At 48.3% G+C, this 144,179-nt stretch overlaps 1 protein-coding gene across 1 annotated transcript; it reads right to left on the bottom strand.

Annotated features, from left to right (window-relative positions):
* Positions 1-70,743: 70,743 nt before the first annotated feature.
* Positions 70,744-138,182, bottom strand: LOC146829916 (butyrophilin subfamily 2 member A1-like). Its single transcript, XM_085604187.1, has 6 exons — positions 138,108-138,182; positions 119,461-119,811; positions 105,378-105,659; positions 103,042-103,155; positions 94,627-94,653; positions 70,744-72,896 (listed from the first exon to the last, which is right to left on the bottom strand). Exons 1-6 carry the CDS (start codon positions 138,169-138,171, stop codon positions 72,385-72,387), a joined length of 1,350 nt encoding a protein of 449 aa, XP_085460313.1. The 5' UTR covers positions 138,172-138,182; the 3' UTR covers positions 70,744-72,384.
* Between the last annotated feature and the right edge of the window lie 5,997 nt (positions 138,183-144,179).

The following is a 144,179-nucleotide window of genomic DNA, read 5'->3' as shown; positions in this document are numbered from 1 at the left end:
GTTTAAACTACCACCACTCGCATGTAAACAACTAAGACTCAAAGGTGAAACCACCACCACTTAAGGTGAAACCACCAACACTCAAAGGTGAAACCACCACCACTCAAAGATAAAGCCACCAGCACTCAAATGTGAAGTCACAACCACTCAAATGTGAAACCACTACCATTCGCAGGAAAAAATATCAACGATTCAAATGTATAATCAGCACCACCATTCACAGGTTAAACCACTACCACCACTCATAGGTAAATCCACAACAACTCAAAAGTGAAACCACCACCACTCAAAGGTAAAACCACCACCACAATGCAAAGGTAAAACCACCACCTCTCAAAGGAAAAACCACCGCCACTCAATGATGAAACCACCACCACTCAAAGGTTAAACCACCAACACTCAAAGGTGAAACTACCACCGCTCAAAGGTGAAACCAGCAACACTCAAAGGTGAAACTACCACCCCTCAAAGGTGAAACCGCCACCACCCAAAGGTGAAATCACCAACACTCAAAATAAAGCAAAATCAGCACCACTCATAGGTGAAACCACCAAAACTCAAAGGTGAAACCACCAACACTCAAATGTAAAACCACCAACACTTCGAGATGAAACCACCCACAATAAAAGTCACTACAGTAACTTGTAAAAGAAGCACTTTTTGAAAATGTAATACCACTTACCACCTGCACCTCTACTCACAGCCCAATGTTGAGACAAGTGAGCATTCACCAATGAGCCGGTACACCACTGTGCCACCTTCACACACTCAAAGCACCGCTCACTTCTACACTTGTGTGTGTGTGTTGTGTCTGGGAGGCGTTGCACAGCAATGAGGTGAGGGACATCAAAGTGTCTTTGGTGAGAAGTGTGAAATTGCTTATAGTTGTGGAGGATCAGTCGAGGTGATTGAGAGCTGCTAGATGAATCTGTGGGTGTATGATTATTTACACCTTACACCATGGTTCACCCACAGATTCCTGCAGCAGCACCAGCCCAGCCACAAAGGTTATTGCACATATTCTCTCCCATTGCACGCTGATCTTTGTTACATACTTACTCCCGCTGCACACTGACCTTTGTTATCTTCTTTCTCCCACTAAACACTGATGTTTGCTACCTCCTTCCTCTCACTGCACACTGACCTTTGTTACCTCCTTCCTCCCTCTGCACACTGACCTTTGTTATCTCCTTTCTCCAATTGAGCACTGATCCTTGTTACCTCCTTCCTCCCACTGCACACCCACTTTTGTTACCTCTTTCTCTCCTGCTGCACACCCACCTTTGTTACCTCCTTTTCTCCTGTGGCTCGCCCACCTGTATTACCTCTTTCTCCCCTGCTGCAGTGCCACCTTTGTTACCTCCTTCTTTCCTGCTGCACGCCAACCTTTGTTACCTCTTTCTCCCCTGCTGCAGTGCCACATATGTTATCTCTTTCTCTCCTGCTGCCTGCCCACATTTGTTACCTCCTTCCCTCCTGTTGCACTCCCACCTTTGTTACCTCTTTCTCTCCTGCTGCACGCCCACCTTTGTTACCTCATCTCTCTCCTGTTGCATGCCCACCCTAGTTACCTCCTTCTCTACTGCCACATGTCCTTCTTTGTTACCTCTTTCTCCCCTGCAGCAGTGCCACCTATGTTACCTCCTTTTCTCCTGTTGCACTCCCACCTTTGTTACCTCTTTCTTTCCCACTGCTTTCCCACCTTCGTTAACCCCTTCTCACCCACTGCTCACTCACCTTTGTTACCCCTTCTCGCCCACTGCTCTACCACCTTTTTTACCCTCTTATCGCCCACTGCTCTCCTACCTTTGTTACCCCTTCTCACCCACTCCTCTCTCACCTTTGTTACCACTTTTCACCCATTGCTCTCCCACCTTTGTTTCGTCCTTCTCACCCACTGCTCTCTCAACTTTGTTTCCTCCTTCTCACCCACTGCTCTTCCCCCTTTGTTACCCTTTCTCACCCACTGCACTTTTACCTTTGTTACCCTCTTCTCACCTACTGCCCCCCCTTTGTTACAACTTCTCACCCGCAGGTCCCCCCTTTGTTACCCCCTTCTCACCCACTGCTCTCTCACCTTTGTTACCCCCTTCTCACCCACTGCCCTCTCACCTTTTTTACCCCTTCTCAACCACTGCTCTCCCACCTTTGTTTCCTCCTTCATTTTCACCTTCTGATCTCTCTTCTTTGTTTCCTTCTTCTCACCAACTGCTCTTCCACTTTTGTTACAACCTTCTCACCCACTGCTCTCTCACCTTTGTTACCCTCTTCTCACCCACTGCTCCCCCTTTGTTACCCCTTCTCTCCCAATGCTCTCCCCTTTGTTACCCTATTCTCGCCCACTGTTCTCCCATGTTTGCTACCCCTTCTCACCCACTGCTCTCTCACCTTTGTTACCCCTTCTCACCCACTGCTTTCTCACCTTTGTTACCCCTTCTCACCCTCTGCTCTCCCACCTTTGTTTCCTCCTTCTCACCCACTGCTCTCTCAACTTTGTTTCCTCCTTCTCACCCACTGCTCTTCCCCCTTTGTTACCCCCTTCTCACCCACTGCTATCTCACCTTTGTTACCCTCTTCTCACCCACTGCCCCCCCTTTTTTACAACTTCTCACCCGCTGGTCCCCCCTTTGGTACCCCTTCTCACCCACTGCTCTCCCACCTTTGTTATCCCCTTCTCACCCGCTGCTCTCCCACCTTTGTTATCCCCTTCTCACCCACTGCTCTCTCACCTTTGTTACCCCCTTCTCATCCCACTGCTCTCCCACATTTGTTACCCCCTTCTCACCCACTGCTCTCACACTTTTGGTACCCCTTCTCACCCACTGCTCTCTCACCTTTGTAACCCCCTTCTCGCCCACTGCTGTCCCACCTTGATTACCCTCTTCTCACCCACTGCTTCCTCCTTTGTTACCCCTTCGCACCCACTGCTCTCTCACCTTTTTTACCCCCTTCTCGCCCACTGCTCTCACACCTTTCTTACCCTCTTCTCACTCACTGCTTTCCTACCTTTGTTACCCCCTTCTCACCCACTGCTCTCCCACCTTTGGTACCCCTTCTCACCCACTGCTCTCTCACCTTTGTTACTCCTTCTCACCCACTGCTCTCTTACCTTTGCCACCCCCTTCTAACCACTGCTCTTCCACCTTTGGTACCCCTTCTCACCCACTGCTCTCTCACCTTTGTTACTCCTTCTCACCCACTGCTCTCTCACCTTTATAACCCCCTTCTTACCCACTGCTCTCCCACCATTGTTACCCCCATCTCGCCCCGTGCTCCCCCCTTTGTTACCCCTTCTCAAACACTGCTCTCTCACCTTTGATACCCCCATCTTGCCCACTGCTCTCCCACCTTCCCTACCCGCTTCTTGCCCACTGCTTTCCTACCTTTGTTACCCCTTCTCACTTACTGCTCTCCCACCTTTGTTACTCCTTCTCACCCACTGCTCTCTCACCTTTGTTATCCCATTCTCACCCACTGCTTTCCCACATGTGTTACCTCCTTCTCACCCACTGCTCTTTCAGGTTTGTTACTCTTTCTCACCCATTGCTCTCTCACCGTTGTTACCGCTTCTCGCCCACTGCTCTTCCACCTTTGTTACCCCCTTCTTAACCACTGCCCTCCACCGTTTTTTACCGCCTTCTCATCCACTGGTCTCTCACCTTTGTTAGCCCCTTCTCACCTACTGCTCTCTCACCTTTGTTACCCCCTTTTCACCAACTGCTTTCCCACCTTTGCTGCCCCTTTCTCATCCACTTCTCCCCACCTTTGTTTTCTCTTCTCACCCACTGCTCTCTCACCTTTGTTACTTATTCTCACTCACTGCTCTCTCAACTTTGCTACCCTCTTCTCACCCACTGCTCCCCCCCTAGGTTACCCCTTCTCCCCCACTACTCCCCCCTTTGTTACCCCTTCTCCCCGAATGCTTTCTCACCTTTGTTACCCCTTCTCACCCACTGCTCTCTCTTACCTGTGCTACCCCTTGTCACCCACTGCTCCCCCTTTGTTAACCCGTCTGTTAGACCTGGCACCATTGGCGTGAGTCCCCCTTCCATTTTTCGCTGTGTCTTCTCTGTTTTTGCTGGTTATAGATGCTCTGGGCGCTGTGCCACTGCCATTGAGTGCCACAGCGCGAATGCTCCCTTTGTAAAGATGACATGTGAATTGGTACATCTATGATTGGCTTATTTGGTTTACCTGTTAGTCCCTAGTAGTGTGGCCCGTGTGTGCCCAGGGCTGGTAAACCGAAGGCTGCTGGTGGGCCTGCAGAACTGGTTTGTGCCACCCACAGATGCAGCTTGTAAAGTGTGTCTCAGCCCTGCCATTGCAGCGTCTGTGTGCAGTCCAGAACTACCATCTTGGCTGTGAAGTGCACCCACTTCCCAGCCCCTGAACCTTCCCTTGGCATCCTGTAAGCCACCCTTTCGATAGGATGCATTGTATGTGTAAGGTAGGACATGCTCTGATGTGTGTAGCATGTCCTAGTAGTGAATTACACCCAATTTCGTTTTTCACTACTGTAAGGCTACCTGTTCTCCATAGGCCAGAATGTGAGGTCTGGGCTATTACATTCTATAGTCCTAACTGACCCACAGAACATGGTAGAAAAACGAATTTAGTATGCCTGAGCTCAGAATATTAAAATACATCTTTTAGTGAAGGTTATTCTTATATTCTGTGTTTGAAACTACCACTTTTAGAGTATAGGTACTTTCTTGCCTAAGCCTTCCAGTGTGCTCTGCTATTATGTGTATTGGCTGTCTGGTTTTGGAGGGACAGGGCAGGCTGAGTCAGACCCGGGTTGAATAGAGAGCTCTGCCTTGGAGTGAGGGGAGGGGTAGCTCCTGCACTTGAATAGGGCTGTGCCTGGCAAGGTGAATGCTGGCTTGTGCTTGTGTGCTGTTTCTTGGACTGGCCTGCAGGGGTTACTACTGGACTTGGAAGAAGAGGAAAATGACTTTGAAGGAACTTTTATTTTGTGGCTACAGCAATCACCCAAGGGTTAGGAGAGAGCTAGCCTCCTGCAGGAGTCTCAGGCACATCAGACTCCACCACCAGCCTCCCAGCGAGGATTTCTATCTGCAGGTGAGGCTCCTGTGAGTTCCAGGGCCTCTAGTTCTACTGCTGAGAAAAGAGAGCTGAAAATCGTCGCTAACCCCCGTTAGCGAGCCGCTGCAGCTGGTGAGCGTGAGAAAAATCGGCGCTCTGCTGTCGCCGTGCGCTCGCTAACCCCGAAGATTATCGCATCACCCGTCAGCGGGCCTGAAAACGCCCGCTATTCCGAAGATCGTCGTATCACCCGTCAGCGGGCCTGAAAACTCCCGCTATCCCGAAGATCGTCGCATCACCTGTCTGCGGGCCTGAAAACGCCCGCTATCCCGAAGATTGTCGCATTGCTTGTTAGCGGGCCCCAAAGCGCTCACTAACCCCAAATCATCGCATCAAGCTCATCGCAGCACGGATGCCGAGCGTTCGCCATTTTCCCCGCATCGCATCAGGACCGTCGCTCCCTCGCGGAGCGCCATTTTCTCCCATCGCAGCAAGATCGCACACGCAACAGGCTCGGTGCATCATCCTCCCTTAGCAGCAAGGATTTTATCGCATCACCGGCTTAGCGTGAAGAAGTTTGCCACTTTGTCCTGCCCGCAACCCAGCGCATCATCCTCCCTCGCGGTAAGGATTCAACGCATCGCTTCTTAGCGTGAGGAAATTTATCGCTACAACTCCTTAGCGACATTTTTGTTGCTTTGCTACAGAATCCAGATACCTTGTGAGTAAAAGGGTCGCAGAGACCACTGCATTGAACTGAACATCATTTTGTGCACCTTGAACTATTTTTGCAGCATTTTTAAAGCAGCCCTATTTTTCTAGTATTGTGGTTTTTTACTGTTATTGGTCTTGTGATTAAGTCTATATAAATATACCTATTTTTTATAACTGCTTGAGCGGCGTTCATTTGTAGTGTTCCTCATTGTATTACTGTGTATGGTCATAAATGCTTCACACACTGCCTCTGAGATAAGCCTAGCTGCTCGTGCTACGTTACCACAGGGTTGAGCAGGGGTTGTCAAAGGGTGTAGGCTGCTTACTCTGACTTAGGAAGAAGGGTCCCTACTTGGACAGTGGCCAGCCATTGCCAACTAGAGACCCCCATTTCTAACACCGTCATACTCACTGCTCTCTCACCTTTGTTACCCCCTTCTCACCCACTGCTCTCCCACCTTTGCTACCCCCTTCTAGGCCTCTGCTCCCCCTTTGTTACCCCTTCTGACCCACTGCTCTCTCACCTTTGTTACCCCTTCTCACCCACTGCTCTCGCCCGTCTGTTACCCCATGTCTTACACTGTTCTCCCACCTTTCTTGCCCTCTTCTTGGCCACTGCTTTGCCACATTTGTTATCCCCTTGTCACTTTCTGCTCTCCCACCTTTGTTACTCCTTCTCATCCACTGCTCTCTCACCTTTGTTACCCTTTTGCAACCACTGCTCTCCCACCTTGGTTACCCCCTTTTCTCCCACTGCTCTCCCTTTGTTACCCCTTCTCAGCCACTGCTCTCTCACCTTTGTTACCCATTTCTCACCCACAGCGATCCCACCTTTGTTACCCCCTTCTCATCCACTGCTCCCTCCTTTGTTACCCCTTCTCACCCACTGTTCTCTCACCTTTGTTACCCCCTTCTCGCCCACTGCTCTCCCACCTTTCTTACCCTCTTCTCGCCCACTGGTTTCCTACGTTTGTTACCCCTTCTCACCCACTGCTCTCCCACCTTTGGTACACCTTCTCACCCACTGCTCTCTCACCTTTGCCACCCCCTTCTCACCCACTGCTCTCCCACCTTTGTTACCCCCTTCTCTCCCCCTGCTCCCAAGTTTGTTACCCCTTCTCAGCCACTGCTCTCTCACCTTTGTTACCCCATCTTGCCCACTGCTCGCCCTTCTTTGTTACCCCCTTCTCGACCCCTGCTCCCTGCTTTGTTACCCCATCTCACCCACTGCTCTTCCACCTTTGTTACCCTCTTATCGCCCACTGCTCTCCCACCTTTGTTACCCCTTCTCACCCACTGCTATCTCACCTTTGTTACCCCTTCTCACCCACTGCTATCTCACCTGTTACCCCTTCTCACCCACTGATTCTCTCAACTTTGCTACCCTCTTCTCACCCACTGCTCCCACTATGTTACCCGTTCTCCCACACTGCTCCCCCCTTTGTTACCCCTTCTCGCCCACTGCTCTCTCACCTTTGTTACCTTCTTCTCACCCCCTGTTCTCCCACCTTTGTTACCCCTTTTAACCCACTGCTCTCTCACCTTTGCTACCCCTTGTCACCCACTGCTCCCCCCTTTGTTACCCCTTCTCACTCACTGCTCTCTCACCTTTGTTACCCCCTTCTCACCCACTTCTCTCTCACCTTTGCTACCCCCTTCTCGGCCTCTGCTCCCCTTTTCTTACCCTCTTTTGGCCACTGCTTTCCAACCTTTCTTACCCTCTTCTCACTTTCTGCTCTCCCACCTCTGTTACTTCTTCCCACCCACTGCGCTCCCACCTTTTTTACCCCCTTCTCACCCACTGCTCTCCCACCTTTGTTACCCCCTTCTCACCCACTGCTCTCCCATCTTTGTTACCCCCTTCTCGCCTCACTGCTCCCATTTTTGTTACCCCTTCTCATCCACTGCTCTCTCACCTTTGTTACCCCCATCTTGCCCACTGCTCTCCCACCTTTCTTACCCTCTTCTTGCGCACTGCTTTCCTACCTTTGTTACCCTCTTCACACTTACTGCTCTCCTACCTTTGTTACTCCTTGTCAATCACTGCTCTCCCTCCTTTGCTATCCCCTCCTCACCCACTGCTCTCCCACCTTTGTTTCCCCCTTCTCACCCATTGCTCTTCCAGGTTTGTTACTTGTTCTCACCCACTGCTCTCTCACCTTTGTTACCGCTTCTTGCCCACTTCTCTTCCACCTTTGTTATCCCCTTCTCAACCACTGCGCTCCCCCATTTGTTACCCCCTTCTCACCCACTGGTCACTCACCTTTGTTACCCCTTCTCACCTACTGCTCTCTTACCTTTGTTACCCCCATTTCACCCACTCTTCTTTCACCTTTGTTACCCCTTTTCACCCACTGCTTTCCCACCTTTGCTACCCCCTTCTCACCAACTGCTCCCCCACCTTCGTTATCCCTTCTCACCCAATGCTCTCTCACCTTTCTTACTTATTTTCACCCACTGCTCTCCCCCCTTTGTTACCCCTTCTCGTTCACTGCTCTCTCACCTTTGTTACCCCCTTCTCTCCCACTGCTCTCTCACCTTTGTTACTATCTTCTCACCCACTGCTCTCCCACCTTTGATACCCCCTTCTAACCCAATGCTCCCCCATTTGTTACCCCTTTCCCTACCCACTGCTCTCCCCCCTTTGTTACCCCTTCTCACCCCTTCCTCTTCCACCTTTGCTACCCCTTTTCCACCCACTGCTCTCTCACCTTTGTTACCCCCTTCTCGCCCACTTCTCCCCCCTTTGCAGTGGCGGCTTATGATCCCTGAACCTGGTGGGACGTCAAGAGGTGATCAGTGTTTCATGGAGCAAAGGTGCAGATCTGCTGCTAAGTGAACATGGGGTTAGAGTCATTAGCAGTGTGCAATAAGAGTGCATTTTTAATTAGAATTTGAAATTAATTTGACAAAATGGCACAGGGTTTACAGACAGTTCAGACGAGGCACTCAGATTTCTTCCCAATATTTTCGTGGTTTGGAAACCACAAACAATGGTGGGGGGGGGGGGCAGCAAGAACCACAGAGTAGAACTATCAAAGCCTTGAGTCCAAACCGTCCATTCTTTGTATTTTGTGCCTTAGAAATGAGCGACGAGTCACGGTTTTGTCACCAGTGCTTAGTGTGTTAATGAAACACGAGTCCAGGGATCCAGGGTTTCCACAGGAGCAACCACAGGTGCTGCCGGGAGCCGGGGCTGCAGAAGAGCAAGGCTCCCTACCTTAACACACTTTAATGACTTTGGGAGGATGAAGGGTTGGGCCGGCCCTGCTGTGTTTTGAAATCTAGCCTGCAGGCTGCTACAGATGGACTCATCCATTCTCTCATTTCATTAAGCTTGCGTGGCTAATTAGTGTCTCTTCCAATATCCGTGAGCCTTAGCACTCAAAAGACATGTGATCCAGAAACAGCAAACATTTGCCAAAACTAGAAGCAAACGAGTTGGACAGGATGAGCTCGGATGCAAAGTGTGTCTGCGTCGGGTGCAGCAGCCAGGGGTGGAGGGAAGACTCAAGAAAAGGAACACAGAACAACCCGGCTTTAGTGGAAGCACGCCCAACTTTCGAGAGGAACAGACCACCATGTCTTTACTGTGTGTGTGGGGGTGGGGGGGTTCAGTGTCTGGCACTGAGTGGGGGTTCAATATCTAGCACTGTGTGGGGGTTCAATGTCTGGCACTGTGTGGGGTTCAGTGTCTGGCACTGTGTGGGGGTTCAATATCTGGCACTGTGTGGGGGTTCAGTGTCACTGTGTGGGGGTTCAATATCTGGCACTGTGTGGGGGTTCAGTGTCTGGCACTGTGCGGGAGTTCAGTGTCTTTTCTGTGTGTGGGGGCGTGGGGGTGTTGTGTCTTCACTGTGTGGGGGTTCAATATCTGGCACTGTGTGGGGGTTCAATGTCTGGCACTGTGTGGGGGTTCAATGTCTGGCACTGTGTGGGAGTTTAGTGTCTGGCACTGTGTGGGGGTTCAATGTCTGGCACTGTGCGGGAGTTGAGTGTCTGGCACTGTGTGAGGGTTCAATGTCTGGCACTGTGTGGGGGTTCAATGTCTGGCACTGTGTGGGGGTTCAGTGTCTGGCACTGTGTGGGGGTTCAATATCTAGCACTGTGTGGGGGTTCAATGTCTGGCACTGTGTGGGAGTTTAGTGTCTGGCACTGTGGGGGGGTTCAATGTCTGGCGCTGTGCGGGAGTTGAGTGTCTGGCACTGTGTGAGTGTTCAATGTCTGGCACTGTGTGGAGAATCAGTGTCTTTTCTGTGTCGGGGTTCAATGTCTGGCACTTTGTGGGGGTTCAGTGTCTTTACTGTGTCGGGGTTCGATGTCTGGAACTGTTTGGGGGTTCAGTGTCTGGAGCTGTGTGGGAGTTCAGTGTCTGGCACTGTGTGGGTGTTCAGTGTCTTTACTGTGTTGGGGTTCAGTGTCTTTACTGTGTGGGTGTTCAATGTCTGCCACTGTGTGGGGGTTTAATGTCTAGAAATGTGGGGGCTCAATGTCTGGCACTGTTTGGGTGTTCAGTGTCTTTACTGTGTTGGGGTTCAGTGTCTTTACTGTGTGGGGGTTCAATGTCTGGCACTGTGTGGGGGTTCAATGTCTGGCACTGTGTGGGGGTTCAATGTCTAGAACTGTGTGGGGGTTCAATGTTTGGCACTGTGCAGGAGTTCAGTGTCTGGCACTGTGTGGGAGTTCAGTGTCTTTACTGTGTTGGGGTTCAGATTCTTTACTGTGTGGGGGATCAATGTCTGGCACTGTGTGGGGGTTCAATGTCTGGCACTGTGTGGGAGTTTAGTGTCTGGCACTGTGTGGGGGTTCAATGTCTGGCACTGTGTGGGGGTTCAATGTCTGGCACTGTGTGGGAGTTTAGTGTCTGGCACTGTGTGGGGGTTCAATGTCTGGCACTGTGCGGGAGTTGAGTGTCTGGCACTGTGTGAGGGTTCAATGTCTGGCACTGTGTGGGGGTTCAATGTCTGGCACTGTGTGGGGGTTCAGTGTCTGGCACTGTGTGGGGGTTCAATATCTAGCACTGTGTGGGGGTTCAATGTCTGGCACTGTGTGGGAGTTTAGTGTCTGGCACTGTGTGGGGGTTCAATGTCTGGCGCTGTGCGGGAGTTGAGTGTCTGGCACTGTGTGAGTGTTCAATGTCTGGCACTGTGTGGAGAATCAGTGTCTTTTCTGTGTCGGGGTTCAATGTCTGGCACTTTGTGGGGGTTCAGTGTCTTTACTGTGTCGGGGTTTGATGTCTGGAACTGTTTGGGGGTTCAGTGTCTGGAGCTGTGTGGGAGTTCAGTGTCTGGCACTGTGTGGGTGTTCAGTGTCTTTACTGTGTTGGGGTTCAGTGTCTTTACTGTGTGGGTGTTCAATGTCTGCCACTGTGTGGGGGTTTAATGTCTAGAACTGTGTGGGGGCTCAATGTCTGGCACTGTTTGGGTGTTCAGTGTCTTTACTGTGTTGGGGTTCAGTGTCTTTACTGTGTAGGGGTTCAATGTCTGGCACTGTGTGGGGGTTCAATGTCTGGCACTGTGTGGGGGTTCAATGTCTAGAACTGTGTGGGGGTTCAATGTTTGGCACTGTGCAGGAGTTCAGTGTCTGGCACTGTGTGGGAGTTCAGTGTCTTTACTGTGTGGGTATTCAGTTTCTTTACTGTGTGGGGGTTCAATGTTTGGCACTGTGCAGGAGTTCAGTGTCTGGCACTGTGTGGGTGTTCAGTGTCTTTACTGTGTTGGGGTTCAGATTCTTTACTGTGTGGGGGATCAATGTCTGGCACTGTGCGGGAGTTCAGTGTCTGGCACTGTGTGGGTATTCAGTTTCTTTACTGTATTGGGGTTCAGTGTATTTACAGTGTTGGGGTTCAATGTCTGGCACTGTGCGGGAGTTCAGTGTCTGGCACTGTGTGGTTGTTCAGTGTCTTTACTGTGTTGGGGTTCAGTGTCTTTACTGTGTGGGGGATCAATGTGTGGGGGTTCAGTATCTGGCATTGTGTCGGGGGCCAGTTTCTTCACTGTGGGGGTTCCATTTTTAGTACTTTGTGGGGTTTCAGTGTCTGGCACTGTGCGGGGTTTCAGTGTGTTCACTGTGTGGTGGTTCAGTTTGTTTACTGTGGGGGTTTGGTGTCTTCACTGTGTGGGGGTTCAGTGTCTTCACTGTGTGCGGGTTCAGTGTCTGGCACTGTGCGGGAGTTCAGTGTGTGGGGGTTCAGTGTCTGGCACTGTGCGGGGGTTCAGTGTGTTCACTGTGTGGGGGTTCAGTGTCTGGCACTGTGCAGGGATTTCAGTGAGTGGGGGTTCAGTTTGTGGGGTTCAATGTCTTCACTGTGGGGCTTTGGTTTCTTTAATGTGGTTGCTGAGAGTCTAGCACTGTGTGGGGGTACAGTTTGTGGGGCTTCAGTGTGTGGGGATTCAATGTCTTCACTGTGTGGCTTTGGTTTCTTTACTGTGGGGGTTCATAGTCTAGCACTGTGTGAGGGCTCAGTGTGTGGGGGTTCAGTGTCTGGAACTGTGTGGGGGTTCAGTGTCTGGCCCTGTGCGGGTGTTCAGTGTGTTCACTGAGTGGGGGTTCAGTTTCTTTACTGTGGGGGTTTGGTGTCTTCACTGTGTGGGGATTCAGTGTCTGGCACTGTGTGATTGCTCAGTGTCTGGCCCTGTGTGGGGGTTCAGTGTGTGGAGATTCTGTTTTTGGGGGTTCAATGTCTTCACTGTGTAGGGTTTCATAGTCTAGCAGTGTAAGTGGGGTTAGTGTGTGGGGGTACAGTGTCTGGCACTGTCCGGGGGTTCAGTGTCTGGCACTGTGCATGGGCTCAGTGTATGGGGGCTCAGTGTGTGAGGGATGTCTTCACTGTGTGGCTTCAGTTTTTTTACTGTGGAAGTTCAGAGTCTAGCACTGTGTGTGGGGACAGTATGTGGGGATCAGTGTCTGGCACTGTGTGGGGGTTCAGTGTAGGAGAGTAGGATCTGCTTCTTATAGTTACCCCCACTTTTTGCTGATGTTTCACTGTTTTTCGACTTAGACTGAGCCCCTGCTAATCAGGACACCAGTCTATCTGCTTTCTTCCCTAAATTGATTGCATGTACTTTAGGTACACTCCAGATTGGATTCTGGGGTACCCTTATGAGTCCCTAGTATATGGCATACTATCTACCCAGGGCATAGGTACCCCAGGGGCTGCAGCATGTATCGTGCTACCCCTGGGAAGCCATTGAAAATGGCACAACAGGTCTGCTACAGCAGCCTGTGTAAGGTGGTGTATGCACCCCTTACTGAGATATAGGTTCACTATACCTCATCTATCACTGCACATATAAACCTATCACTCAAACCTATAGCAGGCATTACAAATCGTGAAGGCAGGGTGCTGGGTTTTATGTGAGAGGGTGCCCATGCATGAGCAGAGCCCCTCTGCAGCCTTCGGAACCTTTATTCCGGAGTTGTTTGTGATGCAGCCAACCATACACTCTTAAGTGCATTATAACCTCGTGGTAAATGCTAACTTTAAAACGGCTGCATGGAAACATGTTGTGTTTGGTGTCAACCACCTTGGAATCATACCTCCACACCAGCAACTGGTGTGGGAGGTATGATTCCACCCTACTACAGGGAGAAACATGGCACCACCGGTATACCCGGTACCAGCATAAAAGAACCCTGGCATCACAAAATGGATGCTGCAATCCACAGACGCGAGTCTGCCCTCCTGCTGCTGGACAAAACTCTGGCAGGGGAGGCTGGACAATAGGTTTTCTGTCACAGGGAGGTGTGACCACTTCCCAGACAGGCTTTAGTGTATTGGGGTTGGGTGGCTGCACTCCAAGAGTGCTTTGAAGTCTGCACTGGGGGCACATTTGGTGTCCCTGTGCATAGTCCAGCTCAAACCGGTTACAGGGGCTACCAGCCCCTGCTCTGGCACGAAACAGGACAAAGGAAATATGTGTAGCCAACCCTCTATCCTGACCCTCCCATAGGCGGGTCCCCAGAGTTTGTCCCACCCCTTCCTTGGGTATAAAGTAGGAACCCCTGACTACAGGACTTTAGATTTACCTGGACAAAACTCTGCTAAAGAATCCCAGAACTTCAACTATCTGCACTTCGTTGGTTGACCGAAGAATCTCCCTTGGAGTAAAGGAGTTACTCCCCTACAAGGCAGACACCAAAGATGCATTTGTCTGGTTTGCATCGATGCAGTTCCTGAAGGACTCCAAAGATTTTGCAACACAGGAGGTGGGTTCCCAAGCTTCCCCGAGGCCGACCTGAGCTCTCAGCAAACCTGAGACCTGTAGCCCTCGTGGGGACCATGGAACCGGAACCCCTGGACACCGTGCACATTTGCAGCAGCATATGCTTTTTGGCAATCCCTGAGGCTGTGCTTTGGACTACGTGTAGTGCACGCCCCAAGCAGCGCTTCCATTAAAGATTACTGGCCTACACTCTGCATGTCCCGTGGGCTGGTATTGAGTGTTTCCTCTCAAGGTCCCTTTGTGATCCCTGTTCCGTCAGCTGGTGGGTCCCTGTAAAGGCAACACTAATTTTAATTGCTCTTACCTGGTTGCTCCAGATTTGCCCTGATTCTCCATCACTTGGGGAGTACCCTGGACCATGTTGGTCTTCACCGAAACATCTTTTCTATAACCACGTGGGTTGCAGTTGCCAAGGCTTGTTGGTGTTCAATCCGGACACTGACCCACCAGCACTCGCCATCATTTGTGGGACAGCTAACCTCCTGAGTTTGGTCATCGTCGTCATCGTCGACATCTCCTGGTCCCCGTGGCTACAGAGTCAAGCTTCACCTCTTCACTCCTGAAGCACCTGACTTCGGTGGAAATTTGTCTATCATGCCCCTGGTCACTGGCAAGTGACCCAGACTCTGTCCCCTCTGCTTTCAGGTTCATCACATCTCCGATCCAGGCTTGGATCACACCGGACACTTTTCTTCTTCCTGGCAGCAGCACTTTGCAGCACATCACCATTGAAATCAACGTCAATTCCCGACACCATTTGACACCTATGCACCCGGCTTCCCTGGGTGAGGTAACACAAGTACTCCAGTGCTCCCGTGGGTGCTGGCCCTAGAACCCCGTAAGTCTAAAGGGGTTAGTAGAGAGTATTTAGAAATAAATACATAGGGCCCGATTCACAGAACTAACTTAAGACAAAATCCTAAACTTACTACCATTTTGGTATTCACAGAAGGCACTTACCCATTTTGGTATTCACAGAAGTTAGGAGTCCTAACTTTAGGACTCCTAAATGCCTTCTGTGAATACCGAAAGTCTTAAAATTAGGATTTTTCTCAGTTTAGTAGTAGTATAGTTAGGACTCCTAACTTTAGGACTCCTAAATGCCTTCTGTGAATACCGAAAGTCTTAAAATTAGGATTTTTCTCAATTTAGTAGTCCTAAGTTTAGGACTCCTAACTTTAGGACTCCTAAATGCCTTCTGTGAATACCGAAAGTCTTAAAATTAGGATTTTTCTCAATTTAGTAGTCCTAAGTTTAGATTTAGGACTACTAAATTGAGAAAAATCCTAATTTTAAGACTTTCGGTATTCACAGAAGGCATTTAGGAGTCCTAAAGTTAGGAGTCCTAACTTCTGTGAATACCGAAATGAGTAAGTGCGTTCTGTGAATACCAAAATGAGTAAGTGCCTTCTGTGAATACCAAAATGGTAGTAAGTTTAGGATTTTGTCTTAAGTTAGTTCTGTGAATCGGGCCCATATATCTTATATACCCTATATTACCTTGTGTGGTTCTCCTTTCATTTGGTCATTCAGGAGGTTATAATCTGGTAAACCAAGCTGCTTTACATTCCTTCGAGACATCGCCTGAAGGCTGCTCTCCATAGCTACCACTAGGATAGCTTTCCATAAAGGTTGCCTTAAACCTAATCATCAAGAAGGGTTGTTTGGACTGGTACAAGGTGCCCTCTATAATTAGTGGACAGCATATACCAGGCCACCATCTCACATTGGTGTGCAGCGGTTAGGATTCCAGCTTGCTATTGCTTTACCAGATAATCTCATTGAGTGACTAACTGTAAACCACTATAGGTACATAGGTACATATAAATTAAGTCTAGAATAAAGTATGTTCTACTGAATTTAGAGTTGGGTAAGCAAAGGGACTAGCACACCTTTTTCCCCAACTCAAGATAGTCTAGTAGCTCCCAGTAGGTTAGGTAGTTGACTTCACCACACAAACTCTAGTATGTCTTCAAGGCGTGAAGCCAGTGGCTCCTTGACTTCCAAGTATGACCATCTTACATTTGTGGAATTGAGAAATATGTGTACAGTAGGACACTGAAGACAGGGAGGAGTGCAGACACTCAACGCCTCATGGAGGCTTTGCTTTTAGATGATCTCAGAAATACCCCAGGGTCTGATGAGGCAGGTTAGTTGGGTGGAGCAGCAGAAGGGGACAGGCCAGGGAGTGAAAACTTAAATGGCACAGACTCTGATGCTGACCAGGGGGATCAAGGTGATTCCAACCTGGAAGAAGCAATCCTTCCCATGGATCCTCAGACAGCATCTGGGCACAGATTTATCCTGGTGGTGGTGGACCATGCCACCAGGTACCCAGAAGCAATTCCCCTTAGGACCACCACAGCACCTGTGGTGGCAAGAGCCCTCCTGGGAATCTTTTCCAGAGTGGGTTTCCCTAAGGAGGTAGTATCAGACAGAGATGCAAACTTTATGTCTAGTTACTTGACTGCTATGTGGAAGGAGTGTAGAGTGAATTACAAATCTACCAACCCCCCCCCCCAACGCAGGGACATTAAACTAACCTTGACCAGTTGAGTCTTCATGTTTTAATTGGAAATATCTGGAGAGTCCGTCTGCATTTGCATGCTTACCCCCAGGTCTACGTTCCACTGTATAGTCCATCTCCTGTAGGGAAATGGACCACCTCAAAAGTTTGGGGTTTTTACCCTTCATCTGTTTTAGCCATAAGAGGAGCTTATGGTCTGTCTGGATAATGAAGTGAGTGCCAAACAAGTATGGCCTCAACCTCTTCAGAGCCCAAACCAGAGCAAAGGCCTCTCTCTCAATAGCTGACCAATGTTTCTCTCTAGGGGTTAGCCTTCTGCTAATAAAAGCTACTGTCTGATCCTGACCCTCATCGTTCAATTGTGATAACACAGCCCCTACTCAGATGCTTGGACAATGAATTGCTTGGAGTAATTAGGACTTTGCAGAATGGGAGCAATGCACATGGCCTGCTTCAGGTCACCAAATGCCTTTTGACAGCTAACTGTCCACTGAACTTTCTTGGGCATTTTCTTAAACGTTAAGTCATTTTAAGGGGTCACTATGGATCGATAACCTTCCACAAATCTCCTATAGTACCCAATCAGGTGCAAGAAAGCTCTGACCTGAGTCTGGGTGGTTGGAGCAACCCAGTCCATGAGGGTCTGGATTTTGCTTTGCAATGGTTGAACCTGGCCTCCACCCACAAGGTGGCCCAGGTACACAACCTGACTCTGCCTTATCTGGCACTTGGTGGCCTCGATAGTTAGGCCTGTTTTCTGCTGGGCCTCCAAAACATTTCTCAGGTGGACCAGGTGATCCTCCCAAGTAGAGCTAAAGACAGCAATATCATGAAGATATGCTGCACTATAGGCTTCTAGGCCTGTAAGGACTTTATTCACCAACCTTTGAAAAGTGGCAGGTGCATTCTTCAAACCAAAGGGCATTACCACACATTGATAATGCCCACTAGGGGTAGAAAATGCTGTCTTTGGCTTTGCACCATAAGCTAGTCTGATCTGCCAGTAGCCAGCTGTCAGGTCAAATGTGCTCAGAAACTTAACTGAGGCCAAAGTGTCTATAAACTCATCTGCCCTGGGGATTGGATGGACATCAGTCCTAGTGACTGCATTGAGACCCCTGTAGTCCACACAAAACCTCATCTCTCTCTTGCCATCTTTGGTGTGAGGTTTGGGCACTAAGACTACTGGACTAGCCCAAGGGCTAGCTGAGGGGTTCCACAACTGCCAATTCCAACTTCTTCTGGACTTCAGCCCTGATACGGTCCCTGACATAATTCACCCTGGGCGCGACACTACGCTTCGCCCACTTAGTGTACGTAGCGCTGCCTGCTTTGCAGTTTTCGAAGTAGGCGAAGCAGGCAGCGCCTACGCACACTACGTGGGCGAAGCGTAGCTGCCTGCCGCCCACCACCCGCCTCCCGCCCGCCGTACTTTTAAAAGGAAAAAGAAATTTGTAATAAAGCAAATTAGGCACTTACCTGACGCGCGGCGTCTCCCGGGGCTCCCTCTTCCTGTTTTTGAATTTTCCTGTCAAATGCGTATGCGCGGACACCCGCGCATTCGCATTTCTCACTAGAAATGCGCATGCGCGGGCGTCCGCGCATGCGCATTTGTCAGGAAAATTGAAAAACAGGAAGAGGGAGCCCCGGGAGACGCCGCGCGTCAGGAAAGTGCCTTTAATTTGCTTTATTGCAAATTCATTTTATCTTTTAAAAGTAGGGTGGGTGGGTGGCGGGTGGCGCGTAGTGGGGCTACGCGAAGCGCGTAGTGTGCGTAGATTTGGGCACACTACGTGCTGCTTCACGTAGCCCCACTACGCCCACTACGCCCACCCTTAGACATAATCAGGTTGCCTGTAAATCTTATTTTTAACAGGCAGACTGTCTCCAGGGTCCGCTTCATTAGTGCACCAGGTAGTCTGATTTGGATTCAGTGAGAACATATGTCTAAACTGGCTGAGAACTTTTCTGCAGTCAGTTTGTTTCTCGACAGTGAGACTCTCTGCCAAGGCTTCTCCATCCACTGAACCATCATCAGGGTTCTGAGAAAGCAGGTTAAGGAGTGGATCATTCTCTACCTCCTGTCCCTCATCAGTTTCCATTAGTAAGCCCATGTCAGCCTTGTCGACATATGGCTTGAGCCTGTTGACATGGAGCACCCTATGGGGGCTCCTGGGAGTTCCTAGGTCCACCAGGTAGGTAACCCCTCCCTTCTGCTCAAGTATTGAATGGGGTCCACTCCACTTGTCTTGGATGGCTGCTGGAGCCACAGGCTTCAACACCCATACTTTCTGTCCTGGCTGGTAAACAGTCAGCACAGCCTTTTGGTCATGCCAGGCCTTTTGCAATTCCTGGCTAGCCTCTAGGTTTTTAGTTGCCCACTTCATGTATTCAGCCATCTGGGAGCGGAGACCAAGTACATAGTCCACAATATTCTGTTTAGGGGGTTTGAGAGGTAACTCCCATCCTTCTTTCACTAGACACAATGTACCCCTATCTGGATATCCAAACAGAAGTTCAAATCAGCTGTAACCAACGCCCTTCTGAGGAACCTCTTTGTAGGCAAATAGAAGGCACGGCAAAAGTATGTCCCATATGCGCCTTAACTTTTCTGGGAAACCTCTGATCATGCCCTTGAGGCTTTTGTTGAACATTTCAACTAACCCAATGCATTGTGGGTGATAAGGGGTGGTATATTTGTAATTTACTCTACACTCCTTCCACATTGCTGTCAAGTAACTAGACATGAAGTTTGCTCCTCTGTCTGATACTACCTCCTTAGGGAAACCCACTCTGAAAAAAATTCCAAGTAGGGCCCTTGCCACCACAGGAGCTGTAGTGGTCCTAAGGGGAATTGCTTCTGGGTACTTAGTGGCATGGTCCATCACCACCAGGATAAATCTGTGCCCAGATGCTGTCTGAGGATCCATGAGACCAACTATATCAATCCCAACTCTCTCAAAGGGAACCCCCACCACAGGTAGTGGTATCAGGGGGGCCTTTGTAGTACCACCTGCCTTACCACTGGCTTGACAGGTGACACACGAGCGTCATAACTCCTTGTTGTCTTCAGACATGTGTGGCCCATGAAAGTGAGGGACAATTCTGTTTCAAGTCTTGTTTTGGCCTAGGTGACCTGCTAAAGGGATGTCATGTGCTAGTGTTAATAGGAAGCCCCTGAACTTCAGAGGTGTAACCAACTTCCTGGCTGCACCAGGCTTGGAGTCTCTACTCTCTGAGTAAAGGAGTCCATCATACCCAGTAGATCCTGTGGGACCCACTAGCACTCCCAGCAACCTCAGCAGCAGCTTGTTGACTAAGGGGTTCAAGAGATGGGCAGCTCAGCTGCTCCTGGCTCAGATCAGACCTGAAAGGGTCCCCTGTCCCAAAGAACTCAACCTGATAAGGTTCAAGCTCATCTGGGACAGTTCCTTCTTCAGGACTGATACCAGCTCCCTCAAGAGACTGGTCTGGATTGTGAGTCAGGTAGGAAGACACTGCCTTATCCCTACTGCTCATTCTATTGGAAGGCATCTGGTCAATTTTTCCATGATCTTGGACCTGTTCAGTTTTAGACATTTTTACCTGTGACCTGGTCATAGCAATAACATCTGCAGGGATGCCCAACATTTCTGCATGAGTCCTGAGCTCCACTTCAGCCCAAGCTGAAGTTTCTAAATCATTTCCCGACAAGCATTTACCAGGTAGGTCTGCACTTACCACAACCTTCTTAGGGCCAGTTACCCTTCCCCAAGTGAAATTAACAGCTGCCAAGGAATGGTATGTCCAGACATTGCTAGCATTGGTCACTTGGTACATCTCATCAAGGATGATTTGCACAGGAGCCACAAGATCTTTTGTCACCATTGTGATACTTGCTCCTTCATCCCTGAATGCCAAAGCCTCTTTTCCATTAATCAAAGGTTGCTGTCTGTATTTGCCCGATTACTGGGACTAACAAAGGAGGGCATGTCCATGCCTCCATCACAGATCAGTACAGCATGAGTTGGAACTATGACTAGAGTCCAGAGTCCACCTCAGAACCCTGGGCTAACCCAACTGCACATTTATTCTGAGTACCACCTCTTGGAGCTGAACTAGGGGGAACAGTTGCCTATGGGGCAATGGTGGCTGGAGTTGAATCCTTGGACTTGGTACAATCACTTGTCCAATGGGTCTTCGGTTTACAGATTTTACACCATGGTTTCATTTGGCCTTTTCCTTTATTAGATTGGGACTCCCCACCAGATGCAGATTTTTGGGGACCTTGAGAAGACTTCTGGTCTTTATCCCTTTCCCCACCCTTGTCAGAGTTCTTTGAATCTTGCTTCTTTGGGTCACCACTTTGGTTCTGAACCTTCTGCCTCACTCTGGTTCTGACCCATTTGTATGCCTTCTTTCCCGATTCTTGGGGAGAGGTCAGATCAGAGTCCACCAGGTACTGATGCAACAGCTGATTTTGACAATTATTAAGGATCTGCTCCCTCATAATTAAGTTGTACAATCCTTTAAAATCACACACCTTACTGCCAAGTAACCAGCCATCCAGAGCCTTAGCAGCAGAATCGAAAAAGTCTACCCATTCTTGAGTCTGTGCCTTTTGGGTATCTCTGAACTTTAACCTGTATTGCTCAGTGGTTAGGCCAAACCCATCAATCAGAGCACTCTTCAAGACTTTGTAATTATCAGCATCCTCTTCTCTTACAGTGAGGAGCTTGTCTCTACCTTTGCCTGCAAAGGAGAGCCACACGAATGCTGCCCACTGCTCCTGAGGGACTCTCTGTACTTTACAGGCCCTTTCCAGTGCAGTTATCCATTTGTGGATGTCATCCCCACTCTAGTAGGGAGGGACAATCTTGTTCAGGTTCCTATGGTCATGCGTATGTTCTCTACCTCTAGGGACACTTTTGTTGCCACAATGGGGCACTAGCCCCCATCTTTTTGAAGCTCTCTGAAGTTCCAGGGATTCCCTATCTAAGGCCAATTGCTCTCTCTTGATCCTAAGCTTAGCTTTCTCAAACTCAAGCAGTTTGCACTTCTTCTAATAAGAGGACTCCCTTTTATGATGGGCAGAGGTCCCTACAAAAGTACCAAAATGAGTAGATACCTGAGAAGGAGATCTTGATATTCTCGGCACACTGTCAATCCTTCCAGGTGGGGTAAAGAGAGGGCCACTGAGGCCTTCTCCCTCACCTTCAGGAAAGATTGCATTGTCCAGGTTAGAATCATCTTGATCCTCCTGGTCAGCATCAGAGTCTGGGTCATTTACGTTTTCACTACCTGGCCTGTCCCCTTCTGGTGCCACACCCAACTTGCCTGCCTCTTTAGACCCTGGGGTCTTTCTGAGGTCATCTAAAAGCAGAGCCTCCATGAGGCGTTGAGTGTTTACACTTCTCCCTGTCTTCAGTTTCCTAGCTGTACACATATTTCTTAATTCTTGGAATGTGAGATGGTCATACTTGGAGGTCAAGGAGCATCTGGCTTCAGGCCTTGAAGACATACTAGAGTTTGTGTGGTGTAGTCACCTACCTAACCTAGTGGGAACTACTAAACTCTCTTGAGTTGGGGAAAAGATGTGTGCTGGTCCCTTTGTTTACCCAACTCTAAGTTCAGTAGAACTTACTTTATTCTAGACTTGATTTATATGTATGTGTGTACCTACAGTGGTTTTCAGTTAGTCACTCAATGAGATTATCTGGTAAAGCAATAGCAAGCTTGAATCCAACCGCTGCACACCAATGTGAGAAGGTGGCCTGGTATATACTGTCCACTAGTTATAGTGGGAACCTTGTACCAGTCCAAACAACCCTTATTGATGATAGGTTTAAAGACAACCTTTATTGAAAGCTATCCTAGTGATAGCTGTGGAGAGCAGCCTTCAGGCTAAGTCTCGAAGGAATGTAAAGCAGCTTGGTTTACCAGATTATAACCTCCTGAATGACCAAATGAAAGGAGAAGGAATACCTAATGAAGGTATTATGAGAACCCTCAATCACGTATCGTTGATGGTGTGGCGGTTTATCTTGGTTCGCCGCCTTATTTATACGTGTCAGCATTTTCATTGGGTCTCTTTGTACTATGCTTCCTCCACCTGGAGGGAACCACTAATTTTTCAGTAGTGATTAGAAATGTTTGTGCAAAAAATTGAAATTGTGACGTTAAAATGTCTTTCTCACACTGCCCCAAAGTTCATATTTATTCTGTCCGGTGTGTGAGGAGACTTTTTTAAAAATATAAAAAATGTGCGTGCAATAGGTCAGATAATGTGGCCAATGCACTTGTTAGTGTCCAAAACAAAAGAAGGTCGACATGTTTCTGCCCTTCCAGTGCCCCAGGAGGGGGTCGTAGGGCGTTCTTCAGGACCTAGTGGTTGTGAGAACCGGTGATGCCCAGTTCTAAGGAGAGTTTATCGATTAGCTTCGTAAACAGGAGGTCTAAAAGGACCTCAAGGTTAGTGTTACCTTAATGCAGTTCCTGGTTCAGGCTGCTGCGTGGCCACCGTGAGCGCGTCGCCTCCTTTGTGGGCTGAACACGACTTGTGCTGACGCTGATCTCCGGGGCTCGTGACGATAATATGCCCTTGAGAATTCCAATAGAAGCTCAGGTTCACGCCAGAACAATTTTCCTGAATTAATTTGTGTGTGGACCAAACGTGGAAACACACACAAGACGGGTCAATGGTTTTTCTTTCTGTTTCTCAAGCAGGACTTCACTTAGTGTGTACCACGCACGTTTGCGTGAGTGTTTAAGGAGTTTTGACGGATGTTAGAAATGGGATTTCTGGTTGGCTAGGGCTTGTGCCAAAGACAGGCAGAAACCACCACTCTAAGTCAGGGCTGGGGAGTTACACGCCAAAGATAAAGTTTGCGCGCGCACACATCAACAACACCTTAGGCCCACCACAAAAGAAACTCCACACAAGGTTATATATAAAAATTAGCCTTTGTATTATAATAAACACATTAGATGATAATCACATAATTTACACTGTGCCAACTGGACTATTTACTATTTACACAGGACAGGGCCACATGGACCACTGTCAGAATCAGCACAAATCACCAATTGTACATGTAGAACATATACTAACTGTAACACAAGTTATCACTGTAGAGCACAACCAGTAACTTCTGGCGCAATAATGACCTCAGCATCATCACAATAGAATCAGGTATAAAACCTATCCTATATACATCACAGGGGCATAAACACATTATGCAATCTCTCACAAGTCTAACGCATTAGACCCTACCTCCTAAGTATAATTACACTAGGGGAATACATCCCACAGGGAAGTATTATCTCCCTAACATCAACCTAAACAGGTAAAACAACCTCCTATGCAGAAATCCTATCTAGAGGTATAAAACACAGGGTGCGCAAAACATACTACACACAGTACATTTCCTAACACCCAACGCATCAGTATATAAATCACAATAACACCTAAATCACATTAGGGTCCAGGTGGCGCCAGAACCTAAATGTAGCAGCGGCCCACTACTTGCTGGGCAGCTGGGGACAAGAACAGGGCCTAAACGCTGCAGCTGGCACTAAGTGCTGCGCAGCTGTGGAAGTCAAATGTGAGGCATGGGCTCTCACTGGCCCCTGAAACACTATGCCAAAAAGGTTGGAGCCACCTAGGCTCTAAAAAACAACATGTCCCCCAGTACTGTGGAGCCACACGGGGCTCGGAAAACAAATATGCCACGCGTTAGAGCCTCACGGGGCTCTGTAAACAACTATGCCCACTTTGTGGGAGCCACGTAGGCTCTCAGGATTATCATGCCCCGTTGTTGGAGCGGCCCGCTGCCATCCGGGGCCGCTCTAAACCTCACTGGTATTGTGCCTTTTAGCAGGCACCACAGTAGTCTCTGCGGAGCCCCCCCAGCCCTTTCACACTCACCGGGCTCTTCCTTCCAGCCGGAGTCTTCACCCGGTCCCCTCTTCTACCGGGGCTTCTACTTGTGCTGCTCGTTGGCTGGCTTCGCCCGGTCCCCGTCTCGGGACCGGGCCTCTCACTGCGGGGTGGGCTCCTGCCTGCGACACTCCTCTCTTCACGAGGGCCCCCTCCTGGGACACGGGCCTCCTCTCTGCTTCGGTGCTACCGCGGGGCTCCCTCGAGCATCGGAGCCCCGCGTCTCTCTCTCACGCCGGCCTCTTCTGGCTCGGATGCAGGCCCCACCCACGTCACGGTGAGCCTGCCTGACTTCCGGGCTTCTCCTCCTCCGGCGGCCATGAGGGGTGGGCACCCTCGGATACCAATAACTGTAGAAGCGGGGTGGGCACCCGTTTTTAGGTAAAGATCGCTGCGGGGTGGGCACCCGACCTAAAAGGACAAAATTAGCGGACAATCGGAGTAGGCTCCCGCAATTAGGTATGCCAGCGGGGTGGGCACCCGCTCGGTTTTGAGATGAGAACAATAAAAACGTAAAGGAGGGGTAGGCTCCCTCCCTATTAAAAGTATAAAGCGGGGTGGGCACCCGCTTCGTCTGACATCACGGGGGAATCCCTACGATGGGGATTCCCTCTACAGGACCGGGCAGCACCGCGCAGCCCACGCTCCTCTTCCCAGGGGAAAGTCCAAGCAAAGCATAGTGCTCTCGAGGCGCCACACGCAGCACACAGTCCCTCCGGCCCTGGAGCAAAATGAACAGCAGAAAGTTCCTGTAGAGATTCAAGGGCAAAGCAGGGCCCAGGGAGGCAAGCCCTCCAGGGCAAGGACAGTCTTCAAAAAGTCCAAAAGAAGTCCTCCAGCATCCAGGGCATCTAGGGGCTGGGCAGGGCCCTGGGAGGCAAGCCTTTCCCTGAGCCCCAGCAGCAGCACGCCCCTGGTAGTTTCTAGTCCAAGAACAAGAACATTTTCATGGGGTCACAGCCCCTCTTTTATACGCAGAATCCTTTGTCTCCAAAGGTGCAGGGGAGGGGCGAACCAGATGCAACTGGTTCCTGAGCACTTTGTTTTGCTCAGCCCCTCTCCGTATTCACAGGACAGGCCTTGGACATTAGACGCACCACAGAGGGCAGAGCCAGCATTGTGGAGGGAAAGCCCAGCCCTATTCAGGTCCCAGGTATACTCCTCCCTGCCATCAACATGCAGATCTCTCCACTCACCACTGGGGCAGACCCATCCTGACTCCTGGAGACAGACACACCAGCCAATCACAAGCCAGACAGTCACTGCACATTTATTACACAGATAGGCCAGCTTCTAGAAGTGACACTTCTACACGAGAGACCGTAACGCCGCACACATCATTGCGCAGGATTCACTCTCACGAGTTCGCACATACCAAACTCGACCCTGCACTCCTCTCACATCAGGACTTAACACGGTCACTCAGATCCCCCATGCATTCCTATGGGAGGGCAGGTCAGTCTCACTAAAACATACACAGAGCGCACACACTTTCCACTGGGACACAGTGTGAGAGTGCCTAGAGGCCTAAAACCACTAGTACAACATAGGAAAAAGGCTATGATAATGCAAAAAGTTCTACGGGTGAACTTGCCAGAAGGGCCAAGTCCAACAACGGATAACCCTTTTCTTTGAGTTTCCTAGTCGAAAGTTCTGAGTGTAGTGCATAGTCCTCTTTGCGTGTGCAGTTCCGTTGAACACGTAAGTACTGACCATATGGTAAATTGTCCTTTAGGCTTTTGGGATGATGACTTTTGAAGTGAAGAGGGGCGTTCTTGTCTGTGGGTTTTATCTACATTGTTGTAATCAGACCTGAGTCTGCAGGTCGTACCTGCACATCTAAGAATGTTTAAGTGGTTGTGCTGTGGGCTGGGCTGAATTGTATGTCAGGATAACGTTCGCCAGAATTGGCACTTGATAAAGGACATGTAAAAGGACCTTCAGATCCCACTATTTGCCTTAAAAAAGAATGTCCGCATTGGGCAGCATATCATTAGGGCGTCGGATGATTCCCCTAAAAGACCTGAACTGCTACGGTAACTCTTGAACTTACCGCCAATAGTAGGACATCACAGATGTGGGAAGTGTCAAGCCTGCAGCTCCCCCATTGAAGGGACTGAATGCTTGAACAGTAATGACAAATGGAAACACAACGACTTCTCCTTATGTAAGACAAAGAACGTTGTCTATGCCGTAATGTGCCCGTGACCGTTGATTTACTTTGTTAAAACAACACAAGAGATCAGACAACGGATAACCCAACACCGATCACGAATTAGGAACAAGGTTACCAATGCACCCCTGGTCGCACATTTCGAAGAGCTGAAACACACAGAAAAGGATTTTCGATGGACTGTCCTGAGTGTGATCAAACCAAGCCCGAGAGGAGGTGACCTGGAAAGGGCACTACTCAAAAGAGAGGCTTACCTCATAATGCGCTTTAATACTGCCGTCAGTGGACTGAATGAGATGTCCGAGATTAACAGAATGTGAATTCATGTATCTAAACATTTGAAATGCGTGTTCGGTCTAACCATTTAATTTTTTACACCGTTATTAAATTGTTCAAACAACAATTCACTTAATATGCCCTGTTAGATAGAATTGATCCGCTGCTCCTTTAGGGGTCTCTCAGGATCCACTGCTCCTCCTTAGGGGTCCCTCAGGACCTGCTACTCCTCCTTACGGGTCCTTCAGGATCTGCTGCTCCTCATTCGGGGTCCCTCAGGATGTGCTGCTCCTCATTCGGGGTCCCTCAGGATCTGCTGCTCCTCTTTAGGGGTCCCTCAGGACCTGCTACTCCTCCTTAGTGGTCCCTCAGGATCTGCTGCTCCTCCTTAGCAGTCCCTCAGGATCCACTGCTCCTCCTTAGGGGTCCGTCAGGATCCACTGCTCCTCCTTAGGGGCCCGTCAGGATCCTCTGCTCCCCCTTAGTGGTCCCTCAGGATCCACTACTCTTTTCTTAATAGTCCCTCAGGATCTGCACCTCCTCCTTGGGTGTCCCTTGGGATCCACTGCTCCTCCTTAGGGTCCCTCATGATCCGCTGCTCCTCCTTAGCGGTCCCTCCAGCTCTGTTGCTAGTCCTTAGGGGTCCCCTCAGGATCTGCTGCTCCTCTTTAAGGGTCCCTCTGGATCAGCTGCTCCTCCTTAGGGGAACCTCAGGATCTGCTGCTCCTTCTTTAGAGTCCCTCAGGATCTGCTGTTTCTTCTACAGGGTCCCTCAGGATCTGCTGCTCCTTTATTATTTATTGCACTTGTAAAGCGCACTGTCACCTAGCAGGCATCCTGGCGCTCCTTCTTAGGGCTCCCTCAGGATCTGCTGCTTCTCCTTTAGGGTCCCTCAGGATCTGCAGTTCCTACTTAGGGGTCCCTCAGGATCTTCTCCTCCTTAGGGGTCCCTCGGGATCTGCTGGTCCAACTTATGGGGTCCCTCAGGATCCGCTGTTCTTCCTTAGGGATCACTCAGGATCTGCTGCTCCTCTTCAGGCAGGATCTGCTGCTCCTCCTTAGGGGTCCCTCAGGATCCGCTGCTCCTCCTTAGTTGTCCCTCAGGATCTGCTGCCCACCCTTGGCCCCCATGTATGAAGCCTAGCTAAAGCACCAGTGTATGCAGGAGTCCCACCAGGGGCTTTGAAGCCCGGCCATAGCACCCATGTATGCAAGGGGTCCCAGCAGGGGTCCTGAGCCCAGCTATAGCCCCCATCAGGCTGCAATTGGTCCCAGCAGGATCCCAGCAGGGGTCCTGAAGCCAAGCTCTAGCCTCAATTCATGAAGGGGGTCCCAGCAGGTTCCTGAAGCCCATCCATGGCCCCCTTGTATGGGGGGTCCCAGCAGGGGTTCTGGAGCCCAAATATAGCCCCTATGTATACAGGGGGACCAGCAGGGGTCCTGAAGCCCACCCATGACACCCATTTATGCAGGGGGTCCCAGAAAGGGTGATGAAGCCCATCTATAGCCCCCATGTATGCAGGGGGTCCCAGCAGCGGTCTTGAAGCCCAGCTATAGTCCCATTTATGGACGGGGTCCCAGCAGGGGTCCTGGAACCCAGCTATAGCTCCCATGTATGCAGGGGTCCTAGAAGGGGTAGAGAAGCTGATCTATAGCCCCCATGTATTCAGGAGGTCCCAGCAGGGGTCCTGAAGCCCAGCCATAGCCCCCATGTATACCAGGGGTTCCCAGCAGGGGGCCCAGCATGGAAGAAAGCTCTTCCCCCTCTGTTCTTGCTCTGTAGATGCACAAGATTTCAGCGAGGGTGAGGTTTGTGGAGCGAGTTCTCTTTTGGGCACTTGGAAGGCCTTTCTCTCGTTGAGGTATTGGGGTCCTGTGTTGTGGAGGCATTTGTAGGCGTGTAGGCGTGTAGGCGTGGGTGAGTATCTTGAAGGTGACTCTCTTCTCTACGGGGAGCCAGTGGAGGTTCTGTAGGTGTTGGCTGATGAGCTCATGTTGGGGGATGCTGAGGACGAGTCTGGCTGCGGTGTTCTGTATCGTCTGGAGTTTACGGAGTAGAGACTTGTTTATGCCAGCGTAGAGGGCGTTTATGTAGTCCAAACTGATGGTTATGAATGCGTGGGTGACTGTCTTCCTTGATACGGGGGGATCCATTTGAAGGCTTTACAGAGGATTCGGAGGGTGTTGAAACAGCTGGATGCGACAACATTGACCTGCCTGTTCATGCTTAGGGAGGAGTCGAGCACTATGCCGAGGTTTCTGGCATGATCCGTGGGAGTCAGAGGGTTGCCGAGTTTGCTGAGCCACTAGGTGTTGTTCAAAGCTGAGGGGGTGGATCTGAGTATGAGGACTTCTGTCTTCTCCGAGTTGAGCTTCATGAAGCTGTTTCTCATCCTGGATGAGACATCCTGCATTCCATTCTGGAAGTTGAGGCTGGTGGTGGTGGGGTCCTTGGTTAGGGAGAGGATGAGCTGGGTGTCGTCGACGCAGGATACTATGTTGAGGCCGTGCTGTCTGACGATGGCGGCGAGGGGGGCCATGTAGATGTTGAAGAGGGTTGGGCTGAGTGATGATACCTGAGGTACTTCGCAGTTGGTTTCCGTGGGTTCAGAGAGGAAGGGTGGTAGCCTTATTCTGTGGCTTCTGCCGGTGAGTAATGAGCAGATCCAGTCGAGGGCGGTTCGTTGTATGCCAGTGTTGTGTAGTCTGGTGGTGAGTGTGCAATGGGAGACGGTGTTGAGTGCTGCTGACAGGTCGAGTAGTAACAGGTCTGCTGTGTGGTCTTGGTCGAGGAGGGTGCGGATGTCGTATGTGGCAGTGAGTAGGGCAGTCTCTGTGCTGTGGTTGCAGCAGAATCTGGATTGGGAGGGGTCGAGGATGGAGTTTTCTTCGAGGAATTTAGTTAGCTGAGCGTTGATGGTCTTGGGTCCTGGAGACCAGCTATAGCCCCCATGTATGCAGGGGGTCCTAGCAGAGGTCCTGGAGCCCAGCTACAGCCCCATGTATGCAGGGGTCCCAGCAAGGGTCCTGAAGCCCGGCTGTAGCCCCTTGTATGCACGGGTCCCAGCAGGGGTCCTGAAGCCCGTCTATAGCCCCATGTGAGTGAGGGGGTCCCAACAGTGGCCGTGAAGCCCAGCCTGGGCCCACATGTATGCAAGGGGTCCCAGCATGAGTCCTGAAGCCCAGACATTGCCCCCATGTATGCAGGGGGACCCATCCAGCAATGGTCCTGAAGCCCAGCTAAAGCTCCATGTATGCAGGGTTCCCAGAAGGAGTCCTGAAGCCCAACCATAGCCCCCATGTATGCAGGGGTCCCAGCAGGGGTCCGGGGACCCAGCAGTACCCCATGTATGCCGGGGGGTCTCAGCAGGGTCCGGAAGCCCATCCATTGCCCCCATGTATGCAGGGGTCCCACCAGGGGCCCTGAAGCCCAGCTATAGCACCCATGTATGCAAGGGGCCCAGCAGGTATCCTGGGGCCCAGCTATAACCCCCATGTATGCAGGGGTGCGGAAGCCCATCCATGGCCCCAAGTATGCAGGGGTCCCAGTACATTCCTGAAGCACAGTTATAGCCCTGTGTATGCAGGGGGTCCCAGCATGGGGCCTGAAGCCCAGCCATAGCCCACATTTATGCAGGGCTTCCAGAAGGGGTCCTGAACCCCAGCTATAGCCCCCATGTATGCAGAGGGCCCAGCAGGGGTCCTGAAGCCCATCTATGGCCCCCTTGTATGCAGGGGGTCCCAGAAGGGGTCCTGAAAATAGCCATGCCCCCCATGTTTGCAGAGGGCCCAGCAGGGGACCTGAGGCCTGTCTATAGCACCCATGTATGCCTAGGTCCCAGCAGGGGTCCTGAAGCCCAGCCATAGCCCCATGTATGCAGGGGGCAGCAGGACCCTCAAAGCCCATCTATAGCCCCCATGTTTGCAGGGGTGGCAGCAGGGGCCCTGAAGCACAGCCATGGCCCCCATGTAAGCATGATACCTAGCAGGGGTCCTGGAGCCCATCTATAGCCCCCATGTATGCAGGGGGTCCCAGCAGGGGTCCTGAAGCCCAGCTATAGCCCCCATGTATTCAGGGGTCCCAGCAGGGGTCCTGAAGCCCATCAATAGCCCCCATGTATGCAGGCCCATACAACCTTTTTCAATTGTACATGCGGCTCTGTATTGCTGTTTACTTCCTATGGCCGGTTGTGTAGATCCGTCAGTGTAAGTTATATTATATATATATACTGCTCTAGAGGCATGATTTCATTCTGGAGAGGATATTCTTGTTTGTATTATAGAAGTGCTTGTGTTGTAAGATTTGGAACGAATCTGTATTCCACGTCTGATGCAGTGAGAGAATTAGCCCATTGTATCAATCTTGGATGTAAAGCTTTATCGTTGGGAATGCTTGCCTTTGTTGCAGTCTCTAGGGCCTGTACCGGAGTCATGAATGTTATTTTTTTCCCCTGAGCCAGTGCTCTTTCTCTCACTATAGCTGTCTGTACTGCTGTCAGTATTTTTTCTGTTAATGCAAAACGCATCTCAGCATTTGCGTACAAATGTGATTTGTATGCTATTGGTACTATTTCACCTTCATTATATGTCAAGTAGGTGTACTCTGATTGACCCGCAACTATACGGATCACTAAGTTACGGACATTTACGCATGTCTGTAAGTCTTTGGACGCTATCATGTCAGCTTGAAGGGAACAAATGGTATCTGTGTGTTCCTGTGTCCATTGCCTAACTGAAAAATCAGGTTGTTAAACCTGGCACCATTGGAGTGGGTCTCCCTTCAATTTTTCGCTGTTGCCTCCTCTGTTTTTGCTGGTAATAGATGCTCTGGGCACTGTGCCACTGCCATTCAGTGCCACAGCGCGAATGCTCCCTGTGTAAATATGACATGTGAATTGGTATATCCATGACTGGCTTATTTGGTTTGCCTGTTAGTCCCCAGTAGCGTGGCCTGTGTGTGCCCATTGCTGGTAAACCTAATGCAGCTGGTGGGCCACAGCACTGGTTTGCGCCACCCACAGAAGCAACTTGTAAAGTGTGTCTCAGACCTGCCACTGCAGTGTCTGTCTGCAGTCTAGAACTGCCATCTTGGCTGTGAACTGCACCCACTTCCCAGCCCCTGAACCTTCCCTTGACATCATGTAAGCCACCCCTATGGTAGGGTGCATTGTATGTGTAAGGTAGGACATGCTCTAATGTGTGTAGCATGTCCTGGTAGTGAATTACACCCAATTTCGTTTTTCACTACTGTAAGGCTACCTGTTATCATAGGCCAGAATGGGAGGTTTGGCTATTACATTCTATAGTCCTAACTGACTCACAGAACATTGTGGAAATACGAATTTAGTATGCCTGAGCTCAGAATATTAAAATACATATTTTAGTGAAGTTTATTTTTATATTCTGTGTTTGAAAATACCACTTTTAGAAAGTAGGTATTTTCTTGCCTAAGCCTTCCAGTGTGCTCTGCTGTTATGTGTATTGGCTGTCTGGTTTTGGAGGGACAGGGCAGGCTGAGTCAGACCTGGGTTGAATAGAGAGATCTGCATTGGAGTATGGGTAGGGGTAGCTCCTGGACCTGAATAGGGCTGTGCCTGGCAAGGTAAATGCTGGCTCCACCTCCCACTGTGCGTCTGATGGCAGACCTCCTCTTTCTGAAAGGAAGGATGCAGCCTGGTAAACAAAGTGCTCCAGGGCTGGGCAGAACTGGTTCTGGCTGGGTTCAGTGACTTGTAGCTTGTAAGAACAAAGACTTTTGGGGTATAAATATCTGTGCTGAAACCCCTACAATTGGTATTGCTCCTGGACAACAAGATGAACCTCTGTCCGTGTAACTGAAGGAATCTGCAGGAGAGGGACTGTCCTTGTGCTTGTGTGCTGTTTATTGGACTGGCCGGCAGTAGTTAATACTGGACTTGGAAGAAGAGGAAAATGACTTTGAAGGAACTTTTATTTTTGCTACAGCAATCACCGAAGGGCTAGAAAAGAGCTAGCCTCCTGCTGGAGTCTCAGACACATCAGACTCCACCACCAGACTCCTGTTTCCTCCCAGCGAGGATTTCTATCTGCAGGTGAGGCTCCTGTAAGTTCCAGGTCCTCTAGTTCTACTGTGGAGAAGAGAGTGCTGAAAATCGGCGCTAATGCCCATTAGCGAGCCGCCGCAGCTGAAGAGCGTAAGGAAAATCATCGCGCTGCTGCTGCTGAGTGCTCGCTACCAGAGATCATCGCATCACACGTTTGCGGGCTGCCAAATGCTCGCTAACCCGAAGATTATCGCATCGCATGTTTGCGGGCCTCCAAGTGCTCGCTAACCAAAGATCATCGCATCGATTTCATCGCTTCATGACATCGCAGCGTGGACGCCAGGTGTTCGCCATTTTCATCGCATCGCATCAGGATCGTCGCTCCCTCGCGGGGTGCCATTTCTTTTAATCGCAACAAGATCGCACACGCAACAGGCTCAGCGCCTCATCCTCCCTTGCGGCAAGGATTCAACGCATTGCTGGTCACACGTGAGGAAAATCATCTCTACAACTCCTTAGCGACATTTTGGTTGCTTTCCTAAAGAATCCAGGTAGTTTGTGAGTAAAAGGGTCGCAGAGACCGCTGCCTTGAACTGAACTCCTCTTTGCACACTTTGAACTATTTTTGCAGCATTTTAAGAGTAACCCTATTTTCTAGTACTGTGGCTTTTTACTGTTATTGGTCTTGTGTTAAGTCTATATATAAAGATACTTATTTTGTATAACTACTTGTGTGGTGTCCCTTTGTAGTGTTCCTCACTGTGTTACTGCTTATGGTCATAAATGCTTCACACACTGCCTCTGAGATAAGCCTAGTTGCTCGTGCTACGTTACCACAGGGTTGAGCAGGGGTTATCAAAGGGTTTAGCCCGCTTTCTCTGACTTAGGAAGAAGGGTCCCTACTTGGACAGTGGCCAGTCATTGCCAACTAGAGACCCCAATTTCTAACACGGGTCTTATTAGGTCGTAGAAAGGTTTAACCCTTTCTGCGTAATCCAAAATGTATGTTCTGCCAAAGTTCAGGAATTCCAGTATGGACTGTAAGTTTTTGAGTGATTTTGGAGGTTGGAGCATCGCACACTTTTCTAAAAAGTTAGCTTCCAGGCTTTTCCCTTCACTTGAAAGCTCATGTCGCAAGAATAAGACACTTAGGTGGGCTATCTTTAATTTTTTTTATTGAATTTGTAGCCCTCACATGTGAATCCCAAAATTATGGTGTTCACCCTGATCAAGTGTTCCTCTAGGTCATCATCCGTTAGATAAATATCATCTACATAGGACAATTCCTCCTCGTCCAAATTCTGAAGTCACTCATTTACTCTTGCAGAAAACAACCCCGGGCTGTTCTTATACCCTTGGGGGATTCAACAAAAATGACGCTGGGAGCCTAACGCTGAGAGTAAAATTAAATACCTTCTTTCATGCGCTATATTTTGACAGAAGAATCTATTTGAGATATCTAGTATTTTTCCGCACAATGTTGTTCAATAATGCGGCACTGTGTGCGTTTTGTACTGCAAATGTCTTTGTACATGAGTTAAGATGTCTGTAATCTAAAACTAGATGATATGAGTTGTCAGGTTTCATTACGGTAAACAAAGAATTATTCATTGAAGAGGTGCAAGTTTCAATCACCCCTGATATTCAAGTTGATCTAATATCTCCTTGACTTGCTTTTTAGCATCTTGCTTTATTGGATACTGCCTCTGTGGAGTCGGAGTAGATTTTAATGGTATCACATGGTGGGTTGAATCCTCATCCCATCCAACATGGTTGCAATAGAATGCCGGAGCTATGGCAAATGCCTACTCTAGTGCTTATTTGTATTTCAAATATTCTGGAACAGTGTTGGAGAGGGCTGGTGAAATTACTGTTTCCTCCCTAGGGCAATCCGTAAAAAATGCTGGCGGCCAATCTTGTTCAGCTAAAAGGATGTCATATCCAAATGTCAAGTTCTCTCAAAAGAGACCTTTAACTTTTCTGGGCTTGTCCCCCTCCATTTGGAGAGTTATTTCATATAACTTATGTGGGACACTCACCCTTGTATCAGGTGTTTCCACCGTGATATGATCATTCAAGTCTGCTGTCACCAGAAATTCCATAAGGTTCTGGTGAGCTATTGTTACTTCTGCTGCACTGTCTAGCATCGTCGGAGCCCATTCCCCGTTCAGCAGTCGAGTCCTCAGAATTCTGGGCATGTCTTATCTTTAGACCTGCTTCTTTCTTCTTTTTGAATTGAGGTTTTGATTTTAACTTGTCTTCTTTTTTAGAAGTGTAGTCAAAGCGTGTTGCTTGTCTCTGGACCTTGTACACTCTTCTTTTCTGTCTGACCGGCCCTCCCTCTCAGAGTTTTTTGATGAGCTCTGAAATGAACGAGAGGAACGTGTATCAGTGTCCTGATAACTGACAGGTTTTCTAATATTGTCCCAATTCCTAAAGTTATACCTCCTTTCGGAGGGCTCCTGTGGAGGAGACCTACCTCTGGATTGAGATCTATTTTCTTTATTCTTTTGTTGTTTGTTATTCTCCCACTTCTTTTTCGAATAAGCAGGTGCCTGCTTGGGGGTGTCCTTTTCAGGACTACCCATCAGTTGAGGTTTTACTACTTTCCCCCCAAACTGTCTCTGCCTAATTCTGCATAAGCAGTTTCAATTATTTTGGGCAATTCATGTTCCTGTTGTAAAGGACTGAACTCCCGTGGGCGCTGGCGTGTTGCCACTGACGCAGCTTCCCCTTTAATATTTGCTAATATTATACGTGATACTTGGGCATAATTATCAAGTAATTTCATCCCTAAGTTCAGAGCAGGTTCTGCTCCATACTTGTTCTGTATTTGTCTTAATACATCTGGTATTACTGCTAAGGATGGTATACCATGAGTTCTGATATATATGGCAGAGAAGACTGTACCCCAAGAGCTACAATACTCTATCTGGGGTGTTATCCCCATGGGCAAGCAGATTGTTAGCATTCTGTGTTTTTAAATGGTCTGGTATTTGGAAATACTGCTTCTAGCTGTGTTATGTTTTGAGCTACCCAGAATGCCATTTGATCACGTTTAGTGGGCATTTTACCCATCACCACATGTAACGTTTGTGGTGTGATTTTAGTTGTTGAGGTTTGAGTCGGATCTGTTGGTGTAGCCGTTGCTGGCTGAACTGTGAGAGTCCTCATCACAAACTGTATCATGTTTCTGTACAGTTTTATCAATTCTTTATGAAGTGTAAGTAAGTCTCCAACTGGCATTTTATCAATGCCAGGATGTGGTGTGTATGCTGCTAGTACCAGCCTTACTCTGTCTCTTCCGAGCAGACTGAGTCTTACTCTGTTTCTTGTATGAGGGAGGGCGCCTTTAAATCAGTGTAAATGCTCCTGGTAATTGAGTGGAACTACAATGTCCTCATACAGACAATATTCATTCGGTATTTCATCTTCTGTGTAGTAGTGACATTTCTTTGTTCTTGCATTTGCAACTGGGAAGGTAACCCTTAATCGAATACCTCTGTTCTATATGATTTGTGTGCCTTAATCACGAAAGTCACCTGTCTACCCCTGGCTGTTTAACCACGTGTACCTAATTTTATGGTGACAGCATTTCTAAAATTTTCTGCAATCTGTATTGAATCTGCGTCTTTTTTGTCTGCTGAGAGCTGCAATTGTTGTGCAACGGCATCTCTGTGTTCAGACATTATTTTTAGTTAAGATGAGCTTTCCATGGGGAACTTAAGATAAGTTGTTTATGCACAATTTAGGAACAATGTGTCCTTCAAGCTTGATTAACCAACATCCGATAAATAGAATTTGTGTCTACTCAGCTGTGGCGGATTTTGTATCTTTCCGACTCCAGACGTCTCTGGTGTTTTGTGAGTAGGGATTTCTGAGAAAAGCATGACTAAACTACTCAGATTTGACTGTTATATAAATACTCAACCAACATTGGGCGCCATGTTGTGTAGTTCCTATACAACCTATACAGGATCTGCGCATTTGGACAACGTACACTGTAGGATTGGTGTCAGACTGATTCTAATCACCCCCACCTGGTATGTTGGCCTCTGTACCAGCGAGCTCACAGCGCCACTCGAAACTCCTCTTACCAAGGAGAGAATAGTTCTTGGCAACCATCGAACATGACAACTCTGATCCCTCAGGACAGTGGAAACAGTGCACTACTTGTCGCTCAGTCGCTCGCGCTCACCTAGTCTCAGAGAGATACACAAAATAAACGATAGGGACGCTTCAAAAAGCATTTTTTGTATATATATTTTTTTCAATGTAGCATAAAAGATATTTTATAATGCTTCTTCCAAGATTTACACAAAGTGCGTATAGAGATCGAAATATATACCATAAATAATAAATACATTAAACATAGAAAAATCTATTAAAATTACTTATACAAAAAGCTTTATTACTTCCATTCTTTCCATATTCTGTTAATTTAATTGCAGAACCCACTCTCGTTGCATATATAGTTTCCTGAATAAAAATTATTTTTCATTTTATTTATCCAGTGGGAAACATTTGGAGTTACTACTGTTTTCCAATTAGCCAAAATTAATGACAGTGCTACCAATGTAGCAATGAAAATAAATTGGCGTTGAGGTAGGGTTAATAACTTTGAGCTTCAACTCGACCTAGAAGAGCCTTAGAGGCCTCGAGAGGAAGATCGACGGCCAGTATTCTTCTTACTTCTGAAAAATATTTTCCCAAAAGCTTGCGATCTGAGTGCAAGTAAATCCCACATGTAGCCAATCTCCTAGGGCCTGATGGCATCTAAAACATCGAGGATCGACTGTAGGGTAGATTTTACTGAAAAACGCCATCCTCCTCAGGCTGCAAAAACAACAGCTGATGGACAGAATGCAGAACAATGTCATACATTCACCGCAGTACAGAGATCTGGGCCTAAATCCATCGTTTTTTTGCTCACCATGCCATTCCAGTTTGAACCCAGCCATATGCAAATCAGCCTTGACCCTGTGCCTCATGGGAACAGTCCAGCCCGAAATGCCAAGCCAGGTCCTCCCTGGACTGGAAACAAGCATCCTAGGACCGGTGTCGGGGTTTCACCCCTCTTCAGCCAGGATAGCTTGATTCCAGTGGCATGGAGAGCACAGGACTCACGTCTGAGCATACCCGTCCCACTCGGGGAGACAAATGCAAAACAACAGTTGATGGACAGAATGCAGAACAATGTCATACATTCACCCCAGTACAGAGATCTGGGCCTAAATCCATCGTTTTTTTGCTCACCATGCCGTTCCAGTTTGAACCCAGCCATATGCAAATCAGTCTTGACCCTGTGGCTCATGGGAACAGTCCAGCCCGAAATGCCAAGCCAGGTCCTCCCTGGACTGGAAACAAGCATCCTAGGACCAGTGTCGGGGTTTCACCCCTCTTCAGCCAGGATAGCTTGATTCCAGTGGCATGGAGAGCACAGGACTCACGTCTGAGCATACCCGTCTCACTCGGGGAGACAAATGCAAAACAACAGTTGATGGACAGAATGCAGAACAATGTCATACATTCACCCCAGTACAGAGATATGGGCCTAAATCCATCGTTTTTTTGCTCACCATGCCGTTCCAGTTTGAACCCAGCCATATGCAAATCAGTCTTGACCCTGTGCCCAATGGGAACAGTCCAGCCCGAACTGCCAAGCCAGGTCCACCCTGGACCGGAAACAAGCTTCCTGGAATCAAGCTATCAAGTCAGTGGTTTCAGAGATTTTTTCCAGATGGGTTAGAACTATTTAACGGTTCTGAGTAGATTTAAACCGTTTATACCAGTTCCCAATTCCCCGAACTCTAAGTATAAAAAGAGCTTTAATAACCCTTTGGAATTATCCAAGTTCCTCACTCCTGAGCACAACTTATTTATCTGGAAGTGGCTAAAAAAAAGAGACATCTTAATCTTGCTGTTAAGCGACCTGATCTCCTGCCAAGTTCTCATTCTGCCATTTAAAAACAGTCCTGGAGCTTACAGAATCCGGATTTAGCCCAGAGATCACGACAGCTGGCGAGCAGATAAAAAGGAGAGCCTCTGACGTTGCTCGATTCATTTTATAGCCCCCATGAACTGTAAATCCACTTATTTTGGCCAAAGTGCGCCGGATGTTGTCTTTTTCAGCTGCCAGATATAAAGCCCTATCATCAGCGAACAGCTTCAATTTAGCGGCACCTGGGATCGGGGGTGAGATAGAACGATCGTGCCTTATTGCACAGACTAGAGGTTCCAGAAATAAGGAAAACAGTACTGGAGAAATGGGGCAGCCGTGCCGCGTCCCTCGGCTAAGGGAGATCGTGCCAGCTTTATCGCCATTGATCATCATGGACGCCGGAGCGCCTGAATGGAGGTTTCTGATAGCTCGACAGAGTTCAGGTGGAAGTGCCCATCTACTTAAAGTAGCAAACAGTACGTTCCGCTGAACTCTGTCGAACGCTTTCTCTGCGTCCAACATCAGAATGACTGCTTTTGTTCTATAGGTATTAAAATAATCAATTGATTGGCAAAGATAATGAGTATTAGGAGCTAAAGGTCTACCTGGATAAAGCCATTCTGGTCCCTGTGTACAAGCGACACTTGAGATGGACGATTCGCCAGGATCTTTGGAAAGATCTTGCAATCATTATCGGTCGATAAGAATTGATCTCCTCCTCTGATTTGCCTTTTTAAACGAAACTGACTCCTGCAGCTTGTGTGACGGAAACAGGGACCGTTTCGCCTTTCAAAATGTAATTAAATAAATACAAATTTCAAAGCAGAGCTAAGCTGTGGCTAAAAAGGCTTGTAAACCCATCGCAGCCACACGCCTTAGCTGAGGGTGGAGGCGTCAGCAGGGATTCATTCCTTGTGCTGGTATCTCTGTGATTAAGCTCTCTTTATTCACCTGCGGTATTAAAGGACAGCTGATGCCATGGAGCCCGGCTTCCGCTGCCTCTGATGAGCTGATACCAGGGTCCGAATCAAGCTTCCTAGGGTGCGCCAAATACATGGCAGAAGTCTCCTGGGGGCGTGAAGTGGATCTGCCAGTAACTGGCTCATTTGTCCTTTTGACAGTGTCCCTACTTACCCTACGTTTTGCTGACCATGCAAGATATTTGCCTCTGTGTTCATTCTCTTCATGCCTTTTCTGCAGGACCGCATCGTGGGCAAGGATTTCTTTGGAAATGAATAAATCTTGTAAATTATGTTTAATTTGATGCGGCTTAATTTTATTCTCCCTGGAGGGTACGGCGAAATATTGAGCCGTAAGATTAGAAAACTGATCCTCAAGCTGAGACTTTTCTTCCTTCTCTTTTCTCCTTTTATATGCATTATAAGTAATTGCTTCCCCTCGAAAAAATGCCCTGAGAGCCCCCAAGCTGCAAATATCGGGGCTGTGGTTTCATTGCGTTTCCATAAACCCTCTTGCAGCAAACGCATGCCGGCCACCCGTTTCAAGAGAGACGTGTCCAATGGCCAATGACCAACTAAGCTCAGTTCGAACTTGGGTTTGAATTAGGAACTGGTCCGAAATTAACGCATGGTCTGAAAAAGGATTATCAATAACCTCTGATTTAGTACTTAAAAGAGCACTTGAGACCAAGAAAGGTGAATTTGTGAAGACGAAGGATATCTCTCCGAGTGGCAGGTAAACTTCTTCTCTCGGGGGAACTCGTCAGGCCAGCAGGTGACCAATCTTAAATCGCGAATCAACGCTTGACTCAGCCTGAGGGATTTTGGTTTCAGGGGTCATGATGAATCAATAGCTGGATTAATTAGCAAATTAAAATCCCCCCCAATAACCAAAAATCCTGCTTGAGCAGCGGCAAAGTCATACAATGACTGGAGCGTCTCTGGCGAGCCTTCTTTTGGGCGTATTACTATAAGTACTCCCTTGGTTAACATGGGAGGGTGTAGTCCCTTCTGAGCTCCTTTCGGCCCCCCACCAAGCAAGGAAGTCCTTTCCTCTTACGGTTTGTGATTCACGAGTCTCCCATTGGGCCACGTAAACTAACTAAATTAAATATTTGGCTGCATATCTCCATCTGCAGCCAGAGCCATTTTGCGTTATTCTCCCTCTGGACCATTATAATATCCCCTGTATCTTTTTAGTAGCCAATATGGCTACACCTCTAATAGCCGCAGATTGAACAAAGGCAGGGGTTTTATCGCTTGGCGCGCCCTCCTCATAATGAGTCTCCTGTAAAAAAAAAGATGTCGGCTTGGAAGGTCTTAAACCAGGCCAACATGGAGCGGCGCTTCAGTCAATTATTAAAACCGTTTACATTACAGGAAATAATCTTTAATGGTCTAGAAGCCATTTGAGAATGAAAATAGAAAAAAGTATTATCTCGATCCTTTGCATTTCTATCAGAAGTACGCAAGATTTTATTTTTTCACCCCCCATACCCGAGAACCCAACTTCCTTCTCCCTTCACCCCCCCACCACCCTTCGTGAAACCTTCCTCCCCACAACCATGGATCGCTTCCGTAATGGAGCCTCCCCCATCTTGGGATCCCTGAGGTGACCCCCCGTGCACCTAAACCCCTCCCACCTTCCCCATGTGCCCCCACGCATGTGCACACATTTGGGTGCTGTGACATGGCACCCAGGTGGTGAGCCAGTAGCTGGCGGTCCAAGAACACATAGAAAAATAGAAGAAAAGAGACAGCGAGGAAAAAAAAAGGGAAAAGCAGAAAGGAAAGCACCTCGTCTCGACTGCAACTCATTGAAGCTTTTGCTTTTATCAGACTTGGGAGTCATTTTAACCCCCGCCCCCCCCCACCCCCTGAATGTTGCAGAGAATGGAGGCGCTCCTGCGCCTCTTGGACTGATTGAAATATATGGACTCAGTTCATCATGCCTCTAAATTCCTTTCTAGGCCTAGCAGATAGGGCACACATATCTGAAAAAATGTTAAACAAACATTTGTCACTTTTCTGATACCATTTATCACGGATAACACAGGCTAGAATTTTCTCCATTATTCTAAAGTCTCCGAAGTTCACAATAATCTTTCTTGGGTATTTGACGTTTGGATATTGAACTGTCGGAACTCGGTGTGCACACAATATCGTGAGATTCGTTGTCTGGATAGTAGCTTCAGGGCATACATATTTGGTGACAAGGTCCGTAATAAATTTGGCCATTGGTTGCCCTCTCTCAAAGCCTTCCGTAACCCCTGTGATACCTAAGTTGCATCTTCGAGCACGATTTTCTGCATCGTCTACCTTTGGCTGAGGACTTGCTAGCTCGGTTTGCAGCTTAGCTACCTGATCTGTTTGCAGGGGGCAGAGTCTTCAAGATCAGATATACGCTGTTCCGCTTCCGAGACTCGAGATGGGAGCTGCTGAAAATGAGACTGGATTGAGTTCAGTTGTGACTCCGTCCTTTTCTGAGCTTCTTTTTGGGAGAATTTCATATTTTTAAGCTCTGTTAAGATCTGGGGAAGAAGGGTTGTGTGGAATCTTCTGAAGCAGCCATGCTCCTTGAGTCTAATGGCGTCGAGACCAGTTTCTGAGTGATTGGGCTCTGAAGCAAGATCTTGTCTGGCGTTGCAGCTGCGGCTTCCATTGCCGTAGTTGAAAGGGATGCGCCCAAAAGCCGGGGCTCCTCACCTCCTGAAGTACGGGGTTCATATTAGGTTTCGATAAAATAAAACTATTTAAATCAGTCTGTGTCTGAACCTTCGCGTTGGGTCCCAAAAAGAGCGGGCAAGGAGCGTGTTGTTTGACAGCGAGGGGGTCCTCTGTTGTTGGTGTCGGTGGTGTTGTCGATGAAGTCTTATCATTACATTGGAGAGCAGCTAGGGTAGCTGGGCTGAGGGGAGGGCTATCACTGTTACTCGTATCTCCCAAAGACATTGATCGGGACAGTATTGCTTGACGGACTCCGTAGCCCTGAGGAGCACTCATGGCTTGTGATTATCAAGCTTCTTTTGAAAACCCACACCTACAAGACCTAATAAGCCTACGGACGTATTCGATGAATCTTTTCGTAGACTTCCACTTCCACTGAACAGCCTGAACTCGGCGTCTTTGAGGGATGGACTCTTACTCTTGCGATGTATTCTCGTGCCCCTTGCAGAGTTTGCCATCCACACTGCCCCTGGGAGAACGGACATGTGTAGTTTTTCTGGCTTTGCTGGCCTTCCCGTTATCTGGCATAGGCGACAGTTCATTATTGTATCTGGCAGGCATGGGTTTGCTGCTAGAGGGTGTCTGGAAACGAAATCAAAACACAGCCCCGATTTTTGCAGTTTGGGGGGGGCTCTACTTAGTCTATATAGCCTGCACAAGGTGATGTCTCTTTCAGCGAGCTGATCCTTATCTCACCTCAGACACAGAGAAGAGGGGGCTGCAGCATCAATCCAAGAAGGGTCCAAGTGCAGCGTCAATGATCCGCTTCTGAAGCCGTTCAGGTGGCAAATATTCGCTGCCACCACTGCTCTACCGCCAGTGTTCTCTCCGGACTTCCCAATCCTGCCGCCTCAGCCTCTCAAAAACAGCCCTGGATTCCACCGCGAGGGAGAAGTTCTATCCAGAAAGGTAATGCAGGTAGCGTGAGATCGCGGGTGTGCAGTCAGGGTGCCACCGGCAGAGTCATTCCGGACTGAAAGGGAGCCTGAAAACACTCGCCCAGGAGCAGCAAACACGAGCCGCCGCCTCCTCTCGTAATCAAACTAGCCCACTAGCGCTTGGCCACGCCCACCCCAGTCACGGAGTATGACGAGAGCTCCCGTGACCCGGTCCGAAATCCTTTCCTGAAGTGTAAGACTGCGGGGCCCGTCCTGGTCTCAAGTTGGACACCCCGCAAGGGATGTTAGACTTCTGCGAGCTGGAGGGTCTGCATGCAGGGACCTCAGTGTCTCGCGTCAGTGTGTCAGCAGGGAAGTCCTGGTCTCCTTTGTCTCTCTTAGCAAGATGTGATGTTTACATACCCATAGGTCTCCCGGGGAATCTACCTTGCTGTGTTACGTTGTCAAACTTAGGATGACGTCAGGAATGAACTCTGTACATACATTTATACAGGAGATGCTAGTCCTGCTATGATTCCAAGAATAAACCCGCGTTCTGTGTGCAGTGTCGTATCTTGGCAAAAGGTCTGTCCCTAAGAACCGTTATGTATGTAAGATAGGGAAGAATACAGGTGAAAGGTTATGATGCTACCTGAGCCTATATTGGGATATCTATATGGAATATAACAGGGCTGACCGGCTGCCTTGACTGCCGTTGACGCACCAGCACTACGTCCTCCTGCTTCAGCCCAGATGCTGTGGCATGATGCAGTGTGTCGGCGTACTGCTTCATTTCCCTCTTCACCTCCTGATCTCTTTCGGCAATGCTGCGGTGTTCAGGGGGGGATTGGCCTCCAGTTGAGGCAATCTTGTTCTGCGTGTTCTCCTCAGCAGCAGTTCTGCTGTGGAATTGTGTGAGGTGTTTCGGTAGTCTTGCAGTGCTTGGCACGGTGCTTGACCCACTGAGATCTGTGTCAGTTTGGCACTTTGGACGGTCTTCTTGATGTTTTCCATGAATCTTTGCACCATGCCGTTTGCTCTTTTCCCGAGGACGGTGGCCCACTGCCTGTCTTCATTGTTTGTGGGGCGCCCCACGCCACAAATATGTAATCCAGTATTGGCAAAGTGGTTGTTGCTGATGTCGATGACACTTGTCGTTCTACGCAGAACCGTGAGTATTAGTTAATGACTACTCGCAAGTAACCTCCAGTTTCCAACGGCCCATAGAAGTCAGATGCCAGTGTCATCCACACTGCCTCTGGGAGAACGGACATGTGTAGTTTTTCTGGCTTTACTAGCCTTCCCGTTATCTGGCATAGGTGAGAGTTCATTATTTTATCTTCCACCAGGCGGTCAAGACCCGGAAAGCAGACTTTTTCCCAGAACATCTTCTTGGTTGCCACAATGTCCCTGTCGGACTCCGGGCCGGACTCACGGTCTGCTGTCATAGCCTTTTTGGTATTACTATCCTTGTTCCTCTAAGTAGAACCCCTCTTTCAGTTTCCAACAGCTCCTCCTGTATTACCTTGATTGCTAACATTTCCTCCCTTCTTACTCCTTTGCTCACTGGACTGCTGATATTTACATGTCTCCACCTCTATTGCGGTGTTGTGGTTTTGACTAGGCCCGGAGTTTGCAGAGTTTTTAGCACTCCGCGGAGCTGGCGGAGTGTGGAAAACTCAGCTCCGTGTAGTGCAGCAGAGTTTTTCCCCCGCTCGCGAATGCTAAGTTCGCGAGCGTTAGCTGCTGCTCGGGTAGAATTTCAAGTCAAGCGGCAGGAAGATCAGCACGAACGGCAGTTCGCACCACACTCTGCCACTTGCTGAACTTCGCAGAGTTTTTTTGTCACTTTGCGGAGTCTTGCATAGCGAAACTCAGTGAGCTATGCCCAGGCCTGGTTTTGACTGCTTGTAGAGTGGTATTGATGGAGCGGGTAAAATGTTTTCTTTTTATATACCCAATTCATTTATATAAGTTTATATTAAAATGATTAATAATTAATTCTAATAATTAATTGATTGATGTGATGGTACTAAACCAACCTTATTAACAAAGAAAATACACGTGGGAATGCATTCGCATGGCTAAAATTTATAAGTGAACTAAGTTGTATGCATATTAAAACGATAAGTGTTGCTTAGGCAGTGTTAATGTGATTTGCGCTTAAAATAAACTAGCATTAACGGCTTTGAATGTTGCGTATGGCTAGATAAATACATACACATAAGGGTATTAGCAAGGGAATAACACTGTTTTAATCATTTCTATGTATTAATTACGATTTTGTGTTTCTTTGCTTAAAGTTGACTATTCTGGCCTACCAAAAGATGGCCGCCGACCGAACTAAAGTACATGACTTCATCATTTGAGCAATGGAGAAAGGCGCCTGCACTGACTTCGTTCGTGTCCCTTGTGTGACCTGTCAGACCATGCCCAGGAAGACTACCCTGGGCGAGGTGCCAATGCCCCTGAACCTGAAGCAAATGTTGCAAATTGCAAATGAACTACCGAACTCTACCGGTTACCAACGAAGAGATACAATTTGTACCTGGGAAAAGTTTTTCCCATTCGCCTACTGTAAAACTTTTTCCACATGGGAAAATTAGAAAATGTTTCTCAATGTATTGAGATGCATTTAAAATCAGCCAATCATTTGCCTGGGAATTGAGAAAATGTTACGGTTATATGTAAATTTTAGTATAAATATTAGTAGTCTAGAGAGGGAAGGAGCTACACTCTATGCTGCTGTTTTTCGCTAGAGACCACTTTTGACGGAGAATCGATGATCAGAGATACTTATGCTGACAGAAGAGGACGGAGACTTTAGAACTCTGATGAACTTTCTGAGGACCAGTTCTTACTAAGGAAACGACAATTAGCCAGAATAGGTAAATATGACAAAAGATAATATTGCGTTATTAGGACTTAACCTGCAATTAATTAGATAAAGAAAATCATTCTTTGAAGAACTGTGTCGGGTGATTATTTCTTTGAAATGTTTATTGATTAAATTTGAGAGTTAGAAGTCGTTAAACCAATTATCAACTAAATGATCCGATTGACCTCCTGATGGAGGAATTGTTAGGGTGATTCAATAGAAGTGGTTTCCTCTATCAAAACGAACAGCTGTAGTTTGGGATTTGATGTCCCTTTGTAGGCACAGATAGTTTGAGAAAATGCATGTTGGTGTTATGGGCCCCACCAGCGCGTGATGTGTGTATGTGCGTGTGACTGAGAAATCATTCTGTCCGTGGAAGCAGGGGGAGATTTAGTAACCCGAACTGCACCAGTATCACCAATTGTCTCTTGCTCCAGTTCCTCGATTGTTATTATAGCGGGGGTGTTTTGTCTCAACACAAAGTTGAGGTATTCCTCCGCCATGGCCGGGATCTCTTGTGCCCGGGGTAGGGAATGCCTTGACATGTAATCAGCAGGGTTGTGTTCCTTTCCCGGTTTGTGCACTATTTTGAAATCATAGTCCATGAGTCGTATCCCCCACATTTCGAAGCGTGGTGGAATTTTTGCTTTGGGGTTTCCATATATCTTCACCAGTGCTTGGTGGTCGGTCACAATAGTAAATGGCTTCCCATATATGAACATGTAGTAGTGCTTGAACGCCCAACCCACTGCTAGAGTTTCCTTCTCTGGTTGCGAGTATGCCCGTTCTATGTCTGATATACACTCTCTTGCAAATGCGACAATCTGTCTGGGCGAGTCTCTGCCTGGCATGTGTTGTGCAAGAATGTCTCTTAGCCACACCGGGCTGGCATCAACAGTGAGCTCGGTGCATAGCGAAGGGTTAAAATAGGCGAGGTGGTCCACTGCTGTGACTGCATTCTGGATAGCTTCAAAAGCCCTGTCGCATTCTGTGGTCCAGAGAAATGGCTGGCCCTGCCTTGTTAGTTCACAAAGTGCTGTGCTCACCATTGCAAAATCCTTGATGTAACAAGCACTGGAGCCAGCCAGCCCAAATAATGAAGTCACTTCTTCTACATCTGCTGGAGGCCTTGCTTTCTGCATTATTTCTACTTTGCTGGGATCAGGTCTCATTCCTTTTTTTGAGAAGATGTGTCCAAAGAACACTAGTTCTTCGTTCCCCAGTTCACTTCTTTCCTCATTTAGGGTCAGGCCAGCGAGTTCCAGCTGGTTGCAGACTTCTTGTAGCGCCTTGATGTGCTCCTCGTCTGAGCGGCTGTATACCAGTATGTCATCACTGTAGTTTAAGCTGTTCTTTACAGTTCTTATCACCTGCCTCATGGTCTCCTGTAAGGTTTCCGCTATGGATGATATTCCGAAGCTGAGTCTCTTGTAGTGAAAAAGACCTGTGTGAGTGGAGAATGTTGTGATGTAGCATGATTGTGGATAAAGCTCCAGTTGATGGTACCCTTTGCATACATACAGCTTTGAAAATATGCATGCTCCCATGAGAGAGCTGATCATGTCATTCAGATGTGGGCCTGGAAGTCTTTCTTGCCCAATTGCCGTGTTTGGGATGCGCATGTCGATGCAGATGCAAATTTTTGATGTGTTCCTCTTGGGCACCGCCACTATTGGAGATACCCATGGAGTTGGTCCATCTGCCAGCTCTATGAAGTCTTGCGCCAGTAGGCTCTTTAGTTGTTCTTTCACTTGTGGTTGTGGGTGTACGGGCACTTTTCTGTGGTGCTGGGCCACTGGCTTTTCTGCTTCGTTAATGTGCAGTGTTATTTGCATGTCTATCAGCTTCCCTAGTCCTTGCAGAATCATAGGGTGTTCTCTCAGACTGTTATGGCATGGATGGTGCTCGGACATGTGATAGGTCATTGACAGGACGCCTATCACCTGAGCAGTGACATTGCTTGATAGACACAGTGCTGGGATATCTCCTCGTAGGACATGCACTTCTTCCTTTACAGACCTTTCTTTGTGTGTTAATGTCTCTAAAAACTTCCCTTTGATCACCACTGGTTTCCTTGAGTTCCATGTGAACACATCAACTATAGACGGCGACAGCAGCAGCTTTTGTCTCATCTTCTCATATTCTGACATGCACATGATATTGCATGTGGCAGCACTGTCGAGCACAAAGCTTGTGGTGTGATTTCCTACTCCAATGTCGACTGTTGCTGTTTAATTTATCTGCCGTTTATCCATCAGTTGGATGTGTTTGGGCATACGACCCTGTGTTGGGAAGTCTGACATAAGGTATAGCCGTCCGTGACTTGGTGTGTATTTTCTCCCTCTGAATCCGCTGACGGGCCGCTGTTCTGTGTATCCGCGTGCCATGCGTACCTGCATGTTGTTGTTCGTTGTCTTGCTGGTCGCCCTCGCTCTGTTTTGAATTGTCCGCTCATGTACACACTCGCAAAGTGATTTTCCCAGTTGCATTTCCAGCACATGTGACTCATGGCTGGGCAGGCACCAGAATGTGGTCATTCAAGTCCACAGTGATAGCAGGTTTGTTTCTTGTTTCGGCTTCCGTGGTGGCGGTGTTTTGTCGCATCTTCTGACATTCCCAGCCATGCGATTGGCTTGCTCCGTTGTCCGCGCTCTCCCATTCTCCATTTGTCTGGCATGTGACGTTGCCCTTGCTCCTGCGTGAGCCATCGTCAGTATCTCCTCCGATGTATATGGTTCTTTCAGTATTCTGGTGGGAAAGTCAACTGACTGACGGCCTGCGATAATGCGTAGTCGCATCACTGCCTCCGACAGGGGGGAGGAGCCTTTTCCTGGCCTGCGCTGTGCCGTGGAAGTCCTGCTGCCCCACTGCTCTGCCCTTGGTAAATGTCTTTATTAAATGGAACATTTCTCACCAGCCATACATCCGCGACATGTTCTCAGACTGCTTAAGTGTGGCATATCCATGTTTGTAACGTTTGTGTGATATTTTAAACTCATATATATGACACTCTGGGTGACACTTCACCGCAAGTAGAATAATGAAGTTCTCTCCATACAGTGGGGAAGGTTGCAGAAGTTAGCCCTTATTCGCAGTAAAACCTACCTGAAACAGCTATAGCGCCTGTAAAAGGCATGGTTAGCGTTCTGCAGTTTCTCGGCTTTATGTGTGAGTAGCTTTCCCAGTCCAGTTTATAGCGTTGTATTCTGGGAATGGGGTGACATTTGGGACTACAAATCCCAGAATGCACTGATCCGCGCAAGCCATTTCTGTTGAGGGCCATCTATAGTTGTCTGCCTCTCCTCCCATTCCCTGAGGCCCAGTGCGACACGGCAGGGATATCCTGTTGTGTGACTCTAGGAACCATCCACACTCTCATAAACATGCGCCTCTTGAACAATAAAAGAAACGTTGTAAAGCTCGTCTTCCTTCACACAGAACAGGATCCTGTGCGGAGCCTCACACGCAGGAGTACGCTCCTTGCTCTGTGTCCTCTGCCCTTTCCTCGCTGCACACAAACCTTACACAACATATTCTGTGACAGGAGTGTGATTTATTGTTTCTCATTAAATGAGCCAAGAGGCGCTTTGTACCATCTAGTCTGAAATAAATCACAACGGAACAAGCGGCAGGAACTTCCGGGGGTGGCGCGTCCTGCGGGGCAGTAGTGAAAACAAAGAAGGCGAAATCTCTTTCCGCAGACACTGAAAAAAGGTGCCTGCAACAGTGCCTCGAGGACTAAGAAAAGCTCCTGCTACAGCGCCTCAAGCACTATGCAAAGCTCCTGCTGCAGGGCCGCCAGCACTATGCAAAGCTCCTGCTACAGCGCCTCAAGCACTATGCAAAGCTCCTGCTGCAGGGCCGCCAGCACTATGCAAAGCTCCAGCTGCAGGGCCGCCAGCACTATGCAAAGCTCCTGCAATAGCACATCGAGGACTATGCAAAACGCCTGCTACAGCACCCCAAGCACTATGCAAAGCTCCTGCTCCAGCGCCTCAAGCACTATGCAAAGCTCCTGCTCCAGCGCCTCAAGCCCTATGCAAAGCTCCTGCTATAGCACATCAAGGACTGAGCAAATCTCCTGCTCCAGCGACTCCAGCACTATGCAAAGTTCATGCTCCAGTGCCTCAAGCACTATGCAAAGCTTCTACTGCAGCGCCTCCAGCATTATGCAAAGGAGATCCTGCTCCAGAGCCTCAAGCTCTATGCAAAGCTCCTGCTCCAGCGCCTTTAGCACTATGCAAGGCTCCTGCTATAGTGCCTCGAGGACTATGCAAAGCTCCTGCTACAGCGCCTCCAGCACTATACAAAGCCCCTGCTCCAGTGGTTTCAGCACTATGCAAAGCTTCTACTGCAGCTCCTCCATCACTATGCGAAGCTCCTGCTACAGCACCTCGAGGACTGAGCTAAGCTCCTGCTACAGCGTATCTAGCACTATGCAAAGCTCCTGCTACTGTGCCTCAAGCACTATGCAAAGCTTCTGCTATAGCACATCGAGGACTATGCACAAAAATCATGCTACAGCGCAACAAGCACTAGTCAAAGCTCCTGCTACAGCGCTTCAAGCACTATGCAAAGCTCCTGCTGCAGCACCTCGACCACTATGCAAAGCTGCTGCCATAGCACATCAAGGACTATGCAAAATTCCTGCTACAGCACCTCAAGCACTATGCAAAGCTCCTGATACAGCGCATCTAGCACTATGCAAAGCTGCTTCTGTTCCAGCGCCTTTAGCACTATGCAAAGCTCCTGCTACAGCGCCTCGAGGACTACTTAAAGCTCCTGCTACAGTGCCTCCAGCACTATACAAATCTCCTGCTGCAGCTCCTCCAGCACTATGCAAAGCTCCTGCTACAGCACCTCGAGGATTGAGCAAAGATCCTGCTACAGAGCATCTAGCACTCTGCAAAGCTCCTGCAACAGCGCCTCAAGCACTATGCAAAGCTCCTGCTACAGCCCCTAGAGAATTATGCAAAGCTCCTGCTACAGCACCTCGAGCACTATGCGTAGCTCCTGCTCCAGCGCCTCAAGGACTACGCAAAGCACCTGCTCCAGTGCATCCAGCACTATGCAAATCTCCTGCTACAGAGCCTCAAGCACTATGCAAAGCACCTGCTTCAGCGCCTCTAGCACTATGCAAAGGAGATCCTGCTCCAGCGCCTCAAGCACTATGCAAAGCTCCTGCTACAGCACCTCGAGGACTATGCAAAGCTCCTGATACACCTGCTCGAGCACTATGCAAAGGAGATCCTGCTCCTGTGCCTCAAGCACTATTAAAAGCTCAAGCTACAGCACCTCGAGGACTGAGCAAAGCCCCTGGTAGAGCGCATCCAGCCTTATTTAAAGCTCCTGCTCCAGCACCTCCAGCACTATGCAAAGCTCCTGCTCCAGTGCCTCAAGCACTATGCAATGCCCCTGCTGCAGAGCCTCCAGCTCTATGCAAAGCTCCTGATACAGCACATCTAGCACTATACAAAGCTCCTACTCCAGCGCCTTCAGCACTATGCAAAGCTCCTGCTGCAGCGCCTCCAGCACTATGCAAAACTCCTGCTGCAGCACCTCCAGCACTATGGAAAGCTCCTGCTGCAGCACCTCAATCACTATTCAATGCTCCTGCTCCAGCGCCTAAAACACTATGCAAAGCTCCTGCTCCAGCGCCTCCAGCACTATGCAAAGCTCGTGCTACAGCTCATCCAGCACTATGCAAAGCTCCTGCTACTGCGCCTCGAGCAATATGCAAAGCTTCTGCTACTGTGCCTTGAGCACTATGCAAAGCTCCTCCTACAGCGCCTGGAGCACTATGCAAAGCTCCAGCTCCAGTGCCTTGAGGACTACGCAAAGCTCCTGCTCCAGTGCATCCAGCACAATGCAAAGCTCCTGCTACAGTGCCTCAAGCACTATGCAAAGGAGATCCTGCTCCAGTGACTCAAGCACTATGCAAAGTTCCTGGTACAGTGCATCCAGCACGATGCAAAGCTCCTGTTACAGCAACTCAAGCCCTATGCAAAGGAGAACCTGCTCCAGTGCCTCAAGCACTATGCAAAGCTCCTGCTAGAGCACCTCGAGGACTATGCAAAGCTCCTGCTACAGCGTCTTGAGCACTATGCAAAGGAGATCCTCCTCCAGCGCCTCAAGCACTATGCAAAGCTCCTGCTACAGCACCTCGAGGACTGAGCAAAGCTCCTGGTACAGCGCATCCCGCACTATATAAAGCTCCTATTCCAGCACCTCTAGCACTAAGCAAAGCTCCTGCTGCAGCGCCTTGAGCATTATGCAATGCTCCTGCTGCAGCGCCTCCAGCACTATGCAAAGCACGTGCTACAGCGCCTCGAGCACTATGCAAAGCTCCTGCTCCAGCGCCTCGAGGACTACACAAAGCTCCTGCTTCAGCGCATCCAGCACTATGCAAAGCTCCTGCTACAGCGCCTCAAGCACTATGCAAAGCTCCTGCTACAGCGCCTCGAGCACTATGTAAAGGAGATCCTGCTCCAGCACCTCAAGCACGATGCAAAGCTCCTGCTACAGTGCCTCGAGGACTAAGCAAAGCTCCTGCTGCAGCGCCTCCAGCACTATGCAAAGCTCCTCCTCCAGCGCCTCAAGCACTATGCCAAGCTTCTGCTACAGCACCTCGAGGACTGATCAAAGCTCATGGTACCGCGCATCCAGCACTATGCAAAGCTCCAGTTCCAGCACCTCCAGCACTATGCAAAGCTCCTGCTCATGCGACTCCAGCACTATGCAAAGCTCATGCTCCAGTGCCTCAAGCACTATGCAATGCTCCTGCTGCAGCGCCTCCAGCACTATTCAAAGCTCCTGCTGCAGTGCCTCCAGCACTATGCAAGGCTAATGCTGCAGCACCTCAAGCACTATGCAATGATCCTGCTGCAGCGCCTCCAACACTATACAAAGCTCCTGCTACAGCACCTCGATGACTTATCAAAGCTCCTGGTACAGCAGCTCAAGCACTATGCAAAGCTCCTGCTCCAGCGCCTCGAGGACTAACCAAAGCTCCTGGTACAGTGGCTCTAGCACTATGCCAAGCTCCTGCTGCAGCGCCTCGAACACTATGAAAAGGAGACCCTGCTCCAGCACCTCGAGGTCTAACCAAAGCTCCTGCTGCAGCGCTTCCAGCACTATGCGAAGCTCCTGGTACAGCGCATTCAGCACTCTGCAAAGCTCCTGCTGCAGGGCCTCCAGCACTGTGCAAAGCTCCTGGTACATCGCCTCCAGTACTATGCAAAGGTCCTGCTACAATGACTCCAGCACTATGCAAAGCTCCTGGTACAGTGTCTTGAGGACTAAGCAAAGCTCCTGGCACAGTACATCCAGCCCTATGCAAAGCTCCTGCTGGAGCGCCTCCAGCACTATGCAAAGCTCCTGCTGCAGCGCCTCGACCACTATGCAAAGCTCCTGCTGCAGCGCCTCCAGCACTTTGAAAAGCTCCTGCTACAGCACCTCTAGGACTGAGCAAAGCTCCTGGTACAGAACCTCGAGGACTACGCACAGCTCCTGATACAGCGCATCCAGCACTATGCAAAGCTCCTTCTCCAGTGCCTGGAGGACTAAGCAAAGCTCCTGGTACAGCGCATCCAGCACTACGCAAAGCTCCTGGTACAGTGCATCCAGCACTATGCAAAGCTCCTGCTCCAGCGCCTCGAGGACTAACCAAAGCTACTGTTACAGCGCCTCCAGCACTATGCCAAGCTCCTGCTGCAGTGCCTCCAGCACTTTGCAAAGGAGCTCCTGCTACAGCACCTCGAGGACTAAGCAAAGCTACTGGTATAGTGCCTCCAGCACTATGCAAAGCTTCTGCTGCAGCACCTCCAGCATTATGCAAAGCTCCTGATGCAGCACTTCAAACACTATGCAAAGGACATTCTGCTCCAGCGCCTCAAAGACTATGCAAAGCTCCTGCTCCAGCGCCTTCAGCACTCTACAAAGTAGCTCCTGCTTTAGCACCTCGAGGACTAAGCAAAAGCTCCTGGTACAGCGCCTCCAGCACTATGAAAAGGAGCTACAGCGCCTCAAGGACTAAACAAAGGAACTCCTGCTACAGCGCCTCAAGCACTATTCAAAGCTCCTGATGCAGTGCCTCGAGCGCTATGCAAAGGAGCTGCCGGCAGACGTTAGGGTATCTAATCTTGTATACTGTCCACACAGCGCCAACAGGAGGCATGCTTTCCAATCTCCCCTTTAGTAATAGCTAGTCCTCCTGCTGTCTGTCCAGGAGTGCACTGTCCTCACGGAGAGTGTGGGAAGGTGGCCTGAGATATGCTGTCCACTATTTCTAGTGGGCACCTTGTATCAGTCCAAACAACCCCTTATGGTGAATTGGTTAAAGACAACCTTTAGTGAAAGCTATCCTAGTGGTAGCTATGGAGAGCAGCCTTCAGGCTAAGTCTTGAAGGAATGTAAAGCAGCTTGTTTTACTAGTATATAATCTCTTGAATGATCAAATGAAAGGACAACCACACCAGGTATATATTTAAAATATATGTATTTAGGATAAAACACACCCCTCTAGTCTCTTTATGAGGCTGGAGTTCGAAGTACTTAAGTTACAAGTTAGCAATCAACAGTAATAGCACAAATACACGTTTGGGCCCTAGCGGCGTACCAAACCATAAACCAATAAAGTGGTATAAGAACAACGACTGAACTAAGCACAAGGCCTAGAGCCTGTAGAATCGCTGGGACCCCAAGGAACCACCCAAGGTAGTGACACAGGGGACTCACGGGTGCCGTGTGCAGTGTGTAAACACAACTGCGTGTTCCTGTTAGCTTCTATAGGCAATGTCGCAGTTGGAAATTTAAAGATTAGGGACACTTAGAATCGAGTCAGGACAAAACCCTATTGGACTTAGAAGTTCTAGGGCTAGCACCCACGGGAGCACTGGAGTACTCGTGTTACCTCACCCAGGGAATCCAGGTGCATAGGTGTCTTTTGGTGTCGGGTCGTCGATTACAATGGAAGCTGGTGAAGAACTGCTGCTGCCGTGAAGAGGAGAAGTGTCAGAAGAGATCCAAGCCTGGATCTAGGATGGAAGGAACCTGGAAGCAGAGGGGACAGAGTCTTGGTCACTAGCCAGTGACCGAGGGCAGGTATGGGTCACTTGCCAGTGACCGAGAACAGGATGGACCAATGCCCACAGATGTCGGGTGCTTCAGGTGAGTTGATGGGTGTCTTGACTCTTCAGCCACGAGGTCCAGGAGGCGTTGACGAAGTCCACGAGCCGGATTCAAGCTGCCCACGAAGTCTGTCGAGTGCTGCGGTGTCGGCGACCTGATTGGACCCAACAAGCCTTGGCAACGGCAAGTCTCGTGGAAAGAGAAGAAGGACATTGGTGCAGACCAGCAAGGTCTGAGGGACTCACCCAGTGAGGGTAAGTCAGGGCACGTCTGGAGCAACCAGGAAAGCCCAATCAGAAGAGGAGTTGCCTTTGTGGGGACCCACTAGCCAACGGGCTATTGATTGCAAAGGAGCTTCAAGCGGTCGCACTGGAACCCGGCCCACGGGTCACTCGTGGATTGGAGGCCAGAGATCTTCAGTGCAGTCAGTGCTCAAGGCTGGGGCTACTTAGAGCCCAACGCAGAACTTCAGGAATACACAAGAAGTTGACGTACCAGCAATAGTACGCAGGGTCCAGGGGTCACGGTTCCTCATCACCCACAATAGCCACGGGCCTCAGCTTTGCTGTAGACTCAGGGTAGCCTAGGGGAAGTCTGGAAATCTACCTCTGGTGATGCAGAGACTTCGGCATCTGGAGGGAGCATCAGCAATGCAGACCGGTCAGTCGCTTCTTTGGTGCCTGCCAAGCAGGGGAGTCACTCCTTGACCCCAAGGGAGATTTCTTCCGTATTCTAGTCGAAATGGAAAGTCGAAGGTCTAGGATATATATTGCAGAGTTTCGTCCAGGGTAATCTAAAGTCGCAAGGACTGGGTTCCCATACTTATACTAAGTTTGGGGGTTGGAAATACTCTAGGGACCCACCTATGGGAGGGTTTGGAAAGAGGGGTGGTTACACCCATTTCCTTTGTCCAGTTTCACACCAGAGCAGGTAGACCCTGCAACCGGTGTGAACTGGAGCATGCACAGGGACACCAAGTGTGCCCCCAGTGCAGGACTTCAAAGCACCAGAGAGTGCTCCCGCCCAGCCCCAATACACATCTGCCTGTCTGGGGAGGTGGTTACACCTCTCTGGGACATGAAACCTATTGTCCAGGCCACTCCTGCCGGAGTTTCGGTCAGCAGCAGGAGGCCAGACCCGTCTCTGTGGCAGAGGCATCCATTTTGTGATGCCAGGGCTCAAGAAAGTCCTACCGGGTTAGACCAGTGTGAACATGTCTCTCCCTCTAGAAGGGTGGAATGCTACCCCCGCCGCCAGAATTGGCGGGTGGGTAGTATTCCAAAGCGTTTGACACCAAACACGACATGTTTCTGTGCAGCCATCCCAAAGTTAGCATTTACCACGAGGTTATAATGCACTTAAGAGTATATGGTCAGGCTGCACCACAAACAGCATCAGAGGAGGTACTCCGAACGATGCAGAGGGGCTCTGCTCATGCAGGGGCACCCTCTCACATAAAAACCAAGCACTCTGCCTTCAGGATTGTTAAGGCCTGCCATAGGAGTGACTTATAGGTTTTATATGTGTGTGCAATTATAGTGATATAGGAAGCCTATACCACAGTAAGGGGTGCACGCACACCCTTACCCAGGCTGCAGTTGCAGACCTGTGGTGCCATTTTGGCATGCTTCCCAGGGGTGGCATAATACATGCTTCAGCCCTGGTAGGCCTCTGAGGTACCTATGCCCTAGGTACAGAGTATACCATATACTAGGGGCTTATAAAGCACTCCAGAATCCAATTAGACATGTACCTAATGTACATGCAAACCATTTTAGAGAGTAAGCAGCTAGGTTTGGTCCTGATTAGCAGGGCCACAGCCAGACTAAGGTCGAAAAGCAGTGAAACACCAGCAAAAAGTGGGGTTTCTTATGTGAAGCAGATCCTACTCTCCTACAGAGAGCGCCTCCAGCGGCCCTGAATTTAAATATCCCTGTTAGTAATAGGTACTGCTGCTGTCTCTCTTAGAGTACACTGTCCTGACAGAGAGCGCCTGCAGCGGCCATGAGTTCCAATGCCCCTGTTAGTAATAGGTATTACTGCTTTCTGTCCTAGAGTGCACTTTCCTCACAGAGAGCACCTCCGGAGGCCATGAGTTCTAATGCACCTTTTAGTAATAGATACTGCTGCTGTCTGTCCCAGAATACACTGTCCTGACAGAGAGCACCTCCAGTGGCCATGAGTTCCAATGTTCTGTTAGTAATAGATACTGCTACTGTCTGTCTTAGAGTACACTGTCCTGACAGAGAGCACCTCCTGATACCATGAGTTCCAATGTCCATGTTAGTAATAAGTACTCCTGCTGTCTGTCCTAGAGTGCACTGTCCTGACAGAGAGCACCTCCTGATACCATGAGTTCCAATGTCCATGTTAGTAATAAGTACTCCTGCTGTCTGTCCTAGAGTGCACTGTCCTCAGAGAGACCACCTCCACCGTCCATGAGTTCCAATGTCCCTGTTAGTAATATGCACTGCTGCTGTCTGTCTTAGAGTACACTGTCCTGACAGAGAGCACCACCAAGGGCCTTGAGTTCCAATGTCCCTGTTAGTAATAGGTACTGCTGCGTTCCATTCCAGAGTACACTGTCCTCACAGAGAGCACCTCCGGTGGCCATGAGTTTCAATGTCCCTGTTAGCAATAGGTACTGCTGCTGTCTGTCCTCGAGTGCACTGTCCTCACAGAGAGCACCTCCAGTGGCCATGAGTTCCAACAGTATGTCCGCCAATACCTTCCCCTTGGGCAAAGATTGACATCGCATGAAAGCCACTGCACCATTGGAGGGCACTACTGTTTTCCAGACTTACGCTGGATGGTAAACTTTTGATAAACTTTTTATTTCTTGCAGGTCTCTACAATCCAGGTCTCCCCTCTGGACCTTGTATTAACAACGCTGGTGACCTTGACAGTTTTCTGCACTGGCCTTGTAGTAGTGTTAGAGTTCTTGAGCACTCACTCCTGTGGACACTGGTCCTGAAGAATTGCTGAGTGAACCGCTAGGGGCAGTAGGCAAGAAACATGTTGACCACACACATATGCTAGACCCTGTGGTATCATTGTTACTCCAAACAGGGCTCACACATTTAATTAAGTTAGCACACCCCATGAATAAAATTAATTCCCTCAGGGCAGTGCTAAACCTATTTTAAACCACCACTTACACTCACACACTACCTCGACAACTCACCCTAACGCACCAAACGGCAGTCTCTTAAAAGATCTCCGGCAAAGAGACCCTTCCCGGGAGCCCGTCGGGCATTGCAGTGCCGGCCCGACAAGGAGCACAGCCCAATGATGAAGCATGACACCCTTCTGGGTGTGTAAGGGCAATCCATAAGAGACCCGCTTTCTCCTCCTACTGTTAGGAACTGCACATTCTGTCATTTTACATGAGTTCAATGTCCCTGTTAGTAACAGGTACCGCTGCTGTCAGTCCTAGGGTACACTGTCCTGACAGAGAGCACCTTGGGTGGCCTGAGTTCCAATGTCCCTGTTAGTAATAGGTATTGCTTCCCTTCCCTCTGGCTTCCCTTCCCCGAACATCACTGCTACCTCCGGAGGTAGTCACGTTTGAGGAAGCAGTGACGAAGGAAGTGGAGGAATTACAACCCAATAGACAGGTCTTTAACAACCTCAGTAAGAGGGAACGGGAAGCCTTGAAGAATCTGAGTGCAAGGGAGGCTATTGTGGTATAACCGTTCGATAAAGGCAGAGCCACTGTAATACAGAACAGTCATGCATACCGTCAAGCATGCCTTGCCCTCCTTTCAGATGGACAGCATTACAAAAAGATCCAGAGATATCCCACCAACCATCTCAGGAAGACTATTATGACCCTGACAAAAGATGCATTGGACGAAACCTGGATCGATCACTAAGAAAGAATATGATTTCCTGAACTCTGAAGACCCCAGAACTCCTATATTCTATACAATACCAAAAATCCATGAAGGGACAACTCCACCTCCAGGAAGGCCCATAGTGTCTGGCATTGGGTCCCTATTGGAGCCTTTATCGAAGTACACGGATTGGTTCTTGAGACCACAAGTGACAAAAATTAAGTCCTATGTCCAAGATACAAAACATCTGCTGAATATTCTAACTGACATCGAATATGACCCTGCAAATGACAGCATGCTGTGCCTGGACTTTGAGGCGCTCTACACTCGTATCCCACAAGAGGAGAGCCTGAGAGTTATTGAACAACAACTACACAAGGAAGACTGGCAGTGGGAAGCCCCCGTGGATTGGATTACAAGATTGATGCATCTGGCACTCACTGGGAATTCCTTTAGATTTGAAGACCATGTGTACCTCCAAGTCCATGGGACTTCCATGGGCAGTACGTTCGTGCCAAGTATTGCGTGTCTGTACATGGCCCATTGTGAGGATGAACACATCTGGGCTGCCAACTCATTCTCGGATCACATCCAAAAACGGGTTAGGTATATAGACACTATCCTAGTCATCTGGAGAGGTGACCTTAATAGCATCATGGAATTTACCATTTGGATTAATAATCTTAACCCACACCTTCGATTTACACAGACATCCAACAATGAACAGGTCTCATTTTTGGATATAAAAATCATTGCGAAAGATGGCAAACTAATGAGTTCATTATATACTAAACCCACTGACAGAAACAGCCTGCTGCATTTTAACAGCGCGCAACCACGGTCCCTAAGGGAGAATTTATCTATTGGGCAATTCCTCAGTATCCAGAGGAACTGCACGGATCTAAGTGACTTCCAGCTGGAAGCAGAAAAACTAAGTCAAAAGTTGCAGCAAAAAGTCTATCCCAGAAATATCCTTGATAGGGCACGGAAGCGGTCTAGGCACACACCAAGGGCCACACTACCAGAGACAAATTTGAAATCAGATCCTAACAAATTGATTTGTGTCATGACATATGACACTTCATCTAACGCCCTAAAAAAGATTGTCAATAAAATGTGGTGGATTCTAACATCAAACACATTAAATTTTGAAAAACCGATGTTCTCTTTTAACAGGAACAGAAGTCTCAGAGACTCCTTAGTCCACACGGACACTGCCAAATCGGGATGTACAACACAAACAACATTGTGGAATCTACCCCGTGTTACAGGCCCCTATCCATGTAGCACATGTGTGGTGTGCCCATTTACAGAACATAAAAGACCTATTGACCTGGGCCGAGGTTACCCGTGGGAACAACGGCCCCACACTAATTGTAATTCAGAACATGTGGTATACCTTATCACATGCCCGTGTCAGCTCATGTATGTAGGCATGACGACCTGCAAGGTTAAGGTCCGCATTAGCAAACACCGCAGTACAATCAGGCGGGCCGTAGCGGCAACTAAACTCACCTCACATTATCTTGAAAAAAATCACACAGGTAAGGATCTGAAGTGGATAATAATTGACAATTTAAAAGGTACAGGTAACCTGGGGAAACGCAAACTTGAGCGAGAACCCTGCTGGGTATACCGCTTACGCACACATGTAAGAGGTTTAAAGGATCTCATACCTCGAAACCAGTTAATTCAGATATGAGTGATCGATCAATTATAAGAACCTACCGGTGTAAATGTCTGGGGTGGTAACAAGTATGCATACTTAAAGATTCACAGCCAAAATGGGAATTATCATCACAGAGATTTATATACATATTGGTAATAGCATTCACAATACAACCGTGGATATAGCACCAGAGGGTAGTCTCGTCTAGAGAAAACTGAATATGACGTGACTCCTCGTTTAATTATTTGGCTGTAGGTAGGAACCTTTTCGGGTCAATACATGGTGACACTGTAAGATCAATCAGTATTACACGTGATTTATAGATTGAGATTTGTCCGTAAAAAAATAAAACTTTATTGAAGTTTACCATAGACAAACAAAACCTAACCGAACAGGAATGACAAGACAGTGCTCCAGCGTAATTGTTTAATAAAAAGAAATGATATAAAAGAAAGGGACACAGCCAGACCTGTTGCAAGGATTCTGCTTATGCACAGAACTATGCACAGGAAACCAGGACCTCAGTGAATTGTGGTGTACCAAAAACTCACCTCAGAACCCAGAACCCCTTATCCGACCAGCATCAGTGTCCTATTCGTTATCCGAGTTTTATCTTGGCGGTCCCAATGTATAGACAACCCAGAACAAGCGACTTAGGGTATTCTCAGGAATGGTGGGAATCAGAAATACCTGTTCATAATTATTCTCATATCAGTCCACAACAGAATAAACAGAGACACGGTAAAGTTTAAAGAGTTTATTTTATAAACTTCGTGTCCTAATATGCAGTACTTTGGCTAACATAAGCAGACAAATGATTAAGATCAAAACCATCAGCATAGTTACAATACCATAGAAAATGAAAGGAGTAATCATAATAAAATGACAGTGGATGACAGCCACCTTCCTTTCGCTAGTAAACTAATATTATTATTATTAGACTAATAAACGGTCTCTAGGCTTGAATGGGGAACCCCATACCGTATAGATCAGCTTAGTGGAATCACATCACAGGATCAGCTAGACTCTGCTCCTGGGAAAGCTCTTCTTCCGAATGTGTCTAAAGCATGCAGCCCTGCATATATTAAAAGCACTCGACTTTCAGGTATTTGCAGCTGCGTGCGTGTTATGGCTAAATAGTGGGCCGATCAACCTGAACCCAACAACATGCAACGTCTAGCGACCCAGACTGTTTCTTTACACAATCTTCAGACCAAGGTCGCTGCTCACTGTTTGGGATGTGAATAACATTCAGTTCTCATGTGAAGCAAAGGCGAGCAAGCATTTCTCAATTAATAACATGTAACTACAGTGTCGTGTGCAAAAGCAGCAAAAGCGGCAAGATGGCTTTCTAACATCTAACGCGGTTGTGCTAACTTAGCATTGTACGTATATAGATAGCAGTCTTCACTACAGGCCTTTTTGGTTGTCGAGCACATTCAGTTCAGTTTGACGAGTGGGAAACAGTATCTGTGTCAACACACCCGCCCGTATCAATAAAGGTTATTGTAATAGGACGCTAACCACTGGGGAACAGGAGCTCGACTGACGTGAGGCTCCAAGCAGAGTAGCGCATGAACCAGCAGCATGGCGAGGCAGGGTAACGGCCTCACGTGAGTAAAGTGAACCCTTGGCAACATGGCACTCAAGTGTGGTAACCAAAGAGTGGCAAAATGACCAATACCAATATGTAAAGCCGGAATAACGTCCACATTCTTTTGAAGTAGAAAATATAGAATTGGACTACAAGTACCAAGATGTTTATCACATAACGTGAGCCGGTTTACATCCGGTATCACAAGGAGTGATTTTGGGGCGGGCACTTCCCTTCTTTCAAAACTCTTGAGAAGTCCCTTTAAATACCGGCAACATACATCGCATGGTGCGAAAAGCCTGGGGACGCAGGCCACAGTAGGCTTTGGACGCGGGGCAGGACCCTTGATGATGTGAGTAGGTTAGGTGACCCGAGAGGGATATGCTTTACAGATTTATTGGGGTAGAAATGCCAGTCGCTTGGGAGATATTTTGAAAGGCTCATGCCTTCCTTTCCCTCTTTTTGTCTCCCCGTCTACATTTGGCATTCTGCAACTTGCAATGGCTTTGAAATTCTATCCTCAGTGTGTGACTAGATGGCCACCCCTCCCACTGCGACTCCCCGTGAAGTGTTACCTCACCCTAAATGGGGTAAAGTATGCATGTTAACGTTGCGAATGCACTATGAGCGGCTGATTTGAATTCCGAGTTGTTTGATGTGAGTGAGACATGGTGGTTCCTTGATTAAAGCGTAAATTCACAAGAATTGAATAAATCCAGAATGCGCTATATATCGCCACAACACCATATGAAACACATATCTTGACACGCTGAAAATTATCATAAAGAGATAACGAAGTGTGCACTAGACACTAGTTCAAGAATGATGGCTTATGATCACCCGTTTGACACATGGGTGCTTTTTTAAAATGCACATCACTTGTGGGAAGAAAAAGTCATCACAATAATGTTGTTTTGTTATGTTCTTCTCTCCTTCGTGTTTGTTTCCCCCTTCCAACCCAACCATTCTTTCTAATTTCTATGCCCGCCTCGTGCCCTCCCCCGCCCATCCCCTATTCCCCTTCCCTCTTTCCCCTCCCTTCCAATTCCAAATCCCCCCTTTCCCCCCCGCTCCTGTTTTCCTTTTTGCTGTTTTTCTTACAGATGGAGAAGGAGGATATTTTCCTCACAAACTAAAGATAAGTTTGTCTGATTTTTCAAAGGAGCAGCTATCTGCCCTTTTTTCTTTTTTTGACAGAGTAGGAATAACTTAGTAGTTATTCACTGTTTCATCCAGGGAGGGAACTTCTTTACTTTTTGCCCTGAAGAAATGGACTCATATTGGGCCATAAATTGGGCTGAAACATGTCGGCACTAGGGTCATAGGACCACAAATATCCCGATTGACCCTATATATGCTTGTAAAGTTTTAATATCCCAGTCGGTTCCAAGAATAAAGGGAGACCGGGAACTGCCTGAAGATTTTTGATATTTAAAGACCCCCCGCCAAATCTTCAAAGAGCTCCCTGAAATATGGTTGAGCCCACCCTGACGAGTCAGGGTGACCCAATGAAGAAGCATGACACCACTTGGGTGTGTGAGGGTAATTCAAATAAAAGGAATTTTTTCCTTTCCCACAACCCGGTGGGTAACAACTAGGATGATTCAATGACCACTCTCATGCAGGGGTTTAGTTGTCATCTCAATAATTATGGGGTACTTTTCATGATTAGCAGACAATCATCGTGAACTGTAGCGCCCTGAGGTCGAGGATCCTTCACAGCAAGTGTCAGGCAGGGTCAGACAGGACAGTCTGGATCACGGCCGGGCCAATCGAGCTGGGTTTTTACAGGGCTGTTATCTCAATTCCCTCAATCCTAAAAAGGAACTTAAAAATGGTCTGTCCAGACCTGGGGTCATATCTGAGACACTGGGGAAAAAAACACGATTTATGGTGTGATTATCGGCACGGGTTTGAGTCACTCCTCCACATGCCTGATTTTAAACCCACAGGACACCTGGTGTCAAAGTCAGCTTTGGCCTCAGAGTCCCCAGTCTGAGTGCTGGAAATAAGGTCACACTGACAGCCCTCAGGGCTGGATCTATCGCACGTCCAGGGCTCCTGAACTTGAATCTACCAAAAACTGAAAAGCATGGAGGGACACTTATTCCATGGAACTGAAATGTTAACTTCAGGAGGTTTAAAGGAGCCTGAGAAGCCGATTCTCTTTGCCAAAGATGAGTCAAAAATCATTAACACACCCAATAGTGCACAAATGGATTTGTTCAATGGCTAGTGCCCTCTCTAATCCATTCTGTACATCTCAGACTATCAGTCCATCTCACATGCTTGGCGACAGTATGGCGGACTTCATTCAGGATAAAGTCTGGGGGCCCGATTCACAGAACAAACTTAAGACAAAATCCTAAACTTAGTACCATTTTGGTATTCACAGAATGCACTTACTACTTCTGGTATTCACAAAATGAACTTACTACTTTTGCGATTCACAGAATAAACTTACTACTTTTGCTATTCACAGAATGGATTTACGAATCCTAACTTTACGTCCGCACTCGGGCCGGAAATTCCCGGAGGCGGAGCTTCCGGGCCGGAGGCGGAGCTTCCGGCCCGGAGGTGGAGATTCCAGAGACAAAAAAAGCAGCGCTTTCCGCGGTTAACGCTGCTTTTTTACGTCTGGTATTTTTCAGACTTAGACATGATATCCTATGGAAGGAGGATATCATGGCTAAGTTTGCCTGTCCCTATCAACAAGGTAACGTGTGATTATCGCTGGGTTTCCAGCGATAATCTCACGTTAGCCTGTTAGCGTGTAGATTTTTATCGCTATTGAGATAAGCGTTGCTAATAGCACGCTATCTCAGCGATAAAAATTCACGCTAGCCGGCGATAATTATCCTCACGCTAAGAGCGCTGAGCAATAATTATCGCCGGTTGTTGTTGATATGCCCCTTTGTATCACTCATGAAGCCATTTGTCAGGTCCGCTCCTTTATTCTACCGCAGAAATGCAGGCGGTGTCTCCCTCAACGTCTGCTTCACTCAGTCAGTGCCAATCTCCTTTTTAGGTCTCGCCTAGCGACGCAGCACATGCGCTTCACACCTTGGCAAGACTATTGTTGTCGGTTTGGTGGGCGAAGGGGGACAGGACATGTGCGTGCCTGGACAGGCGATGTGCACGTGCATGGCGCCTCCTCTCTAGTGATGTTAGCTTTCACAGGCTCCCACCGTGCGCTTGATTTAGCTTTCAGTTTCACTGCGCGCTGCAACTATACAAGGCAGACACATACATTTCAGAGCTCAAGCATATCTACATTTATTTTTGTAGATTTGCGCGCTTGATTTAGCTTTTAGTTTAACTGCACGCTATATATTCAAGTGCCCCACTGTGCCAGCTCGCCCTTTCATTGGTAAACCCGGAGCTGCCCCTATTGTGGGCAGTGTCTGTCTGCAGTGCCGCAGCAAAAAGATCTTTACATTTATTTTTTGAGCGGGCATGTTGTTATCTAAACTCCACCTACCTACTCCAGACCGAGTATTAAAATTCTTCTTAAACTAAAGATTTATATTATTAGGCGTCTAATCCACTGCAGTCTTACGTGAACTAACTGGGTGGGGGCAGATTCCGAGGCGTGCTGGGTAAAGCACCCTAGATTGACGTGTGGCGAGTGATGTGTTCAGGGCTCTTTGTCACTGAGTTGTGAACCCCTCTTGACTCGGTGATGCCTGCAATGTTTCTTCATCACTACGTGTATACACTCAGCTCTGGGACCTGAAACCTGGCCCTGGTACTCCGTGTCCTACGAGGGTAAGCCCCCTGGCTAGGTGTGCCCTGGAATCTGAGAACGGGATGAATAATGTCATGTGAAGCCACTCGTTGTGTTCCCTCTTCTGAACCTCCCTTAGCACGGAGAGATACCACCGTGACTCCCCACAAGCCCCGCTGTGACACCCAGTCTCCCTTGTGGCTTGGGATCGGAAGCCTGGGTGACTCCTCCATCCTCCCATCCACCTGAAACTCTGTGTGCCAGTGTGCGGTGCTGTGTATACACAGTCCCGTGTGCCAGTGAGCGTCTGCTTAGGGTACCCAGAGACTAGAGCGTACACGGAGATCAACGGGAGCCCCGCTGTGCCCTCACATCTAACTCTGCCATTATAACCAGTGAAGAGCGACTTCTGCCATTTCCGACTCAATGGGAGTGTGGTGGGAATATTTAAGGGAGTGGGGTGAGAGGGTGCTCTGCCTCTTTTTTGTACTATAGGGGTTCAGGGAATATATGAGGGCACATTGGTCTTTCATCTCACTTTTCTTCAGATTGGGGGGTGCACATGTGTCTTTATGGATAGATCGTATCCCTTGAAGCCTTGAGTGGTAAAATGAAAGCGGATGGAGGTGGTTAACCCCATGTGGGTGAATTGCTTTTAACCACTGTTGCAGCCTTGCTGCAAATTACCAGTGTTGAGCCTGTTGTAGTTAGCAATCACCAGTGCCAGGCTGGCATTTTGGGCAGTCTGGCAATGCCACACGGATGGGCCAGCTTTGATGGCCTCTAGGCATTTTTAGCTCTCAGACATTATCCCTCTTTTATCTAACTTCTCCCCCTTTTTCACTGCACTCACTCCTTCTAGCTCTGTTTCTCTCTCCTTTAATCCTTTTGTCACTTTGACCCCCTTCTATGTTCCCAAGCCCTGTTTAACTCTCTTTTTCAACAAAGTATATACAGAGTGGGTAAGCACCCGCCTGCATAAGATTATCTGTAAAGAATACAGTACTGCTTACTCTGGCTATGTTGCATACATTGTGCTGTGCATGCAGTCTTCTTCGGTTAACACACAGGAGTGACGTGTGCTTATCTGAGTGCAGTGCAAGCTTTGTCCCTCTTTGAGTGCATGGCGAGCAGTGTGCCTGCCGAAGTGCAGGGCGAGCGGACTCCATTTCGGAATCTGGGGTGTGCTGTAAGTCTTGTGTGAATGCAGGGCAAACGATGTACCCATTTGAATGCGGGGTGCATGGTGTGCCTGTGTGACTGTAGGATGAGCATTGGGCATGCCTGAGAGCAGGGCTAGCATTGTAGCTGCCTGAGAGCAGGGCTAGCATTGTAGCTGCCTGAGTGTAGGGTGAACGGTGTGTCTGAGTGTAGGGCGAACGGTGTGCCTGCCCTAGTGCAGGGTGAGCGGTGTGGCTGCTTGAGTGTAGGGCAAACTGTGTGCCTGTTTGAGTGCAGGGCGAGCAGTATGCTTGCATGAGTGCAGGGTGACTGGTGTGCCAGCATCAGTGCTGGGCGAGCGGGGTGCCAGTGTGAGTGCGCTGTGAGAAGTGTGGCAATAGGTGTGGATTTAGTGTGCACGCTCAAATGCTGACTGCAGGTGTTGGCACATTTAAGCCAGACCTATTGGCAATGCCAACAATTAAGTAGGGGCCCCTGACGGAGAAGCAACACCTAAGAATAACCTGTGAGCACTTTAACGATGACTCAGTTTAACAGGCTCCAGAATTGTTGAAAAGGGAACTAACACAACACAATCGCGTGCATTGCAGGCCCTCACAGGGGATCCTGAAAATGACAGAGTTCCCATGGAGCCCACTTCCGTCCTCGCTGACCGCCAACACCTGCAGTGCCTAGCTCATGGTGTGAACACCGTCTCCCCATATTTGTAGGTCGCGCCTGGGCAGCGCGTGCGCTGCTGTGCTAGGCATGCTGGATGCAGGTAGGGACTTCAAGCACCAGCCACGTAGTGTTCCCTTGGTCGGACTCAGCATTTTCTCTGCTCCTGCCTAAACTCTACATGTTGGCACGGTTCAATTTTCCTTATACTCCAGAGTTAGGCACACAATTTGATAGTTGTAGAAATGTACATTAAGTCCTTATATATGTAGTCATCCTTTTTTAGGTCGAGCCTGGACAGCGCATGCGCTGCTCTGTAAGGCGTGCTGTATTTGAGTGTAGCATTAAAGCTCCGCCCATATTTTTCATTGGCTTGTGTCATTGTGCTTTGTCAATGCTGGCTTCTGATTAGTTAATAGGCTGGTTAGTCCCTCCTTAGTGCTGCCTTATCTTCAATTGTAACCTCCCATGAGGACTGGCCCTTTTACTTCTGTTGTTACACCGTGTGTCTTATTTAGTCTGTAAGCAATATTTTCTTTAACCATTTTCTCCTACTGCAGGCACGACTTGCTTCCTTACAACATCCAGCAATCCATGCGCACTTTCACTTACCATGCAGCCCGGGACAATGGCGGCGGCGTCTTTAAAACGCTATAGGTCTCGTATTTAGAAGAGTTCCAGCTATTGGCATTGTAAATGAAAATACCTTTTATTTATGTGTTTAATTATAAAAACAGATAAATAAAAGGCATTGTCATTTACAATGCCAATAGCTTAAACTCTCGCCAAAGCGAGACCTTTTGCATTGCAAATGCTTGTTGTTATGTTTGTAGTCCCGGGTTTTACTCCAGGTCTCAGGGTTTGGGTTCCTACCCGTGGGTACAAGAACGTAGTTCAGTGCACGATGACTGAGCAAGGAATTCCACCTGAGCCGCAGCCCCAGAGCACGCACTGAGTACGCCTCTGAGGCTTGTGCTCTCTGAGCGACTGAAAGTCCTCAAAAGGTTCAAGGACACAGCGGGAATCCAAACGATTCTTCATTAGTAAGTTAAACACTCAAGGATCTCTGGAAATAGGATAGGGATTTTGACATTTATTTTTAAATTCCTGAATCTAGTGCAGACAATGATGTATGGAAGCGTCACAGAAGATAATCTTTAGAAGCAATGAAATGTTTCATGAACAAGGAGGAATCTCGTAAGCTCCTGAGGCGGAAGCCGGGAGACTAGCACCTATTTTTAAAATTGTATATCTGTGTCACAACCCGCCTAATTCAACACCTACAAATAACCTGTGAGTACTTTAATGATGACTAAGTTTAACAGGCTTCCAGAATTGTCGAAAAGGGAACTAATTGAGTAAGTTGCCAGTAAGGATATATTTGTTTTTTACAACAACACGTTATCAGTTCTAGTAGATGCACAACACAATCGCGTACATTGCAGGCCCTCACAGGGGATCCTGAAAATGACAGAATTCCCATAGAGCCCACTTCCTTCCTCGTTGACCGCCAACACCTGCAGTGCCTCGCTCATAGTATGAACACCGTTTCCCCATATTTGTAGGTCGCGCCTGGGCAGCGCGTGCGCTGCTGTGCTAGGCATGCTGTATTCAGGTAGAGACTTCAAGCACCAGCCACGTAGTGTTCACTTGGTCGGACTCAGCATTTTCTCTGCTCCTGCCTAAACTCTACATGTTGGCACATTTCAATTTTCCTTATACTCCAGAGATAGGCACACAAATTGATAGTTGTAGAAATGTACATTAAGTCCTTATATATGTAGTCATCCTTCTTTGGGTCGAGCCTGGACAGCGCATGCGCTGCTCTGTAAGGCAGAACGTAGTTCAGTGCACGATGACTGAGCAAGGAATTCCACCTGAGCTGCGGCCCCAGAGCACGCACTGAGTACGCCTCTGAGGCTTGTGCTCTCTGGGCGACTGAAAGTCCTCAAAAGGTTCAAGGACACAGCGGGAATCCAAACGATCCTTCATTAGTAAGTTTCACACTCAAGGATCACTGGAAATAGAGCATGGATTTAAATATATTTAATTTAAAAATTCCTGAATCTAGTGCAGACAATAATAACATCACAGGAGATAATATTTAGAAGCAACTAAATGTTTCATGAACAATGAAAACAACAAGGAAATATTACAACATCATTATCACATTTTGTAGCCCTGACACTATCGCTGTGCTGTCTCTAGGCGCTTTGGTAGTTCTAGCAGATCAATAAACTATACACTGATTACTGGAGCTTCAATGGTGGTGCGTGTACGAGGGACAAACATGATTTAGGGGGATATGTGCAAGGAAGTGGGCGAGAGAGCGGCGTTAGCCTTCCTGGCTTCACTCGTCTCTCATCCACTTTGGTAACGCAAGGCTGCAGCATATTTACAAGAATGTGGTGCACCTTGCATTTCAACCTGCGATGGCCTTAGCATCAAGGCAGGCACCCTGGCTCCAGAGTGCAAGCGTGTCTGCGTGCAGGGAGGGTTGTTTGTGTAGGAAGGTCCCCATCCTGCTCATAAACAATGTTTAAATGCCTTTTTGTCACTTGGCATGTTTTTAAAGACTGACATTCTTTTTAAAGATTGTTTATGTGCAGGAAGGGGGGGCCTTCCTGTGCATAAACAATCCATGGCATTTTGCTTTTTCCATGTGTGCTGCCTTGCACGAGAAGAAATATTACATTTCTTCTCGTTTCGCCAACTTAAGACCAGGGTTTTCCTGGCTTTAATTTTGGTGCTGCCTCCTATGTACGCGACCCTTGTACGTAGGGGGCAGCGTCAATATGAATAGGCGTTGTGGTGAAACATCCACCGCAACACCTATTGCCCTCCCCTTTCACGCTAACCATAGCGTGAAAGATGGTCTTATGCACAAGGCAGCGTTAACCCATTTAACGTGGCTTAACGCTGCCTTGTACATCCCCTATGGCCACCACAACTTCTGTAAAAGTGACGCTGTGGTGGCGATAGGGGCTTGTACATATGCCCCTCCGTGTCTGTCTGGAATAGCTTCAGATCTATTTTGAGGGCAAAGACATTGTGTTTGTTCATGGACCTTTCACCATTCGGTACAGCCTGAGCCTTGAGGGAGTCTCGCCCTAGCCTCAGGGTTGAATCTGGTGCCATCTGGGTCAGTGCCGGGGTGAAGTCTTTCTCTCAATGGTCAACGCACAGAATTTGTGTAGGACACTGACCACTGATTGTATCTTATGGTTTCAGAATAGAAGGGGGATTTTAAGACACTAGATCTAACCGGACTATATGAGGCGGACGCAAAATACGTCCATTATGTAATTAGTTCGTAAGCATTTGGGTCCTTTGAATCTCATGTTTGGTTTAAGTATCTACTGATGGACCTTCAGATGTGGATATCGAGAGGGTGCAACAGACTCGTGGTGCCCGGTGGTGCCACCATCCATGCTGAAGGGTGTCCAGACATGGATGCCACTTTCACAAGTTCTGCGAAGGATGACAGAACGCTGACTGTGAACTAAGCGCAGGCAGGCGAACGAAATGGAAACTGCAGCTAAAAAGGAACCTGTCCTGGAGGTGTTCATGAACCTCAAAACGCCTCATAAAATGAAAATAAAGACACCTTAATAATAATTCCTCTCCGTATTACCGTAGCGCCTAGATGCCTCCAGGTGAGGGTTGTGCTTAACAAGAATATTCAACATAACAAAACATAAAAGCAAATGATTAAAGGAAATAAAATGATAGAATTGTGAAGGGAAACAATCGTAGTGTTTATGAAACCCCTGAATAACCTCCAATCCAAACCAGCACTGAATGTGTTTTCGCAGACACGTGATTCTCACACGTCCATGACACGTTCACAGAATAGAAGAACATGCTATAAATGTGTATTTGAGGGAATCACAGTCCATCCCTTGTCGTATCAATAACATGTTTATCCTGATTGAAAGAGGGCTCCGCACTGGAAGACACAGGATCACAACAGTTCCAAAATTCAAAAGTCACGTGCAGGGGCCAAACCTTTCAGTGCAGGACACTCAACTCTGGAACAAGCCGCCCTCCTCTCTCCCTTCCACTGGGGACCTCCTAATTTTCAAGAAGGCGCTCGCACCCTGGCTTCACCCCTCCAGGTTGGAATTGACTTCTTTTTTGCGCCGTACGGTGGCCGCGCCAGGACACCTGTGTAGGTATCAGCTTTGCTTCACATTCTGCACCATTAACACCAATAATGTCAGTTGCTGATGTTCTGAGACGAGTGAGGTCAACACTTAAGATGACTTTTTACTTTTTCTTTCCATGTTGACACACTTCTTACTCTTAGCACAGTGTAATTTTATCCTCTGAGATCCATAAAGAGAAGAAGGGGTACAGTGTTTGTCTGGAGAATGAATGCCGGAATGTATAAATGTTGTGGAAGGTTTCAGCATTGAAGAACGACACTTTGCCGCTTTCGTAGTCCAGGTAAACGCCAATCTTCTTGAGCTCTTTCTTGATGACAACAGACTTTGGGGGTGAGGTGAGCGCAGTGTACTTTCCACCATGCAGCTGCAGCAGCCACTTTCCCTCCTTGGGCGACAGCTCGATTTTTCCCTTCCTTTCGATAGTACTTTGGACCACCCCTACGGTCCACCCAGTGCTGTGGTCCACCTCGATCTCCCAGTAATGCTTCCCTGAGCAGTATCCCTCTGAGCCCAGCACATAGAGGCGAGTATCGAAGCGCTCAGGATAGTCCGGTAAGTCTGTCTGTCTCTCACAACGCGTCAGTGTCTTGCAGTCTTTTGAAATGTGAAGTTCAGGGTGAGCTGTGTTGGGGTTCATAAGAACTTCCACTGGAAAAGAAAGAGTTAAAGATGGTTTCAGTCAAAGACCACAGTGAAAAAGAATTGCATCTAAAGCTACAGGAGGAAGAGACAGGGAGAGGAAATGAGACGCCTATTTCATCGTGCATCAGGTCCACACAGAAGAGAGCAGAAGACAGACACAACTTGATCACAGACAAGATGGAAACCACAGGAGACAGCACAGTGCCCTAACGTGGGCTGAAGTACACCTCAGTCAGGATGGAAACCACAGGTGACAGCACAGTGCCCTAACGTGGGCTGAAGTACACCTCAGTCAGGATGGAAACCACAGGAGACAGCACAGTGCCCTAACGTGGGCTGAAGTACACCTCAGTCAGGATGGAAACCACAGGAGACAGCACAGTGCCCTAACGTGGGCTGAAGTCCACCTCAGTCAGGATGGAAGCCACAGGAGACAGCACAGTGCCCTAACGTGGCCTGAAGCACACCTCAGTCATGATGGAAACCACAGGAGACAGCACAGTGCCCTAACGTGGGCTAAAGTACACCTCAGTCAGAATGGAAACCACAGGAGATAGCACAGTGCTCTAACGTGGGCTGAAGTACACCTCAGTCAGGATGGAAACCACAGGAGACAGCACAGTGCCCTAACGTGGGCTGAAGTACACCTCAGTCAGGATGGAAACCACAGGAGACAGCACAGTGCCCTAACATGGGCTGAAGTACACCTCAGTCAGGATGGAAACCACAGGAGACAGCACAGTGCCCTAACGTTGGCTGAAGTACACCTCAGTCAGGATGGAAACCACAGGAGACAGCACAGTGCCCTAACATGGGCGGATCTACACCTCAGTCAGGATGGAAACCACAGGAGACAGCAGAGTGCCCTAACGTGGGCTGAAGTACACCTCAGTCAGGATGGAAACCACAGGAGACAGCACAGAGCCTTAACATGGGCTGAAGTACACCTCAGTCAGGATGGAAACCACAGGAGACAGCACAGTGCCCTAACGTTGGCTGAAGTACACCTCAGTCAGGATGGAAACCACAGGAGACAGCACAGTGCTTTAACATAGGCTGAAGTACACCTCAGTCAGGATGGAAACCACAGGAGACAGCACAGTGCCCTAACGTTGGCTGAAGTACACCTCAGTCAGGATGGAAACCACAGGAGACAGCACAGTGCCCTAACATGGGCGGATCTACACCTCAGTCAGGATGGAAACCACAGGAGACAGCAGAGTGCCCTAACGTGGGCTGAAGTACACCTCAGTCAGGATAGAAACCACAGGAGACAGCACAGAGCCTTAACATGGGCTGAAGTACACCTCAGTCAGGATGGAAACCACAGGAGACAGCACAGAGCCCTAACGTGGGCTGAAGTACACCTCAGTCAGGATGGAAACCACAGGAGACAGCACAGAGCCCTAACATGGGCTGAAGTACACCTCAGTCAGGATGGAAACCACAGGAGACAGCACAGAGCCCTAACATGGGCTGAAGTACACCTCAGTCAGGATGGAAACCACAGGAGACAGCACAGAGCCTTAACATGGGCTGAAGTACACCTCAGTCAAGATGGAAACCACAGGAGACAGCACAGATCCCTAACATAGGTGTTAGTATGAGCAGCCTTCTCCATAATGAATATGCATGAGCCGGGAGAATGCCAGTCATTGCATATTCAGTGTGCTTACCCTTGACGTATAATACAGCGAGAGAATCCTACCAAAGACTGCATGACATCATCGGAGATGACTGACCCTGAATGCCCACACCCAGGAAAACTAGTGCGTTTCCCTATAAAACAGCTGCGGTGATGACAGTGGAAAGGGGAACGGCACTGCGGAGAAGCAAGATGGCGGATAGGTGAGGGGTCCACCCTGTAGCTCCCGTTGTCTCACTGTATCACAGTGGTCTTGAGTGGATGAATGTCTAAGGAGATACAAGGCATTGCCACAAGGGTCTAGGATCAAACGTATGAGGAACTGATGCAGTAAAAATGTTGCAAGTTGTGCCCTGACTTTTATCGAATTGATTCTGATTTTTGTGAACCGACTTATGTACTAATAGGTCAATTTGCAAAATCAGCATTAAGCGGGGGTTGGAATCCACCCTGCCTCATTAATATGCAGGACGTAGGTTGCAAATGGTAACTAGTCACAATATTGAAAAAAAAAATCAACTGGACAGAATATCGAGTTTTTTATACAGAATGGACAGAATATCGAATTGCAAAAACATAGTGGTGCAGAATATCGAAATGCAGGTAACAAATACTGAGTTCCACAATATCGAAGTTAGTAATATTGATTTTTTAGTATTTTAAGTGTTAGTATATGTGTTAAAAGTATGTATTATTTTTGTAATATATGTTAGAATTTTGTAAAAGTAATGAATTTTATGTTAATTAATTTTTTTGTAATTTCATTCCGTAGCGTGTTGTGGGTTTATAAGGGAATAGGGTGAGAAGTAATTTAATTGAAATAAATTATTTATTTTATTACTTAACAATAAACTCATATTTAAAAATGTATATTGTTAATTAAGTTAATTAATCTATTATTAATTAATTAGTAATTTATTAATAACAATTACTAATTAATTGGTGATTATGTTAATTGTGTAGTTTTATTTTTTATTAATTAGTAATTAATTAGATATTAACAATTAATTTGTAAATAAGTTAATTAATTATATTGTTAATTGTAATTATTTAATTAATTGTTAATTAATTATTTTAATTTATCAATATGTTACAATATTTTAGGTAATGTTTATAGGGGAAATTGGTGGGAGGTAAATTCATTTTTACAAAATATTTAATTCTAAATTAAGATTAATTATATTGCAGGAGTGGGTATATTAAATAATTCCCCTACGCTATCCAACTCTTTCCGTACTGTTGCACTCACTGGAGTGGGAATAGTAAATTTTACCCTCCCGCTATCCTACGCTAAAAATATTGAATAATTTTTTATAATATTAAGTTAATATATATGTGTTAAAAAATAAAAATGCATGTTTCTTTTTTTTAACTTACATTAATTTTTTATTAATTTTAAGGTTATAAGTATAAGTATGTTTTAGTTGATTATATTTATTATTTCATTAATTTTACATTACTTTTAAGACATTTAAAAAATTCAATATTTTAACAAACTATTATTTACAACGATATTTTGGATTCAATATTTTTGTACTTACCTGTTTGTAGATAGGAATTCGATATTTTGTCAACTATATATTTCTAGGTCGATATTTAGCTCCTGAATATTCTGTCAGTGATTCACTGCAAATTGTAACCTAATCTACTTGGTTACAATCCGAGGGATGGTGGCCTGATTGGGTCAGCTGACCAGTATGTGTTTGGTTGCTCTTCAACAAAGCAATATTTTTTTTAATGTTGTCCATTTTCGTAAAAGACAAATTTCACGCATTTAAAAAAAATATATAAACTTTTACAAAACATTTTCATGAGTAAAAAGTGATTCTATTGACCACTGTCGACTCCTTAAAAATTTTATTCCCTTGCTGGTGCCTTCTCATTTGCCCATGGGTTACCACTGCCTTCAATAGTCGGTAAAATATTAATGTTTTTTTAATGGATTTAATTAGCAAAACATTAATACATCTATCTCATTGTGAATTGCTTTTTGGATGGGATGTGCTAAACACGCCCTTTCTAAACAGCGATTCGCTATGTTGTTGCACACCCAAATTGCAATTCAGTGCTGTGCCATCATACCACACTTTGGTGATGCACCTGAGCCGAGTGCGTGGTCCAGAGGCCTGAGAAGACTTTGGGATGCATTCCGGCACCACTAAAATGACTTGTTGCTCTCTACTGATGAGGAATGAATCCAGAACATGCACTGTATTTACCATGAGTTATTGGGGCGAACAGAGTGCTGCGATGTGAGCTGGGTTCTCCCACCCCCTCTGCATATCACAGTTTGGATTTGCTACATAACAAAAGGCCATTTTGCTGCCACGAAGGGTGTGATTTAGTGAATTGGAACATTTGTGATCACAAAATGCCTAAGCACGTTTGACATTGAGGATTTTTACAAACTTCCTGGTTCGTCCATTCTAACAAAAGCAAGATTAAATGTGCCTGACTTTAACATGGTTGCCAAAAATGTACATTTAGGGGCCGATTCTGATTCCGGTCGCAAAACGTACCGACCGACCCGGACCGGAGACCGACCAACACGGACCGGCGCCGTACGACCCGTGCAGTACGATGTGAATTACAACCAACACGTACGGAATACAAGCCGTACGACCAAGCCGTAGGGAAAATAGTGATTCGGCCGGAAAACCGACGCGAGTTGTACCGACCGACACGTACCCGGAATGAACCCGACCGACACGTACCTGCGATGTCCGATCCGCGCAGTACGATGCAATGCATGTAAACCCAGACCGACTCGCACGGAGGTCAAGCTGCATGACCGACACGCACAGAAAACAGGGCCCTCAAGCAATAGAGATCTCTGCGACCGACGCGTATGAAACACAGAAGAAAGTCAGCGTGAACGAGGCGGAGAAGCCCGCACGAGCCAACACGAGCGTCCATCTCGGTCAGAAGAACATCTCCTTCATGTCTAGAAAACCCAAAAGAAAAAAGACTTTTTTAAAAACTTGGGACAAAGACACACCCACAACTCCACCTATATAAAGGACATCACTCACTACTATGATCCTTTGCAAATAGGAGACAACAGCCAGCAGCAAACACCATCACACAGCAACCACAGACACACTCACAACTCACCCATCACACAACTCACACACCATTAGCACCTCACCAAAAGCACACACACACGTACAGCTAGCAAAACCAACACTAACCCATCCTCACTTGCACCCTCACACACACATCACTCACCACCACCACCCGTCACCATGCCCCCAAAGAAGAATCCAAAGTTCACAGATGATGAGTTGGAAGTGCTGGTAGACGAGATCCTCAGAGTAGAGCTACATTTGTTTGGTACATTGGTCCAAAGGACCCCCATGTCACAGGAAACCAAGATTTGGGCGAGGATTGTGGACAAAGTGAACGCACAAGCACCAACGTTGCGCACAAAGGACGATATCCAAAACAGGTGGTATGATGTGCGCAGGAGGGTCAAGAAACTCATCGAGAAAGATCACGCCCTGAGTCAGCACACAGGAGGGCCACCGCTCCTGCCAAACCAGTCTACTTCAGGACCTGGGAGGAAAAGGTGCAGGACATCCTACCACCAGAGAGCGTCCATGGTCTAGCTGACATACCAGAGCCTGGTGAGTACACAACCAATATACTCAATATTGTGTGGCAAGGAGACAGTGAAACCATGCACCATTAGCAAAGCCACAGTAACCAATACATAATCATACCAAGATGCGTATGCTAGTCAGACAAACACAATACCTGCCATCTCATAGTGACTTGGAACTGTATCATGACATGTACAAACCTACCAACAAATAGAGCAAGGCAGTGGCAAAAAGCCAAATAAACACTGTCAGACAGTTTGCCACCACAAACACACTACCTCACAGTGCAGCTGACTGACAGGAAGGATTGGTGGGGATGCAGGTGAAGTGAGTGTATCCAAAAGCATGATGGGGTTTGTAGTCACAGATAATGCTCCCCCTCCAAATTGGCCCATCAAGACCTCTCTGAAACATGCCCACATCACAGGGAGTGGAAAATGACTGACAAGATGGCTGACACTGGGCTCAGTTGTGGGGAGCACAAGGCCATGCTGGGAACTGGGTGCCAACAAACGCCAGGACTTCACAGTCAGCCATCTTGCCATTGCTATCACACCCCATCACATGGAAGCAGAGTCAAGAGGAAGGAAGTATGGGCATGCTGGGAAGGGGGGTGTAGCCAAGACCATGATGGGAGTTGCAGTCACAGACAATCCCCAGCCACCCACATGGCCCAGCAAGCTCACACTGAACCATGCTCGTATCACTGGGAGTGGGAAGGGACTGACAAGATGTCTGACACTGGGCCTGAGAAATTATGTGGCTGACAATCACACATATGCACTGGCCACACAAAACCCTGTCGCACACACAGCCATTGCAACCATATGTTCAAAATCATTGTCTGGGGATGCAGTGTCCAGGGGTGCCCCCTGGCCGGGCAGGGGAGGTGTGTCTTGCAGATGACAAATATGGAGAGCCATATATGGTACCTTGCACAAAACACACAGGAACTCACATATACATCATTGACAGGGGACATCTGACAGTGAATGGAATGCACACACCAATATAGCCGACACCATAGCATGTTCGCATTCACACTCGGTGCTGTTGTGAGCTGCATTCTACTCCTACATCATGCTGAAACATAGGCATCCTTCACAGAACACACCACTCACTGACATTGACACTGTAGACACAAGGTCAAACCTGGACAGCATTGGAGGACACATGCTACTCACAGCAGCCAAACTGCAACACACACACCACCGGCCTTCACTGTCATGAGCATTGAAAAGCCAGGGTGCTACCTTGCCCAATCCATGCCATCATGGAGAACATTGACAAGTCAAGTCACATATGCACGTACAAAACTCAGCACCAGACTCATTAACGATGGTGACATCATCACTTGTATGAAATGAGATGGGAACTAGGAACACTGGAATAAAACACTTTCTCCTAAGAGATCACAGGCATACCGGACTGTGACCATGTCGTACCAATACACCAATGTGGCACACAAAGACTAGCAAACTCTGCTACCACACATGCCCCAATAGTACAACATATCCCCAGTGGAATAGCACGTATGTCCTTGTTAAATCTCACATGTGTACAGGGATGACACACCTGTGTCAGCAACGTGATAGCCCTTGAGTAGTAATGGTCATGTACAGACAAATCTATCCATGAGCTGGGCATGCACACACTTTGACATGCACATTGAAATGTTTCATTTTGGCTAGGCAATGTGCAACAACAATATCAATCTCTGTCCGTGACAACCCGGAACAAAGCAGTGTACAGGCAGGCATCCGTTCGTACAGTAGAACATGTCATGTTTGTGAACCATTGATGCCTGTAGAAACATAACTTACATTGTGTGTCTCTTCCAAACACAGGTGGTGCTGGGAACACAGCAACAATTGAAGAGGAGTCCCAGTCCCAGACTCTGGTGGACACTGAGCTCTCTGGTTTGACTCTGTCTCTGTCCTCTTCGGATGACGACGAACGACCTGGCACCTCCGGTGTGAGTCATCATGGAGCACCAGCAGTACCAACATCTGCACCCCCTGTACCCATGCCTCCAGCATCTGGAAACAGACAGGGCACCCCCACCAACACGGCCAGACCAAGACCACTGAACACCCACAGCACAGGGACACAGGACCCCCCGTAAGCTACAGACAACACCACCAGCAACACCAACCAAGGGGTCCCAGTGTCACCTGTGCGTGCCGCCGCTGGTCCTGCCCGTGTGGATAGGGGTGCTGGGAGGGGTGGGAAGCAGAGGGCGCGCCTTGCAGAGGGGTCTGGACTGCATGATGACCCCCAACTGGCACGCATCATAGATGCATACCAGGATAGCACCGGAGGATTTGGCCAGGTAGTGAGGATCCTCAAGGACATACAACAGGAGCAGGCTGCCCACCATGCCTGCATGGAGGCAAAGTGGGATGCACTTACTGCGGTGCATCGGGACATACTCTAATGCCTCCACCAGATCAGTACAAACTTGTCCACACCTCCCTGTGTGGCCACAACATCTGTTGCCACACCATCTGCCAGTGCCACAGGGAGGGAGGAGGACTCTGGCGGAGAGTCCCCTGCACCGCAGAGGCCTGCACCTGAGGATTCCGCCCCCAAGAAGAAGAGGTGTCGTCCGAAGAAGGACATGTGGGAGGCAGATGTCCCAGCACATCCCCCAGGGCCTCTAAACCTGTTCTGGACAATGTTCTTTGTGCGCAACCCGTTCACCTTGTCCGATCGGACACAACTCGCCCACATGACATGGAGGGTTCATGTTGGGCCAATGTAGCAGATGACTGTGGACTTTACTCAGGACATTTCATCTACCAGCACTTCCAACTCCAATGTGAACTTTGGATTCCCAAACCACTGTACAGCACCCACCATCCTGTGCACTTTCCTCACACATGTTCGTAAATAAACTCACCAGTATGCCATACTTGCCTCTGTTGTGATTCCAACTTGTCATGTGTCATGGAGATGTTGATCTGCTAAATAACACAGTGCATGCCAAATACTGCAACAATGTGACCAATGTTATGTGAGTCATGGTGATGTGACACATGTGAGGGAGACACACCACTATGGCAGCACAACACATACTCACCATGGTCATGTTACTCATCCCACACAATGATGTTGACCAGAAACACATTGGTATTCACAGACAAAACAGCAACCCCAGTCAGTGGTAACAAGTCCACAGGTGAGGTAAGCAAATGTCACTCAGATGTGGGAAGACAGACAACGCACCTAACAAAGCATAGCACAGGTTTATTACCCATCAGCAACATGTTTTTTCTAAAATAGTTGCAAGGCAATTGTACGTTACGGTGGACACACGGTCACAGAGTGTCTGAGAATTGAAGTCCAGGGGTGTGAGGCACATCACTTGATGGCAATTGACTACTCCCACACTGGTGTTGGATTCTGGGTGTTGGGGGTCAGTATTGACCAAACCACAGGCAAAGTACCCTGGGAAGGACAGACACAAGACAGTCAAAAGCGCAGCAGAACAGGAGAGAAATGCAATACACATGCACAAAACATGTCACAAGAAACCTACACAGAAACAAGTTAGCAGTACTACACTATTGTGGAGTACAGACCACCTGAATGGACACATCACTGCACGCATCCAGTCAAGTGGCACACAGAGACACTCAGACAGCAACAGAGCAGCCACAACACATTTCAGGCTAATTCCATACATTGACATAACAACCCTGTAAACTCACATTCAGGTGAAGAAGTTGTTGATGATCTGTGTGCGGTCGTCACCCTCATCATCATCATCACTGGCATCGTGACCCAGGACGGGATCCTCCACAGGTGGAGGAGGTCGGTCATCGTCATCCTGGATGAGAGGCACCTTCTTCCGCACTGCCATGTTGTGTAGCATGCTGCATACAAGGATCATTTTGCACACCTTTGCAGGGTCATATGGGAGGGCCCCTCCGGTCTTGTCCAGGCAGCGGAAGCGGCTTTTCAGGAGATGTACGCTCAATCACCCTCCTGCTCCGACCATGTGCCTCATTGTAGCGCATCTCGGCTGGTGTCACAGGGTTCCTGAGGGGTGTCAGCAACCACAGCATGTTGGGATATCTGGAGTCACCTACACACAAACAATTGAACAATTAGCTGAGTTTTGTAGGAGTGCGGAATACAACATTGCCAAACACACACAATGGTAAACAGTAGGGGTGGGCGGAATTTGCGAAATTCACTTTTGCAAATTATCGTGAAAATGTTAAAAATCTCCGCAAACACGTGGAAATATCGCGAAGATGCGGAAGTTTTTTTCCCGCCCGTTCGCGGTATTTTCTGCGTGGTCGCGGCTCGCCAACTTACCCATGCGGTTGCTCGCGGGCACGGCCATCTTGTTTTCACTTGTCTCGCGGTGCATGATCGCGAGAAGAAAGACGTGATCGCACGACGCATGACGTTACTGCGGGCGCGAACTGTCGCGAGACAGCGCAAATGGCTACCAACAATCCAACATCTCGTGGAGAACGCGACCGGATCGGGAAAACTTGTCGGCGAACGCGGGGATTCAGGTAAGGAGATCGCGCGCACGCGAGAATGTATTATTTTACAGCGCGAGCAAGAAACAAATTATCGCTAAGCTGCGGAATGCGGAAATTTTTACATTTTCGCGCTTTCCGCGGAACGCGAAAATGCCAAATTATAGCAATTTCCTCGAACGGAACGGAATTTTGGCCCAAGCCTAGTAAACAGTCAGTACACACCGACAAGCCAGGCACGCTGGTCTGGCATCTGTCACATCAGCGATGCAATGCGACTACTCCTCATGATGTATGTGAAAAAACACAAGGGCACCCAAAGGGATTGGTCAGGGACCTTGGGAACTTATATGTTACAGGAAACAGCGGTCCCTGAAAACAGAGAGATCAATGGTACAATAAATATAGCCACAATCGGTACTATATTTCAGCCAGTGTCCAGCCGGACAGAGGCACTTTTAATACTTAAAATTTTTTATTCCAATAATTCAAGGGATGTAAGTTCAATCACAGTGGGATACAAGCCTGTATCCTAGAACTCACATATCACATAGGAAACAAAGTGCGAAAGAGGGTTCAGGCAATTTCATGGATGTTTCAATCAGTGAATACTTCAGATAGTGAAACATCTGATACACAAAGAGTCACCTTCACAATAATTTATATACAATAAATAGAGCGTGTAAGGTAGACAACTATGTCGACGGCATTTCGATCCTTATCAGGGGGATATCGGATCATCATCAGGACTAATTAAATAAAAATTGCCCATGCACAAAAGCCTCCAGTGAAAAAGGTTTAACGGATAAACATCGTCAAGGACATGGAAGGTTTCTGATTGAGTCCAAGGTGACGAGTGAGGCACTCGAGGGAAGGAAGTCAGGGCGGGTTATGAAATTCCAGGGGTGATGGTCACGGTCCGTGATAGGAATTCATCTCGCAAATTGAAGAGGAAGGTAGTCCGTGGCCACATCAATGCAAACCCACCCTGACTTCCTTCCCTCGAGTGCCTCACTCGTCACCTTGGACTCAATCGGAAACCTTCCATGTCCTTGACGATGTTTATCCGTTAAACCTTTTTCACTCGAGGCTTTTGTGCATGGGCAATTTTTATTTCATTAGTCCTGATGATGATCCGATATTCCCCTGATAAGGATCGAAACGCCGTCGGCATAGTTGTCTACCTTACACACTCTGGGCCCCATTTATGAAAAGTGACGCATCGCTGCGAGAAAACAGCGATGCGTCACTTTTCATTGCGCCCTCCTTGCGACACCAATGATGCGTCATATTTACAGTATGACGCATCATGGCGCAAGGATTTACAGATACGTCAGAAATACAGACGTATCTGTAGGCGCAAAAATGACGCATTGCTGGAGTGTGTCACAAAAGTGACGCAACTCCAGCAATAGGTCATTATGCATGGGCAAGTCCCATGTTAAATGTGCATGCGTCAGTCTTACGCCTGCTATGAGGCAGGCGTAAGATATTGACGCATTTGCGTCCTAGAAGTGGCGCAGTGAAATCTCATAGATTGCACTGCGTCACTTCTACGACCCTTTCTTGCGTGGGAACGCCCCCCCGCATACATTATACCTGGCGCAGGTATAATGTGGCGCAGGGGTTTACAAAGTGACGCATCTACCTAGATGCGTCACTTTGTAAATATGACGCACCATGGCACATTTTTTACACTGCTGATGCGTCACAAAAAGCGGCGTAACGGCGGCGTAAAAGTGACGCAAGGCCTCATAAATGAGGCCCTCTATTTATTGTATATAAATTATTGTGAAGGTGACTCTTTGTGTATCAGATGTTTCACTATCTGAAGTATTCACTGATTGAAACATCCATGAAATTGCCTGAACCCTCTTTCGCACTTTGTTTCCTATGTGATATGTGAGTTCTAGGATACAGGCTTGTATCCCACTGTGATTGAACTTACATCCCTTGAATTATTGGAATTCAAAATTTTATGTATTAAAAGTGCCTCTGTCCGTCTGGACACTGGCTGAAATATAGTACCGATTGTGGCTATATTTATTGTACCATTGATCTCTCTGTTTTCAGGGACCGCTGTTTCCTGTAACATACTCCTCATGATGTAGGCATCGTGCGCAGAACCAGGGAAACGTGCACACACATGAGTGATACACATGTCTGCAAGACATACCACCAGAGCATTGATGGAGTGGAAATGTTTCCTGTTCCAGTATGCCTGCTCATGTGCCTGTGGTGGTATCAGGGCCACATGTGTACCATCAATAGATCCGATGACGTTCGGCATCCTCCCCAGTGTATAAAAGGCATCCTTTATTTCAGGGAGTTGAGCTGGGCTAGGGAACTTGATGTACAGGTCAAGGAAATGCAACATCCCCTCCAAGACATCGCGTAGCACACGACTAAACATAGTTTGCGACAAACCACCAGCACTAGCCACAGTGTACTGGAAGGTACCAGTAGTAAAGAAGTGCAGGGCTGCCATCACCTTCACCTCTGGGGTCAGTGCTGTAGGGTATGTCCGGCCAGGTAGAAGATGTGGCACCAACTGCTCCACCAACTCCTCAATCAGTGGCCTGGTGAAGTGGTACTGTCGGATGCAGTCGCGTTCCTGCATGGTTTCAAGGTCTGAGAACGGTCTATGGACAGCTGGTGCCCTGCAGAACAGAGATGCACAAAGGAAGATTGTTGGCCATGACCAAGCAAAATATCACATGATACATCATGACAGTACACAATGTACTGAGGTGTGTGCTGTTGGGCATGGACACATATGTCACCTACATGGACATCACCTCACATCTCAAGTCCACATAAGTCCCATGTAGTGCAATGGCCAATCATTGGGCTGTGTCACCCTACCTATGTACTGCTGTGACGTTACAAACACACACCACAGTGACAAGTGAGGCCTGATGTCTCCCAGGCATCACAGATCTTTGCCATGCAGATACCCAGGGTCCCTGTATTGCCACATCGACACTGGCATGACATGGCGTATCACGTACATGCCACAAGGCAAGCGTGAGTCTCACAGGTAGTGGCCACTGTTGTCTCTGCAGGCCCTACATGTACGTCTCTTAGACACACACACAACATCAAGGTTGCTGCACACACCACATGGATGTGGAGACTGTCTCCCATTGGACACATTTGATCAGACACATCTGAGACACAACATGCACATAGACTGTGTGTGTACATCAGATTTGTGGCTACAGGTCTCACTGTGATATACATGCCATCGCCCCCAGGACTCAGGGTGTATGTGACATGTCCGAAACATATCCAACCTGCAACTGTGTACATGACTCATGCCCATAACTGTACAGTTGCACATCACAGTGGTAATGTGCACAACACACAAAGCATTCTGCCCCCATGAACACGTGCACAGCCTGGGACAGGCTGAACAAAAGTGCCACCCAACAAACCAAATGTTGCCTCCCCCAACACACAAGGAATGCAGCCTTACATGCCATGGGACACTGTGTGGCCAATGCTGTAGTGTGGTAGGTGTGCACATGTGTCCCTGGCAAGTAATTGTGTGTTGAAGCCATCAAATAGTCACACCAATGAGGTCCGACGCGGTTGACAATGCGTACGCATTGCACGGTTCATGACCAAGCCATGCGTACGCTTTGCCATTGACTGCAATGAGGTCCGACGCGGGTGACAATGCGCACGCATTGCATGGTTCATGACCGAGCCGTTCGTACCCTTTGCCATTGATTGCCATGAGGTTCGACGTGGGTGACAATGCGTACGCATTGCACGGTTCATGACCGAGCCATGCGTACGCTTTGCCATTGACTGCAATGAGGTCCGACGCGGGTGACAATGTGTACGCATTGCATGGTTCATGACCGAGCCGTGCGTACGATTTTGCCATTGACTGCAATGAGGTCCGACGTGGGTGACAATGCGTACGCATTGCACGGTTCATAACCGAGCCATGCGTACGCTTTGCCATTGACTGCAATGAGGTCTGACGCGGGTGACAATGCGTACGCATTGCACGGTTCATGACCGAGCCGTGCGTATGCTTTGCCTTTGACTGCAATGAGGTCCAACGTGGGTGACTATCATGCATGCGCGTCAGGCAGGCATGGTCCGAGACAGGCGTACGCCTTGACTATTGAATCATATGGAGACGGGTGCATGCGTATTTTCAAAATACGCGTTGTACAGTCAGTTGACCGAGCCGGGCACACCCATTGGCTCTGGACTGTCATGGAGACGGATGCAGATTCAAAACTTGTACCAGTTGTGCGCTGGAAATTCAGTTGGATGCCTACAACAATGTTGCAATTCCTATGGTTTTATGAAGGTGAAGATTTGAACGATGCGGAAGACATGTACGAGTCGTACATTTCCATGGATTGGCCAGATTCATAGAATGCAACCGTGTTGGACCTATCACTGGGGACACATGGCACAGAGTTTACCTCTGCAGCACAGATATAGGGCTGGCTGTCCCCCAGTGAGCTCACTTGCCTGCACTACATGCTACTGGACCACCTCCCTGCTATTACTGCTGCTGTCTCTGCATCCTCTGGCTCCTGCTATGGCACATACTCTGGAGAGGGCCCCAGCCTTCCCTGAGGAGGAGAACCAGGCCCTGCTGGACGGGCTCCTTCCACAGTACAGCAAGCTGTATGGGAAACCAGGGGAGCAGGTGAGTGTGCATTCCACTGCTTTCCTAATTATGCATGTTGTCTGACTAGCAGTACTAGCAGTGTGTACACCAGTGGAAAGCATACTCACTGAGTACTTTCATCCCACAAAGTGTGTAGGTACATGTAATGAACAGGTGTTCTGCAGCTAAAGTGCATTTGTGCAAGCTTAAACTTCCCAGGCATTGTTAACATGTCAGACATGCAGGGCATTTGTCCTTTTCCATGGGTGCACTACCTGTGTCACTCATTTCCCTTTGTGATGATGACATGTATATCCAAATGTGTGCAGCACAAATATGGGGCATGTGTGTTAATGGACTTTTAACTTTGTCATCCTCACAGGTTGATGCCCACCAGAAGCAGGAGATATGGCTGACCATCGCCCGGGCAGTTTGTTCGGTGGGGGTCTACAAGCGCTGTATCCGCAACTGCCAGAAGAGGTGGCAGGACCTTCGGGGCTGGACCCGGAGGATCGCAAGGGTCCAGCTGAAGCTGTCGCCTCCTCGCAGGAAGGGCAGACACCGGACCCTGACCCCCCACATGCTCTGGATACTGGCGGTGGTCTTCCCAGACCTGGATAGGCAGCTGAAGGCCAAACAGCAGCAAGGAGGGGGTAAATCCATGCCTAATCTGTGTACTATGTCTGACATGCTAATTGCAGTCTTTTGGCCTGGTCACACTTCCACATTACGTAGGTCTTGTAGTTCAATACTCAGGTCCCTCAATTGTGGATACACCCTCCTCACCCTCCTCATCTGATCCACAGGTGTGGCCACTACAGTCTGTTGCTTGTGTCACTAGGGCACTGTGTCCCTGCAGTCAGCAATGCTTCAGCTTCCGGACAGCATCCGTTCCCGTGACTCTGTTGTGTGTTTCATGCGTGGGTCAATTGTTTAGACAATGCCTGAGATCTGACATGTGATCTGTGTGTGCCCTTGATATGTGTTACAATTGCTGGTCTGACTCGCCACATCTGGCTGGGGTATTTCAAACAAACCCATGCAGCAGTGGACTCCAATTTATGTGCCTCAGGAATATGTATATCAAGTGTGTCACACTTGCTTAGCCACCTGACTACTGTCCAGGGCTAAACACTGTTTCAAGTAGACCTGGGCAGTGATGCCTACTCAAGGGCATTTAGAAACACTCTGTAATCCCACTCCTGTGTATCTACTTACAGGTTGTGCTTAGTGACATGTGCCTTCAGGTGTCTGCCTCTGTATCATTATGGTGTGGCTTCCTGTTACGTACAATTGGGGTGTTCATGAGTTTGAGGGTCAGCAGGACATCTGAGATGTGACTATGGGAGACAAGACCTGTGTGACATATAGGTGTTTGATCATTTGACAGCGCACAATGGTGTATTCAACTGTGCACTTCAGGCAGCTGTGTTACATGCACAGCTAACTGTGATGTGCTAATGTACAGGGAGTTGTGTTTGCAGAGACTCATATGTCTGATTTGTATGATGTGGGGTCTTCTGGGTCTGGGATATGTTGTTTGCTGGGGATGGGCAAGTGCACTTGTCATCTGCAGTGTTTGCTTTACCCCTGAGCTATGATTGTGACACAGTGCATACTGTTGTTGTCTGGATGCCCTGCCCCTGTGACAGGAGACAGTGTTGACTGACTTTCAGGGCATCCCAGTGCCATGGCATTTAACTTGCTATGAGTGAACCTGCATTGTATTCAAGTGTGCTCCATGCACCCCATTGTGGCATTGACTATCAGGACATGAGAACATCATAGTGTGTGTTGCTGGCATGCATCCCAAGCATGTGAAATGAGTCTCTGCCCATCCCTTCATCCGGACACCTGTACTGAGTCAGTGGCAAGAGATGTGCTGTGTGTATAGTGACATACTCCTACATGTTCACTTGCATGTCCAACAATTGTGTGGTTGGTGCATGTCGGGACATTAGGGTATTAGCATCCAACATGCAACAGACATATGGGTGCAAGTCCAGGAGGGATATGTGTGCCATGGTTGATATTGAGAATGACAATTGGCTTATTCTAAACAGTGTTGGCACTTTGAGCTGTGTTCAGCTGATGATTCCAGGGCTTGTCCTGTGATGTGATGTACTCACTGCGGTGTGTGCAGTCAGTGCAGGTGACTGATGTTGTTCTATTTTTTCCTATTTCTATCCAGATACATCGACGGCCAAAGGAGGGGACAGCTCCACGGACCAGGAGGAGCCACAGAGCCTGACTGGGACAGAAGGCGAGGAGTCGGAGGGACCCAGTGGCACGGAGGGCGAGTGGAGCCACACCGAGGAGTCCTCAGCACCATCCTCCCCAGCTGAGGGCCACAGCAGCTCTTCCTCTGTGACCTTGGCCTCTTCCCCACTGGCCCAGCAGATCCAGCTTACAAGGGGAAGAGGAAGTCCCCACACACAGAGGGGAGTGCCCCTCACACCCTGACACCCTTCCCCAGGCACAGTCAGATTGAGGCCTCCACCCGCAAGTCCCCCTGGAGCCAGAAGAGCAAGAGCCCACCCCCGCCCAGCAGCTCCACGGCGAAGTCTCTGGCGTCCATCCCCCAGGCCACCACTCCAGAGGTTCCCCGCCACACCCTGCTCCAGGTTCCCCCACCCACAGATACACCATCCCTAAAATGCTGACGCCCTCACCCCCACCACTTGCTCTTCCACCCCCGGTCAGAGAGTTAGTGCCACTGATGTGGGGACCGTGCCCCCCCTCTGTCCTGCCGACCTCACCTGAACCCCATTCTGCTCCCATTGAGTTAGGCACTGCAGTGGCGTTCACAACCACCCCGTCTGACTTGGGCACTGCAGTGGGGACCCAATCCACTCCATCTGACCTGCCCACTGCAGTTGTGCCGGCACTCACCCCATCTGACTTGTGCCCCACAGTTGTGACTGCACCCACTACTTCAGTTAGCTCCACTGCAGTTGCCAGTGACTCTTCTGCATCTACCACCCCTTCACTGCCTCCTTCTGCTGCGCCCTGATCCTGTCCCTGCGGTGCCTGTCCTGCCCCCATGTATGCCCCGCCGAGGGGATGTCCCCTGTCCTTAGCAGTGCAGTCAAGCAACGTGTGACTGTTGTCACTCAAGTTCACTTCTTGTCATTTGATAGTGGACTGGCCAGTGGCCTTTGTTTTGAACGGACGTTTACATTTTCATCTGCTGAATAAAGCTTTTTTCTTTATCCTTGTGAATTTGATTTAGCTGTACATTATGTTGATGATGTTAAGCGTGACCTTGCAGTTGTAATGCTGTATTTCAAATGTTGAATACTGAGGTGTTGATGTGGGGTACTCCATGCGGTCCATGTGATATGTATCCTATTCTGGTCGTGATCCATATCATCCTTTGCAGCTACCTGGGTGTGTCATGATTAACAATTAGTGGACACTCTGTAAACATTTAATTTGCATGATCACATCTGTGGCTTGCACACATGCACATATGATGTGCTTCCCATTGTCCAATTTGTCTATTTCCCTGACTGTGGGCGCATCACCACTGGACATGTAAGTGTGGGCATCATTGGTGTAGGAGCAACTGGGTCCTCTGTGCAACTTGCTGGACTTATGTATTGAGTATGTGCAGATGACTTAAGGGACACTCCCGTACCCAGGCTGTTGTGACCAGAGCCTTCATTGTGTGGTTACTGATGGCTGACTGACCAAGTGTTCTGCTGACATGACTGAGACCTGCTGGGACTATGTTTGGCACAGCTGAGCTTCCACAGGAGTTGAGTCCCCTCAAGTAAGGGTGTTGTTCCGTGACATTGCCAGGGCCCATATTGTGTGTTGTGTGGGCATGTGTGTGTGTGTGTCCACATTCCCTTTTCATACACAGGCAGTGTTCCCTTGATATGTTCCTGTTGTTGATGCTTGCTGAGTGGTACAGTGTTCATCCCACAACTTTGCCATGGGCTACCAGATGTGTGGGTGCATGGCACACTACTGTTAATTTGTGTTTCATCATTGGGATTTGTCAGTCCTGAGTGGAGATGATGTTGTCAGACACAGATGGTACACAGTCAGGGGTCCCCAATGTACTTGTTTGTTCGCAATATCATGTAGTTGTCCCTAGGTGGTACCTTTCAGTGATTGAGACATGTGTATGTGTGTGTAACTGCTCCCACTTGTCCGGTTCAGGGCTGCAATGTTTGCAGGTGTCAGCATGTGTGCCTTGTGGTTCTCCTTGGCTTCTGCATTGTCCTGGGACTGTGGCAGGTATTCCAAAAGTTACAGGAGCTTTGACGTCATGGCCATGTACCGCATACTGTGCAGTATGTATGTCATTCACCAGGGTTGTAAACTGTCCTTATGTGATGAGTCTGTGCACCTTAGGTCCTCCCAACATTACTGTGTTTGTCATGGGTGCATGTGCAATGTCACCTGTCCATGTGGGCTTCACAGATGCAGTTCAGGGTGTGTGGTGTTGAGGGTGGACTGATGTAAATGTTTGCGTGGATGGGCCCCTAGCTCCCGTTTGTCCAGGGATGACGGTCCATGCTGAGTGATTTGTGTTTGTGTAGGTGTGATGTACGTTTGTGGCACAGGACACATGTCTGGCTTTCACAGTTTGTACGACATCTACCTTTGTCAGCACAGTGGAGGTGTCATGCATACTTGTGTTACCCCAATGTCTGGTCCCTGGGGGTGGTGCTGTTGTGTGTCAGTCTCTTGCTGTATTAGTTGCTGTTCACTCCAGCTTGTGTCACATGTGTCTGTTGTGCTCCCTCTCATCTCACAATGCCTGATTGTCCACTAAGGGGGGCCCATTTATGGGTTACTTATGTATGGCACTGTGTCCACATCTGTCTCACTGTGGTTCAGCCCCCCTCATGTGTTGTGTAGTTACCTGGGGATACTGAGACACACACACACATGTTGTGTCAGATGTGCAGTGTGAGGTTGCCTGTTTGTGTTTGTGCATCTGCATCAGTGCATTGGTATTACTGTTGTGGGCCATTGTCTGGATGCTGTTTCTGTGTTTTTCCCTGCTGTCCCTGTGAGTCATATCACATCATTCTGCACATTCATCCTGGTTGTTAGGTGCCATTGCTGGCATGGAATGGGAGTTTGTGACCTGACACCTACAGTCTACACAGGTTGTTTTGATGTGTGTGTCTATTTTCGAGATGTGTGTATGCTTTGTGATGGTCACTTCTGTTTTTGTGTCATTGTACACTGTATGCATTGTCAACCCCCATGGGTGGTGCTTGTCTGCACATGGCAGAACGTATGTTAGGTTTTCACAGCACTGTTAGCCTCACCACATCTCTGTGTGTATGGGACACAACCACTACTTTGGCCAAAAAGTGTTTCATGTGTTGGGACCAGGAATCATACATGCTGTTTGGCATTTGCAGCTTTGACCATGATGACACTTACCTTTTGGTCACTGTGATGAGGGGGGTTTGGACCCCATCACCACAATGCTCAACATCTGCTGCAGTTTGGAACCACACACTTAACTTTTGTTCTACACAGTGAGGGGGTGTTATTTTTACATTGACACACTGCTATGGTGATGCTTGCCTTGTGTAGGCCACACTCAGTTTTTGGTCACACATGTGATGGTAGTTACATTGTATGTTCGAAGTCATGATCACTGTTGTGGGCATTTGTCACAGACTACACACTGTTGTCCTGATGTTAGGGGGGATGTATTTTACTGACTTACCTAATGTTGGTGAATGATGGATGTGTGGCGCATCACACATCCTATGAGTGGGGGTGGCAGTAGTGATGGGCAACATAAGCCCTATGAGTGGGGGTTGCAGTAGTGATGGGCAACATAAGCCCTATGGGTAGTGGTGGCAAGAGTGATGGGCAACAGGTCTCCTATGGGTGGGGGTGGCGGTAGTGATGGGCAACAGGTCCACTATGGGTGGGGATGGCAGGAGTGCTGGGCAACATAAGCCCTATGAGTGGGGGTGGCAGTAGTGATGTGCAACATTGTCCCTATGGGTGGGGGTGGCAGTAGTGATGGGCAACATAAGCCCTATGGGTGGAGTTGGCAGGAGTGATGGGCAACAGGTCACTTATGGGTGGGGGTGGCAGTAGTGATGGACAACATAGTCCCTATGGGTGGGGGTGGCAGGAGTGATGTGCAACAGGTCCCCTATGGGTGGGGGTGGTAGTAGTGATGGGCAACAGGTCCCCTATGGGTGGGGGTGGCAGGAGTGCTGGGCAACAGGTCCACTATGGGTGGGGGTGGCTGGAGTGATGAGCTACATAAGCCCTACGGGTGGGGTGACAGTAGTGATGGGCAACAGGTCCACTATGTTTGGGGGTGGCAGGAGTGCTGGGCAACATAGACCCTATGGGTGGGGGTGGCAGTAGTGATGGGCAACATAAGCCCTATGGGTAGGGGTGGCAGGAGTGATGGGCAACAGGTCCCCTATGGGTGGAGTTGACAGTAGTGATGGTCAACATGAGCCCTATGGGTGGGGGTGGCAGTGGTGCTGGCCATACAACCCCTATGGTGGCCTGTTGTTAGTGGCCAGGATATGGATCCCCTGTGTGTGTGTGACAGTTTGCGGGTACGTGTCGTTTGTTTGTGTGATGGGTGTCTGACTTACCGTCTGCGCCGTCCTTGTCTGTTCCTGATCCGGTCATAGATGTAGAGTACTGGTATGACCTGCGCAATTGGATTCATGATGTGTTTGTCTCATACACGCTGCTTGTTGGTCCGTCTCGTACCCGTTGCAAGCTGGTCCGTCTCGTAGACGTGGATTGAGTTATGGCGCGAATCGCAACTGATATGCTTCTTTTCCGGATGCTGTGACCTGCCGTACGTGGTGACGTAGGAAGTACACATAGTTCTTGTCCGGGCGGAAACTGCTATGGATACTGCTTCCGGGCGACTCGGTTGGGCGTTAGGAGTTACAGGCTCGGACGGAGAATGAACCTTGAATTACAGCCTACGTGTTGGTCGGATTTTTGGCAGTTATGCGCATCGTACTTCATCAACTGGACGGACCGTCCCAGGTACGGGTCGGTTGCAAGGTAAGGCTATGAACAGCTCTCAGAGAGCTGTCCGACCCAGATCGGAATCGACCCCTTAAATGCATTTAGGCTCTGAAGATTGTGACCGTACTGACCTCCATATAGGTACTAGGTAGTGGCTTTAGCACCACTCATATGAGCACAACAAGAGTAGGGGTGAGATGAGAGCCTGATCTGGTGGGGCTTTGGGGAATCCTGCTACTCCACTCACTAGACATAGGTGAAAAGCTCCCACCTCCCTCTGGTGCAAACAAAGTGGATCATCATGATGGGAGGATAACACCAGAGACTTTGGGTGCATGTGTATGGTTCTTACCTAGATTTCTCTTTGCTGGAATAATCTCTGAAATGAGAAACATGAATTCATTATTTGCATGAGAATAAGAACAATAAGAAACAACGCAGCATCAGAAGAGAAGGTGCATTATTAAAGCAAAGAGTTTAGCCCCTGTAGGTAGGGCAGCATTACCCGCTCAGTCGTTCACTGCTCTGTATCACTGACCATGCCGCCATCTGCCACCACGTCATAGATAAGATGGGGCTAGTCGCAACCTGCATTTTTTGGTAGATTCAGTAGTACCACAATAGTCACATCCACCTTTCCTATTTTTTCTTTTTACGGGAGCCCCTCACACACGTATGTTTGGTACTTAGCAGTAAATGTTGGGGGGACGGGCGATTGGCTGGAAAAAGAGGCCGATTTACTACTAAATGGGGCGGGTTTCTGAGGAGTGAAGAGGAGGTTTAGGGAGGAATGTGCACCCTCCGTGAGAAGAGTGAGCCCATTGTGATTCACAAACCACACTTCAAAAATTACTACAACAAAAAATGACTCAAAATGATAGTAAATTACTCCAGCTCAGAGCTGGAATAAGCCCAGCTCCACACAAGGTGAACCGCGGGTACGGTAACACCCTTCCAAAGAAAAATTGTTCAAAATCAAATCCCATAGGAACAATGTTAAATGAATTGACATTTTTTAGTACATATATAAAACATAATATTTAATTTAAAAAACCATAAGACATATTTATTATTTGTTTTCAAATATGTAAACAACCTTTCTTGAATTTGAAGAACAATGTAAATTAATTTTTATTAAGACATAAATTACTTTTAATTTTAATTGATTTGTGGGTATGGCCAAGTGGAAGGAGCGTTGCTTGGTGCCTAAGAGGATGTTAGGTGTGTTGCAAGGTGGGAGGAGGATGTCATGGGGCCTGGGAGGATGTTAGAAGACTGGCCAGGTGAGAGGAACATTGCCCTGAGGTCTGGGAGGATGTTAAGTGCGTGGCCAGGTGGGTGGTGCGATGCACGGGGCAAGAGAAGATGTTAGGGGCGTCGGCAGGTGGGAGGAGCATTGCAAGGCACGAGGGAGTACGTTAGGGGCGTGGTCAGGTGGGAAGAGCATTGCACAGAGCCTGGGGAGATGTTAGGGGCGTGGCCAGGTGGGAGGAGCATTGCACAGGGCCTGGGAAGATGTTAGGGGCGTGGCCAGGTGGGAGGAGCATTGCACGGGTGCGGGAGGATGCCAGGGGCGTGGTCAGGTGGAAGGAGCATTGCACAGGCCTGGGATGATGCTAGGGGCATGGTCAGGTGGGAGGAGCATTGCACAGGGCCTGGGAAGATGTTAGGGGCGTGGCCAGGTGGGAGGAGCATTGAATACTTGCAGCGTCCTCCAGGCAGGGTTTGGGAAAAGGGTCTGGTTGCGCTTGTGCTCATGGCTCCTACCTGGATCCACACATGGTTTTATTCATCGACTCATCCGAATGATAAATTGGACCCGTTGGTCCCTCACCCAGAATCCCCAGGTGTGAGACTGCCAGGCCAGTTGTGAAAGGCTGGAAAGGTATCCAACCAGGAAATCCCCCTTTGGCCAACTTGTAATCAGCACCTTCCTGTTCAAGGTCGACATGCTTGATGCCGCTCCAATCAGGCTCTGGCCTCTGCACTGACTGCACAGTTTGACCATTGAATGCCCCACAGAATGGCTCTGGCCAGGGCAGAAGTCCTAAAAAAGAAGTGGGGGGACTAACCAAGTTAGGTAGTATGCAAGTGAAACATTGACTTGTGCCATCAGAGCGCATGATGTCACGATATGTGACATTGCAGGTGACATCACACAAAGTGACCTCACTGGAAGTGACATCACAAGAAGTGACATCAGATATTAAAACCTCACACATATGTTAATCACCTATATCATAAGTACATTTAAGCACATTATGAGATTTAACAAATGAGATTTGTTGTCGGGGTTGTGCCAAGAAAGTGGCGCAATCCTAACGCAAAATCTGGGCCTCAACTAATACATTTATTTATTTTAACCCTGCCACAAGCACATTGGCAACAAGGAGAGCATGGCTGTGGATCTGTTCTGCTTAATTGGTTGCGAAGTCTAGATTTTAATATATTTGATTGGGTTCAGACATCTGCTGCAGAGGTGCCAGTAAATCTCAAGGAATAGAGGCAAGGGTGAGATCACTCTGGAGGTGAACGCATTTGTGGGAGAGATCTGTGTATTGTGAAGTCCCAGATTTGAATCAAAGTAGTACAGAAGGTTAATGTGTCTCCTGCAAAGCACATCATGTAACATGGAGATGACAGATATTTATTTTATGTAGATAGGTAAGTGGGTTACTGCTTTCAGCACAGACATCCTTTTGTTACCAGCAGTTCATAAATTGTATTCCTTCTAATATAGCACAGTGAGCTAAAAAAGACATGTGACTCCTACACCTTGCAACCCTGTCTCAGGTAACTCATCTTGTACATTGATGTACACATTTACATAATTTATTATCAACGTATACTGTGTATGTTTTGTAAAGAACTCTGACAACGCACTGTAAGAGTGTCAGACCAACACATCTGATATTCTTACAGCGCTTGGATCTATCATATCTATCATATACAGGGACAAAAAAAAACTCAAAAGCGGCCTCTCTTGGGTACCTGTGAGTAAGCTGGGTGCCTTTGGGTCCCCTCCGTTGCATTTACTTTTAAGTGTGAGGTTCCAGACGGGCTCCAGTCAGCATATTCAAACAGAAGGAGGCCTAATGGCCCCTTAACTTTGGCCTTTATCTTCCGCCCAGCTGGATGGGAAAATAAGGTCCCCGCCTGCACGTTGCTGCTGGGAATGGGAAGCAGACAATGTACAGGTGCTGCTGAACGTGTCCAGTGTCTGAAAATGACACTGGGACAAGTTTAACATAAGGCTTGGGGTCTCTACTCTCTGAGTACAGGAGTTCATCATCTCAATAAATCTTATGGGTGCCACTAGCATTCCCAGCAGCCCCAGCAGCAGCTTGCTGTCTGAGGGCTTCAAGAGGAGGGCAGCTCAGCAGCTCTTGACTCAGATCTGCCCTGGAAGGGCCCCCTGTCCCAAAGGACTCAACCTGATCAGGCTCAAGCTCATCTGGGACAGTTCCTTCTTCAGGAGCACAATCATCTCCCTCAAGAGACTGATCTGTATTCTGAATCAGGGGGGAAGGCTCTGCCGTAACCCTACTGCTCCTTTTTTTGGAAGGCACCTGGTCCATTCTTCCAGAATCCAGAGCCTGTTCAGTGTTAGACATTTTGGCTTGTGACCTAGTCACAGCAAACACATGTGCAGAGATTCCTATCATTTCTGCATGAGTTCTTAACTCCACTTCAGACCAGGCTGAAGTCTCTAAATCATTGCCAAGCAAGCATTCAACTGGTAGGTCTGCACTTACCACAACATGGCTTGGCAGTTCAGGCTGGACTGTTCCCATGAGGCACAGGGTCAAGACTGATTTGCATATGGCCATGTCTGAACTGGGGTGGCGTAGTGGGCAAAAGAACTATGGATTTAACCCAGATCTCTTGACTGGGGGAGAATGTCTGCATTGTCAGCATTCCGTCCATCATTTGTTTGTTGTAACGCTTTTCGCCCTAAGTGGGATGGGTATGCCCAGACGTGGGTCCCGTGCTCACTACGCCACTGGAGTCAAGCTATCCTGGCTAATGACGGCTGATAGCCAGAAACCGGTCCTAGGATGCTTGATTCCGGCCCAGGGAAGACATGGCTTGGCAGTTCGGGCTGGACTGTTCCCATGAGGCACAGGGTCAAGACTGATTTGTATATGGCCATGTCTGAACTGGGGTGGCGTAGTGGGCAAAAGAACGATGGATTTAACCCAGATCTCTTGACTGGGGGAGAATGTCTGCATCGTCAGCATTCCGTCCATCATTTGTTTGTTGTAACGCTTTTCGCCCTAAGTGGGATGGGTATGCCCAGACGTGGGTCCCGTGCTCACTACGCCACTGGAGTCAAGCTATCCTGGCTGATGACGGCTGATAGCCAGAAACCGGTCCTAGGATGCTTGATTCCGGTCCAGGGAAGACATGGCTTGGCAGTTCGGGCTGGACTGTTCCCATGAGGCACAGGGTCAAGACTGATTTGCATATGGCCATGTCTGAACTGGGGTGGCGTAGTGGGCAAAAGAACGATGGATTTAACCCAGATCTCTTGACTGGGGGAGAATGTCTGCATTGTCAGCATTCCATCCATCATTTGTTTGTTGTAACGCTTTTCGCCCTAAGTGGGATGGGTATGCCCAGACATGGGTCCCGTGCTCACTACGCCACTGGAGTCAAGCTATCCTGGCTGAAGACGGCTGATAGCCAGAAACCGGTCCTAGGATGCTTGATTCCGGTCCAGGGAAGACATGGCTTGGCAGTTCGGGCTGGACTGTTCCCATGAGGCACAGGGTCAAGACTGATTTGCATATGGCCATGTTTGAACTGGGGTGGCGTAGTGGGCAAAAGAACGATGGATTTAACCCAGATCTCTTGACTGGGGGAGAATGCCTGCATTGTCAGCATTCCGCCCATCATTTGTTTGTTGTAACGCTTTTCGCCCTAAGTGGGATGGGTATGCCCAGACGTGGGTCCCGTGCTCACTACGCCACTGGAGTCAAGCTATCCTGGCTGATAGCCAGAAACCGGTCCTAGGATGCTTGATTCCGGTCCAGGGAAGACATGGCTTGGCAGTTCGGGCTGGACTGTTCCCATGAGGCACAGGGTCAAGACTGATTTGCATATGGCCATGTCTGAACTGGGGTGGCGTAGTGGGCAAAAGAACGATGGATTTAACGCAGATCTCTTGACTGGGGGAGAATGTCTGCATTGTCAGCATTCCGTCCATCATTTGTTTGTTGTAACGCTTTTCGCCCTAAGTGGGATGGGTATGCCCAGACGTGGGTCCCGTGCTCACTACGCCACTGGAGTCAAGCTATCCTGGCTGATGACGGCTGATAGCCAGAAACCGGTCCTAGGATGCTTGATTCCGGTCCAGGGAAGACATGGCTTGGCAGTTCGGGCTGGACTGTTCCCACGAGGCACAGGGTCAAGACTGATTTACATATGGCCATGTCTAAACTGGGGTGGCGTAGTGGGCAAAAGAACGATGGATTTAACCCAGATCTCTTGACTGGGGGAGAATGTCTGCATTGTCAGCATTCCGTCCATCATTTGTTTGTTGTAACGCTTTTCGCCCTAAGTGGGATGGGTATGCCCAGACGTGGGTCCCGTGCTCACTACGCCACTGGAGTCAAGCTATCCTGGCTGATGACGGCTGATAGCCAGAAACCGGTCCTAGGATGCTTGATTCCGGTCCAGGGAAGACATGGCTTGGCAGTTCGGGCTGGACTGTTCCCATGAGGCACAGGGTCAAGACTGATTTGCATATGGCCATGTCTGAACTGGGGTGGCGTAGTGGGCAAAAGAACAATGGATTTAACCCAGATCTCTTGACTGGTGGAGAATGTCTGCATTGTCAGCATTCCGTCCATCATTTGTTTGTTGTAACGCTTGACAATCCTGAAGGCAGAGTGCTTGGTTTTATGTGAGAGGGTGCCCAAGCATGAGCTGATCCCCTCTGCAGCATTCGGAAATACTTTCTTATGCCTGTTCTGTGATGCACCCATACCATATACTCTTAAGTGCATTATAACCTCGCGGTAAATGCTAACTTTGGGATGGCTGCATCAAAACATGTCGTGTTTGGTGTCAAACCCTTTGGAATACTACCCCCCTAGGGACTCACAAGAGTAACCCAGTAACCAATCTGGAATGTACCTAATGTACATGCAATCAATTTAGAGAGGAAGCAGCTAGGCTTGGGTCCTGGATAGCAGGGCCCCAGCCAGACTAAGGTTGAAAAACAGTAAAACACCAGCAAAAAGTGGGAGAACCATAGTAAGCAGATCCTATTCTCCTAAACAAGGGGTTAAGCCGCTGCACTGGTGTACTGGATGCTAGGTTCAAGGGGTTCACCCGCTGCACTGATGTACTCGACGGTAGGTTCAAGGGGTTCACCCGCTGCACTGATGTACTCGACGCTAGGTTCAAGGTGTTCACCCGCTGCACTGGTGTACTGGACGCTAGGTTCAAGGGGTTCACCCGCTGCACTGATGTACTCGACGCTAGGTTCAAGGGGTTCACCCGCTGCACTGGTGTACTGGGCGCTAGGTTCAAGGGGTTTACTCGCTGCACTGATGTACTGGATGCTAGGTTCAAGGGGTTCACCCGCTGCACTGGTGTACTGGACGCTAGGTTCAAGGGGTTCAGCCGCTGCACTGGTGTACTGGACGCTAGGTTCAAGGGGTTCACCCGCTGCACTGGTGTACTGGACGCTAGGTTCAAGGGGTTCACCCGCTGCACTGGTGTACTGGGCGCTAGGTTCAAGGGGTTTACTCGCTGCACTGATGTACTGGATGCTAGGTTCAAGGGGTTCACCCGCTGCACTGGTGTACTGGACGCTAGGTTCAAGGGGTTCACCCGCTGCACTGATGTACTCGACGCTAGGTTCAAGGGGTTCACCCGCTGCACTGATGTACTGGACGCTAGGTTCAAAGGTTAACTCGCTGCACTGATGTACTGGACACTAGGTTCAAAGGTTAACTCGCTGCACTGATGTACTGGACGCTAGGTTTAAAGGGTTCACACGCTGCACTGGTGTACTGGATGCTATGTTCAAGGGGTTGGTCAACTGCACTGATGTACTGGACGCTAGATTCAAAGGTTCACACGCTGCACTGATGTACTGGACGCTAGGTTCAAGGGGTTCACCCGCTGCACAGATGTACTCAACGCTAGGTTCAAAGGGTTCACCCGCTGCACTGGTGTACTGGATGCTAGGTTCAAGGGGTTCACCCGCTGCACTGATGTGCTCGACGGTAGGTTCAAGGGGTTCACCCGCTGCACTGATGTACTCGACGCTAGGTTCAAGGTGTTCACCCGCTGCACTGGTGTACTGGACGCTAGGTTCAAGGGGTTCACCCGCTGCACTGATGTACTCGACGCTAGGTTCAAGGGGTTCACCTGCTGCACTGGTGTACTGGGCGCTAGGTTCAAGGGGTTTACTCGCTGCACTGATGTACTGGATGCTAGGTTCAAGGGGTTCACCCGCTGCACTGGTGTACTGGACGCTAGGTTCAAGGGGTTCAGCCGCTGCACTGGTGTACTGGACGCTAGGTTCAAGGGGTTCACCCGCTGCACTGGTGTACTGGACGCTAGGTTCAAGGGGTTCACCCGCTGCACTTGTGTACTGGGCGCTAGGTTCAAGGGGTTTACTCGCTGCACTGATGTACTGGATGCTAGGTTCAAGGGGTTCACCCGCTGCACTGGTGTACTGGACGCTAGGTTCAAGGGGTTCACCCGCTGCACTGATGTACTCGACGCTAGGTTCAAGGGGTTCACCCGCTGCACTGGTGTACTGGGCGCTAGGTTCAAGGGGTTCACTCGCTGCACTGATGTACTGGACGCTAGGTTCAAGGGGTTCACCCGCTGCACGGGTGTACTGGACGCTAGGTTCAAGGGGTTCACCCGCTGCACTGGTGTACTGGGCGCTAGGTTCAAGGGGTTCACTCGCTGCACTGATGTACTGGACGCTAGGTTCAAGGGGTTCACCCGCTGCACTGGTGTACTGGACGCTAGGTTCAAGGGGTTCACCCGCTGCACTGGTGTACTGGGCGCTAGGTTCAAGGGGTTCGCTCGCTGCACTGATGTACTGGATGCTAGGTTCAAGGGGTTCACTCGCTGCACTGATGTACTGGACGCTAGGTTCAAGGGGTTCACCCGCTGCACGGGTGTACTGGACGCTAGGTTCAAGGGGTTCACCCGCTGCACTGGTGTACTGGGCGCTAGGTTCAAGGGGTTCACTCGCTGCACTGATGTACTGGACGCTAGGTTCAAGGGGTTCACCCGCTGCACTGGTGTACTGGACGCTAGGTTCAAGGGGTTCACCCGCTGCACTGGTGTACTGGGCGCTAGGTTCAAGGGGTTCGCTCGCTGCACTGATGTACTGGATGCTAGGTTCAAGGGGTTCACTCGCTGCACTGATGTACTGGACGCTAGGTTCAAGGGGTTCACCCGCTGCACTGGTGTACTGGACGCTAGGTTCAAGGGGTTCATCCGAGGTACTGGTGTACTGGACGCTAGGTTCAAGGGGTTCACCCGCTGCACTGGTGTACTGGACGCTAGGTTCAAGGGGTTCATCCGAGGTACTGGTGTACTGGACGCTAGGTTCGTGGGGTTGATCAGCTTCTCCTAAGTGAAATCCTTCAGTTTGCAGCCATCGCTTGCACAAGGAGAGACCACAACTCTGACAGCGGGTCAGTGAGTTGCAACATCTCCTATGGGATGTGGGCAGATGACAGCTGCTTCCCCCACTCCATGTCACTGGATGCTCAGAGCCACTCACCGTTCTCCTTGCGATATTTTCTGATAAAGTAACTGACAGGGACAAGGACCCCCATCAGAGCGATCACACCCACAATCAGCCCCACCATTGGTGCAGAAACTGAGAAGTATTCGTCTGTTAGGAGAGAAAATAGATTACTCCACAGAATTTAAATTCATGCTCAAGAGCAAAAGAGAATAAAAGAGATAATTCCCCACATTGTATTAGTAACTGGGAGTAAATGCCTGCACATTAAGAGAACAGAATGAAGCATGTTATCCTCAATATTCAACATATTGTAAGCCGTAACCTTCTAGCAAGGAGGATTACAACCCAGGTCCAGATCCAAATGTTTATAATGATTCTGTCCCCACACACCACCTGGTCTGAGAAGGTGGGTGGCGAGAGCCTGTGCGGGGGCTCTCCCAGGTGGGAGGAGCATTGCACGGGGGTGGAAAATATATAAGCACAGGGCACATGAGAGGAGAATCGCATGGGGCCTTGGAGGGTATTAGGGGCCTGGCCGGGTGGAATGAGCATTACACAGGAGCCTGGGACAATATTAGGGGCCTGGCCATGCAGGGGAGCAGCGCAAGCTCACTACGGGGCATATCAACAACAACCGGCGATAAATATGGCTAAGCGCACTTAGCGCTAGGATAATTATCGCCGGCTAGCGTGGATTTTTATTGCTGAGATAGCGTGCTATTAGCAACGCTTATCTCAAAAGCGATAAAAATCCTAGCGCTAACTGCCAAACATGAGATTATCGCTGGAAACCCAGCGATAATCTCATGTTGGCTTGTTGATAGGGACTCACATACTTAGCCATGATATCCACCTTACATAGGATATCATGGCTAAGTCAGTCCTGAAGCAGGCGTAAGGAAAGTAGCGATAACAGGGGTTATCGCTACTTTTCTTGCCTCTATGCTTCATAGCGTGGGGCTTGATGATAGAAGAAATGTCGCTTAGCGACATTTCTCCTGTCATGTCATGTCATGTCCTGCCTGTCCATCAATTGTTGTTTTTGCATTTGTCACCCCGAGTGGGACGGGTATGCTCAGACGTGAGTCCTGTGCTCTCCATGCCACTGGAATCAAGCTATCCTGGCTGAAGAGGGGTGAAACCCCGAAACCGGTCCTAGGATGTTTGTTTCCAGTCCAGAGAGGACCTGGCTTGGCAGTTCGGGCTGGACTGTTCCCATGAGGCACAGGGTCAAGACTGATTTGCATATGGCTGGGTTCAAACTGGAATGGCATGGTGAGCAAAAAAACGATGGATTTAGGTCCAGATCTCTGTACTGGGGTGAATGTATGACATTGTTCTGCATTCTGTCCATCAATTGTTGGTTTTGCATTTGTCACCCTGAGTGGGACGGGTATGCTCAGACGTGAGTCACATGCTCTCCATGCCACTGGAATCAAGCTATCCTGGCTGAAGAGGGGTGAAACCCCGAAACTGATCCTAGGATGCTTGTTTCAAGTCCAGGGAGGACCTGGCTTGGCAGTTCAGGCTGGACTGTTCCCATGAGGCACAGGGTCAAGACTGATTTGCATATGGCAGGGTTCAAACTGGAATGGAATGGTGAGCAACAAAACGATGGATTTAGGCCCAGATCTCTGTACTGGGGTGAATGTATGACATTGTTCTGCATTCTGTCCATCAATTGTTGTTTTTGGATAGCATAGTGCAGCACAGAAGCAAAGTTGGAATTAAATGGAAAAAAATAAAAGAGGTTTTCTCAAGATTGTCACATTTTAAAGCAAAACAACCCAGCAGCCTTTGCCACAGACTCTTTTAAAACCTGTTTGCTATGAAAGGGGGAGCAGGCTACGATTGTACCGTGTTCTGAGCGTAGATTCTAAAGTCCCTTACTCTGTTCCTTACTTCCCTTGCTCACCTCGTCTCATTGCCTTGGATCTCATCTCAAGAAAGTTTAGAGACCTTTGCTGCTTCAAAGTTGACTGAGAGTTTATTAAACAACAACCAGGAGGATAGGTTCAGCTCCCTCCTTATACCCTGGACCAGGGTGCCTGGTGGGAGCGACAGAAGCCTTCTGAGAACCACCCCTTCCAACCGATCCCACTCACAGGAAGAGTTTGTAGTAGACAATAGGCTCACTCACGACAACAATTCATGAATCCATGAAAAAGAGTAAGAACTCTTCTAGAGTTCAATCTTCAAATCTTTGTCAATTCTGGAGTCCAAAGGCCAGTGTTCAGAGCTCGCCCACCACCCCTCCAAACCCATCGAACCACCCTCGACACTGTGGTCATATCAGAACTTCGCGACCCTCTATCAGTCACTAAATCTAGGACCAGATCAGGTGTGTATGTCCCTTCCTGAAGACTTACCCGCCATGGAGATGTGCACGCCGTGTTCCTGCTGAGTGAGGCGGTTCCTCATCAAACAGGACACATTCCGGTTGGATTTTGATTTCATGACGATGGTGATGGCCCCGTACAACAAGCCGTCTTCATCTGCAGTCCATGTCTCGGTGAGCGGTGGCAAGGATTTCTTGTTCACATCCTGCCACAGGGCTTCCGGCTCTGGATACCAACCTGAAGATTTACACGCGACCCGGATCCCTCCATCGTCATAGTGATCAACGTGGATGTGGGGGATGGATCCGAAGCCTTCAAGGTGGAAGGAAAGCAAAGAAACTCAGTCATATTCAGTCAGTGGTTGCACATCACTAAGTGATGGAAGCAGCAGTTTCACATAACGGAATAAGGATATGAGGCGGACCCAGTATGGACATGCCTGCCTGATGCAATTTTCAAATATATATTGATGGAGATATTTAAAGTGTTTCCATGACCTCCATAATCTACCGTTCAACACCAGCCACATCAACGCCCAGTACCCCGTGCCTGCCACAGACACCAACAGACAGCGAAGAATTCACCCCCATGTCATGGGCATCCCTCCAAGAACAACTGCGATTCCCTTCGTGCCAAGACTAAGGGGGACCAAGTGACCCACAACGGGATTCAGGCCAAGGGGCAAATGCATCTAGAAGGACCCTTGGATTCTTGTCCATCATCACCTGCTCCTTTTCTGCTCCTGAAACACCCTCAGTAAGGGAGCTGGTGGTGAAACACTCGTGAAATTACACGAACATCTCACAAAATTACACTTTTGGAGCAGATGAGGTCTGACAGTGTCCCGGGCGACTGTTATCATGCAAGGGCAAAAAAAAGTGAGATCATGTATTTACAAGACTCTTTCAGCATGAAGCATTGAAAAATGCAAAACTTCAAGTAAATGTTACAAATTTCATACAATGCGAGCTTCAGAAAAAAACATAATGTAGGTTTGACGCAGCATCTAGCTTTGTCCCCCTCTATTTCTCTTCCACTATCTTTTACTGTACGGTGTCCATATAGAGCCCGGAGACCAGACTCTCAGGTTATGACCCCTTCTATAGCACAGTGTCCATATAGAGCCCGGAGACCAGACTCTCAGGTTATGACCGCTTCTATAGCATGGTGTCCATATAGAGCTCGGAGACCAGACTCTCAGGTTATGACCCCTTCTATAGCACAGTGTCCATATAGAGCCCGGAGACCAGACTCTCAGGTTATGACCCCTTCTATAGCATGGTGTCCATATAGAGCCCGGAGACCAGACTCTCAGGTTATGACCCCTTCTATAGCATGGTGTCCATATAGAGCCCGGAGACCAGACTCTCAGGTTATGACTCCTTCTATAGCATGGTGTCCATATAGAGCCCAGAGACCAGACTCTCAGGTTATGACCCCTTCTATAGCATGGTGTCCATATAGAGCCCGGAGACCAGACTCTCAGGTTATGACCCCTTCTATAGCATGGTGTCCATATAGAGCCCGGAGACCAGACTCTCAGGTTATGACCCCTTCTATAGCATGGTGTCCATATACGGCCAGGAGACCAGACTCTCAGGTTATGACCCCTTCTATAGCATGGTGTCCATATACGGCCAGGAGACCAGACTCTCAGGTTATGACCCCTTCTATAGCATGGTGTCCATATATGGCCAGGAGACCAGACTCTCAGGTTAAAGCCCCTTTTACTGTATGGTGTCCATATACAGCCCGGAGACCAGACTCTCAGGTTATGACCCCTGCTATAGCATGGTGTCCATATAGAGCCCAGAGACCAGACTCTCAGGTTATGGCCCCTTCTACTGTACGGTGTCCATATAGAGCCCAGAGACCAGACTCTCAGGTTATGACCCCTTCTATAGCATGGTGTCCTTATAGAGCCCAGCGACCAGACTCTCAGGTTATGACCCCTTCTATAGCATGGTGTCCATATAGAGCCCAGAGACCAGACTCTCAGTTTATGGCCCCTTCTACTGTACGGTGTCCATATATAGCCCAGAGACCAGACTCTCAGGTTAAAGCCCCTTTTACTGTATGGTGTCCATATACAGCCCGGAGACCAGACTCTCAGGTTATGGGCCTTACTACTTTATGGTGTCCAGGCAGGTTTTTAAAGCTTTCCTAAGTTGGAACTGGCTGGATTCTGATAGGACAGGGAGAGGGTAGGGATTCCATTTGGAAGCAGCAGATTCTGGAGAGTCTCTGCCTCTACTATGTTTTCCTTTGGGAACCTGTAGTGGAAAAAAAGGCTTAAGCCCGATTGACAGCAGACCCACAGTGGCGGAGCCGGCTGTCCGACTGCCGTATTATGGCTTTGGCGGTCCGACCGCCATAGGACTGCAGCTACCGCCAGGGATCACGGATCTCTGGTGGTCTTGCAGCGGTCTGAGGCCACAATATGCAGGCGTCCGTATACTGCACCACCAAGCATCTTATGAGTTTCCTCACTGCCCTCCGTTTCGTGGGCACGAGTCCACCATGAAAAGGGTGGCGGTGAGGAAACTAACAAAGCCCTATAGGGCCCCCATGGTGCCTCCGTGCAAGGGGGTGCATGCAGGGGGGCAGATGGTGTGCCCCACTATCTTTCTGAACCCCCAGTTCCTGCACAGTCCATGTTGTGCTGGAATGTGCTGTGGGGGTCCCACAGCGCTGCCTTTCTAAGGCTCTACTATGAGCCTTTGAAAGGCATCACCGTGAGCCAGCTGCCACAGGACTTCCCTCCCAGATTACAACTTGTTATGCAGCGGGCTGTCGGCGGTGGAGTTTGGTGGTTTTTGGAGCGGGGGGGTGGCTTGTTGCCCCTCTCCTACACCGCCAAACTCATAATCGGGCCCAAATTCCTAAAGTTATTGGAAAGAGACATGATGATGACAGTAGAGGAATCTCAGGCTACCTGTAGTTCCGGGTGCAGGAACACTCGTCTCCAGAACTCAGAGCGAGCCTGGGTAGCATTCACCCAAGGACACTGCTCCAGTCAACTCAATATTATGTGGGTAACAGGGACCCCCTGAACAAGAGGAGATGGAATGTAATTCCTAGGACAGGGTATAACACAGTGCAAATATAACTTCCTAGGCAATTAACATGTTTTGTATATTGCTATTTAAAACGTGTCCAAGTAGTATAGCCAAAAACAGTATTTTTAAAAAGTATCACATAAATGTTTATTATTAATATGATTCTCACAGAATCACGAACAAAATCAATAAAAAAACACAATTCAAAAATGCATTTATACATAGTATAGACATTCAATGTGTTCAACAACAATTAAAAGTAGAGACAAATCTGTGGCCATATGATCATCTTCTACGCGCGTTTCGGCGAAAAGTACGCCTTCGTCAGGAAATGCCACAATTCCTGTTGGTTGGAGAAAATGTGTTTAAAAAGATATTACATGACTAATTTTTTGTTTTTGTATCTTTTACATAAAATTGGCTATAAACTATACACGGACACTTCACATACAGCGAGAATCTGTTATTCTCACCCAAGGATAGAAAGAACAATGATATTAACAATTGAAATAATTGTACGTAAAGAATAATAATGAATATCTTTCTGAGATGTAAATGATGGAACGTCTAGCGAAAGAAAAGGAAAAAGGGGGGGAAAGAGAAAAGAAGAAAAAAGGAGGTTGGGAAAAGGTTGTGAGATAAAGAAACAGAGGAAAGGAGCAAAATGAAAAAAAGGAAAAAAAAGGGAAGGAAAGAAAGGGGAGAAAGAGAGAGTTAGAACAGAAGAAGAGACAAGCAGAAAGAAAGAAAGCTAGAAGAAGAGAAGGAAAGAACGAAAGTTAAAGAACAAAAGGGAAGAAAGAAGAAAAATAGGAAAAGAGAGGAAGAAGAAAAAGAAAGGAAAAACAAGAAATAAAGAAAAGTCCAATTGATGAAGAAGGAAGACAAACGAAAAAAGAAGAAAGAAAAAGAGAAAGGACAGAAAAAACAGAGAAAAAGGGGGGGATGTGGAACTGGTTAATGAAGTAGGAGTGTGATGACTGATGTCAAATTGGTTAGTTATTGATGAACGTCATTTAACATAAGTGCTAGCTCTACTCATGAGCCCTGGATGGATAAAGAGCAATGCTTACTTCAAAGTGTAGTCTAGCGTGTAGATAGCAGGTGAAGGATTTTTCTGGAGGTAGTGTTTGACGGTCTGAAATGACCAAGAGACAGGATATAAGGAACTCAGTAATGATGTCCGCTAAAAGCTATGTCATTAGGAGGAGTCTTCCAGTACCTGATAATTGATGTAAAGCCTCTAATCATGGGATTTCACAGAAAATGAAAAGAGCGTTGCCGGGTGTTACAGGTGGTGGTCATGAAGCCTGTGAAAATGATAACATGCTGTTGTAGCGGTATAGAAGGAACTCTGTTGGCAAAATCTAAAAGAGGGTTTTTCTTATTAATGATATATGGATGTGCTTTGTATTTAATATAGTAGAAATACCTGTTCTATCTGCTAGAATGGAATATCACATATGTCGGTCAAAAGGACTTGAATGAACGGAGTGTTCATTCATGGGTTCAAGATATATTCCTGATGCAGCAAAACTATGGAGCAAAAAATCCAAAAAATGTCATTAGAAATAATGCGTGCTTATGATGATCGGGCATTGTGAGAGTTATAGCTGTTTCTTTATTTACCTGTTTTATCCCCGTGTGGACCTGGTAAAGGATTGCCGCAGATGATAATAAGAGTGGAGCCGTATGGATGACGGGCGTCTAATATTAGGGACAAATGTCCTGAAATGAAAGGGACAGGGGAGGGAAAAGGAAAGGGGGGGGAAAAAGGGTTAAAATGTAAAATGAGTATATATATGGGGAAGTGTGTATAACGATGGTTAAGTTAAGTTGGTGTTAAGTATTGCGGTTTGACAATGACCACGTTGAAGCAAGGGATCATTATATGCCAACTGCAAATGGGAGTGGTCAGGTAAAAAATGAAGGCTGCGGGATGGATGTACGCAGCTAGTAGATCGTATCAGCGAGTGCGGGGAATGATTACATACCCGTTGCAGAAGGCTGAAGTCAGGTGAAAAATCAAGGCTGGGGGATGGATGTTATGGGCTAATATATTTTATCAGCGAATGCATATGGCATGTAAATAATTCAACAGTTTTCGAGAAATAAATGGATTGTTCGTTAAACTACAAAGCGCTGGAAAAGGTCTTTACCTGGTCTGCGGCGTGATGAGGTGCCGATTCCTTCTGTGTGGACGTTTGCTCAGCTGAGGATGATGCCGATAAGCGAGGATGGCGGGATTCGCGTTCGTTTAAATAGTGAAGGTAGGAGAATCTGATAGGACGTTGCTAACTGGGAGTGCTGCGTGGGTCGTGAGTGGGTGGGGGAATAACTTGTTTCGGGGTTGGTTATGACGTTAAAACTAAACTGTGGATTAGTTAAAGGTACATGTACGAGAAAATAACAGGGCCACCGCGGAAAGCCAGACCCGGTATGTAAACAGCGGCCCTGTATGTATTAATGCATGCAGATCGATAGATGTCATCTCTTGGAATCTTTTTAATGTGGATCTGTATCTGGGTGCAGTTTCATTTATAATGTGCCGGATGATTGTATGGAATTAAATAAAAAGTAACATGAAAGTTGTCTAATAAAATATATATTGGGAATGATGTCTGCAGACTGTAAATATATTATTTGGAGGCAGAATAGGAAAATATTATTTTTGAACAATTATATATTTGATCGTATTGTTGGGGGATGGGAACATGTGTGGGGTTGGTTACAGGGAGGAGGGGAAAGGGCGGGGGGGGGCGGGGAAGGGGGGGGGGTTTCTGGGGTGGTTTGTGGGATGGGAAAGTCGGTGAGAGGAAACTAATACAGATATGGAGAGAGAAGAATGAGTATCAATGGAAGGTATTGTATCTTCATGACTAGTGTATCTGATTAGGTAATTGCATTTTCCCACGGCAAGTCGCTGTTCAGACCCCTGCGAAACGTGTCTAAGGAAAAGATCCAAAATACTTCGCGTTTTTTGCGGACTGCAGTGCCACCTTGAGTGTCAGGTGTTTTGATCTTTTCTAGGATACACCAACGTAAGTCATCTGGATGGTGTTCTGCTTGTAGGAAATGTTTCACTAAGGGGGCTTGAAGTTTCTTAGTTTTGATGGCAGAACGATGTTCTGATATTCTGATGTGTATGGCTCTCCCAGTTTCGCCTACATATCCTAGTTGACAAGGGCAGAGGATCAAGTAGATGACGTTGGAGGTTTTGCAGTTCCATAAGTCGGTTGCTTGGATTTTAAATCCATTGTGGGTTAAAGTGTCTCCAAGAATAATGGAGTCGCAGGATTTGCAGTTTGAGCATCTTATTGTTCCTTTGATGGGGGCTTTGTTGTTAATAGTTTTTTGGATGAATGGTGGTTGGGAGTTAAGGCTAGTGAATTTAGAATGGACCAGAATATCTTTGAGGTTTTTGTTTTTTCGATAGGCGTAAATAGGTTTATCTAATTTATTCTGATTGTCCATGGTACAGTTGAGGATGTGCCAGTTGGTGTTAATGATGTGTTTAATTTTATTGTTCAAGGTGGAGTGCTTGGTGACACATACAAGTTGGTGATTTTCCTCTTGTGTGTTGGGTCTTAATAGGTGATCCCTATCGTAATATCTGGCCCGTTTATACGATTCTCGAATGAGTCTGTGGGGGTATCCTCTCTCTAAAAATTTCTTTTTCATTTCCACTGCTTGTCTATCAAAGTCAGTGAGGTTGGTGCAGTTGCGGCGAACTCTTAGGAATTGGGAGAAGGGGATACTGTCTTTTTGACTTCTAGGGTGAAAGCTTTTAAAGTGTAGAAGTGTGTTTCTCGCTGTTGGCTTAACATGTAAGTCTACTTCCAGGTGGCCGCAATTGTTTTTGATAAGAATGTCGAGAAATTCTACCATGGTGGTGTGGCTATGTGCAGTGAATCGTAAGTTGGGATCTGTGAGGTTAAGCCATTGCAGGTAATCAGATAGTGTATCTTCTCCCCCGGTCCAGATAAAGAAGATGTCATCAATGTATCTGAACCAGTGGGAGACAGATTCAAAAAACGGGGCAATTTCATTGTGTATAAATTTGTCCTCCCAATGTGCCATGTAGATGTTTACATGCCATATGCATTCGCTGATAAAATATATTAGCCCATAACATCCATCCCCCAGCCTTGATTTTTCACCTGACTTCAGCCTTCTGCAACGGGTATGTAATCATTCCCCGCACTCGCTGATACGATCTACTAGCTGCGTACATCCATCCCGCAGCCTTCATTTTTTACCTGACCACTCCCATTTGCAGTTGGCATATAATGATCCCTTGCTTCAACGTGGTCATTGTCAAACCGCAATACTTAACACCAACTTAACTTAACCATCGTTATACACACTTCCCCATATATATACTCATTTTACATTTTAACCCTTTTTCCCCCCCTTTCCTTTTCCCTCCCCTGTCCCTTTCATTTCAGGACATTTGTCCCTAATATTAGACGCCCGTCATCCATACGGCTCCACTCTTATTATCATCTGCGGCAATCCTTTACCAGGTCCACACGGGGATAAAACAGGTAAATAAAGAAACAGCTATAACTCTCACAATGCCCGATCATCATAAGCACGCATTATTTCTAATGACATTTTTTGGATTTTTTGCTCCATAGTTTTGCTGCATCAGGAATATATCTTGAACCCATGAATGAACACTCCGTTCATTCAAGTCCTTTTGACCGACATATGTGATATTCCATTCTAGCAGATAGAACAGGTATTTCTACTATATTAAATACAAAGCACATCCATATATCATTAATAAGAAAAACCCTCTTTTAGATTTTGCCAACAGAGTTCCTTCTATACCGCTACAACAGCATGTTATCATTTTCACAGGCTTCATGACCACCACCTGTAACACCCGGCAACGCTCTTTTCATTTTCTGTGAAATCCCATGATTAGAGGCTTTACATCAATTATCAGGTACTGGAAGACTCCTCCTAATGACATAGCTTTTAGCGGACATCATTACTGAGTTCCTTATATCCTGTCTCTTGGTCATTTCAGACCGTCAAACACTACCTCCAGAAAAATCCTTCACCTGCTATCTACACGCTAGACTACACTTTGAAGTAAGCATTGCTCTTTATCCATCCAGGGCTCATGAGTAGAGCTAGCACTTATGTTAAATGACGTTCATCAATAACTAACTAATTTGACATCAGTCATCACACTCCTACTTCATTAACCAGTTCCACATCCCCCCCTTTTTCTCTGTTTTTTCTGTCCTTTCTCTTTTTCTTTCTTCTTTTTTCGTTTGTCTTCCTTCTTCATCAATTGGACTTTTCTTTATTTCTTGTTTTTCCTTTCTTTTTCTTCTTCCTCTCTTTTCCTATTTTTCTTCTTTCTTCCCTTTTGTTCTTTAACTTTCGTTCTTTCCTTCTCTTCTTCTAGCTTTCTTTCTTTCTGCTTGTCTCTTCTTCTGTTCTAACTCTCTCTTTCTCCCCTTTCTTTCCTTCCCTTTTTTTTCCTTTTTTTCATTTTGCTCCTTTCCTCTGTTTCTTTATCTCACAACCTTTTCCCAACCTCCTTTTTTCTTCTTTTCTCTTTCCCCCCCCCCCCCCCTTTTTCCTTTCCTTTCGCTAGACGTTCCATCATTTACATCTCAGAAAGATATTCATTATTATTCTTTACGTACAATTATTTCAATTGTTAATATCATTGTTCTTTCTATCCTTGGGTGAGAATAACAGATTCTCGCTGTATGTGAAGTGTCCGTGTATAGTTTATAGCCAATTTTATGTAAAAGATACAAAAACAAAAAATTAGTCATGTAATATCTTTTTAAACACATTTTCTCCAACCAACAGGAATTGTGGCATTTCCTGACGAAGGCGTACTTTTCGCCGAAACGCGCGTAGAAGATGATCATATGGCCACAGATTTGTCTCTACTTTTAATTGTTGTTGAACACATTGAATGTCTATACTATGTATAAATGCATTTTTGAATTGTGTTTTTTTATTGATTTTGTTCGTGATTCTGTGAGAATCATATTAATAATAAACATTTATGTGATACTTTTTAAAAATACTGTTTTTGGCTATACTACTTGGACACGTTTTAAATAGCAATATACAAAACATGTTAATTGCCAGTCAACTCAATACCCTGGGTGGCATTCACCCATGGGCACTGCTCCAGTCAATCAATACCCTGGGTGGCATTCCACCAGGGGCACCGCTCCAGTCAATCAATACCCTGGGGGGCATTCAACCACAGGCACCGCTCCAGTCAATCAATACCCTGGGTGGCATTCAACCACGGCACTGCACCAGTCAATCAATACCCTGGGTGGCATTCAACCAGGGGCACTGCTCCAGTCAATCAATACCATGGGTGACATTCAACCACGGGCACCGCTCCAGTCAATCAATACCCTGTGTGGCATTCAACCACGGGCACCGCTCCAGTCAATCAATACCCTGAGTGGCATTCAACCAGGGGCACCGCTCCAGTCAATCAAAACCCTGGGTAGCATTCAACCACGGGCACCGCTCCAGTCAACTCAATACCCTGTGTGGCATTCCACCAGGGGCACCGCTCCAGTCAATCAATACCCTGGGTGGCATTCACCCAGGGGCACAACTCCATTCAATAAATACCCTGGGTGGCATTCAACCACGGGCACCGCTCCAGTCAATCAATACCCTGGGTGGCATTCAACCAGTGGCACCGCTCCAGTCAATCAATACCCTGGGTGGCATTGAACCACGGGCACTGCTCCAGTCAATTAATACCCTGGGTGGCATTCAACCAGGGGCACCGCTCCAGTCGATTAATACCCTGGGTGGCATTCAGCCAGGGGCACCGCTCCGGGCAATCAATACCCTGGGTGGCATTCAACCACGGGAACTGCTCCGGTCAATCAATACCCTGTGTGGCATTCCGCCAGGGGCACGCTCCAGTCAATCAATACCCTGGGTGGCATTCAACCAGGGGCACTGCTCCAGTCAATCAATACCCTGGGTGGCATTCAACCAGAGGCACCGCTCCAGTCAATCAATAACCTGGGTGGCATTCACCCAGGGGCACCGCTCCAGTCAATTAATACCCTGGGTGGCATTCAACCACGGGCACCGCTCCAGTCAATCAATACCCTGGGTGGCATTCTACCAGGGGCACCGCTCCAGTCAATCAATACCCTGGGTGGCATTCAACCACGGCACCGCTCCAGTCAATCAATACCCTGGGTGGCATTCAACCAGGGGCACCGCTCCAGTCAATCAATTCCCTGGGTGGCATTCAACCACAGGCACCGCTCCAGTCACCTCAATACCCTGGGTGGCATTCCACCAGGGGCACCGCTCCAGTCAATCAATACCCTGGGTGGCATTCACCCAGGGGCACCGCTCCAGTCAATCAATACCCTGGGTGGCATTCAACCACGGGCACCGCTCCAGTCAATCAATACCCTGGGTGGCATTCAACCAGGGGCACCGCTCCAGTCAATCAATTCCCTGGGTGGCATTCAACCACAGGCACCGCTCCAGTCAACTCAATACCCTGGGTGGCATTCCACCAGGGGCACCGCTCCAGTCAATCAATACCCTGGGTGGCATTCACCCAGGGGCACCACTCCAGTCAATAAATACCCTGGGTGGCATTCAACCACGGGCACCGCTCCAGTCAATCAATACCCTGGGTGGCATTCAACCAGTGGCACCGCTCCAGTCAATCAATACCCTGGGTGGCATTGAACCACGGGCACTGCTCCAGTCAATTAATACCCTGGGTGGCATTCAACCAGGGGCACCGCTCCAGTCGATTAATACCCTGGGTGGCATTCAGCCAGGGGCACCGCTCCGGTCAATCAATACCCTGGGTGGGATTCAACCATGGGAACTGCTCCGGTCAATCAATACCCTGGGTGGCATTCCACCAGGGACACACTCCAGTCAATCAATACCCTGGGTGGCATTCAACCAGGGGCACTGCTCCAGTCAATCAATACCCTGGGTGGCATTCAACCAGAGGCACCACTCCAGTCAATCAATAACCTGGGTGGCATTCATCCAGGGGCACCGCTCCAGTCAATCAATACCCTGGGTGGCATTCAACCACGGGACCGCTCCAGTCAATCAATACCCTGGGTGGCATTCAACCAGGGGCACCGCTCCAGTCAATCAATACCCTGGGTGGCATTCAACCACGGGCACCGCTCCAGTCAATCAATACCCTGGGTGGCATTCAACCAGGGGCACCGCTCCAGTCAATCAATTCCCTGGGTGGCATTCAACCACGGGCACCGCTCCAGTCAACTCAATACCCTGGGTGGCATTCCACCAGGGGCACCGCTCCAGTCAATCAATACCCTGGGTGGCATTCACCCAGGGGCACCACTCCAGTCAATAAATACCCTGGGTGGCATTCAACCAGGGGCACCGCTCCAGTCAATCAATACCCTGGGTGGCATTCAACCACGGGCACCGCTCCAGTCAATCAATACCCTGGGTGGCATTCAACCAGGGGCACCGCTCCAGTCAATCAATTCCCTGGGTGGCATTCAACCACAGGCACCGCTCCAGTCAACTCAATACCCTGGGTGGCATTCCACCAGGGGCACCGCTCCAGTCAATCAATACGCTGGGTGGCATTCACCCAGGGGCACCACTCCAGTCAATAAATACCCTGGGTGGCATTCAACCACGGGCACCGCTCCAGTCAATGCAATACCCTGGGTGGCATTCACCCAGGGATACTGCTCCAGTCAACTCAATAAGAGAGCTTAATCTCTGCTGATTGATTATTCATTTAGGTTCTCTTGGCATTTGCTTCCTGAGTGTTTATATATGTATTGCAATGTTTATTATACTTTTTATTTATTTTATTTTTTTTAATTTTATTTTGATTTTTGAATTAAATTCCCCCCGTGGTGGTGGGAGAGGGATTAAAAATGAAACCATAATCATACAAACAGATGTCCCAAAAAAATTATACGACAAGAATACATTTGGTTAAGAACTGAAAGCAAGATCATACAGAGATGTATACATAAAAAACGATGCATAAACTGAGGTACGTTATTAATTTGCCAACCATTCTTGAAAAGGAGCCCAGTTCTTAGATGCAATTAAACGTCGTGTCTTTCCTCTAAACTTTTGTACAGCAGTTTCTAATTTGAACCAGGCCAGCATCCTAGCTTGCCAATGACAGAAAGTAGGTGGCTCAGGATTTATCCAGAGGGAGGTAATACAGAGTCTAACCATTGCCATTGCGATAAACAAGAAAGCGTGCAAATGTCTTGATCTCTCAGGGGCCGTAGAATGTTGATAACCAATAATTACCATTTCTGCAGAGATTTTAATTGGAGACTGAGTAATCTGTATAAGGAAAGTTTCAATTTGGTTAATAAATAACGACAGCTCAGGACAGTCAAAGAACATATGAAGAGAATCTGCAGATGGAAATTTACATCTTGCACAGAATGAACTTTTACCCCCAGTAACAGTCCCCCATCTGACTAATTTTGCAGGCGTGTAATAGAGATTGAACATAGCCATGTAACTTTGAGTGCGAAGAGTACCAGAAACCAGAGCAGTCCTAGCTAACATCAATGGGAATTTTAAGTCGATACAAGGTACTCCAAATTTAATCGCCCATTTGTTATTATGATCGAATAAGTCATCTGGGAGTTGAAACAGAAAAGATTGATATAAAGTCCCAATTTTTACTTTCCTTTGGATTAATTGCACAATTAAAATTTTATCAAACAGGATTGAGTTCGACAGGAATTTTTTATCAAGAAAACTTCTAATTTGTAGATATTTGAAGAAATGATTAGACTGTAATTTAAACTTGTGTTTCAAGAACGAAAAAGAGGCCATCAAGCCGGAATCAGCGAGGTCTCCGATTACCCTCAGACCCTGAGAGGCCCAAATGGAGGCTACACCCTCTTGAAATATTCCTGGAAGTAATCCAGTGGCGTTTAGTGGCGTGTAATAGTTAAGCTTAGGGATGGAAAAATGATGCCGCACTTTTTGCCAGATCGTAAATAAAGCCCACACCACCTTGAATCTGTTTTTTTTTTAAATAGCTTGGCTCGAGAATACGTGTTAGTATTCCTTTTGTGGTGTCTCCTAATGGAATTGAGTATACTGATGGTGCCAGATGTAGCGGTGTCTCAGCAGTCTCCCCTAATAATGGAAAAGCGAATTGCTAGATCATGGCTGCCCAGTAGTAGTAAACTAAATTCGGGACTGACCACCCCCCACGGTCCTGTGGGAGGCAAATCCATTTGGTGGCCCTTCTTGGCTTACGATACGCCCATAAAAACCTTTGACAAATCCTTTGAGCTCTTATTAAAGTGGAGTTAGAAATTAATAGTGGGATAGATCTGAATAAGTATAAGAATTTAGAGAGGACGAACATTTTAAGGACATTGCAACGCCCAAATAAGGAAAGGTGGAGATGATTCAGCCTTTCTAACTTATTATGAAGCAAATCAATAACAGGGGAATAGTTCAGATCAGAGATCTGTTCGACTTCAGCCGAAATCTGAACACCCAGATATGTTGCCTGTAGGGTAATAGGAACCTGAGATATTGGCATAGCCGATGTTTGTAAAATTTGTGTTTTTGCAATATTTAGCTTGTAGCCCGAAATTGAGCCAAATTGAGCTGCTAGAGTCTCCAAAGCCGGAAAAGAGCCAGCGACATTATCTGTTAATACCACTATGTCATCAGCATATGCCAATGCCTTATATTCAATACCGTGAGCTATAATTGGAGAAATATTTTGAGATTTTTCTATCAGAGACAAAAAGGGATCTATGAATAGGGCAAAAAGAAGGGGAGAGCAGGGGCATCTGTGATTATACTTTTTATTTATGTATTTATTTGTCATGGATAGTATTTCAAATAGTCTCTTGACCCAGGGCATCTTATGGAGAAGCTGGAACAGGTGCACAGTCACTTAAGGGATGACACTTTGGACTACTAAGAACAGGCACATTGGGTCTCCTCTGAGGTGTAAAACATAGAAATACTAGTGGTCCTGTCATAAGAAGTGTGTGACCACCCACCTGTCACCACCAGCTCCAGCTGTGCATCATCGTAGAACCAATTAGACTGGAAGAAGCAGGTGTAGGAGCCCGCGTCTGAGAGTTTCACACTGCGTATCTTCAGCTCAACGCGCCCACTGGTCAGATCATGTTTACGGAGCTCTGTTCTCTGCTGAAATTGTCGCATCTGAACACCCTCCTGGTCATTCCCATCACGGTAGAGGTGCACCACGGACTGGTATTGTGACCGGAACCATCTCACCTCCATCGTCTGAGCATTTATATGAGGCACAAGGTGACAAGGCAGGACAGCGTCCTCGCCATAATTAACAAAGATGGCTTCCTTGGGTCCCACAACACTGAATGTACCTGCTAAAATGATAAAGCAAAAGACATTTTTGCAGAGATGCAATATCATAACACTTGACAGCAGAGAACACTTGACAACAAAGAAAGATGCTAGAATGGATCAAAAATGGATTCCTTCATCTAGCTTCATATCCCCAGTCCTTGCCCACTGCATCTGTTGTCCGGTAGATTTCGCAGAAGGACCTCACTGGGTGCAGCAGCAGATGATAGACGTTCTACTATGTCCATGACACCACACACATCATAGAAATAAAAAAGATCCTTGCTCAGACAGGATTCTCAGACTGTGCAACATACACCTTCTGTAGTCTGTTTTCTGAGAGTACCTGACTGCATATCAACCAGCCTTGTATCTGCAGCGGGAAGCATTCTCAAGCTGGATAAAACCAGGCTTTGCACCTGGGTGAAGTAATGTCCTCAAGCATAAAAATATAAAAATGAGACCAGCAGACCTAGCCAAATCAGCAATACAGTTGAGATATAAAAAACATAATTGTCCTAAGCATGTTAGCAGACAGAAAAAAATGCAAACAATGTGTCATGCACTCGGTACCAAGAAGTGAAAAGTGTATGCCATAAAAGTATTAAAGTAATCCAAAAATAAAAATAGTGAACAATCATTGAATGGGCACTAAAGGTCAGAGGTCAGTTCCTATCAGTTTAAAGGGCAAAACCATGCTGTTCCATGCAGAGAATCATGTGGCCAGGCACATTAGGTCGGGTGGTGGAAATGTGATTGCCATGGCCAACGTGCAATGCAGGTCATCGGATGTTGAGATGGATCAGGCAGAGGTCAGAATCAAAGCATAGACATGCCGATTATAGAGTAGTCCTTGGTGTAAACAAAGATCAGCCGATAGATTGAACCTCAGGTTTTAAGTTGTCGAACCATCAAGAGTGGTTCGAAAGCATCGGAGCTCTGGACAGGAACAGTCAACGCCACAGACTGATCCATGAATCGCTGCTGGTGAAGGTGAGGTGGAACCCACATTCAGCCACCTTGAGGACTCGGATGTATAAACTATGCTGTGTAGAAATGTCCCACAAGATGAAAGTGCCACGTGTAACTATATGATGCTTATTCTACAGATATGTCTGTAACATTGATTCTGTCTGCAAGAAGGGTATCAGCAATGTGGAAATTCAATAAGGTGTAGGTTCTTCAAAACCTAAATTCAGATCTGAGATGCTTCACGGCTGAGTTTCCCAGGCCAAACCCCTTTTTTCAGTCATTCTGAGCAGCAGCTCCCTCTGGTTTCAGGCTCTTCATAGCTCCTCAACATCCAGGCTTCATGGATCATTTACTCCATCAATTATGGTCTTGTAAGAAGAGGAGTAACACTGTCCTGTGGAACCTAGCCCTAGTATGATGCCCTTTCATCCACCCCTGAAGACAAGGGCTGTTGACAAAGGAATTTCTCAGAGGCAGACAGATGTTCCTCTTGCAGGAAGCCTGGCTGCTCAGAGTCAGACACTGCTGCCATTGATTGTCTTGCAGACAGATATTCCTCTTGCAGAAAGCCTGGCTGCTTAGAGTCAGACACCGCAGCCATTGTTCATCTTACAGATGTTCCTCTTGCAGGAAGCCTGGCTGCTCAGAGTCAGACACCGCTGCCATTCGTCGCCTTGCAGACAGATGTTCCTCTTGCAGCAAGCCTGGCTGCTCAGAGTTTGACGCCGCTGCCATTTTTTGTCTTGCAGACAGATGTTTATCTTGCAGGGAGCCTGGCTGATCAGAGTCACACACTGCTGCCATTGTTTGATTTGCAGACAGATGTTCCTCTTGCAGAAAGCCTGGCTGCTCAGAGGCAGAACCGCTGCCATTGGTCATCTTGCAGACAGATGTTCCACTTGCAGGGAGCCTGGCTGCTCAGTCAGACACCGCTGCCATTGTTTGATATGCAGACAGATGTTCCTCTTGCAGGACACCTGGCTGCTCAGAGTCCGACGCCGCTGCCAATATTCGTCCTGCAGACAGATATTGTTCTTGCAGGAAGTCTGGCTGCTCAGAGGCAGACACCGCTGCCATTGTTTGTCTTGCAGATGTTCTTCTTGCAGGAAGCCTGACTGCTCAGAGTTCCACGCTGCTGCCATTGTTCGTCTTGCAGACAGATGTTGTTCTTGTTGGAAGCCTGGCTGCTCAGAGGCAGACACTGCTGCCATTGTTTTCTTGCAGATGTTCTTCTTGAAGGAAGCCTGGCTGCTCAGAGGCAGACACCGCTGCCATTTTTTGTCTTGCAGATGTTCTTCATGCAGTAAGCCTGGCTGCTCAGAGGCAGATGCCGCTTCCATTGTTTGTCTTGCAGATGTTCCTTTTGCAGGAAGCCTGGCTGCTCAGAGTCCGACGCCACTGCCATTGTTTGTCTAGCAGATGTTCCTCTTGCAGGAAGCCTGGCTGCTCAGAGTCAAGGACTGCTGCCATTGTTCCTCTTGCAGAAAGATGTTCCTTTTGCAGGAAGCCTAGCTGCTTAGAGTCAGACACCGCAGCCATTGTTCATCTTACAGATGTTCCTCTTGCAGGAAGCCTGGCTGCTCAGAGTCAGACGCCACTGCCATTCGTCACCTTGCAGACAGATGCTCCTCTTGCTGCAAGCCTGGCTGCTCAGAGTTCAACGCCGCTGCAATTTTTTGTCTTGCAGACAGATGTTTATCTTGCAGGGAGCCTGGCTATTCAGAGTCACACACTGCTGCCATTGTTTGATTTGCAGACAGATGTTCCTCTTGCAGGAAGCCTGGCTGCTCAGAGGCAGAACCGCTGCCATTGGTCATCTTGCAGACAGATGTTCCTCTTGCAGGGAGACTGGCTGCTCAGTCAGAAACCACTGCCATTGTTTGATATGCATGCAGATGTTCCTCTTGCAGGACACCTGGCTGCTCAGAGTCAGACGCCGCTGCCATTGTTTGATTTGCAGACAGAGGTTCCTCTTGCAAAACCCTGGCTGCTCAGAGTCAGACGCCGCTGCCATTATTCGTCCTGCAGACAGATATTGTTCTTGCAGGAAGTCTGGCTGCTCAGAGGCAGACACCGCTGCCATTGTTTGTCTTGCAGATGTTCTTCTTGCAGGAAGCCTGACTGTTTAGAGTTCCACGCTGCTGCCATTGTTCGTCTTGCAGACAGATGTTGTTCTTGTTGGAAGCCTGGCTGCTCAGAGGCAGACACAGCTGCCATTTTTTGTCTGGAAGATGTTCTTCTTGTAGGAAGCCTGGCTGCTGAGGGGCAGACACCGCTGTCATTGTTTTCTTGCAGATGTTCTTCTTGAAGGAAGCCTGGCTGCTCAGAGGCAGACACCACTGCCACTTTTTTTCTTGCAGATGTTCTTCATGCAGGAAGCCTGGCTGCTCAGAGGCAGATGCCGCTGCCATTGTTTGTCTTGCAGATGTTCCTTTTGCAGGAAGCCTGGCTGCTCAGAGTCCGACGCCACTGCCATTGTTTGTCTAGCAGATGTTCCTCTTGCAGGAAGCCTGGCTGCTCAGAGTCAAGGACCGCTGCCATTGTTCCTCTTGCAGTCAGATGTCGTTCTTGTTGGAAGCCTGGCTGCTCAGAGTCCGACGCCGCTGCCATTATTCGTCCTGCAGACAGATGTTGTTCTTGCAGGAAGTCTGGCTGCTCAGAGGCAGACACCTCTGCCATTGTTTGTCTTGCAGATGTTCTTTTTGCTGGAAGCCTGGCTGCTCAGAGTTCCACGCTGCTGCCATTGTTCGTCTTGTAGACAGATGTTCCTCTTGCAGGGAGCCTGGCTGCTCAGTCAGACACCACTGCCATTGTTTGATTTGCAGACAGAAGTTCCTCTTGCAAAAACCCTGGCTGCTCAGAGTCAGAGGCCGCTGCCATTATTCGTCCTGCAGACAGATATTGTTCTTGCAGGAAGTCTGGCTGCTCAGAGGCAGACACCGCTGCCATTGTTTGTCTTGCAGATGTTCTTCTTGCAGGAAGCCTGACTGCTCAGAGTTCCACACTGCTGCCATTGTTCGTCTTGCAGACAGATGTTGTTCTTGTTGGAAGCCTGGCTGCTCAGAGGCAGACACTGCTGCCATTTTTTGTCTTGCAGATGTTCGTCTTGTAGGAAGCCTTGCTGCTGAGGGGCAGACACCGCTGTCATTGTTTTCTTGTAGATGTTCTTCTTGAAGGAAGCATGGCTGCTCAGAGGCAGACTCCACTGCCACTTTTTTTCTTGCAGATGTTCTTCATGCAGGAAGCCTGGCTGCTCAGAGGCAGATGCCACTGCCATTGTTTGTCTTGCAGATGTTCCTTTTGCAGGAAGCCTGGCCGCTCAGAGTCCGACGCCACTGCCATTGTTTGTCTAGCAGATGTTCCTCTTGCAGGAAGCCTGGCTGCTCAGAGGCAGAACCACTGCCATTGGTCATCTTGCAGACAGATGTTCCTCTTGCAGGGAGCCTGGCTGCTCAGTCAGACACCACTGCCATTGTTTGATTTGCAGACAGAAGTTCCTCTTGCAGGACACCTGGCTGCTCAGAGTCAGACGCCGCTGCCATTGTTTGATTTGCAGACAGAGGTTCCTCTTGCAAAAACCCTGGCTGCTCAGAGTCCGACGCCGCTGCCATTATTCGTCCTGCAGACAGATGCTGTTCTTGCAGGAAGTCTGGCTGCTCAGAGGCAGACACCGCTGCCATTGTTTGTCTTGCAGATGTTCTTCTTGCTGGAAACCTGACTGTTCAGAGTTCCACGCTGCTGCCATTGTTCGTCTTGCAGACAGATGTTGTTCTTGTTGGAAGCCTGGCTGCTCAGAGGCAGACACTGCAGCCATTTTTTGTCTTGCAGATGTTTTTCTTGTAGGAAGCCTGGCTGCTGAGAGGCAGACAACACTGCCATTGTTTGTCTTGCAGATGTTCCTCTTGCAGGAAGCCTGGCTGCTCAGAGGCAGACACCGCTGCCATTGTTCCTCTTGCAGACAAATGTTGTTCTTGTTGGAAGCCTGGCTGCTCAGAGGCAGACACCACTGCCATTGTTTTCTTGCAGATGTTCTTCTTGAAGGAAGCCTGGCTGCTCAGAGGCAGACACCGCTGAAATTGTTTGTCTTGCAGATGTTCTTCGTGCAGGAAGCCTGGCTGCCAATGTCCGACGCCACTGACGTTGTTTGTCTTGCAGATGTTCCTTTTTCAGGAAGCCTGCCTGCTTAGAGTCCGACGCCGCTGCCAGTGTTTGTCTTGCAGATGTTCCTTTTGCAGGAAGCCTGGCTGCTCAGAGGCAGACACCGCTGCCATTGTTCCTCTTGCAGACAGATGTTGTTCTTGTTGGAAGCGTGGCTGCTCAGAGGCAGACACCGCTGCCATTGTTTTCTTGCAGATGTTCTTCGTGCAGAAAGCCTGGCTGCTCAGAGTCCGACGCCGCTGCCATTGTTTGTCTTGCAGATGTTTCTTTTGCAGGAAGCCTGGCTGCTCAGAGTCCGACGCCGCTGCCATTGTTTGTCTTGCAGATGTTCCTTTTGCAGGAAGCCTGGCTGCTCAGAGTCTGACGCTGCTGCCATTGTTTGTCTTGCAGATGTTCTTCTTGCAGGAAGCCTTGTCGCTCAGAGTCAAGGACCGCTGCCATTGTTCCTCTTGCAGACAGATGTTCTTCTTGTTGGAAGTCTGGCTGCTCAGAGACAGACACGCTGCCATTGTTTGTCTTGCAGATGTTCCTTTTGCAGGAAGCCTGGCTGCTCAGAGGCAGACGCCTCTGCAATTGTTTGTCTTACAGATGTTCTTCGTGCAGGAAGCCTGGCTTCTCAGAGGCAGACGCCGCTGCCATTGTTTCTCTTGCAGATGTTACTTTTGCAGAAAGCCTGGTCGCTCAGAGTCAGACGTCTATGCAATTTTTTGTTTTGCAGATGTTCTTCTTTCAGGAAGCCTAGCTGCTCAGAGTCAAAGACCGCTGCCAGTGTTCCTCTTGCAGACAGATGTTCTTCGTGCAGGAAGCCTGGCTGCTCAGAGGCAGACGCCGCTGCCATTGTTTGTCTTGCAGATGTTCCTTTTGCAGGAAGCCTGGCTGCTCAGAGTCCGACGCCGCTGCCATTGTTTGTCTTGCAGATGTTCTTCTTGCAAGAAGCCTGGTCGCTCAGAGTCAAGGACCGCTGCCATTGTTCCTCTTGCAGACAGATGTTCTTCTTGTTGGAAGCCTGGCTGCTCAGAGACAGACACGGTGCCATTGTTTGTCTTGCAGATGTTCCTTTTGCAGGAAGCCTGGCTGCTGAGAGGCAGACGCCTCTGCAATTGTTTGTCTTGCAGATGTTCTTCGTGCAGGAAGCCTGGCTGACAGAGGCAGACACCGCTGCCATTGTTTATCTTGCAGATGTTTTTCATGCAGGAAGCCTGGCTGCTCAGAGGCAGACGCCGCTGCCATTGTTTGTCTTGCAGATGTTCCTTTTGCAGGAAGCCTGGTCGCTCAGAGTCAGACGCCTCTGCAATTGTTTGTTTTGCAGATGTTCTTCTTTCAGGAAGCCTAGCTTCTCAGAGTCAAAGACCGCTGCCATTGTTCCTCTTGCAGACAGATGTTGTTCTTGTTGGAAGCCTGGCTGCTCAGTGTCCGACGCCACTGCCATTATTCGTCCTGCAGACAGATGTTGTTCTTGCAGGAAGTCTGGCTGCTCAGAGGCAGACACCGCTGCCATTGTTTGTCTTGCAGATGTTCCTTTTGCAGGAAGCCTGGCTGCTTAGAGTCAGACACCGCTGCCATTGGTCATCTTGCAGACAGATGTTCCTCTTGCAGTAAGCCTGTCTGCTCAGAGTTCGATGCCGCTGCCATTTTTTGTCTTGCAGACAGATGTTTATCTTGCAGGGAGCCTGGCTGATCAGAGTCACACACTGCTGCCATTGTTTGACTTGCAGACAGATGTTCCTCTTGCAGGAAGCCTGGCTGCTCAGAGGCAGAACCACTGCCATTGGTCATCTTGCAGACAGATGTTCCTCTTGCAGGGAGCCTGGCTGCTCAGTCAGACACCACTGCCATTGTTTGATTTGCAGACAGAAGTTCCTCTTGCAGGACACCTGGCTGCTCAGAGTCAGACGCCGCTGCCATTGTTTGATTTGCAGACAGAGGTTCCTCTTGCAAAAACCCTGGCTGCTCAGAGTCCGACGCCGCTGCCATTATTCGTCCTGCAGACAGATGCTGTTCTTGCAGGAAGTCTGGCTGCTCAGAGGCAGACACCGCTGCCATTGTTTGTCTTGCAGATGTTCTTCTTGCAGGAAGCCTGACTGCTCAGAGTTCCACGCTGCTGCCATTGTTCGTCTTGCAGACAGATGTTGTTCTTGTTGGAAGCCTGGCTGCTCAGAGGCAGAAACTGCAGCCATTTTTTGTCTTGCAGATGTTTTTCTTGTAGGAAGCCTGGCTGCTGAGAGGCAGACAACACTGCCATTGTTTGTCTTGCAGATGTTCCTCTTGCAGGAAGCCTGGCTGCTCAGAGGCAGACACCGCTGCCATTGTTCCTCTTGCAGACAAATGTTGTTCTTGTTGGAAGCCTGGCTGCTCAGAGGCAGACACCACTGCCATTGTTTTCTTGCAGATGTTCTTCTTGAAGGAAGCCTGGCTGCTCAGAGGCAGACACCGCTGAAATTGTTTGTCTTGCAGATGTTCTTCGTGCAGGAAGCCTGGCTGCCAATGTCCGACGCCACTGACGTTGTTTATCTTGCAGATGTTCCTTTTGCAGGAAGCCTGCCTGCTTAGAGTCCGACGCCGCTGCCAGTGTTTGTCTTGCAGATGTTCCTTTTGCAGGAAGCCTGGCTGCTCAGAGGCAGACACCGCTGCCATTGTTCCTCTTGCAGACAGATGTTGTTCTTGTTGGAAGCGTGGCTGCTCAGAGGCAGACACCGCTGCCATTGTTTTCTTGCAGATGTTCTTCGTGCAGAAAGCCTGGCTGCTCAGAGTCCGACGCCGCTGCCATTGTTTGTCTTGCAGATGTTTCTTTTGCAGGAAGCCTGGCTGCTCAGAGTCCGACGCCGCTGCCATTGTTTGTCTTGCAGATGTTCCTTTTGCAGGAAGCCTGGCTGCTCAGAGTCTGACGCCGCTGCCATTGTTTGTCTTGCAGACGTTCTTCTTGCAGGAAGCCTGGTCGCTCAGAGTCAAGGACCGCTGCCATTGTTCCTCTTGCAGACAGATGTTCTTCTTGTTGGAAGTCTGGCTGCTCAGAGACAGACACGCTGCCATTGTTTGTCTTGCAGATGTTCCTTTTGCAAGAATCCTGGCTGCTCAGAGGCAGACGCCTCTGCAATTGTTTGTCTTACAGATGTTCTTCGTGCAGGAAGCCTGGCTTCTCAGAGGCAGACGCCGCTGCCATTGTTTCTCTTGCAGATGTTCCTTTTGCAGAAAGCCTGGTCGCTCAGAGTCAGACGCCTCTGCAATTTTTTGTTTTGCAGATGTTCTTCTTTCAGGAAGACTAGCTGCTCAGAGTCAAAGACCGCTGCCAGTGTTCCTCTTGCAGACAGATGTTCTTCGTGCAGGAAGCCTGGCTGCTCAGAGGCAGATGCCGCTGCCATTGTTTGTCTTGCAGATGTTCCTTTTGCAGGAAGCCTGGCTGCTCAGAGTCCGACGCCGCTGCCATTGTTTGTCTTGCAGATGTTCTTCTTGCAAGAAGCCTGGTCGCTCAGAGTCAAGGACCGCTGCCATTGTTCCTCTTGCAGACAGATGTTCTTCTTGTTGGAAGCCTGGCTGCTCAGAGACAGACACGCTGCCATTGTTTGTCTTGCAGATGTTCCTTTTGCAGGAAGCCTGGCTGCTCAGAGGCAGACGCCTCTGCAATTGTTTGTCTTGCAGATGTTCTTCGTGCAGGAAGCCTTGCTGACAGAGGCAGACACCGCTGCCATTGTTTATCTTGCAGATGTTTTTCATGCAGGAAGCCTGGCTGCTCAGAGGCAGACGCCGCTGCCATTGTTTGTCTTGCAGAAGTTCCTTTTGCAGGAAGCCTGGTCGCTCAGAGTCAGACGCCTCTGCAATTGTTTGTTTTGCAGATGTTCTTCTTTCAGGAAGCCTAGCTTCTCAGAGTCAAAGACCGCTGCCATTGTTCCTCTTGCAGACAGATGTTGTTCTTGTTGGAAGCCTGGCTGCTCAGTGTCCGACGCCACTGCCATTATTCGTCCTGCAGACAGATGTTCTTCTTGTTGGAAGCCTGGCTGCTCAGAGACAGACACGCTGCCATTGTTTGTCTTGCAGATGTTCCTTTTGCAGGAAGCCTGGCTGCTCAGAGGCAGACGCCTCTGCAATTGTTTGTCTTGCAGATGTTCTTCGTGCAGGAAGCCTGGCTGACAGAGGCAGACACCGCTGCCATTGTTTATCTTGCAGATGTTTTTCATGCAGGAAGCCTGGCTGCTCAGAGGCAGACGCCGCTGCCATTGTTTGTCTTGCAGAAGTTCCTTTTGCAGGAAGCCTGGTCGCTCAGAGTCAGACGCCTCTGCAATTGTTTGTTTTGCAGATGTTCTTCTTTCAGGAAGCCTAGCTTCTCAGAGTCAAAGACCGCTGCCATTGTTCCTCTTGCAGACAGATGTTGTTCTTGTTGGAAGCCTGGCTGCTCAGTGTCCGACGCCACTGCCATTGTTCGTCCTGCAGACAGATGTTGTTCTTGCAGGAAGTCTGGCTGCTCAGAGGCAGACACCGCTGCCATTGTTTGTCTTGCAGATGTTCCTTTTGCAGGAAGCCTGGCTGCTTAGAGTCAGACACCGCAGCCATTGTTCATTTTATACATGTTCCTCTTGCAGGAAGCCTGGCTGCTCAGAGGCAGAACCGCTGCCATTGGTCATCTTGCAGACAGATGTTCATCTTGGAGGGAGCCTGGCTGCTCAGTCAGACACCGCTGCCATTGTTTGATTTGCAGACAGAAGTTCCTCTTGCAGGACACCTGACTGCTCAGAGTCAGACGCCGCTGCCATTGTTTGATTTGCAGATAGAGGTTCCTCTTGCAAAAACCCTGGCTGCTCATAGTCCGACGGCGCTGCCAATATTCATCCTGCAGACAGATGCTGTTCTTGCAGGAAGTCTGGCTGCTCAGAGGCAGACACCGCTGCCATTGTTTGTCTTGCAGATGTTCTTCTTGCAGGAAGCCTGACTGCTCAGAGTTCCACGCTGCTGCCATTGTTCGTCTTGCAGACAGATGTTGTTCTTGTTGGAAGCCTGGCTACTCAGAGGCAGATACTGCTGCCATTTTTTGTCTTGCAGATGTTCTTCTTGTAGGATGTCTGGCTGCTGAGAGGCAGACAACACTTCCATTGTTTGTCTTGCAGATGTTCCTCTTGCAGGAAGCCTGGCTGCTCAGAGGCAGGCACCGCTGCCATTGTTCCTCTTGCAGACAGATGTTGTTCTTGTTGGAAGCCTGGCTGCTCAGAGGCAGACACCGCTTCCATTGTTTTCTTGCAGATGTTCTTCTTGAAGGAAGCCTGGCTTCTCAGAGGCAGACAACGCTGAAATTGTTTGTCTTGCAGATGTTCTTCGTGCAGGAAGCCTGCCTGCTCAGAGTCCGACGCCGGTGCCATTGTTTGTTTTGCAGATGTTCCTTTTGCAGGAAGCCTGGCTGCTCAGAGTCCGACGCCGCTGACATTGTTTGTCTTGCAGATGTTCTTCTTGCAGGAAGCCTGGTCGCTCAGAGTCAAGGACCGCTGCCATTGTTCCTCTTGCAGACAGATGTTGTTCTTGTTGGAAGCCTGGCTGCTCAGAGACAGACACCGCTGCCATTGTTTGTCTTGCAGATGTTTCTTTTGCAGGAAGCCTGGCTGCTCAGAGGCAGACGTCGCTGTCATTGTTTGTCTTGCAGATGTTTCTCTTGCAGGAAGCCTGGCTGCTCAGAGGCAGACACCGCTGCCATTGTTCCTCTTGCAGACAGATATTGTTCTTGTTGGAAGCCTGGCTGCTCAGAGGCAGACACCGCTGCTATTGTTTTCTTGCAGATGTTCTTCGTGCAGGAAGCCTGGCTGCTCAGAGTCCGACGCCGCTGCCATTGTTTGTCTTGCAGATGTTCCTTTTGCAGGAAGCCTGGCTGCTCAGAGTCCGACGCCGCTGCCATTGTTTGTCTTGCAGATGTTCCTTTTGCAGGAAGCCTGGCTGCTCAGAGTCCGACGCCGCTGACATTGTTTGTCTTGCAGATGTTCTTCTTGCAGGAAGCCTGGTCGCTCAGAGTCAAGGACCGCTGCCATTGTTCCTCTTGCAGACACTTGTTCTTCTTGTTGGAAGCCTGGCTGCTCAGAGACAGACACGCTGCCATTGTTTATCTTGCAGATGTTCCTTTTGCAGGAAGCCTGGCTGCTCAGAGGCAGACGCCTCTGCAATTGTTTGTCTTGCAGATGTTCTTCGTGCAGGAAGCCTGGCTGCTCAGAGGCAGACGCCGCTGCCATTGTTTATCTTGCAGATGTTCTTCATGCAGGAAGCCTGGCTGCTCAGAGGCAGACACCGCTGCCATTGTTTGTTTTGCAGATGTTCCTTTTGCAGGAAGCCTGGCTGCTCAGAGTCAGACGCCTCTGCAATTGTTTGTCTTGCAGATGTTCCTCTTGCAGGAAGACGGTTCGCTCAGAGTCAGACGCCTCTGCAATTGTTTGTTTTGCAGATGTTCTTCTTACAGGATGCCTAGCTGCTCAGAGTCAAAGACCGCTGCAGAGAGATGTTGTTCTTGTTGGAAGCCTGGCTGCTCAGAGGCAGACGCCGCTGCCATTGTTCGTCTTTGTAGGAGAGTAGGATCTGCTTCACATGGGTACCCCCACTTTTTGCTGTTATTTCACTGTTTTTCGACGTTAGTCTGGCTGTGGCCCTGCTAATCAGGACCACAGCCTAGCTGCTTCCTCTCTAAGATGGTTTCCATCTACATTAGGTACATTTCTAATTGGATTCTGGAGTGTCTTATAAACCCCTAGTATATGGTATACTATGTACCTAAGGCATAGGTACCTCAGAGGCCTACCAGGGGTTGAAACATGTATTATACCACCCCTGGGAAACACCACAGGTCTGCTACTGCAGCCTGGGTAAGGGTGTGCTTGCACCCCTTACTGTGGTATAGGCTACCTATATCACTACCCTATACAGACACATATAAACCTATAAGCCACTCCTATGGCAGGCCTTGACAATCCTGAAGGCAGAGTGCTTGGTTTTATGTGAGAGGGTGCCCAAGCATGAGCTGAGCCCCTCTGCAGCATTCGGAAATACTTCCTTATGCCTTTACTGTGATACAGCCATACCATATACTCTTAAGTGCATTATAACCTCGCGGTAAATGCTAACTTTGGAATGGCTGCATCAAAACATGTCGTGTTTGGTGTCAAACGCTTTGGAATACTACCCCCAGCCAGTTCTGGCAGCGGGGTAGCATTCCACCCTTCTAGAGGGAGAGACATGTTCACACTGGTCAAACCCGGTAGGACTTTCCTGAGCCTGGCATCACAAAATGGATGCCTCTGCCACAGACACGGGTCTGGCCTCCTGCTGCTGACTTATACTCTGGCAGGGCAGGCCTGGACAATAGGTTTCCTGTCGAAGGGAGTTGTAACCACCTCCCCAGACAGGCAGATGTGTACTGGGGCTGGGCGGGAGCACTCTCTGGTGCTTTGAAGTCCTGCACTGGGGGCACATTTGGTGTCCCCAGACAAGCAGATGTGTATTGGGGCTGGGCGGGAGCACTCGCTGGTGCTTTGAAGTCCTGCAATGGGGGCACATTTGGTGTCCCTGTGCATAGTCCAGTTCAAACCGGTTGCAGGGGCTACCTGCCCCTGCTCTGGTGCGAAACTGGACAAAGGAAATGGGTGTAACCACCACTCTTTCCAAACCCACCCATAAGTGGGGCCTTAGAGTTAGTCCATCCCCTAAACTTACTATAAGTATAGGAATCCAGTACCTAGGACTTTAGATTACCCTGGATGAAACTCAGCAACATATATCCTGGACCTTCGATGTTCTACTTTGACTAGAAGACTGAAGAAATCTCCCTTGGGCTCAAGGAGTGACTCACCTGCTTGGCAGGCACCAAGGAAGCAACTGACCGGTCTGCATTGCTGAAGCTCCCGCCAGACACCGAAGTCTTTGCATCACCAGAGGTAGATTTCCACTCTTCCCTGAGGCTACCCTGAGTCCACAGCAAAGCTGAGGCCTGTGGCTATTGTGGGTGACGTGAAACCGTGACCCCTGGACATCGTGAACTTTTGCAGCAACACTATCCGCCTGGTCTTCCTCAAAGTTGTGCTTTGGGCTCCGAGTAGCCCCAGCCTTGACCACCTCCTGCACCGAAGATTGCTGGCCTCCACCCCAGGAGTGACCCATGGACCAGTTTCTAGTGTGACCGCTCGAGGCTCCTTCGCGATCGTTAGCCCGTTGGCTAGTAGGTCCCCACGAAGGCAACTCCTCTTCTACTTGGACTTTCCTGGTTGGACCAGACGTGCCCTGACTTACCCTCACTGGGTAACTCCCTCAGACATTGCTGGTCTGCACCACAGTCGTGTCTCTGATTTCAAGTGACTTGCCGTTGCCAAGGCTTCTTGGGTCCATTCTGGTCGCCAACACCGCAGCACTCAAAAGACTTCTTGGGACAGCTCGAATCCGGCTCATGGACTTTGTTGACGCCTCCTGGACCTTGTGGCTGAAGAGTCAAGACACCCATCAACTCACCTGAAGCACCCAACATCTGTGGGAATTGGTCCATCCTGCCCTCGGTCACTGGCTAGTGACCCAGACTCTCTCCCCTCTGCTTTCAGGTTCCTTCCATCCTAGATCCAGGCGTGGATCTCTTCGGACACTTCTCTTCACGGCAGCAGCAGTTCTTTGCAGGCTTCCATTGGAATCGACGACGCCACCCGACACCAAAAGACACCTATGCACCCGGCTTCCCTGGGGGAGGTAACTCGAGTACTCCGGGGCTCCTGTGGGTGCTAGCCCTAGAACTGTCTAAGTCCAAAAGGGTTTGGTCCTGACTCTATTCTAAGTGTTCCTAATCTTTAAATTTCCAACCGTGACATTGCCCATAGAAACTAACGGGAACTCGCTGTTATGTTTACACACTGTACCCGGCCCCCGTGGGTCCCCTGCGTCCCTACCTTGGGTGGTTCCTTGGGGTCCCAGCGATTCTACAGGCTCTAGGCCTTGTGTCTAGTTCAGCCGTGGTTCTTATACCACTTTATTGGTATATGGTTTGGTACGCCCCTAGGGCCCAAACGTGTATTTGTGCTACTAATGTTGATTGCTAACTTGTAAATTAAGTACTTCGAACTCCAGTCTCATAAATAGACTAGATGGGTGTGTTTTATACTAAATACATATATTTTGAATATATACCTGGTGTGGTTGTCATTTCATTTGATCATTCAAGAGATTATAGACTGGTAAAACAAGCTGCTTTACACTCCTTCAAGACTTAGCCTGAAGGCTACTCTCCATAGCTACTACTAGGATAGCTTTCAATAAAGGTTGTCTTTAACCAATTCACCATAATGGGTTGTTTGGACTGACACAAGGTGCCCACTAGAACTAGTGGACAGCATATATCAGGCCACCTTCTCACACAAGGTGCCCACTAGAACTAGTGGACAGCATATATCAGGCCAACTTCGCACAGTTTTTCAGTTGTTGTTCTTGTTGGAAGCCTGGCTGCTCAGAGGCAGACTCCGCTGCCATTGTTCGTCTTGCAGTTGTTGTTCTTGCAGGAAGCCTGGCTGCTCAGAGTACGACACCGCTGCCATTGTTCGTCTTGCAGACAGATGTTCTTCTTGCAGCAAGGCTGGCCACTCAGAGTCAGACACCGCTGCCATTGTTTGATTTGCAGACAGATGTTTTTCTTGTAGGAATTCTGGCTGCTCAGTGTCGGGCACCGCTGCCATTGTTTGTCATGCAGATGTTCTTCTTGCAGGAAGCCTGGCTGCTCAGAGTCAGACGCCCCTGCCATTGTTCGTCTTGCAGACAGATGTTCCTCTTGCAGGAAGCCTGACTGCTCAGAGTCAGACACCGCTTCCAAATGTTCGTCTTGTATACAGATGTTCTTCTTGCAGGAAGCCTGGCTGCTTAGAGTCAGACACTGCTGCCATTGTTTGTCTTGCAGACAGATGTTGTTCTTGCAGGAAGCCGGGTTGTCTTCTCCTGTGGGTCACTCATGGCTTTTAAAAGGGAAGATCTAGTTCATCACTTGTTTGCTCAACAAACCAGCGACCTTGCAATACTAACCACTTCCACTTTCACAGCAGTATGACATGCTCCTGTCTTTTGAGATTCACAGTATAATCTAGATCCTTTTGTACCAAAGACGCAGCACTGCAACATGCAGAAGAAGGTGCCCGTTGTAGATAGGATCTGCTCTTTCATTGTCAAGGCTTGATCTAATTCAATGCCTAGATTGTTTACAACCCGACAGGGAGTGTGGGCACTACCTAATTCAGGAGTCCACCAATCGGGGAGTCCACATCTTTTGGCCTTTCCCAAAGAGCATCTAATACAGCAGCATAATAGGGATGTTAGCAGAGAACCTCTACTAGAGTCTATCACAGCAAGTAAGTGCGTCTCTGTGCTGTGTCCAGACCTAATACTAAATTGAGAGGGGTCCAAGATTTATTTTCCTCAAGCTAGCCTGTCAGTTTATTAATAAGACCTTCCAAAGTCTTATCTAGAAATAGAAGTAGAGAAATAGGCCGATAGAGAGGATTGAAGAATCCAAATTGGCCTTTGTTTGAATAGCATAATCTGTGGCACCTTGAGAGGCGCCCTCGCCTACACACCTCCAGGACCTTGCCCAAGCTTCTTCAACACTATACCCGATTTCATCGCCCCGCTTGTCATCAACTCCAAATACTACATCTTCCTCAGAGATCACAACTTTGCCCTTGATGACCCTGGCAACACCGACAAGCTCCTCTAAAGCATGAAAACCCTGTGCATCACACAAGTCACGCAAGCTGGATCAAAGTATCAGAGACCCAATGGACTGACATCCTCAACTCCTCCCACACGGGTACCTTAACCAACATAGAACACTTTGTCCAGAACTTCTCCACATGGATCACTGACTGCGCCAACAGCATCCCCCCCATCAAGCCCACAGAACCTAAACAAACCACTGCCAACCACAGTAAAGAACTATTCAACATCAGTGAGTTTTCCAACCCTTCAGCCTCCGAAAATAATATCACCCCAACCCAGGAACTCTGTGACACCCTGGCGTACTTGTTCCACGACAAGATCTCCAACATCTATAAAAACCTCGTACCCTAACCCACCACTGCCAACATCCTCAGCCTCATTGCTCCCACAGATGCACACCCTGACTACCTGCGAACCACTGAGCACCAGCTCCCCACACAAAACACCACTGCCATCATGTACTCTACCTACTCAGGAACACCTACTGAAACCTGTCCCCATCACTTCAACCTTGGAAGCAAGTCCATCAGTAATGAACTCACCACAATCTTCAATGCATCCATCACAACAGCCACCTTCCCCGATGAACGGAAACATGCTAAAGTCAAACCCGTTCTCAAGAAACCGTCCGTCAGCCCTTGCAAACTTAAGTATGTCTGTCCCATCTCTCTGCTCCCCTTTAAAAACGCCATCAACCGCCAACTCATGGAACATCTGGAGAACCACAGACTTCTGGACATCTCCCAGCCTGTATTCCACACTAACAACAGCACTGACACCACCCTAATAACTGCCACTGATGACATCAGAGCCCTTCCTGGACCATAGAGAAACAGCGGCCCTGATCCTCCTCGACCTCTCAGCAGCATTCAACACCGTATCCCACCACACTCTTATTTAGAGACTCCACCACATCAAAATTCAAGGAGACGCCCTCAGATGGGTTGCCTCATTCCTCACTGGAAGAAAGAAGAGCATCCCCCTTTCTCCCTTCGCCTTCTAACACAACAGCATCATCTGTGGCGTCCCTCAAGGCTCATCCATCAGCCCCACCCTGTTCAACATCTACATGACCCCCCCTGGCCAACATAGTCAGAACCCAATAGAATAAACATCATATCCTACGCTGATGACACCAAGCTTATCCTCTCACTATCTGAAGAGCCCTGCACCACAAGGGCCACCTTCCACAGGTGTATGACAAGCATCGAAGATTGGATAAAAGTCAACTGCCTGAAACTGAACACAGACAAAACTGAAGTACTGATCTTCAGGAACAACACCTCCCAGTGGAACGACTCCTGGTGGACTTCTGAACTAGGACCCTCACCCACAACGACATACCGTGCCTGTAACCTCACCATCATCCTGGACAGCAAGCTCATCATGAAAAACGAGATCAACACAGTCTGCTCCATCTGCTTTCCCACTCTCCACATACTAAGCAAGATCTTCAAATTGCTCTTGGTCAACACCAAACAAACCATCCCCCAAGCCCTAGTCACCAGCCGGATGAAATACGACAAGACACTCTATGGAGGAATCACCTTGCACCCCCAGAAGAGACTACAGACCATAGAGAATTCTGTGGCCACACTCATCCTCAACCTCATTACGTGGATCCACATCACACCCCCCCCCACCATGGGGAGTTCCACTGACTCCCCATCCAGAAGAGATGTCACTGTAAGAGACTGACCCACACATTCAAAGTCCTGCACAACCGAGGACCAGCGTACATCAACCACTGCCTGAACTTTCACCAGTCCTCGAGACACTTGCACTCTGCCTACCTGCACCTCGTTCTCATCCCTCACATATGTTTACGCTACATGAGAGGTTGTTCCTTCTCCTACCCTGTAGCAGGTCATGGAATGATCTCCCTCTGCACCTCCGGACCTCACCCTCGCTATGGGAAATCGGGAAAGGACTCAAGACCTGGCTGCTCGACTGAGCCTTTTGTGTAAGATCCTCAGCACATGGATACCCTCACGGGTGTTTAGCTGCGCGGTACGAGTCATGTTGGTTGAATGACTGACACTTTGGTCTGAAAACCACATGTTGGTCAGTGGCCATTCGTTCCATGATAGAGGCAGCGTCCTCACTCAGAAGCCCCTCAGCAATCGCTGTACCTCATATCCTAGGGCCACACCTCACCAGGATTAGACATTGGGAATACATGAAAATCTACATAAAGGGATGCACAGTTCCTGTCCCTCTTGAGCTCCCTCAAAGTACTGCCTGTTTTATTTCCAAGCATGACGATAAGCCTCCTCTGTGTTAAGGAGAGGCGGGGACCTCTGGCTGGAGCTCCCGGATGCAACTGGTATATTCTGGTAAGTGTTCCTGAAAGGGATGCCTTCTGTACAGCAAGTTGAAGAATCTTCTCAGAGTGCGAGCCTTCAACCAGTGCATTTCAAGGACTTGCTATAGTAACTACTCAGAGCACTATTACAACAGGTATGTGACTGCAAACAGATGGGACAGAACATACCTGCAAAGGCACAGAGCAGTGTCAGACTCAACAGGATGGCCATCAAACACATCTGCAGAGACATGGCGCCCAGCACAACCTGTGGAGAAGAAGAGATCTGTTACTACTCAGAGCAGCCACTCGACACCACACTGCTCCACCCACGACCAAAGAGACAAGGGCGGGTACTGAGTAGCAACGCGCTGCTCTCACCATCGTCAGCAGAGAGAAGGAAGGTCACTGATCACAAATGCACTGCTGTCACAATCACCAGCAGAGAGAAGGGAGGTCACTGATCACAAATGCATTGCTGTCACAATCACCAGCAGAGTGGTGTGAGAAGGTGGCCTGGTATATGCTGTCCACTAGTTCTAGTGGGCGCCTTGTATCAGTACAAACAACCCCTTATGGTGATAGGTTAAAGATAACCTTTATTGAAAGCTATCCTAGTGGTAGCTATGGAGAACAGCCTTCAGGCTAAGTCTTGAAGGAATGTGAAGCAGCTTGTTTTTACCAGTCTATAACCTCTTGAATGACCAAATGAAAAGACAACCACACCAGGTATATATTTAAAATATATGTATTTAAGATAAAACACACCCCTCTAGTCTCTTTATGAGACTGGAGTTTGAAGTACTTAAATTACAAATTAGCAATCAACAGTAAAAGCACAAATACACGTTTGGGCCCTAGGGGCGTACCAAACCATATACCAATAAAGTGGTATAAGAACCATGACTGAACTAGACACAAGGCCTAGGGCCTGTAGAATCACTGGGACCCCAAAGAACCACCCCAGGTAGTGACACCGGGGACCCACGGGGGCCGTGTGCAGTGTGTGAACACAGCCGCGGGTTCCCGTTAGCTTCTATGGGCAATGTCGCGGTTGGAAATTTAAAGATTAGGGACACTTAGAAATGAGTCAGGACCAAACCCTTTTGGACTTAGGAAGTTCTAGGGTTAGCACCCACGGGAGCACCGGAGTACTCGAGTTACCTCACCCAGGGAAGCCGGGTGCATAGGTGTCTTTTGGTGTCGGGTCTCGTTGTCGATTTCAATGGAAGCTGGCAAAGAAGTGCTGCTGCCGTGAAGAGGAGAAGTGTCCGAAGTGATCCAAGCCTGGATCTAGGATGGAAGGAACCTGAAAGCAGAGGGGACAGAGTCTGGGTCACTTACCAGTGACCAAGGGCACGAAAGACCAATGCCCACAGATGTCGGGTGCTTCAGGTGAGTTGATGGGTGTCTTGACTCTTCAGCCACGAGGTCCAGAAGGTTCCGATGAAAACCAGGAGCTGGAATCGAGCTGTACCACCAAGTCTGTCGAGTACTGCAGTGTCGGCAACCAGGTTGGAACCAACAAGCCTTGGCAACGGCAAGTCAGTTGGAATCAGGGAAAGGACGACGGTGCAGACCAGCAAGGTCTGGGGGACTCACCCAGCGACGGTAAGTCAGGGCACATCTGGAGAAACCAGGAAAACTCAATCAGAAGAGGAGTTGCATTCGTGGGGACCTACTAGCCAACGGGCTAGCGATCACGAAGGAGCCTTGAGTGGTCGCACTGGAAACTGACCCACGGGTCACTCGTAGAGTGGAGGCCCGAAATCTTCGGTGCAGGAGATGCTCAAGGCTGGGGCTACTGAGTGCCCAAAGCACAACCTTGAGGAAGACCAGGAAGATGATGTTGCTGCATGTCTAGGGGTCACGGTTCCACATCACCCACGATAGCCACGGGCCTCAACTTTGTTGTGGACTCAGGGTAGCCTCGGGGAAGAGTGGAAATCCACCTCTGGTAATGCATAGACTTCGGCGTCCGGCTGGAGCTTCAGCGATGCAGACCGGTCAGTTGCTTCTTTGGAGTCTGCCAAGCAGGGGAGTCACTCCTTGACCCCAAGGGAGATTTCTTCAGTCTTCTAGTTACAGTAGAACGTCGAAGGTCCAGGATATATGTTGCAGAGTTTCATCCAGGGTAATCTAAAATCGCCAGGACTGGGTTCCCATAATTATACTAAGATTGGGGGTTGGACATACTCTAGGGACCCACCTATGGGAGGGTTTGGAAAGAGGGGTGATTGCACCCATTTCCTTAGTCCAGTTTCATGCCAGAGCAGAGACAGGTAGCCCCAGCAACCCGTTTGAACTGGAGTATGCACAGGAACGCCAAGTGTGCCCCCAGTGCAGGACTTCAAAGCACCAGAGAGTGCTCCCGCCCAGCCCCAATACACATCAGCCTGTCCTGGGACAGGAAACCTATTGTCCAGGCCTCCCCTGCCGGAGTTTCGGTCAGCAGCAGGAGGCCAGACCCGTGTCTATGGCAGAGGAATCCATTTTGGGATGGCAGGGCTGTAGAAAGTCCTACCGGGTTAGACCAGTGTGAACATGTCTCTCCCTCTAGAAGGGTGCAATGCTACCCCCGCCACCAGAACTGGCAGGGGGGTAGTATTCCAAAGTGTTTGACACCAAACACGACATGTTTCCGTGCAGCCATTCCAAAGTTAGCATTTACCGCTTGGTTATAATGCACTTAAGAGTAATCCTGGGCGTTGAACTACGCTCCGTTCGCAGAGCTTGCAAAGTTTAGGCAACTTCGCGATTCGCGCAGAGCGCGAAGTTGCAGATCACTACGCAATCTAGCGCGTAGCGTAGTAGTTTTGCTTCCTCACGCGCTCAATATTCATTCTCGCGCGCGCGGTAACATCTTACCGTGATTCTGCGATCGCCAACTTGCTTTTCTGTCCGTTCGCGTGCGCCACGAGATTTGTAATATGGCTGCCCAATCCCGCGAGAGTTTGCGAACGCGAACACGTCATTCGGGCGCGCGAGCTGACTTCCGGCGGCTGTCTTGGTAAGATCGCGATCCCGAACATGCAAAAACTACAATCTGGCGAAGAGTATCTCGCGATCTTCATAAAACCTTCTCTAAAATGATCATTTTGCTCAGAAAAACTCCTCAGATTGTGATTTTGCTGTAGTCTTTTGTGTAAGGAGGAGTCATTTAATTTTTTTTACTCTTTTTTCAAGAGGAAGGAAGTGCCCCTGAGTCTACAACTTCCTGTTCCTGTCCAGCAGGCTCCTCCCAGTGCTTTGTGCATGTGCTGTTCACTTTCATTTGGATTTGGAGCTGGAAGGATCACTTTTTGTGTCTGTCTGCTGCATCATACCATTGGATTGGATTTATTTGAGGACTTTTTGATTTGAGATTTAATTTACTACAAGTAAGTTGGAGAATTGGTGTGTTTGTTTCATTGGGGCTTGTATTACCTACATTTTTCTGGGTTTTTCATTGTTTTTTAAAATTATTGTTGTGGCGGGTGGCCTGTGCTTTCAATAGGGGCCTAGTTGTTTTTCTCTGCAATTTCAGCCAGTAGGGTACCCATGGGTCCATGTTTCGTGGTGTCTGTAGAATTTTCAACATCATGTAGGGCATGGATGGCATAGGATTATTTAAAATGCTAAATGTGGCTGAGGTGTATTTCACTGTTGGTGTGTGTGTGTGTGAAATACCTTTGTTGGAAGTGTGTGCTTGATGTGTAACTTCTTTCCAATCCTTTTGTATCCCTGTTGTTTTTCATTTTTGTATTAAAGCTGTGTTGTTTAGCAGGCCTCCTTTGTCCGGTCATATATTATAGGCCTGCTTCAGTTCATTGTTTTCCATGGCCTGTTGTGACTGTGAGTGGTCATGTGGCTTGTGGCAATTTTGTGGTGGTAGTTTAGTAGTGTGTGCTTCTTTTTCCATAAGGGCCTGCATTTCTTTTCTTTGTTCCCCTTGGCTTATGCTTGTTGTTGTTGTGTCTTCCTGGCCATGTGTGTGGCGGCCATTTTGTGAAGTCAGGCATTGTGCTTTTGCCATAGGCTTACATTGACTGTTCCAAGCTTGTGGCCTAGTCTGCCAGTAGGCCCAGAGGTAGCCAGCCTCAAATCTTTGGTGCGTTATTTAAATTTACAGTTTGTGTTGTCTGTTGATTTTATTTTTTTTACACCATGGATGGCTTTGGATTTTATTGCAAAAGGTGTTTTTTTGGGGTGGAATAGCATTTTTTGGGTGTGTGTTAAATAAATAGGGCTTTTTAGCCAGTAGGTAACCCTAGGGATTCAGCTCGCCTACTTTTGGTAACTCTGCACAGCGCGACAACGCGGACTTACAGTTTTCGTAATTTTCGCGCTCTCAATATGCGTGTTCGCGCACGCGATAAAGCCTTTTTGTACAGTTCCCGATCCCGAACACGCAGCATTTGCAATCTGGCAAACAATATCTCGCGAGCAACATAAATCTTTCTCGAAAACGCTTTTTTTGTGCATTTTGCTAAAAAAACTCATCAGGTTGTCATTCAGCTGTAGGTTTGGAGCACGGAGAAGCTTTTATTTTTTTGAAAATATTTTTATAAGAGGAAGTAAGTTCCACAGACACTACAACTTCCTGCTCCTGTCCTTTGTAATCACTTTTTGGTTATTTGTGGTGGGTGGCCTGAGCATGTGTGTGGTGGCCATTTTAGGAAAGCAGGCATTGTGCTTTTGCCATAGGCGTACATTGACTGTCTTCCATTTCTTGTTGTTGTGGGTGTGTGGCGGCCATTTTGTGGAGCCATCCAAGCAGTGTGCTTGCTTTTGCCATTCTGTTCCAAGCTTGTGGCCTAGTCTGCCAGTAGGCCCAGAGGTAGTCAGCCTCAAATCTTTGGTGCGTTATTTAAATTTACAGTTTGTGTTGTCTGTTGATTTTTTTTTTTTACACCATGGATGGCTTTGGATTTTATTGCAAAAGGTGTTTTTTGGGGTGGAATAGCAGTTTTTGGGTGTGTGTTAAATAAATAGGGCTTTTTAGCCAGTAGGTAACCCTAGGGATTCAGCTCGCCTACTTTTGGTAACTCTGCACAGCGCGACAACGCGGACTTACATTTTATATAATTTTCGCGCTCTCAATATGCGTGTTTGCGCACGCGATAAAGCCTTCTTGTACAGTTCGCGTTCCCGAACACGCAGCATTTGCAATCTCGCAAACAATATCTCGCGAGCAACATATATCCTTCTCGAAAACGCTGATTTTGTGCATTTTGCTAAAAAAACTCCTCAGGTTGTCATTCAGCTGTAGTTTTGGAGCACGGAGAAGCTTTTATTTAAAAAAAAAAAATTTTGAGAGAGGAAGTAAGTCCCACAGAGACTACAACTTCCTGTTCCTGTCCTTTGTAATCACTTTGGTTATTTGTGGTGGGTGGCCTGAGCATGTGTGGCGGCCATTTTGTGGAGGCAAGCATTGTGCTTTTTGCGTAGGCCTCCAAGCTTGTGGCCTAGTCGTACAGTAGGCCCAGGAGTACTACTCATCAATCATCACAGGTGCATGGAATTTAAACAACTGTTTTTGTGTTGTGCATTAAATTTCAACATCATGTATGGCTTTGGATTCAATTGTAAAATGTGGCCTTTACTTTTTTACGGGGGTAGATTTCACTTTTTGGGTGTTGTAAATAAATGCCTTTAGTTTTTATGTGTATATGTTCGTTGTTGTTGCTTCCTGATGCTGCATCCATCCCATAAGATGCACACATTTTTATTGAGGGCAAACAGGCTAGACTACATTTATGTTTTTGTTCTTTGCTATTCTTCTTCCTGAGTGTACACAGTACAAATACAACAGGATCCCTGGCCTTGTCAGTCTCTTAATGGCTGTCTCTACTGTTCACTGACTTCATAAAATTTAATAATTGTGACCACCCACCAGACACTAATAAGTTATATAATATATTATGGATCTTTTGACTGATGTTCTTCTGGCTTTTTTGCTTTTAGGTTCACAAAAGACAGAGGAGGTGTGTCATCATCATCCACCGTTGTGGTGCCAGACCGACGTCCTGCTGCTGTACACAACGTGACGTGTGAGTGACCTGACCAGGCATCTCTGTAACTTGTGCAACTGAGTGCTGTTTTGACATCTGTTGAAGATGCTCCCAAAGAAAGCAGGTAGCAGGTCCTCCGGTACCAAGAAAGTTGCCATGGAGAAGAAGGAACAGAAGAAGAAGGAAGTGTTACTTAAGTCTGGTGTGCCTCCCAAAACCTTTTTTGGTACACCAAAAATGATGCCTGCAGCAGCGGTGTCGGGGGGCC

This window comes from Triturus cristatus, chromosome 5_1, assembly GCF_964204655.1.
Source record: "Triturus cristatus chromosome 5_1, aTriCri1.1, whole genome shotgun sequence".
NCBI lineage: Eukaryota > Metazoa > Chordata > Amphibia > Caudata > Salamandridae > Triturus > Triturus cristatus.
This window is presented reverse-complemented; position numbering and strand designations above follow the sequence as displayed.

What these genes read in the sequence shown, in the direction of transcription:
- LOC146829916 (XM_085604187.1), bottom strand. Translation starts at nt 138,171, where the DNA reads ATGTCTCTGCAGATGTGTTTGATGGCCATCCTGTTGAGTCTGACACTG. An exon ending in CGTGCACATCTCCATGGCGG is followed by an intron (nt 103,156 to 105,377) that starts GTAAGTCTTCAG and finishes CTCTCCTAACAG; the next exon opens with ACGAATACTTCTCAGTTTCT. An exon ending in AAAATATCGCAAGGAGAACG is followed by an intron (nt 94,654 to 103,041) that starts GTGAGTGGCTCT and finishes TTCTCATTTCAG; the next exon opens with AGATTATTCCAGCAAAGAGA.